Here is a 144,179-nt window from a genome sequence, read left to right as displayed (position 1 = left end):
ATTCTAGAGTTGGAGGCATTATATATCTTCATGCCGTTGGTTTTTACTGGGGACGAGCTGTGCATTTGACACAATTCCTTTTGTGATGAATTGACTGGGAGCCACACTGAACTGTCAAGTTCCACATCACAACTTTATACAGGCTCTCTAAAACAATTTGTGAACGAATGCTTTTAAGGCCACTACGTTTTAGTCTATCTTGTTGACACCCCTAGGAGGTGTCACGATGACAAACATTGCTTTCCATGCCTATGATGGTTTATATGGCCTTCAGTGACAGAAGACTGTGTGCATGTGTGTGAGTGCGTGTTGGGGGAGATGATATAAGAACACATGCCATGCGCCAGTGTGAATTTGATGAAATTGATGTGGGTTTTAATATCAGCAATATATCTTCTTGAAGCTAAGACGAATAAGTCTGACCGTGGAGTTAATGGTGGGTGTGCACCGTGGACTGTATTCACAGAGACAGTGGCGAGTAAAAATAAATGCAATCATTGAAAGTAGATCATTTCAAGAGGTTGTTTTGTGTTTTGAATAAGTAATGAATAGGGCTGCCTATAATATTTATTCACAGTTAAATGCATACAGTAAAGAAGATAATGAACAAAGTGATTTATTCAATTAACTGCACATTTTATAGCCTGTTTTAAATGTATCAACATCTCATGAAGGTATGTCACCAAACAGTGATGAGAACTAAATTATCTGCATTAGCTGTTAATGTGAAAAGAGTAAGTTATAATTTACAATGATCAGGTATATCCTGTGCCTCCAAAACAGTTGTGTCTCATGAGAGAATGGACATTCTCAAGACATGGGTCTTCTGAGGGTGTCCTGTGGTGTCCTTTGGATCCCATGTATTAAGGTGAGGAGCCTCTGTGGATCATCTCACAGATACTTGATCAGTTTGGGGTCTAGTGAATTTGGAGGCCTGGTCAACACCTTGTTCTGTTCTTAGTTGTTCGCTAAACTGTTTTTTGTGTGTCTGTGTCAGGCTGCATCCTCCTGGGGATGTCTGCTGCCATCAAGGAGTGTCACTGCTATGGGGCAGGGGCGCCTAGTCTGGTTTAAGTGGGTGATGCATGACTAAGTAACATCTACATGAATGAATGCCAGGTCCAAAAGCAGTATTGAACATTGTGTTGTCACAGGATGGTCAATGTTATTTAAGTCTCCTCTCAGTGGTTTTGATGTTGTGGCTGATCGGCGTAAGCCCGTAGTGGGAAAATAGAGGTAGTGACCCTGTCTGGTGACCAAGAATAGAAAAGCAAATCTGGTTGTAATTACTGTGGCCCAACATTATCAACCAGCTTTTGTGATTACATAAAATATCCCGTGACATAATCAGGACTCGAAATTAAGCTGAAAAAGTGCATCTAGACTTGTAGGGTCTCTTGAAGACATCTCACCATTCAGTTAAGTGGCTTCTTCATTTTAAAAAACTGGTGGAGATTCTGGCTTTTAATGGGAACATATGGTTGTCTCCCCATATGAAATGGGCTTGAACCCGCATGCACCAAACTAAAAAAATGTATATTTACTGAATATTGATCAAAAGCTGTTCCACAAATGTCAGAGCAATTTATTAGTGCGTCAACAAGATTGCTAAGGTCAGTGGCTTTGATACGGTTTCTAGGTCAAGCAGCACTAATGCAGGGAACTCACTAGCATGGGCATGCGTCAAGAGGTCATTAGGATCCACGAAAGGCAAAAGGCACAGGGGCTGCGGACAGCCTGTGCATGTGGCTGTTTGGTATGGTTCTAAAAGCTGTAACCTGTAGACCGCCCACATCAGTAAGTGTGATCTCAGCACAAAAAGCAAAGAGAATACTTATCAGGAACATCCCCGAGGAGGTTAGAGACGTCCTTGTGTAGGCTGTGCACTCTCAAATGTATAGTTATATGCAATTATCTCACATTAGTGACACATAAAAGGTCTGGGCGAGGAGAGGAGCACAGGCTGAGAGGCTGATTCCTCTCAGATCGTCCATGAGCATGAGCAAGTTTTAACAACAGCGGTCAGGATCTTCCGTAAAACAGAAATCACCAAATTGAATTCAGTAAATCCACTGACTGAATGCAGAGACGTACTAACCCATGACCCATCATGTCACCCGTTCAGGAGAATGGGTTTGGAGCTCAGTGTGGTGTTTCTGTCTGTCGCCATCTTGGCAATGCCTGACTCCTCCTAACGCCAGACTATGGAAGGGCAGAGTTGGAGCATGGTTGGAGTTGAAGATCCTGCACTCAAATTAAAGAAATGACTAATACAAAAATCTCTCCCTGTGCAGTTGACATAATTTGGAGAAATTGGCTGTAGAGAACCTGTAAATTTTAACATTTCTACTACAAAGTTGGGCATTTTGTCATCGGCTCTGTTTTCGGGTCAAGCTTCAGGTTGCCCTTTCAGGCACTGCTGATTTGGCACTACCATAATGACGGGTAATTCTTCAGCCCTGGAAGCAGTTGAGATCAGAAGAATACTTAAAGCAGATCAGCTTTTAGTTCTGTGTCACGACCTGAAGGATTTCCAGCAGGTTGTTATGAAAAAATAAAGTGCAACGTACACGGGTGCACCTCTGTCATGAAAGACGTGTACTTTATTCAAAAGTGAAATACTAAATGGGGAAATGAAGCGAGAAGAAAGTTAAAAGAATTAAGAAATGAAATCTTAAAGGATACCGTGGCTGGCTCGAGACGGAACGAGGAAAAGGAAAGGAGCGTAAGCTGTTCCACTGGCCACTTAGCTCCGTGTTGTAGACACAAGATTAGAGAGGAGAAGGAGTCGAAATGTCAGGTTTAAGAAGAACGTGCTCTGATTGAGATTCGCGGCCATCCTTTTAATCATTAAGTCCTGCAGTGCTGCGTGGAACTCTGCACAAGCGCGCGCGCGCGTGCGTACTTGTGTGTTTATCATGAAACGAGTGCGGTACCTTTAACGCAGCCCCACATCCATCTCATTGCTGCTCCACATTTAAATGAGACATTTTCCCTCCTCGCCTTTTAGCGGTGAGGCATATTAATAAGCCGGGAAACTACGCTGAAAGGTTGGACAACTGTGTTTCATGCCGGGGAGAATTTGCGTGTATTGTCTGAAGCGCTAGGAGGTGTCAGATGTACAGTAGGTTGGGTGTGGAGGTGAGGAAGGAGGGCATCGGAGATTATATGTGTGGATTAAGGCGAGAAAGGTTGATCAAACTCTGGAGGTCGATTTGAGGGCTTCTCTTCTCAGCATTTTTACGTGCTTAAAACCAGTCAAAGACTGCATTTCCTCCACCTACTTTTTTCATCCCCCTTTACTCGTCTGACATTCCCGCACCTGCCCCTTCTGTTTTCATTGCTTTTTCATCTCTTCTGTGCTTCCCCTTGCCTCTGTCCCTCACCTTCTCCCCGTTCTTATCAGACGGCAGCAGAATGCTAGCGTGGCTCAGCTCGGAAACACTCCGCAAAAAGGCCATTGGCGTCCCACCTGCTTTTTTCAACTGCTTGTCATTTCCTAATGTCTTTTATTTCACACTTTCCCTCATTTGTAGGTGGAATCATAAAAGTGACAACACCATTCGCTGATGCCTTTGTCACTTTTATAAATAATCTTGTTATCAACTTTCCTAGCATGAGGGTGCTTTGCCTGTCATTTTCACACAGACCAATGATGATCAAAACTGAACTGAGTGTTTCTCTTTTATTATTATTTAAAGCATAGGTCTTCAATAGGGGGTCCACGAGCCATAGATGGTCAGTGGAGTTACTGCAGGGGGTCCCAAAAACTTTGGTTGATTAGACATTTTTAATATATATTTATATATATATTATTATTATTTTAATTTCCTCCCACAAATTTAAATGTCTTTTAAAACGCATTAACTTGAATCCAACATATTTTAGTAAAGAGACAATATAGCTTAACATTAAAAGCAGAATGATAATAATAATGTATATTTATAGCGCTAGGCTTAGTTTAATATAGAACACATATAGTAGGTAGAGGGTCCCTACTTATTCTCTCCATCAGTTTGGGGTCCTTGGCCTGATTTAAAGTGATGATCACACTGATTCAAACAGAGCTACTTCGTACAGGCCACAGAGTTGGTCTCAGCTCACAACCCTCAGCTGATAATTAATCTATAAACCAGCTCACACCAGCTGAGACATCTCTTGGTAAACCTCGTGCCGGGCTCCTTATTTAAAGCTGCTTTAGCCTTTCTACCTTCCCTGTACCTTCAGCAAGCCGCTTTGCAACCCGTCTCTACCCCTATCCTCCTTTTATGCGCTGTCTGTCTCTATCAATGTCATTTCTGTGTAATTGATGCCCGCTCTGTTCTATACCCGGGGGGACTCTGCTGCCGCTTTCCCTGCCTTAGACTTTCAAGATAGGCACATTGAAGGGCAAGGAGGTCCCCGAACAGAGCCATACTGCCAAATATGATTTACTGCAAATGCAAATAAAGCTACTTTGACTCAAGTGGTCCTGACTGAACTGGGAGTTGAGACTTTTAAAGGGTTATATGCATTTTTTATCTCCCTCACTTTCTTTTCTTTTTTTTTCTGATCTCATTTTGAAATTGAATACGCATCACTGTTATAGTGAATAAAAATAAATAAATAAAAATAACAACAACAGAGGGACACCAGGGAGACTAAATCATTCTACTCCAGTACAGGTTATTGCAGATCACTTACTATTAAAATACTTACTGAGGGGGACCACTCATCAGCACACACACACACACACACACACCCTACACCACGCAGAAATGCATGGAGTCAATACAGTATATCTGGAACTTTACTTTGAATGGTGTGCACTGATTGCATTTTATTTTTAAGGTAAATGTGTGTATCCCTCTTCCGAAAGATGGGATTGCGTGCAGATAGTTAACAATTCATTGAAAGAACTGCAGGACAAAACAAGTGCATGACTCCAGAGCCATCCAGTTGAATTTACAGTATGCACATGTAATAAACCCCTCAGGTGATGATCCTTTGTGAAAAATAATACACAAATGAAAATTATTAAATGATAAATTAGAAAAAACGTTTCGCTTTGCTTCTATAATCAAACTGTAATGCAGAACAATTAGGCCGTGCGCTTAGCTGATTGATGAAGTTTTAAATAAATAAAAGCCTCCAATTAAATGTTACTTTTAGCCGCCACTCCACTCACCAACTCTCAATATGTCAACACGTTGCCAAGCATGACTGTTTTTTTTTTTTTTTGCACGTGGCCATCACATGAACATAGACGTTACACCTTCTCATACATACATCCAACATGAACAAAAATGACCCGAGAGGGTGTGAAAGCGAAAAATGTTTCAGTGCTTGCAATTGTCTTCCGCTTAGCTCAGAATCTGTGGATGAATTGGGAGGTAGAGGTGAGAGAGGCAAGGCAACGGAGAGACAAAGAAGAGCCTGAACGCCCTGCATTGTGAAGCTCCTGTGCACGAGGCGTCTGTGAAGTCGAGGAACGAAGCGCCGCCACTTCCTCACATCTCCATTTATTCAAAAACTGGCACATTTGAGAATTTACACCACTTATTCCGCATGGCATTATGAATAATTTTTTCTTTCTACATGATGTGATGTAATATTGAATCTAAACAGAGGACATATTGATTTTTCCCAGCTTGAAAAGTCTTTTTTTTTTATCTCCTTACATCTTTCCATATACAGATGTAACTGTCTAATCTGTACTCCGGGCTTATGATCTATTTTCTTTGACACGCTCGGAGACAGAAACACAGCAGGTAGCTAGTTGACAGAGTTTGCAACGGTACCGGGTTTGGGTGGAATTTGGTAGGTAGCTGCGACAAAGCTTTGATGTGATCCTCAGGAGATGATACGAGGCTGAGATTCAGGTGTAAAGACAATGAAACAAAGACAGGGAGAGAAGTAGCAAGAGCAGAAATGAGGCTAAATGTATGCTGAGACAGACTTTAATACACTGTGAATACACTCTGCGGAGAGACGGACCCAGTGAGAAACTGTCAGAGAGCTGAAGTGTATGCCTCGAAAGTGAAAAAGAATCTGACAAAGAAAGACTTATCTACGAGAGGAGGATTTAATCACAGTCCCAGCGGTTAACCAATAACATCATCATCCATTTTCTAAAACTCTGTATCATTCCCTCCATCCAGCTCTGTGGCTTTCCCTGGGCACAGATCATTGGGCGTAGGCAGCCTCCCGTCCCTCGCAGCTTCCCCCTTAATGGAAAACTAAAGGTGTTCCGGCTCATTCCACGTTCATCTGAGTCTAACGCGGTAACGCTCCAAACAGAGCTTGTTATTCCATTATCGCTGGCGTGTGTGATTTCCTTAGAAGTCCCCGAAGTGCTTCATATTTGAGAACAGAGCCATCAGGTGTCACAGTGAGACGTATTTTACCATCTGAGACGGTTGCTGCGGGAGAGTTGATTGGGGGGACACGTGTCAGACATCGGCCCTCCTGACCGAGTCAGTGTCCCATTCCCTGAGGCAAGTCCTTAAGTGCACTGAAATAAACCAGAAGGATTAACATTTATTTCAGTGGAATTATCAAGACAACAATGCAAGAACAAGTTAAAAACACTCCAAATATATGGCAAGAGCATTTCTAGTACAGACATAAGTGACAATCTGGGAGGTGCAAAAACATTGTTTTGTCTCATATTCTCGGTTTTGGGAGATAATTCCTCTTGTTCCTGATGCAGCTTCTGTATAAGTGCATGTCAGTAGCTTGTCGCAGGACAGGATGAAGAGCGAATAAAGCAACTGTGCTTGGAGTAAGTTCATTTGCATTTTGGGAGAAAAAAAAATGGAAATACTCTAATTTTATTGCCAGATTTGTCGTTAACATTTCAAGCCTGAGTAACAGGCTGAACGGTTTGTCAAGGTGGAGGTACTTTGCGTTCCCACAAATAACAACGCAAATTGGTAAACAGCTGAACATGAGGCTTAATTGGAGGCACTTAATGGGTGTTAGGACCTCGCACTGAGGGTAAATTAAAGTTCATGGACATTTACAGAGCTAATAAGAAAATAACTAAGTTACTAAAATGGGGGTGTTTCCAGGTGGCTTTTATTTGTTTTATTTAAGTCAGGGATGAGAATCAAGGGAAATGGTTAAGACCGGCACAATTTGTATAAGCTAATGAATCTAGTTTGGTTTCCTTGTACTTCCTGTTATATTTTGTGATTGGTTTTCTCTTCAGTTAGTTGTACCTCCTGTCTTTGTCTTACCTGCCTTGCGTTGTGTTTTTTGTCTTCTCAGTTGAGCCTGTCCCTTGTTGCCTATCAGCCCATGTGTGGTCCTGTCTTTCCCATCGTGTCAGTTTGTATGTTCATTTACCCTTGTGCTGCTGTTTAGTTACCATGGACATACCTACCATTTTTTTTTCTTGAGCTTCCTTGTCCATTTTTCCCTCGTTCTGCGTGCTATGACGTCCTCTTGTTTCTTTGGATTCACTCTGCTACACTTTTTCTTACTTCCACTCTAAGTCACATTAAACTGAAATTTCATCCTGCATTCATTGCTTCATTGGGTGCTCCTGTGTTTGAGTCCTCCCTCTCCATGCCACACCTACAACGGTAACAGCATGTACGTCACAGGAGCAGCTGTAGGTTGGTGGTTTCGTATTGAAGGACTGCCAGGAAAAAATGCACGAGGATGGAACGAATGAGCAACGTTTCCCTTTGGCCTCCATGGCTAAAGTGTCCTTGGGCAAGACTCTCTGAGCTCTCTGAGCTCTCTGGTGCTGCATGCAGCTTCCCGCTGATCAGACTGGGTTCGCTATCTCACATGTACAAAATAGATGGGTTAAATGCAGACAACTAATTTCCATCCGTAGGCATAGGACTATAAAGTACTTTCATTGAATGGTGCTTGAGGTACAATCAAATAGCAATTTTCCATTAAGGGAAGAGCCTCCAAATATTCCCTTCCCACCCCACACCCTCCTTCTTTGAAGCGTTTCAATAAAGAGCTGCCATATTTCTGTCTTACATGATACAATATTTTTTTCAGTAGTGCAATCAGAGACAAGCTCCTTAGTCCACTATCTTATTGATGCTGGAGCATCCAGCTGGTTAGAGTGTATTTCCTAATAGCTCTGGCGGGCAGAAAGCAGTATTTTTTGGAACAGTTTGAACATTTACTCAAGTCGTGTCTCCCAGTATCCACAGCTTGGTGCCGTAGGGTTTTTGAAGTTGAAGCTACAGTCTGCACAGCTACAGAAGTTACAGTCTCCAATAATCTTCTTCCTCTTGTTCTCTTTAACCCCCTGCATAGGTGTAGCCCAGGAAATGTGGGCATCATTGTACACGTGGGGTAGCGTTCAAGTACACGAACACATTGCATGTATGCAAAGTCAACATTGTTGAAGATGACTTACGTATTAAGTTTCCCAAAATGATGCATGACGCATTACGCTGGGAATGGTGGATGTTTTTTTAACCCTAAAGAGGCACACATTTTTTAAGGCTGTATAAAGACTGTCACCTTCTTTTCACTGCAGTTCCAAAGTATAAAACCTACTGAAAACACTTTCACTTTCAGCTTATTCACGGCAAGAAAGTGCAATCAGGACATCAGGAATATGTATGTGACAATCAAACCACGAGAGGAAAACTACACCATTTATTTTAGGAATACATATATCCAATTTGTGCAGTACGATCCTGTATTATTTTCCATAAACTTTTACTTAACCTGCACATTCTGCAGTTCCGTTTAACATTAAATAATACTCTGGAAGTACGCACTAGCAGCACAGCTGGAGACTGTAGTGTCAGCATCTTGTGTAGTTAGTTATTGGTATCAGACAAGCGGTGGTGTATGAGTTTGGGTGCACAAAGGGTTCCGATTCAGCTGGGCATCAGCATTCTGTCATTTTATTTTATCGGCTACCTTCTTCAGCTTAGATCGTGTCCATTTATCACCTTATTCCAACATTGCAGAAATGAACACTTGAAACTTTTTTTTTTTTTTGTCTGATAGTTGCAACAGCGAGCACATTAATAATATATTTTTTAAAAACTTTACAAGGACGGACAAACTTCTCAAAAGTGGCGTTCTGTGTTCCTTCCCCTGACCAAGATGGCTGCCAACTCTATGAAATCCACCTCAAACTTCTGTCCCACGTCTTCTATCTGTCCACGGTCCAGAAGAAATGTGAATAGCTGATAAATGTTTAGCAGGTTGACTTACATCCATGTTGGTTTCATGACTGCCTTTATGAAAACATTTACGTGAGTCTCTCCTGAATTCATAATTTATATCATTTTATTCTCATTTATATTTTCAGAATTGCTTTTTGAGACCATCATAACTGCGAAATAATCCCACTGTAATTTGCAGTTGGAAGTCCTCAAACATCTGACATCAAAAATTCATAATGATCATAATAAAACCTAATTTTGCTTCTTGCTTTTCTGTTCCCGGGCCACTTATGCAAAGAATATTTTTCCTTTTTTGTACTGATATACAGTAAATATATATGCTTTCTGTAAGGTTGCTGGATTTAAGGGCTTAAGTATAAGCCCGAGGTGAATTTGACTGAGTAAAAGGTTCTTTGTTCCATTGTGTAAAGCCAAAAATAAAGTCTTGATTCCTCCAATTCAGCATTAATATGTGTTTGGCGTGTGAACCTTTCCCTTTTGCCAGCCAGCCAAAACACACTGAATTATCTCAGTTTACAAGGTTGAGTTTATATAATATCCCCATTGCTTCGTACAGTCGAATTTATGGACTTAGAGAAACTGTGTTCCTTTGTGTACCGCTTGTCTTTCCTGCTGTCCTCTTCCACAAGCAGGGTCTGTTCATCTGGAGGAAGATGAAAGGATGACTTTTGCTCATCGATATAAATAAATGGAGAGAGAGAGGGATGAGGCGAGGCCGTGTGGGAGGGGAGATATCCTTGGGGCCAACGAAGGAGTAGGAGAGAGGGATGAGCCGACCACAGGGAAGAGAGGAGGTGGAGGGTGAGGGCAAGAGGGAGGTGGAAAATGAAGAGTGGAGATGTGCATAGAGACGGAGAAGAAAGAAAGGGTGATGGAAGAGCGGAGGGAGGCAGCAGGGAGGAGAAAACGGCAGAGAGGAGAGATGGTGGGAAGGCACGATAGGAAAAAAAAAAAAAAACTTTATGGAAATTGCATTTACCCCCAAGTATGATTATGATTATCATTAAAGGCTCCGAGTGATTGAGTGTGCATATTCTGTACATACGGGCACGTCAGGGTGTGTGTGTTCGTGTGCGGTACGTGCACGTTTCATTGCTGCCTACGACAAAAAAAAATGAATAAAATAAAAACACATTTGCATGGACGTCTGTGAGTGTGAATTGTTACTTGGTGTTTCTCGGTTTATATGAGGTCATCTGTCTACTCTGCCTCGGAGCCCGTGTGCATGCTGCTGTTGCTGCTTACAGTATGTGCGCGCGAGTCTTAATCTCATCCACCTGTGAGCTTGTTGAAGAACATTTATATGAAGCACCAGTTAACCTTTCTTTTCTTTCTGAAGCCGTGGCGTCGTGACATTTTATTAACTGTGGCAGGTGATGTATTACCGCACTTCCCGGACTAAGATTACATTACCCTTCCCTCCATTCTCCCCTTACTCCTCTTTCCAATCCCTCCTCCTTATCTCTTTTCTGCTCCACTGCTTTTTTCCCCTCCTTCCCCCTCCTGTTGTCTTTCTTTCTGGTTTCCCCCCCTCGCTCCTCTCTTCGATATTTACAGTGCACTCTGTTTCCTCCCCGTTCCCACCTGACACCATCCGCTACAGTAATTACACTAAAGGGGACAGCGAGGGAAGAACTAAAAGGCCGTGAATCACTCAGCCAAAGAGGGAGAAGATCTCGATGTAAGCCACTTTTTGAGAGAGACGCAAAGAGAAAGAAGAGATACACCCCAAAGAGAAAGAGGCTGTGGAGAGTGACAGAGCAAAAGACTGGGGCTGAGAGGTAGGGAGACAAGGAAGGGTTTTATTGGGGTTGGGGAGGATATAAAAGCTCTTTAGCTTGCGATCGAGCACTCCTTACCGAGCAGGCAATCCTGTCTGGTTAACAGTGATGCCTATGTCACCATGGTCTCAAGATACATGGATGAGTTTCTACTTTACCCGGGGCTCATTTTAACAGACGTGTGGGAGACCTAATAATAGAGTTAAAAAAAAAAAAAAAAATACAGAAGAAAAGTGACTCAATGTTGCTGTTACGCAGCTTAGATGTGGTGCGCAGTGTTCAGCTGCGTTATTACCTGAACATGGGCAGCGTGAGTGATGAAATTTCAGGCAATCGTCTCTTAGACTCCTGCTGATAGATGAAGATGTATGACAGGACACTGGATGGCTTTGTGGAAAAGATGGACAGATGGGTGAAGAAGAAAAAAAGATGATGCATGGTAATAGTCAAAACTTATGTTTGGCTGTACCCGAAATAAAATGTGTACCCTTCAGAATATGTGATAGCAAAGAAGGTGTGTGTGTGTGTGTGTGTGTGTGTGTGTGTGTGTGTGTGTGTGTGTGTGTGTGTGTGTGTGTGTGTGTGTGTGTGTGTGTGTGTGTGTGTGTGTGTGTGTGTGCGTGCGCGCGCAACATAATGACATAAAAGCTGACTCAGTATCTGACAAGACCACTGTGTCATGTCTATTATGGCAACCCAATGCTCACAAATGTAGTAGTTAATGCAATACAAAAAGAAAATGAAATAATGAAGATTCCGAGATAATATGTCATGCCTCTGTGTTTTCCATTTTGAGCTTTGAGAAATAGTTTACAAATGGTTGAGTTTAGTCATAACACTTTCAAGGCAACATTGCATTGGAGAGTTCTTGTTCGTGACGAGTAACAAAAACCCATTTCTGCAGGAAATAAACAACCACAAATATTTGTACAAAGGAAAGAACACTTTAATAGCTGTGCGGTGTGTACAATGTTCCATTCAGATTTCACTGCAAACCATAACATATATAAACCATGACCTGAATGTTCAGGCCAACCTGCGCGAATGCAAAATGGTTGTGCCAAAGTATCAGCTTATGGAATGAAGTTTGTGCTGCTCCACTATCCAAATACTCCTGCCTTGTATATTATGGTACATTATGTTTTGTAACACAGCTTTTGGATTTCCCTACGGGCTGGGTATCAAGCAGATAGAAATGTCTGGACCTGGCATTCGCGTTGATGTAGAGACCTAGACCAGGCCAGACACCCCCACCCCATAGCAATGACACTCCTTGATGGCTGCAGGATGCAGCCTGACACAGATACAAGAATGTTTTAGGAACAACTCACAAACCATGAAGTGGTCTCCAAATTCAGTAGAATCCAAACTGATCAAGTATTCAAGATTCAAGAGTCTTTATTATCATTATGAGAACGTCACCAAACAAAATTTTGCAGAAGCCCCCGGCTTAAATAACACTTATGGGATAGAAAAAAAAAAACAAGTCTGTGGGATGATCCACAGAGGCCTCTCTCCTTAACCCATAAGACCCCCCACTAACAACATCCTGTTGCCAGACACCACAGGACACCCTCAGAAGATCAGTGTATACTGACATCTCAGAATTTGTTTACACTGTAAAAAACTGTCTGATTATTACTAATGGTTTATCATATGTCCTTGCTATGGTCCAATGACCCACAAGATGTTCACTATACATTGTCTTTTAATTTGCTGGTCAGTCAGTAAGAACTGAAAAAAACAACAGTTCCACAATGTGTGCACCTTTTTTTAAACCTTGCAACAGAGTAACACGACATTAACCTTTTGATAACATCATTGAGTGCCACGTGGTCGATTAAAGGCTCAATCTCAACACTGCCGGTGAGCCAGGTTAACTGGGTTTACTTCTGGTTTATTCAGGTTCTAACTACTTAATTACAAGTTCAGAGGAGTCATGAGGTCAGCAAATGGCTTTGGTAACATCAGTCTGTATAAGCAAAATATCGCATGCGTCACGTTTGGGTCCTATGGGTTGAGGGGAGGGGCCTCTGTGGATGATCTCACAGATACTTGGTCAGTTTAGGATCTAGTGAATTTGGAGGCCAGCTCAACACCTTGAGCTGTTTTTTCATGTTTGTCTGGGTTGTTCCTAAACTATTTTTGTGTGTGTGTCTGTGTCTGCATCCTGCTGGGGATGGCTATTGTCATGAAGGACTGTCATCGCTATGAGGTGGGGGTGTTTGGTCTGGGTGGGGTGGGTGGTACGTCTAAGTAACATCTACATGAATGAATGCCAGCTCCAAAAGTTTCCCAGTACAACACTAATTGTCACAAGATGGTCAATGTTATGTACTTCTCCTGTCAGTGGTCATAATGTTATGCCTGATCACGATATATATATATATGAGTTTATTAGTTTGAGCTGTACATTGTCTTACTTTGAAATGTTCTTTGCGGAGTTTAAGCTAATTTTCTGGACTGCTAAGATGCAGAGACGATGAAGAGCAGAAAAGGGCATCTAAGACCACAGCAACTATAGTATAATTAATAGTCGGCAAGTTGCTTGCCCAGACAAACTGTTGGGAGGGGCCTACCTATCACATTAATTTGACAGACAGGATTTGGATGGGATTTGGTCCACTGAGAGTCAGCCGCGCACCAGTCCAGTCAGTCACCTTCATAGAGTCTGACACCAGACTGCTTTCGTCTAATTCAAACTTCACATCCAATCACTTTTCATTTTCTCATAAATCCTGTTAGATCCCGCCTCTCTCCCTGTACCCCTATTAGGTGATTGTGTTTTAATTTGGACCAGCGAATGAGCTATTAGCTTCCGCTGACACGTTACCCATGTAATGGCGGAAAGGAGCGCAGCAGCTGTGACAGTTTATCCTCATTCACTTACTCGCCCGCCAAGCCACGCACGCTCGCTAACAAAATTAAACGGACCTACTTTTGGAAATGGGCTTTGCCAAATCTGCCCAAGACTGGCCAGTGACAGAAAGAAAGGCTGAGCGGATGAGCGAGGCTGCGTGCCCCTCTTTTTATGACGTTGCGTTGCAGTCAGACGTTTGCTAACACTCTGATCGCATATTCACAATGAGGCTTAGAGTGAGAGGAAAAGGGGCTGGGGGTGGGTGGGGGCATTTATTTAATTTATTTTTTTTTTCTTTCCAGTGAGGCGGCACAGAGCTGTAGTTAATTGCAGTTGCAGAAGATGTCAGAGCATTATCAGTGTCTGCTCGGCATCCGAGGTGACTGGCAGCTAGATAGAAACCTTATCAGCGAGATGAAAAGTGAGAAGACGATGCGGAAATGGGGAGAAGAGAGGGAGAGCTCAAGCGATGAAAGAGGGGGATGAAGAGAAAAGAAAGGAGGGGAGGGGGACAAAGGAGAAAGAGATGGGGCGAGGAAAGGGATCACAGTCGGAGAAAAATACGAGATATTCTAGTTCTGTCTTATCGGCACAACTGGAGAAGTTTAATCTTCCTCTCGCATCGCCGTGCTGCCTCTGACTGATCACAGAGCAGTTTGAGTGGTTGCCAGCCGGCAAACATCTCCAAAGATAAAAAAAATAAAATAAATAAATTAAAAACAAAGCCTTTGTTGGCCTCTTTTCCACTCATTTCTTTTGCAAACCTCCCCTCTCTTCTGCACATTCCCAGTAGAACAAACCCCAGTTTTGACTTTTAGCATTTATATCCTATCTTCAGCTCAAGTTTGCCCTCTGCTTCTCTCTCCTGCGCAATCTCTTTGTCTTAGATGAGTTTTCTGTTGCTTTCATCTATTTACCGTTTTTTCTCCTCTCTGCGCTATTCACGCTTTTTTTTTTTCCCTTTCAACTGTCTTACTTTAGGTTACTCTGTACCGCCGCTTTGTATACCCGCTCTCCCTTTGCTGCACTTTAGCTTTCCACTACTCCAATCAAATTCTGATCACATCTTTATATCAAAGATGCCAACCCTCCAGGAGGCAGTACTTTCATGTGATGAAACTTGCTTATAATCCTTTCAAAGCTGTAAAGCCAAGGATGAATATTAACACTCTACATTATTGACCTTCTTCTTACACAACAACTTCTTTGTCAGTTTTCTCACTCGGAAGGCGCTTACTGTTCTTGGTGTATGAACCACTGCTACTGAATGGAAAGCATTGGATTTAACATTTACGCATTAAGTCAACAGTTGAATTCGTTCAAGTCAAAAGGACACAGTGTCACGCTAAAATAAAATTTCTTCCCTTTTTGACACAGTTTAAATTCTGAAGCTTTTGTGAGTTGATTCTCATCTCATCTCATCTTCCATACCACTTAATCCTTCACTAGGGTCGCGGGGGTTGCTGGAGCCTATCCCAGCTGGCATCGGGCGAGAGGCGGGGTACACCCTGGACAGGTCGCCAACCTATCGCAGGGCTAACACATAGACAAACATTCACACCTAGGGTCAATTTAGAGTCACCAATCAGCCTAACGAGCATGTCTTTGGAGGTGGGAGGAAGCCGGAGCACCCGGAGAGAACCCACGCGGACACAGGGAGAACATGCAAACTCCACCCAGAAAGGCCCACTAACCACCGAGCTGCTGTGCCGTCCATTGCGTCGATTCTATTCACATAAGTTCATTATAAGCTTTAGACCAGTAACTTTTTTGTTATATTTAGTATTAGTTGCAAAACTGGAAAAATAGAAATCAAGTGTAAAGTTCCAAAATGCTGGCCTTGGCGTTGGCAATGTGGGAGCTGTCTGAGTTTCTTCTGTTGTCATAGATGGTAGGTTTTAGAAAGATTCTGACACATTTCACTGACTTTTCTTCCTCATTCTGGAATATTTAACACTGGCGTAATCATTTGTCCAGATCGTGAATGTGTGTGAATGTGTTAAGTAGGTTGTGCTGTCTTAAATATGCTCAGGAGGCAACAAAGCTGTCAACCTGTCCAGCATGTCACCAGCGTACAAACAACTGGGTAGGTAATAAGAAATGCTGTGAGCACTTTCCTTCCTAATCACAAAATACTCTGTTGCTGGTGCATCAGAATTGTCAATTTATACTCCAGGTATAGTAGAGGGATACACTGTCGAGGCTTCCCCTATTTGGTTCAATATCTAGCTTCTGCATCCATGCACCTGTCTCTGTTCCATTAAAGGTCAGCATTGCTGAGATGGCTTGCTTGGGGGCAGGTGAAAGTTTAAATTCTCTGTTGAAAGTGATGAAAATAACACACAGACACTTTTTGCTTACTCTGTGGATTGTACTTGCATTAGCATGTTCTCATTTCCCGAGGTGTGAAGCTGTCCATTTTGGTGTGCCTGTGTGCTTTTAGGTGGATAAAGTGGAAACAAGGGGAAGGCCACAAACAAAATGTGTTGTACTTTGGTCCAAGCTGTTCCCAGTATTCACATTACAAGAAATAGCAAATGGGGGTCAATGATGTCATCACAGAAATGTCTACGTGCACTGTTTTGAGGAGTGAACATGCTTAGTGTTGGGGTATCATTTAGTAGACTTTAGTAGAGATTTAGTAGTAGTAAGAATGCTCTCCTACCTAGGCCCCCAAACAGATACTTAGGCAAACAGTCCATGTACAGCACATTGAGTGATTTGCCATTGAGATTAATTAAAGGCAAATGTAAATGTATGAAAGCGTTAAATGAAGCAGACAAGACAAGCTGAGGGAATGCAGATGCACGGTAGTAGGATAACAAACAAACTATCACATTGTATTTGATCACACCTTCCACCAGTCTTGAAGTTATGAGTCTTTGAACCTTTGAGTTTCACTTTTCAGAGCCCCGCGCAACTCATTTCGTTCAGACTTTGTTGTTGCCCTCTAAAATTAACAAATTAAAATTCTCTTTCTTTCGGCCTCGTGGGAGAGCAGTGTTCTGCACCGATACTGCTGCACTGCACAGTTCACTGACATGTCAAAGTTCAGCATCAAATACTGCAAATTAGCATCTTACCGCACGGTTGAGTTGCTTGGAAGACACTTGTCACTGTTCGAAATCAGTGATTGTTAAAAAGGCATCAAAATAACATCTGGGGATTCTGCAGCAGAATGGTATTCCAGGGTAACAAGGGGCAATTAGGGTATCTTAGTAAGACTGTCACTTAGAAATGCACTCTGTTGCATTGATTGATCTGCTAACTGATAGTGGGGGAATTAATTGAGCCAGTGGAGATAAATGGCTATGCGCTGATCATCCAGTGACTTTCGAGCCATTGATTTGCCTCTTATCTTGGTTAATAAGATGCCTCCATGGGAGGGAACGGCCGCATTGGTTATTCAGACACAGGCTGCCTAGTGTTAGCTGGTTGTCAGGATGCCTGTTTACTTACTAGACCCAATTAACAGTTGGATGTCTGTTAGTAGCAGCATTAGCAGTTACACTTGTAAAGGTGCACTTTTAATATTTTATCTATGTCCCATTCTGATCATGGTTGTAAGTGTTTGTTCCAACAATTAACAGGCTTAATGGGTTAGATCCATTCATCTAACTCAGTTTCATATCTAGAACTTGGTCCTCACAGTAATGTTTTTAGCATTAGTTCTACATCATAGGTCTTGAACAGGGGGTCTGTGGAGGTACTGCAGTGGGGTCGCAAAATCTTTGGTTGATTAGTCATTTTTATATATTTTTTTTTAATCTGTCAGTTATTTTCTTGATCTGTCAATACACCAGTTTGGTATGTTTATGTTTACGGCAGTTGACTGTTGCACATGTTTGAAATAAGGAAATTATTGAACCTGTGTATGATTTGAAATAGCTTAATACTGAATGCAACATGATGATAACGATGTATATTTCTAAATAGCACTTGGATAAGTTAAATATAGAACACGTTGAAGACCCTTGTCCTAGGGTTAGGGTTAGGGTTAGGGTGAGGTGGGAACTTCTATCTTCTGATGGCACTTTTCATTGGTTCAACATATATATTTTGTGTGCTTCATATGTCATTTATATATCATCTGGCCGAATGGCATCAAGCTTTGTTTTCACTAACAGTAGGACTTCTTAAACTGTGCTGATGTAACTGATGCTTGCTATATTTCTTTTCTCAACTTCACCATTTTTACAACATAATGTTCGAGTTTATTATTGCAAGCTTGGACCCGTACAGGTTGTGTACCTTCTATCAGCCTACATTTCAAAATTGTTCTCCCCATTGGTCCCTCCCACGAAGATGTACGTCCTATGATTAATTGGAAAGCTGGCGGAAATGCTTGTGCACAAGGAGCTGGAAGTAGGCAGTCGAAATACAGTATAATCCAATAAGCAGATGTCAGAGGTTGAGACACTCCTCAGTCTGCAATCTGTATTTGAAGGCAGTCACTTAAATTGTGGAAGTCATCTCTTTCCTTTGTGCCGTGTTTCCTTTCGGTTCAAGTGAGGTGCAGGTGTCGAAATGAAGGAATGCATGGAGAGACATTTCAGCATTTTATCTGTTCATAATGCAGCACAGACAGCCATGACACCTAACCCAGATAAATACTGTAATTATCAGTTCTGCCTCTCACAGTTCACCCGTCTGCCGATTGTCCGTCGTATCCATCATGCCTACACAAACACACGCGTGCGCACGTACCAACACACACGCAGTGTTTTGATGTGTCAAATCTTTATCCATCAATGGCAAGTCAAAGTGAGATTTAGTGCAGCACCCTGGCAGGTTAACCGCACTGTGGGCGAGTCTATATTAAATTGTCTACTGAAGTGGGCCAGATTGTGTTAGGCCAGTCTATCCATTCATCTGCACTAATGCTTTTTCTGCCTTCATCCATTTTATGAACTGAAGGCGACTGGAGAGAGGAGGACAGGACCCAGGAGAAGAGCGGAGTTGAAGAGCAGCCCAAAAGAAGGGGAACCATTTGCAAAGGTAAATAGACAAAATAAATAATAGATAAAATGGAGATGTGAACAGAAAGATAATGGATGGAGTTCATGGCTAGACTGTGACACACAATGATGGATTTTTTTTTTTTTTTTTAGGGTTCACTATATGTATTAAACTACATTGTTCATTTCAACATTTGTCACCGTTTTAAATGACCTATCACACATCTCCTTCTGTAAGACCAAATGGAATTAAATAGCATAAAGTGGTGTACGGCACACGGCTGCAGCTATACTAACAAGGCTCCATGGTAATGAGCTTGAGGAGGTGAAAACACACATGCATGAGTGGACACACCCACACACTGCCTCAGTGTGCCGAGGCACTATCAGCATGCTCTCATTTTGCCATGACCACTTTTTAAGTGTCCGTTGCCGCGGCAACGGTCTGATTTATTTCCCAATTAAGAGTTAGTGAACTTGCTCACTTACAACCCGTAATATCAAGCAGCCCATAAAATACCTTGCAGCGGAATGCACTCGATTTTCCGTACAAACAAACAAAAAAAGGGAGCATCACTTTCTTCCAAACAAGTAAACCGCGTCGAGTGTGCGCTCGTTTGTGAGCTCACTGCGCAAGAACAAATAATCTCTAATAATTGTGCGCTGCTGCTAATTGTCAATTAACGTGCGTACCAAAAACGATCAAATTCAGCCGGCTTCACTTCCAATAACAACCTTTTTCATCCATCCAGCTTAAAATGAAGATAAACAGTGCGCGGATGGATGGGAGCGTCAGCAGGCAGGTGGGGTTGTAATGGAATCAATTAGGCAAACACACATGATTTATATTCTGTGCTGATAACAAAGAAAACTTAATTTAGTTTCTCTTGCCTTCTCACTGATATCATTTGTTTCTAATGTTTATGCAATGGTAACGTATGAATCCCACTCCCTCTTGTGACAAATAAATCAAGCGTCCGTGTGCGCCGTTATGTCCCTCTGCGTGCGCGTTACGGGCATGCGTATGTGCGATGCCTATGTGAGCTTATAAAGCAGAAGTAACTGTTAATTATTAACTCCGACTGTGAAATGTTAATGCACATATTAGTACTGATACATAAACGTGAAGGCAACGCCTGTGACTATCTGCTCGGACCTGATTGTGCTTTCTGTGCGTTTCCGGGAAATTTATCTCCACGATGATATGAGTAATGCTCACATAAATGTGAATATGACAAATGGGAGGAAAAGGACCCAGGTTTGAAAACAGTAGTCTAACACGCTGCTGTAATGAAACCTCTTTGTTTTCTATTCCCGTCATCCCCCCAACCCCCCGTCTCTTCTGCAGCTCACCTCAGTGTTCTTGAGAAGTAGAACTCGTCTGGCCCTCATTAAGGTCCCTGGCATTCGCTTTGCTCTGCATCTCGCCTCCTCTCTCCCCAGCCTCTTACGGCTTCATCCAACATTCTGGCCGTGCCGTCCTTGTACGTGCACCACTAGCAGGCTTCAGCTGCAATTAGAGCTTATGTCATCACGCTTACACAAACATACAGCAGAAGCATTTAGTTCCGAATCTTTCCTGTGCCCAGTGCAACCCCTCTCAGTAACTTGTTGGACAACAATTAAAAAAGTTAACAGGCATTGAGCTGGTCCGGGGAAACACGAGGATGTCATGTTGCCTTCCATTAAAGCTCTATTATAGGTCCATCTCCTTCTAAATGAACTGCCTTAACATAGCATCGGTTTCGGTTTATGGTATTTTCACATTTTATGAAACAGTCATAATTAGCTGTTGTGGAAAATAAATGAGGGACCTACAGTCTAGTCTCTAAATGCCCCTTTTGCTGAAGATAAAGCACCTCATGAGCACAGATCAAAATGTGCTTTTCTTTTTGTGACTGTGGTACACTGGAAGCCAGCCACACAAGGGTTGTGTACTGCACAGTGTTGATAAGTTCAGTCGCTTTGTACGATCAGATGGTGTTTTCGGCGTTAGCCTGCAAAGGCCACGTAGAGTCCCAGTAGCTCCGGTATGAATCTTTCATTCGGGCTTCTATCACAGAAAACTAGGCAAAGTCATTACCGTTTCGCTGTTTCAATCCCGCACTCTTTTCATGTTCTGAGTTCACTCCTTCATCCGCGCCGTTCTATTTTTCATCACAACTTTATGCTCATTCATCCCCTCAAACATTCTTTAAACTTGAGGAAATGAGACCCACGTCTCTCGGAGAAGAAAATCTAAAAAAACGAGGAACTAGGTCTGGGGTGATCACCAGAAAGTTTCTGACACGAAGAATCACCCCTTAAGCTGCTGCTGAATGTTTTAGAGCGGGCTGGTCTCTTTTTCTGTGGGGGATAAGACAGCTCTTGTGTCTGCTTGTCTGCTGGGGCTTTGGAGGTAGAGGAGAGGCAGCTACCTCTTCTGCTCTCGCCTCTCATCTCTTCACACTAATTAGAGAGAACAGAGTTTAAATCTTGGTGGGGGACACACATCCTGCACACAGGTGGGTGTGCACAGTCGCGTATTTATCAAAGGGTGTTGTGAAGGTCTTGTTTTCGTCGGAATGTGTCCAGAAACGAATTTTTAGGTCAACATTTTGTTAGTAAGAGACACGCTGGTGTAATACTGTGACATCTCCTCGCGCGTGTGTGTGTGCATGTGGATATTGTGCAGTGTGGTGGCAAAGCACCGCAGGCGATGATGAGGAGGGGGCTTAAGGAGTGGGCTCTTCAGGCCTAATCACTGCACCCATTTCAAAGGCGAGGACGCCAATTAAAACTGATAGGGCTCAATATGGGCTTTTGGGCTGCCACGGCGGAGAGCAACGCAGACAACATGAAAATCAATCGCCCCCCGTGTCCTGGTCAGGCGAAGCGGTTTGCCAGCCAGTGATCTGAAAGGAGTCTCTGATTAATATTCGAGCTCTGTAAAGAGCTGCGGTCGGGGCAAAGGGGAGAAACACGCGGGTCATAGGGAGTAGACAGAGATTTGAGAGTCACCAATTATCATGTGTGTGTCGGTGTGTATTGTGGATCAAAGGGTCTGTGATCTCAACTTCTAAAAGTAGGTGGCAAAAAAAAAGTGAGGGGGACAACTTACTTAATTGCATTTTGTCCTCAAACCAAGATAATGTGATTGTTATATGGACATATCTACCTAACCTATATACAAATGTCAGTTTTGACATTTTGGGGAAACCCCACTGTTCTTTTTTTGAATAGAGTTGAGTGAGTAGATTGATACCTCTGTCATATTTGTACACCAACTATGGGACTAGAGTGGCACTAGAGCCCTGTGCTAGGTCTCTGCATCAACCCTTTTCATCCTCTCTTTTGTTTATTGTCATTTTAAGTTAGATGCACACCGATCAGGCATAACATTACGACCACTGCCACTACCAGGAGTGAATAATAATGACCGTCTTGTGACACTACAGTGATTCTGCTGGGAAACTTTTGGACCTGACATTCTTCTGGATGTTACTCAGACATGCACCACCCACCTAAACCAGACCAGGCACCTCCACCCCATAGCGGTGACACTCCTTGATGGCAGCAGCCATCCCCAGGAGGATGCAGCCTGGCACAGACACACAAACAAAGCATTTTTGGAACAACTCCAAAAAAAAAAAAAACACACACAAAAAAACAAGAACAGCACAAGGTGTTGAACTGGCCTCCAAATTCTCAAGATCCCAAACTCGTCAAGTATCTGTGGGATGCACTGGCACAATTCTGATGAGCGAGAACTGTTTTGAAGGCACGAAGGAGGCCGACACAATGTTAGGAATGTGGTCATAATGTTATGTCTGATCAGTGTATAAAAAAGGTTGCAGGGTCATCTGCTGTTGAGTTGTCAAAATGAGATGTGCACTGGTTAATCAAAAGTCGGTATTTACAAATATTTAAAACACATTTCCTTATTTCTCATTAAAAGCTCGGCTACCCAGTAGACTACACGCCTGTGATACTCAGCCAGTTTCATCAGGTCAGAGGGATAGCCTGCTGAAAATCTCATCACATTTCATGCTCGTTTTCACTACAATCAGAGCATCAGCATTTCATGAATGAAAGGAGATGTCATGCAAGAGCACCAGAGAGTAAGGTTATAACTCAAGTGTTACTGTACAGGATCAGACTAGACGAGATCGTTTCATTTGACATATAGCACCCCTGAGACCGTGAAGCTAGCTGGGTTTTTGTGCGTTTTAAGCCAAAACGCAGGATAAAAAAATCATGCAGTGAAACATAGTGTATTCATTAAGGGTTGTGTTTCAACTAATATGGAGAAGAAAAAAAAAACGGACATGGTGCTCAGATGACGTGCATGACATGCATAAAATCCATCTGCACAATTTGATTGGCCGGGCGCATCTTTGCATAATTGACTCCCAATGGACCAGACCAATTTCCTTTTGTAGGCAGGGGAAGTTCAGGCTGGCCTCCAGGATAGTGAAAAGATGCTCTTGATGGTTTTGTGCACTAGAATTAATTTCCATCCCAAATCAGAAACATTGATTCATTCCCCCATTTCGAATCACAACTCAAAGCACATCTGTTTAAAACTGCTTATTCCGTCTGGCGCCAATTACTCTGTCACTTCTACTTTTTTTTTACCTCTTTATTGTTGTTTCTTTCTTTGTGTATTCATGTGTATTCTGTGTATGTTGTGTACGGTGTCATCAAATAAAATGTATTATTATTATTGTAATAAATGGAATATGGATTTGTGCGTGCGTTTGCTTGTGTGAGCTGGAGTCAGCTCAGCTTTCTTTGATACCAATAAGAGGTGCTCCTATAGGAGGAAAAAAAATTGTGGAGCCAAGACAGACTGACATGGCACTGAAACGTGATCACACAATACCGATAAAGTGCTGTTTAATCAGACAATTACAAAACAGGCAATGCAATTCAAGTGATGTGTAATCAACATGTAAACGTAGTTCATTGGATTTGAATTAAATGAAAGCTGAGTAAAAACAGCAGAATGATTTTAAAATGAACAAAAAGCAGTAAACATTTTTTACATCAGTGGTGTGTGTATGATTGTTGGTGTGTGTGTGTGTGTGTTTATCCCCCAACAGTCAGGGCAAAGAATCACAAGGACTTACAAGGGGGTTATCTCGCTTAAGTGAAACGTTCAGGCAACACTGGAGCTGAATGTCAAAACGAACACTCCTCGCCACCAAGCACAGCGTAAGAGCTGCAGGTCGCACCCCGCTAAGGCATTTTAAGGTGACGTCCAATGTCTTGTGAAGTGTGTGTCCGTGTGCTTGCTCAGATGTGTGTGAAGGCTAATACGCTCTGACAAGCTGATAACATATTTCTTGTCATACGGTTAGACATCATTAACTAATAAAGATTGATTGCCCTTTGTTCCCTGTCACAGAGTGTTTGAACTATTTTCCCACTGCTGCTCTGGAGAATTTGTGTGCGCTAGAGAGAAACTGAGAGAGAGAGGAGTGATTTTTTTTTTTTTTTCCCAAAGCTCAGGGCTTTCCCCTCCACAGATCAGATTCTGGCTGGACCCAGTCTTCTCCCATGATGCTCTGCAGGCGGAAACTTTTGAAATACCCCAGGCGATGGCTAAAAAAAAAAAAAAAGAGAAAGAGCATTTAGTATATAATGAGATAATGAGCACAACATTTAAACATGTACATAATTCATATGAATTACATCCAGCATTTACATATGTGGTAAATGCTGCTTTAATCTTTTCCCTGTTGAACAGAATATTTAAGGGTTACACAACCTTCCCAATCTGTTCAAAGATTTCTCCTTGTGGGGCCGCTCTGTTCTGACTGAGGTGGTTACATGAGGTGTTTTTATTCTGATCATTCTACTGCAATGATCCAATCCTTTCTCTGATAAATACGTTATTTTTTCGTGTGTGTTTGCCTCATTTGGGATAAGCAAAGATGATGTGAATAGTGTAGCAAAGGAAAGACTTTCTCAGATAAGTGTTTGAAAAGATGAATGGAATCAATGAACGACACAACTGAGAAAACGGGTCTGTCTGGATTTGTCTCAGCCATCCTTTTCCCAAAAATGCATTCAGTATAAACATAGCCAGTGTTTTTGGAGCTTGGCTCATAGTATGGACTGTCACAACCTCACAAGTCCCCCGAATTCAGTGAAGAACAATATTAAGGGCTAGGACCTCTAAGTGTACTCTAGGGGTCTATTTACTCACAAGTTGGGCCGTTGGCCCTCCGCTATCTCCTCCTTGGGAATGGGATAAAGAGCCTCATATGTACGCTTCTCTCCTGAGCCATGGATGGCATAGGAGTTCATCTTGTTGACATTGGGAGGGAAGTAGGACCAGGGGAGGACAGCTTCACCCATCCACCTGTCCCCTTTGATTGTGGCATTGAACACCATGGGTAGTTGTTGCTGTAGAAATATTAAATAGTAAGTTATACAGTATACATCACTGAACACTAAAAAAGGCCCTGTTACAATTCCATTGGTGTCAACCTACCTTGAATGCTTGGCCGACCCCTGACAGCAATAATATCAGGTGTTGTCCATGGCTGAAGTAAAAACACAGAGAAGCTGTCTGATCGTTTTACTGCGACCTACAAATATATGCTCATTAGTGTGGTCATATCAAGAGCTCCACCAGGTACTTACGGACAAAACTCCACCTCCAGGTAATTTTCTGTAGCACTATCGAGGAAGAAGGACTCCACGACTGATGAGATAACAGAGAAAGAAAAGTCAAGACGAGAGCTTCACTTTTGTATTAATAAACTGCTTACAAGGTGTCACTAATATCATCAGCATGTGGTCCAGATAAGACAATCATATGAGTCGTTTACTTTAAGTTTAATAATATGATGCCAAAATAAACCTAGCAGCATCATAGTATCTACAAAGGAGTATAATGGCACTGGCTTCCAATCTATTAACTTGCGTTAATGAGACTGAATATGTGGGGCTCATTAACCGGAAATCGAACATAGTTGAGGTTAATTAGATTGGATTGTTATTACTCAACCTCATTACAAGGTTTAATTGCGGTGTCATCATAATATTGATAATAAACTATAATGGTCTCATAAACAGATCTAGTCCTTCATCTTTCTCCAGACACTCTGGACTATAGCTATGATTTCATTTCAGCTTGTACGGTGGCTTAAAATTGCATCAGACAGACTAAATTGCTTGATCAAAACTGGAGTAAATCCAACACGTGCGACATAATGCAGTCAATTACAACTGGCTACAAACTGAAACTTCTGTCAAGTTCATTTTCAGTATCAGGAGTCTGGGATACGTCAGTGTAATAGTTATAATAAGAAAAGGCATTTCTTTACATTTGGGGAAATATGCTTATTTACATTCTTGCTGAGTGTTACCATTAAATGAGTGTTACCATTAGATGAGAGGATCTCTATTGCTTTTTTTCTGTGGTTGTTAAATATTAAGCTGGTGCTAAGAGATAGAGTTAGCTGAGCCAGCTATGAAGAGAGGAAACAAGGAAAGTGCAACTCCCAGTTCAACGAATGATTTGATAGGTACTAGTTGGCAGATTTCTTTCTTAGCTAAGATAATGTAAGCAAACTTTTTTGGCCTTTGTGCCTTTATTGGATAGTCATTAGTAGAGAAACACTGAGATTAATGGGGCGAGACAGACAGTCCCGCATGCAGTGAGCTGGAATTGAACCCACGCCATGGCGCTGAGGGTGAAAGCCTCGGTTCAAGGAGCATGTCCCTCGTTATAGGGGTTCTAGAGGGGCACCATGGTACATTAGTGCCCCTGTATGTATAATTCAACAACGTCAATAAGCATACAGTATTTTGAAAATAAATTCAACCTATTGCTTTTATCAGAAATGCACGAAATTCTATGACTATTTAAATTATACAAAGGAATTAAAAAGAATATAAAGATCACTTTTCTAATTATGTTTTAACAACAGCATAGGGTCAGTACAAAACAAACTAGAAATAAAAAACAGCATAAAATAAGTACCAGTGCTAAGTATTAAGTGGGTCAAAAATAGTATAGTTGCTGGTTCAGACAATGAATGAAAACTCCACAGTGCACATGGAATAAAGTGATTCGAGTGTAATTACACCATTTCTCAGTCTGACTAAATGCATCATTCCCTCTAAATGGTAACATTTTTGCAGTCACTTTATTTACAATCATCTGGCGTGGGCATGTCAATAAATCCCTAAAAGCTCCCGATAAAGAAATAGTCACAAATCCACAGTGGGAAGCTCCTACCTTCATAATCCCATAATCCTGGGAAGGGCTGGCTGGGGGGCCCTGCGGGAACTGCTGGGTCATTGAAGAACGGACCAAATACCTCAATCTTCAGCCCTCCTTCCCCAGGAGAGAAGACAATCCTGATGGGGTCATGCCTTACGGGGTTGCTGTCCCAGGTGTGCTGGATAGGAAACTCCATTTGCATGTGAGGACTAAAAAAAATAAACAAATAAATAAAAAATACAGTCAGGATGAGAAACTGCTGTGATCACAAGGACAAAGAGTGATACTCATATGCAATCTTACAGAGATTCACTGCATAGCAGAATGTGGAGAAGTGTTAGAAACTGCAGTCCATGAGTTAGCCCCATGTTGTCAGAAGCCTTTTCACTGGCCACAGAATAGGTGCATGTCCAGATGTGCTGGTCGTGCCTTTATATACTCCCTGTTTAAAGCACTACTAAATACATATGTGTTACTCAATAACACGATTGTAAAACAGACTTCCTGATAAAGGGAACTCGGAGCTACTGAAGTGAAGTTGAAGCGGTTTGCAGGGCTTGGTTTCAGTAGTGGACATAGATTAGATACTGGACAAATGAACAAACTACCCGGAAGACGTTGTTTCCAACTAAAACTAACGTCAGTGGTAGCATTCACAGCACTCGGATCATAGCTACGCTTTTGCGAATCTCTAACATGGTAAAATGTTATACCAGTACATTTGGTAGCACATGACTAACCTGGTAATCTCCGCTAGAAAACGTCATATGTATGAAACTCAAACACCTTTCAATTGGATCCGCGTTTCCCTATACAAAGCGGAACCTTGTTTTCTTATCGCCTGTAAAGTCGGAACGCTTTCGGCGGTGCACACCTCCATTGCCATTGGTTGTTATTTGTTTGCTTTGAAACGGGCGGCGGAAACAAGATTATAGTAAAACTATCGCTTATAATATTGTGTTTAATCAAGGACGCTTAATAATTACACATTTAAATAATGTACAGGTGCTGTTTTCCGATGAAAATGTATCTGGTGATTCACTTAACGAATCAGAACCATTCGTTAGGCAACTAATCTTGGCTGAGATTGATTAGCCACTCCAGCTAAGCTAGCCAGCTGCACCAGGTAACCGCAGGTAACAACGGAAAGCTAGCTCAGAATAAATGTTTTTAGCAGCTTCTTAGCTGACTTGAAACGCTATTTGAAGGCAGCTTTTAAACTCTCCCACTAAAACGTCGGATTAAACAACGGTTGATATCACTGAGAAAACTACTTGCTGCTAATTTTTAATTCTTAGTTTGCGAGGAATTGATTTTCAATCTCAAGTCTATTAGCTTCTGCGTTAGAAGCAAAACATTCAGCATGGATGCAGAACTTGAGTTTCTTCGTGATCAAGGTAAGACCAAACATAGAGATGGGGGATACCTAGCTTCTTGCATGCCCCCTTTTCTATTTCGCCATCCTCCTCCTTTGCTGCTTTTAATCATGTATAATGTTAAATGTCCCTGACGGATTCATATCCTCCGTATAAAAGTGTACATGGCAGCTATTTTTTCAAACTTTTTTTTTTTTTTTTTTACTCAGTGATTTACTACCTGTCCATCTGTTTTCAGTTCAGAGATTAAATTCTGCTCTCAGCCAGTATCAGCATGGGCACCGCACCCAGTCCACATCATCCCAGGTACAAAGGCATCATCATAAACCTATAGAAACTGATAAAGATGAAGCTTAAGTAGAGCTATTTATTTCATCAGTAAATTAAGCTTATAAACTATTTATGTTTGGTAAATGGTTTGTGTTTTTGTGTATCTCTTTGTGTGGATGTGCCATTCATTTTGTGATTGATAAAATCTTCCATTTGTATTTTATCTGGTGGTATTTAATATAATTTATATATAATATGCCCCTTCCATGCTTTACCTTCAATAGGTTGATGAGTCCAGGCATCCTCAGTCTCCTGCACCTTGGATCTCAGATAGAGGGTTGGTCTGTTTTTTTTTGTTTTGTTTTATTTTGTTTCTGGACACATTTTAGAGATGTTCAACATACAGTAGGTAGACACTCAGCAAATTGGACTTATGGGGAATATGCTCATTTGAATGCGACAGAGATATGATTCCTCCCATCCACCCACAAAATAACATCATCATTTCTCTTTGTTACAGTGTAATGGCTCCTCTGATAGCAGAGTATGATCGGCACGTGGATGAAATGACTGAACAGCTGCAGAGATACCAGGTGGGGGGAAAAAAGAAACAATACGGCACACAAATTCAATTCAAATGTTCTTATGAAATATTCATGCCCACAGGCTCAATAAATATCTGGACTTTATCAGCTGAAATATTAGAATCATTCTGCAGGTGTATGTACGAAATGATTCTAAGCTCTGTGATCTTGAAATCATGTAGATGCATTAAAATACACTGCCTGGCCAAAATAAAGGTTGCACACTCTATTTTGTAGCACTGTCTTTAGCTTTGATTACAGCAGTATTCACTGAGGCATTGTTTCAATAAGCTTCTGCATTGTTGCAAGATTTATTTCCATCCAGAGTTACATTAATTTTTTACCAAGATCTTGTATTGATGATGGGAGAGTCTGACCACTGCAAAGCCTTCTCCAGCACATCCCAAAGATGCTCAATGGAGTTAAGGTCTAGACGCTGTGGTGGACAATCCATGTGTGAAAATGAACCACTCCCTGAATCACTCTTTCACAATTTGAGCCCAATGAATCCTGGTATTGTCAACTCTGAATATGCCCGTGTCATCTGGGAAGAAAAAATCCATTGCTGTAATAACCTGGTCATTCAGTAAATTGTGGTAGTCCCATTCTTTGGGCGTAATGTTGCTGAACCCTGACCTGACCTCACCCATCACATGGAACAGGGTAAATCTGGACTCATCAGACCACATGTCCTGAGTTCTACTGTTGTTTTTCTTCGATTTGATTTCACCAAACGTTTAAGTGAGTGTTGATCACGATCAATCAGGATTTTTTTTCTGACCACATTTCTTCCTCAAGGACAATGGTTCCCCACTATCTCGAGTTTTTAATAATGTCTTGGACAGTTCTTAACCCAATTCTAGTACTTTCTGCTTCAATCTCCTCAGATGTTTTCTCTCCTTGATGCATGCTGATGATTTGACTCTTTTCAAACAGACTAACATATTTTCCACGACCACGGGATGTGTCTTTAGACATAGTTGTTTAAGAAATGAGAAGCTACTCATTGCATCAGTTGTGATTAAATAACTTGTTGCCAGCTGAATGATAAGCAACCATGAAGTAATTTTCCAATAGGAGGCTCATACCTATTTGTTATTTGCGGTGTATATCACAATATCTTAACTAATTTATAAGACTCACTTTTCATGTGGCTATTTTAATCAACAGGCTCAAATGACAGATGTCAAAGTGAAGTTGGAGAGGGTTGTCAAGGAAAATGAAAGGTAGAAAACATAATACACTTGTATCACTATACTGAAAGTAGTTGGACAACATCAGCCAAAGCTGTATTCATTAAATTACCCTTTCGTATAAGTCACTCATATCTACCACCTTTTCCAGGTTGCACGCAGAGCTGAGGGAGTCTGTTGAGAAACAGCTTCATGCCCTGCCGATGGCCTCGGGAGTGGAGGACAGCACGATGGAGGAGGATGCCGTCATCAAAAACCTCCAAGAGCAGGTCCAGCTGTCTGAGCAGGTCTGCACACGTCCATTTGAGAATGTCTGAACCTCTGTAGATGAAGCCCACAGCACTCATAACTAATTCAAATTATGTTAATAAAATCTGTAAGCATTCTGTTGATTAATGGTCATCACATTAATTATTACAATAATCAAAGACATGGACATTTTGAATGATTGATGATGCAGACGCAGGGAACCAGAAGTGTCCGTTTCCACATCTGTAAACTTGAGAAAAACATTGGCAGAAGAATTCAGTATTATAAATACAGTAGTCAGTATTTATAAGTATGGCCTCTGCAGTATAAACCCTCCTCTGGACCTGAAACCACAACAGAGCCTTGACTGAGCATGTGATGTAGCTGGATGCTGCGAAGATTCTTCGTGACTTGAAGTTGGATAAGCGATATGATTCTGATCTGCGGACATTCGGTAGAGAGCACTGTGAAGCCGTTTTCAAACGGGCTTTTTGGCAACTTTTAAACTGCTACACTTGTTGTATGTCCAACTACAGGAAACAACTCACACTGGTTGTATTACTAGTTAGTCTGCATCTCATCTCTAGAGGTTCAGCCTGGCCCACTGCTCTCCACAAACCTTTTTTGTGAAATTAACATTTGTTTGCTCCTAAGATCAGTTCTGCATTGAGAAATGATCTCCTTCTAGCTAACAAGATTCAAAATCAGCTGGGCAGCGACAGAGATGGTTTCTGTGCTTTCTTTAAAAACAGTCCAGCAGAGGCACAGAGATGTTTGCTATTCTTTTCATCTAACTTCTGATCTAGCTGCAGTCTTTGCTGTTCATAAGCGCCTGTGAGCATGTGTGAATGTGGGTGGATATTTTTCTGCGTATGCGTGTAGGAGCGGACACAGGCCATGGAGCTGTGGCAGACAGCAGCTCAAGAACTAGACCGTCTCCAACAGATCTACCAGAAGACCATCTCTGATGGACGGATCCACGACTCTCAGAGACAGCAGCTCAAGGTTCAGCATTCCCACATTAACGTGCAGAAACGCCACATTATTAGAACATGAGAGCCGTCACCACTAGATGGAGCCATTATCATAGAAGTGATGCAAATTAGAACAGTTTTGCCTCAGTCAGTGTTTGAAAAAAGCACCGGGTAATAACTAGCAGTTAAATTTTATTGAACGCACCCTTTTCTCATCACAGGATCAGCTTGTTCAGTTCCAGCAGCATGCGTACAAACTCCAAGTGGCCAATCAGAAACTGGAATCGGTAAGTAACAGTTAATTAAAAGCATGTTACATTACTGCCTTCCAATTAGCCATGCGATCGAAATGCTGTGCACTTTAACAAAATGAACCCTGCTCTAATAATTAATCTTCTAACTAAGTGAATCGGTTTCTAAATGACTCTGGTAGTCACCCAGAACTGTCTTGTTACATAATGGACTGTCAGCTCACTCAGTAATCCTACCAAACTACCTCAGCTCTTTCTTTTTCCAGCCCTGTTGTTTGTGTGTGTGTGTGTGTGTGTTTCTCTCTCTCACCTGGAGTTACCGATAGTTCAGCACCAAGCGTTTAGACTCTATTTAGAGAGACAGTTGACCTGAATGAGGCTCAACCTCACTTAGAGATTAACCTGTATAGCAGATTGTGTATATATATATATATATATATTCACACAAAAATCATGAACACACACATGTGCATGCTGCATATATTGGTAACAGTAGCAGTGCGTTAGGAGATAGTAATACGATATCCCTCAAATACATTTTTAATGAGAGGGCAAGCCTTAGGCTTTCCCGTCTTTGTGACTGTATGACAGTCACAGGCAGGCTTTTTCAGTCGCTGCGTGTGAGAGCAATTGGCTGTGTAGCTGTGAATGACTGACAGAGCCTCCTTAGGGTGTCTTCTAAAAGGACAGAAAGTTTTTTCTTTTTTTTTTTAAATAAGATATTCGGGCAAAAGTTGGTTTTGACATAAAGTTGGAGGTGCGTGTTTGGAATCATGCCACACAAATGGCAGTCTTGTCTCTCTTGCCACACTCAGACTAACCAGCAGTTCCTGAAGACTGTGACAGAGCAGAGCACAGAGATGGAGGAGCTACAAAGCCAGCTCAGGTAACTAAATACCCGGAAGACTCAAGGTGACTGCTGCCAGCAGCCTCGCTCTGTGAATGGACTCTTCATTCTGAAGTGACTTGTAGCCCTGTGACAGCAAAATGAGCTTTAGTAGCGCTTCCAGGCAGATGAGCGTAGTATTGATCTTCACGTTCACTTAAGAGAATATATCGCTCGTCTTAATAAACTTGAGGAAGACAGCATAGAACAGTATTTTCCAAATTGTCAGAGTATTTTATTCAAAGTGGGCGACCATGAATTGTATATCACATCCAGTCTCTGTTGCTTTTTCTCTCTGTGCCAATCCAGGCAGGCCAAGACTGAGCTGAGGACAGCCACAGCCAAAGTGGACGAGATGACCAAATTGTTGCAGAGTTTCCAAGATCAGATGCAGAGACGAGTGAGAGAAAAGCAAATACTGTGTGGAAAATGTAGCAGAATTGTTGAGACTGATCATACGCTGACATGGGGCTGGAACAGCTGTTAATTCTATCAAATGTTGGGCTTTTAGGAGCCGCCATTTGTCATTATTCGTGTGATTTGATAAACAAAATGTAATTAATCCATAATGAAGTCCCTGGATCTTTGCGACCTTGGTCTTATGACCACACCTGTGCATGTCTTTAGGAGGAAGAGGTGGCAGAAGCTCAGGGCCGTGAGGATGCAGCAGACAGGCGACTCCAGCAGCTTCAGACAGCCTTGAGCCAGTTAGAGACAAGGTGAGCACATGTAAAACTGCTGCTTCTGTCACTTTTCTCACAGCTGTCACCGGCCATCACCTAAGAAGTAGGAGCTCTGCTTGTGATCATATTGGTCTCATTTTATGCGAGACTCTTGCTAACCTTGCTGTGTTTCTCCATTGCTAGACTAAAGGCTGCATCTCAAGAAGCAGAGGCCGTCCGCAGAGAGCAAACTGTGTGGGAGAGAAAGGTGGGGGAACTCCAGGCGCGATGCTCCACCCTCGAAGAGGAGAAGTATGAGGCCCTGTCCAAAGTGCGAGAAAGCGTTCAAGTGGCCGAGGAAGCTGCGCTGCAGAAAGACCAGGTGGCTGCAGTCACTTTGTCTCTGTCTTTTACCCCATTCTTTTCACTGGCTTCCTCTCAATCTTTTCAGCTTCACTATACCCTGACAAGTCTTCTCCTGCCCTGAGCACTTTAGGACTTTGCCCGCTGAAATGTGTTCCTGTGTCTGTCTTTCTCGGTCACCCTTCAGGCCCTGTTAAGAGAAAAACAGAAGACAGAGGAGCTGCAGAAGACAAAAGAAGCCATCAGACAGCTGATCCAGGATGCCGCGGTTCGCACCAGGAAAGAGGTACACAAGTTGCTGAAAAGCTGAATAAACGCTTCTACTAAATACCTGCTGTGTAATTTGAGCTGCGTGCGACTAAAATCTGCTTTGAAGCTACTGCTGAATAAATCTCATCATGACTTACAAGCACTGGATGATGTCAGGATATTTGGTGCCATTGGCATTACCAAAAATTACAGAAACCACAGCCCGCTTCTAAGTGTATAATTAGTTTTGCATAAAGGAAGCATAACCTCCTGCTGTACCGTTTGCTCTCGACTACTGTGCTTTTAAACGCATGAAGTACGAAGCCAAAGGCAAAAGACTGCTCTGTCACCACGTGTAACCTCACTCAGAGACGTGGTGATTAACGCTCTATTAATGGATCTCCTTCATCAAGGCTTCCACTGTTTAATCCTATTAATGCAGCGTAGTATGACTGAAGTGCTGGCTGTCATCTTAGTCTCTGGCTGGCATTCAACAAATGATGATACTTTACAGAGTAATTGTTGGTGCTTTTCGTAAACCTTGGACCTCCTGATGTATATATATATATTTTTTTTTACCCTCCGGGTAATTTTGTCATTGAGTTGGAGGTTAAGTGTAAATATTGCTGCCAAAGTGAGACGATCTTTCCCTCCTCCCTTAATCTCCCCCCCTCCCTCATCCTCATTTAAAGCCATTCAGGGTTAAGATAAGCATGTGTAATGAGGAATTAATCCCTAAACTGCTTACAATTGGTAGTCAGACCTTTTACCTTAGGATGTAGGAACCACTCAGACTGCTAAACAAGAGGGTTGGGCTTTCCAGTATTCCAAGTTTTTCCTGAGTTATCCACTATCAAGGTGCACACGCTGTAAGTGCAGATGAATTAACCACAATGTGCTGCCTATGGTTTCATACTTTTCCATCTGATGGATGTAACCTGCCTAGAAATAGAGCTGAAGAGGTTCATCTGTGCGTGAATAAATGTCAGTTTTTCCCCAAATTGCCATTATCATTGACGAGAAGTAAAATTAATTTAACTGTATTATTTGGTTAGTAAATGAAGCTTTGTAGTACTGTAGTTACATGGAAAAAACACAAGGACAGACAAAATTTAGACAAACCTAATGGAGGTCCATAAAATGGCTATGAAGCTTCTTAAATCAGACCTAAATTTCAGCAAATCTAATAGCTTTTGTACAAAACTCCCGAGAGTAGGGCTAAAAGATGTGATTTCATTCTGTTTAGCTGTTGGAGATTAATAAAGGCTGAGGTCAAGGATGCACTTAATGTGCTTTTGTCAGAAAACTCTCTTAAAGCTTTTTTTTTTCTATAAAGTCAGTATTAGTGTCATATCATGAAGCTTGTTTCATTAAATAGTGCCGTCTAAACACTTGGAAAAGCACACAAAAATGAAATGCCAGTATCATTAACAAACAAATAAGTAAACACACAGTCAACACAAAGACATGGTGGAGGCAGAAATTAAAAAAAATATGCGGCTCCAAAACTCAACGTCCAAGAATAAAAGTTAGTTTTAAGATGTGATTTAAACGGACATGTCTGTCAAACATGTAACATGTGGAGGCAAATTGATCCTGAGTCTGAAGGCTGAAGCTTCAAAAGCACCATCTCCTCTGTGCTTCAACCTTGTTCTTGGGACAACCAGAAGCAAGTTGTTAGATCAGGACGTGTGGTTGTAGGAGATCACAGGGATGCGAAAGCTTAAAATCTTCAAGTCAGTTCTAAATCTGAAACCAGAGTCCTCCTTAAGAACAGTGTTTCATAGCTCCTTTTACTGGCTTTTATGTATTTATTTATTGTTCAGTAATTGATTTTAAGAGTTACTACCATACTTACGTGGCTACAGGTATTTCTAGAAAACATTAAAATAACAGTTACTTAATACATCATCACTATTTCATTCCTGCACTTATTAAATATTATGTATTACTCTAGGCCCATATTTTTTAAAGCACCACCGTTTGGGATTTACTGCCATCTAGCTGTAAGGTACTTCCTCACTATCCTCTTTTCAGTTTTCTTCTCTTTTTTTTTCGTCGAAATTTGGATCTCTCTGGAGTCGGTGTTAGGTTTGTCTGTCCTGTGTTACTGTAGAAACATTGTGATGTAACATGGAGGGCTTGACGGAAGTGGACTTGCTCCCCGTAGATGTGAATTGCTCATTGTAACAAAAACACAATTCTTAGTTACAGATGATTATGTACTAATGAAAGCATAATTATGGAGGCCTTCAAATACCTTATCCAGTTAAATCCTTTACACAGCTTTCTTAAAATATTCCATTATAGAAATTAAATGGTGTAGTAAATGAACGACAATAAATGAGCCGGTTTAATGAGGCATTCAGAGTCAGTCGAACACTATGGCTCAGGTTAAGTGATTTGTCTGGTGGCTGCTATCTGATGATAAAGTTAATTAACCAGAATTAATTAGAACTTTTACAGTTACTCATTGGTCTACAAGGACACAGAACAACAATACCGACACTGTATAATACTAATACTAATACTAATCCAGTGTTTTCCCAATCACATTTTTATAATTTATTCATCTTTTCCTATTTCTAATCATTTTTCCCTCTCATCTTATGCCTTTAAAATGAAAATCAAAGCTATTATTGCTGAGAATAAAAAACAATCAAAAATGATGCAGGATGTTTAGTTGCATCTTTGCTTCATGCTGTTTAACATGAATGTCCTTTCTCTTATCAGTCTGCTTTTAAATTTTCCGTCTTTTGTGCTAAAATCAAGGCTGTACATTGAAAACTCTTACAGCCTTATAGGAAAGGAACAGGTAATTTTCAGTCATCTAAATGTGCCGGGCAACATGTTAAAGTCGACGCAGTCAAAGCAAAAGTCTGAATACAGACATCTTTTTTGACTTGCTGTGTTAAGTTGACAACTCGAGAGCCTTCTTTTAAAGTTACAGTCTGTCAAACACAAAGAAAAAGCAGAGCAGTTACACTCACCGGGTCCCTGAAGCCTTTGCCCATATTTCAGCTGTGTGACTTTTATCTCTAACAGGTGGAAAATGTGCGCAAACAGTGCAACGTTCAAATCCACCGTATGGCAGAGGAGCTGTCTGCACTGCAGCTGGTAAGAACCCTCCCTGCTGAGGGAACAAATTCTTTTCGAACTCGCACTATGTCTTTTTTTCATTTTCTACCTGTCTACTCATTCTGCCTCCGACCGGCCCTCTCCCCGACTCTCCTTGTTCCCTCTTTCCACCTCTCTGTAGGAGTGTGCAGATAAAGAGTCTCAGATTGAAAGGTCCCTGCGAGAGAGAAAAGCTGTAGAGGAGGAACTGGAGAAGGTATCTGTGAAAGTGTCAGGCAAACCACAAGAAAAAGCTTCCCCCAGAGCTCTAATACGGTTTGATCATGTGGTTTTATGAACGTGGAGTAGGGCAGCGCCGCTGTCACTTTAATAATGTGTCGCATTTTTTTTTTTCTAGGTGTATAAGGAGGGTAGGGCAGAACCAGAGTTCAGGAAGATTGATACCCTTTATCAGAGATGTCTCGATGCAGAGAGGCTGAGGGAAGACATCAGCCGTACTCTGCAAAGCACCCAGAACAAAATGAAAAAGATGGAGATGGAGTAAGTGTAGCTTTATGGGTTTACCCTTTATTAGGTTGAACTGTGGGTTTTCCGGACACTCCTTCCTCATAATAAACCATTCGACCGCCTCCAGCTACAGCGAGGAGCTGTCGCGGTGCCAGGACGAAGTGCGGCGGCTGCAGGGCTCTCTGGTTGCGGCGCGGGACGACTGCGTGAGCGTCAGTGAGGAGCGGCTCCAGCTGCAGCAGGAGAACTTGCAGCTTCGCAGGGAGATGGACGAGCTGCGCAAGGCAACGCTGCTCGTCCAAAAGAAAGCCAAGCAGCAGGTAGCGTAGTGACACTAAGTAAATCACTGCATACTTTTTAATCGTTGACTCTTGCCAATTCACCAAAAAAAAGGTATACAGTAAATAAAATAAATACACAAAATAAATAACAAGGCACACACGTAGAAAATGGACGAAGAAATACAGAGTATAGGCTCTCTACAACCCCCCCCCAGATAGTATTATTTGAATTAAGATAAAGTTTGTGTTTACAAGCTTGGGGGAGATGAAACATGCACCACCATAAAGATAGGGACTTTGCTTGAGACAGATTTAAATAAATAAATAAATACATAAGTAAAGATTTTAAGATAAAGCAAGATAGCAGAAGCCACGATAGCCTCAACTTTTAGGGGGTAATACGAGTCGGTATTAAAAACCTTCCATAATACTTCAGGCCCTGCTTCTGGGCAAATTACCTGTTTTCTGAGCTCCAGAACTCCTGTGTGTACAGATATGAAACCAGTGAGAAAATGAAATGTATTAAGTCATACTGGTCTGGAGTAGGATTGAATACTATTGCCAAACAGCCAGTTGGATTAACAATTGAAAAGTGTTACTGCTGATGCAATGCAGTATTGTACACTGTTAATGTAAGATAATGGTATATGTGAATCTTATCGATCCAGTTAGATTAATTGTGGACTGGTAAATTGGAAGTCGACCACATGTGGACATTCTCACTGTTGTGATCCTCCAGGTTTCACAGATGGAGCAAGAGTACAGCCTAAAGGAGCAAGGACTGGACGCGCGGGTGAGGGAGCTGGAGGAAAGCAGCCGGAGCTCTAGTGCTGATCTGACGCGTCTCCTTACAGCGCAGCAGAGAAGCACTCAGAGATGGAAAGAAGAGGCAAAGAACCTGGTCCAGGCCTTTGAGGCCAAAATCACAGCGCTCAAGTAAGTGAAGTGTCCTCTTGGACCAAAAACTTACCACTTTAGATCTTTAATATGCCAGAGAAGATTGTTCTTGACAATTGAACAGCTTTAACAGCTCATTTTTGGTTTCACTCTTTTTTATATCCCACTCCCACACTTTCTTTTGTTCAGTTAGTGAAGTAAGCTCTAGCTTATCCTGCCAGGACTTACTGTTGTCTCTTGCCTCGGCTCTCCTCTGTGTGTATCTCTCTTGGAACTGAGTGGAGATGCCTGGCAGAATGCAGATTTAGCTGACTGAGTAGCACCACGTGAGATGATTTACAACACATGCAACTGTGAGATTACTGGCCATGAAAGAATAAAAAAGCTGTTTCTGTTCAAGTATAAACGCTCTATCAAAAGTATAACATTAGTGACCCTGGCTTTAGGGCATGTGGAAGCCATGTTCTCAGTGGATCACAAAGGGCTTCCATTGCATTTACCTGTATTAACATTTTGTTACCATTAAAGCCCTATTAGCTATGAGTGGCTCCTGTTCACCAGTGATGTACCAACCACTATCACTAGATGTTACAGAAGAACCCTGTGGTGTTTACTACACATCCAAATGTGTAAGCCATGGTAATTCGAAAAATATATTTATTAGCTGACTGAGTTCAGATGGATAGCTTGATTATCTATTTGCAGACTAAAAGCTGATCTGTCTGTATCACCCTCTGGTGTAGAAACATATGAAGCAGTGTGGTACTATAAAACGCAAGTAGGCTAACTAAACTTTTTAAATTAAATAAATCCTTCAAAATGAAGCATACAACAATAATGAACATTTAATATATTGTCATATTTAATAGAGCACTCTACTATATGCAAATTTAGTAAGTCAGTGTCTCTATTAAATGAAAACATTACTCTGATACCTCACTGCCCAAGGACTTTGTTGCATAAGTTTTATCACTAACCCTGGATAAAAGACTAAGCAACTGAAACAATGGAGCACAGGAGATTTTAAAAACAGCTGAAACTAAAATTGGCTCATCACCTGCTGTTTTGCCCTCAGTGTCAGCTTTACTATACTGAGATGTGCTGAAAAGTTGGACCAGGCTGAAAGTAAAGCTTTATAAATATATATTTGCTCTCTGTGAAAAGTGGCCAGCCTCTAATCTGTTTGAATTGTTTGTTTCAGGGCAGATTTAAATCGACAGAAGCAGCGTTCACATGACCTGGAGCTGCAGCTTGAAACTACCCATAATGCCATTTCTGAGGTTTGTGTAACTCTTGCATCACGCAAGTACTAGGGAGTTCATTATGAATGGGAATTGAAACTGTGGCCAATTGTCAATTTATTAGACAACATAGACTACAAGCTGATATCTTGCACTCTGCGACACTGTTTTCTGCATGATAGGAAGAGCTTCTCTTTACTGCACTAATCTTATAAGACATTATCCTCGTTAAATGTCGAGTCTTCTTTGGAACAGCCCAGATAAATAACGACAAAAATGAGGAGGCATTCTACTGGAAACCTGCCACATCACGGTCATAAATGTCAAGAAGTTTTAAACAATGCGATAATTTGCAAAGTCTGAAAAGTTTAACTTGGAATCTTTCCATCTGACGAACCTAATATTAACAAACATTATATTTGACAAGGGTTTGTCACACGTATGATAAAGATATACAAAATTATGAAATATTTAGAGGCAGAAAGCGTTGCTCAATGTGACTTATTGTTTGTGTATTTGTGTATGCACAGTATGAGAGGCAGCTAGCCGAATATCAAGAGAAGACGGACCGTCTCCAGAGACGCCTGACACAGGCTGAACAAAGAGCCACTACTGCTACACAACAGGTATTGGTATATACTGGTATAAGTGTTCTCACTGGGTGACATGGTGTAGGTAACTAAAGAATTTGTGCAGCATTTTGTATTTTTGAATTCGAGAACTGTTCTATAAGGGTGGACAAGTGAACCACAGCATCCCGAATGTCGCAGGAGCCATTGAAGCCAGTGAGCCTCACTGTCAAGTGGAATGTAATTTACGAATAAATTATATCTCAATCTTTCAGTGATTTGTTCCAAAGGCATCAAAACAGTGAACATGTCTAACAGTGACTGTGATGAAGATGAAGATGAGATGTGCCCCAGTCTAATACTGTACCTGAAATGCCCACAGTCATGCAACATTTTAATCAGCATATTTGAATCAGTCATCTGTTAATCACAAGTTCAGTTGAACCAACACAGAGCAGTCACCTGCATCAGAACAAGTTAAATAACCATTCGAAACCCTCAGAGGAGGAGAGTGCCTTTTCTGAAACCGAGGTCAAAATTGGCCATGAATATTGTGCCTTTCCAGCCTATAGGCAAAACATTTGACTATAAAATGGGATGGCATCAGATCCAAATGGTAAGGGTATTACTCTTACAAGGAGAAATGTGTCATCTGCCTTTTAATCTCATTGAACACTGATATTATTTACCACTTGTTTTTTTCGTTTTCCAGCTGAGTATGTTGACGTCACAGCGAAGAAAAACAGCCATGGTTGACCCAGAGACTTTATAATGACTACCGATGACTGTTATAAACACGTTGTTCCTGGCCAAAGACATAAGACAACACTGGTGTCTATTGTCACCACTTTGGTAATTAAATATAGTTGACTTTTTCTAACTTTGCACACTAATGTAGAACCAATGCTTTTCTGAATAATATTATTTATAAGGATGAAATGGTGTCATGTAATATGGAAACTACAAAAAAAATAAATGAATAAACACATCAGAATATAGTGTGTTTTTTTTTATTGTGTATATGTTTGAGTTCACAAAAATTAATTGCCTAGTGTTTTTAAAACGGTTTCATTTGTTTGCAGTTGTCAAACTCTCCCTGAGGTTGACTTGGAAGCGTTGCATGCCGGGAGACATTTTTGTTGCTTGGAGACCGTAAACTTCAACTCCCCCCGTTGGCAACGGTTGTCAGCCCTTAGATTACAGCCGTGTCGTTAGCTCGCTAACTAGTATCCAAAAACTTTCTGGAGATCGTGTTGGCACGCCGTTCAACAATGCATATTCAAGACCGTGCTACCAAATATTAAACAACCTGAAAATGTTTTCTAACTCAACGGTAAGTTTGGAATAACACTGCTAATTAGCGTAAACTTAACGCTTGGCTCAGTGCGTCAATTTAGCCGGTGACAACATAAATACTTACATTTTCCAGTGTGTTATGTGTTGCTGGTACTGACGTTTTATCAATAGAATTCCGGGGTCACACATCGAACTAACGTGACTTTTAACACCAATAAAGTTACTCACGGTGATATAGCTGAATTTGCTAAAATCCAATCTATTGTTATAGTATATTGGTGGTAACCTACCGTACTGAGTACTTGAATGCACCGCTACCTCTCCTCTGTTCGGCCTTAGAGCCTGTGAGGAAACAGACCATGACTTCCACCTCCTCCCTACCGGGCCTCCCTGGCCAAAGCAGGGACAGTGAATTTAGAGGTAAGCACAACTAATATACTGCCATTCAATCTTATCATTCGCATGCCTTGAATCCCAGTAAACAGTATAAATAAAAGTCATTAGTAAGCTTACATTCAGCTTCACCTGTCCCAGAACGTCTGCACAGACCCCCTGAACTACAGGGCTCCACTATCTTACCAAGGCCCCCGGTTCATGTTAAAGATCCACAGGTGAGACTAAGATACGAGCAAATGCCACATATTCTGTCCTAGTTTTAATGCTTCCTTTGCACAGATTCAGAGGTGCTGATTCAAGATTGGTTGTTTACAATTGCATTTTGTCACGAAGGCTGTGCTGAAGAGACGCGTAGCACGGACACAACCCAGTCTCCAGCACTTAAAAGCCCGCGAGCAGATGATATTTCCTGGCTGGTACACTCAGCCACCTTCACCTCTGAAAGCACAGCCATGGCAGCGCCGTCAACAATTGCCTCTCCATCTACCTCCTCTGAAAACCACGACAAAGGTCACTGACAAACACATACGAAAATAAGGAAGAGCATTGTTAAAAAATGTGTTTAGGACATTGTTTTTGGAAGTTTTACCTTCAGTCCTACTCCAATAAGCAACTTAAAAAAGTTTGATGTGGAAATTTGAAATCAGCCTGGACATATTCTACGTTACACTGCAGAGTTGTCTTCCAAACAAATAGGTATCTTGGGGGAGAACATCTGAAACTAAAAACAATTGCATCCTCTCAGACATCAATGAGCAGTCATAGATGACATTTTAAGAATTCATGATCTTTAATTCATGTCCACAATTGACAAATTACTGAGAAATAATTTCTATTATGAAATTGCAGACATCTAAAATATCCTATGAAATGCCTGACCTCATACACGTGTGTCTTTTCATCACTTCTTATCCACACCAGAGTGTGGTGTTAACCCCTACTCTTCCTTGACAGGTGTTATGTGAGAATGACGCAAATCTGGATCCCTACAGTGAGGACGACTGTTTGATTGACATTAAAGGTGTGATGTTGATGCATGGGGCGGATTTTAACTTTATGCCAGTGGAACACTGGAAAAAAGTTCGTGACTACCACTGCAAACTGGCCCGCATCCCCTTTTTCTCACTCTTCAAAAAATGGAAGCCCTTCTATGTCTGGCGCACCAAAATCCGTGCTAAGAAGATACATTTGGCGAAAGAGGCCATACAAAAGCATCTGTTCATTGTCAATCCGGTAAGTGTCTCAAAATGAAGGTCTTGTCTTAATGATGTTGAACATTGATAAATATACACTCACTGAGAAAGACATAACCTTACAACTTTCAATTAATGTGATACTATGTTGTTCTGTCGTACAGTCTCTTAGTCCTGCACTGATTGATATCAGGAAAATGTGCTACCAAATCAATGACACAGGCTTGTGTCAAATGAAGAAGAAACACACATACACACTGCAGGAGTTTGAGGACAGCCAACTCAAACAACTAGAAGAGGTGCAATTGTCTGCTTATACAAAGATGCGTTTGAAGATCTGTTTGAAGCATCTTTGTGATACAATACCACTGCTCTCATTTGTCAGATATTGAATGACCTGGAGAAGTTTCAAGACCTGGTAAAGAACGTGACTATTTGTGCCTGTCGCCATTATTTGTTGGAAACTCAATCTAAATCTAACCTTGGTGAGTACATTTACATTTACATGTACACTGATCAGACACAACATTATGACCGCCTGCCCATTGTGTAGGTCTCCCTTGTTCTTCCAAAATAGTCATGACTCATCAGAAAATGGACATGGGTCTTCTGAGGTTTGTCCTGTAGTGTCTGGCAACATGATGTTGTTAGTGGGGTCCTTTGGGTCCTGTGGGTTGAGGGGAGAGGTTTCTGTGGATCATCCCACAGATACTTGATACAGTTTGCGATCTAGTCAGTTTGGAGGTCAGGTCAACACCTTGCACTGTTTTTCATGTTTTTTAGTTGTTCCTGAACCATTTTTGTGTGTGTGTCTGTGTCAGGCTGCATCCTGCTGGGGATGTCTGCTGCCATCAAGGATTGTCATTGCTATGGGGTGGGGTGCCTGGTTTGGTCTATGTGGGTGGTACTTGAATGCAAGATCCAAACGTTTCCCAGCATAATATTATATTGTCACAAGACGGTCAAGGTCATTTACTTCTTGTCAGTAACATCAGTAACATTATGCCTGATTGGTGTCTATTCATCAACCAAAAAGCTGAGAGATTGATAATTTTTTTATTGTCACAGATGATGGAAATGGAACCTTTTCATTTGACCCTATTGAAATGCTCAACAAAGCTTTCCTCTGTAGCCGACTCATCTGGTTGGTAAATTTCTTGTATTTGTTTCCTTTCAATTCTCTATCCTTAACTTCCGTAGCAAACGTAGCATACCTCCCACTTCATAGTTTAATGACACAAGCAGAAGCTATTTTGACCTGTTACAACCAGAAAACACGAGCCAGTCTCTGTGTCGTCTTACCTACACAGCTTCATTCGTCTTGTGGACTATTTGGTTGTCAACACCTTGCACAGTTTGGTAGTGAATGCAGTGAATATATTACTGACTAAACTCCAGGAGCAGATAAGTCAAATGCCCAGCCACGCCGCTATTCAGAGCTGGAGCCAGCAGCCTGAGGCTGCCACTGACCCAGCTGACACAGAGAGGGATAAGAAGGTATGACAATGTTTCAGTAACAAGAAACTATTTATTATCTACTGCTAATCAACTTGTCAAGCAAACACAGATATGTGTTCAGTGTGTTTTTTGTTGGTGTGCATTTATTTATTAGTCTGAAGGTGTCCATCCTGTATTCATGACTGAGTTGATGCTGGACACCAGTGCTTTGACTTACAAACCCTCTGAGGAAAACTTTCAGGTTTGCCTTTCAAATAGCTCTCAGTGGTTACTTTAGAAGTTATTTATTGCTCATTAAATACTTACCAACAGTAAACGCATTGATAATACTTGCAGGAGACTGTTGCAGAGATTATTGAGGAGTTTGAGAAGATGTTGGTGTCAGTTAAGGCACTTACCGAAGATTGTGACTTTGATTCTCTGTTTGACTCTGGACATTATGAGGTAGTAAAAATATCTGCTCCACTTCAGCTTGACTTTAATTCTACTGATCTGAATTCTTACGTAACATTAAGATTTCATTCTGATTTTTTCGAGCTACAGACAATATTCGTGTTTTATAAATTTTAGGCAAATAAGTTTGAAAACGGCCCCTCTTTGGAATTTATCTTGGACAACGATGGCCACCTTCAAAGTATCATACAGGATATCAAGGTCAGTTTTTATGTTGCATAGTTTTTTGTTTGTTTTTGTCTCGAGGTGGAGGTGGAAGTTGTTTTGCACTGCATATGTATGAGGCTAGATTGTTTTTTCCCCCCTCAGAAATCACTCCGGTTTGCCTTTGATGCAGCGAAAGTGTACTCACACACATTTGAGCATTTTCGATTATTCTATAAAGAGAATGAGAGTCTGGATCTGGATGCGATGCGGCAACAGGAACATGGTAATGTACCACACATTAGCATAAAAACAGTTAAGCTCAGAATAGCGTTGATTAAATCTCGGTGTTTCTCTTATTGATGAGAAAAGATGCTTTTGTCATCAGTTGCATAGGTATAGTAAAATATTTTTACATGACAACACTGAGGGCTTAAGAGCAAAAATATAAATGCATTTCCCGGGGTGTTTACAAGCAAAGGCTCTTCTTTTCCTTCAATGTGCCCCGCGGAATTTTCTTGTAAACGCACCAAATGTTATGTTTGCATTGTGCATTTCTCATCAAGGCACATTGGGTGTATTATTGAACTCTAACCAACGTGCTGAATATATTTAAAAAAAATTATTTACAAAAAAAGAAAAACTGACTGATAAAGAATAACCAAGAAAACATGAGTTGTAAGTAAAGGTTGAATTGTGCACAATAACAAGTTTGTTCCGTGTACGGTGATGTATGCTGACTTCTTTCACAGATCTGGCCTTCTTTGAAAAAGCGCTGGAGTTATATCACAGAGAGCACACGGAGGCCTTAGCTATCCAACAGAAGAGAAACCTTGGTTTACTGCTTGTGGACAAAACACAACTCAAAGAAAATCTTGTGTCTTCTCCTCTTCATTGTCTGGAGGTTGGCTAATATACACACACACATGCTGTGCATACTGGTGTATAGCCATGTGGACTGTCATAAATATGCGATTTAAACTTTATCACAATGAGCTGTTTCCTATATTAATTCACCCTCACTGAACATAGAATACAAGCGAGGTGAAGTCCAAATGAGTGATCAAATGAAAATACCTGCCAGCAAAACAAAAGACTAAACCAACACTAAAGCGAAAATGCAGAATGTAGAAATGATTGTGGTTTTCTGAATTGGGTTTAGGTCATCAATGAGATGCTCACACGGCTAGCTAAGAAGAAGCTAGATGCAGTGATTACAGAGGCTTGTGAAGCCCAGTTTAAACTAGAGTTCCGTCCTTCGACTACAACTGAGTTGGCCAGCTCACTCATATTCCTGGCAGAGATACAGGAGAGGGTAAGATGTATATTCTCATTAATATAACTTGTCAATCATAGTTGCTGTAACAAACCAAAATCAGCAATAACAAATTATAGTATACAGTCATCGAGCCAGTCTTTCCTTTTTTATTTTCCCTCCTGACACTTTTTTTCATGCTGTTTACCTGTGCTCTACTTTTCCTTGTTTCACTTACTGCATCTTACCAGATCCCTGCACTAGAAGAAGAGCAGGAGACAGTATGCAAAATGTACAATCTTATCAACATGTATTCAGTTCCCACACCACCTGATGATCTTGCGACTTTTGCCACATTGCAACTCTCCATTAACTCATTACAAACCATCATCGATGAGGCAGCAGCAGAAAAGGACAACAGCATGGACAAGTTTTGCAGCTCTCTGAACAAGGACATAAAGAAGCTGAAACACGCTGCGATGGAAGTCAAGCTTAAGTCGCAGGTACGTGGACAAGTAATACATCCGCGTGGGTCCACGTTCACGACTCGGTTCCATTTTACTTGGCTGCCTAATGGTTTTTCAATGTGTAGGATCCTCAGATCCTAGACATCAACACAGATTCCTCCCAAGTGCGTCGGCTACTCGGGGACATCCAGATTTCCATTGATGAACTTCAGGCCCAAGCATCTGACTATAATTCCTACCAGAAGAAATTCAAGGTGCTATAGATGTTTGGAAACTCAGTCTGTGATTTCAAAATAATTCTGTCAAACTTGTCCCAGATCAAGTCCCAAGTCCGTACTGGATAACTGGGTCCATTGCAGAAAAGGATACAGTCAAGTCAACCAGTACAGCCTAAACTACTTTCACTCTCCATCTTCTGTTGAATGTAGATGGAGGTGACCAAGTTCGACACCTTGGAGGAATTGACAGCCGAGTTCAGACTAAAGCAGCTGCTGTGGGACTCTCTGGAGAACTGGAAGTCTTTACAGGAAGGATGGCGGCAGGTGAGGTGCACAAGTACATTCGATGTGTGTAGCCTGAACACGCCTCCTGTGTGATGGGCAGATGTACTGTATGCGAAGTGCTTCTCCTCTCTCCCAAATATATTTGTGTTCTTCTATGTTCCCTCACCCTCAGAGCACGCTTGAGCAACTGGACCTGGAGCAGTTTGCCTCACAGATCAACAAATACACCAAGTATGTCAACCAGCTGGAGAAGGGTCTGCCACGTAACAATTTACTGCCGAGTCTGAAGGACAAGGTTGAAGTCATGAAGCAGAGGGTGTGTAGAACAAAATGTTCTGTAGTGATTGACCCTTTGTGTGTGGTATTTGTGTGTGGCATAAAGAACTTTATCACAAACCTTTTGGTGTCACATAAAAATGGACCGACAATAATATGTTTTCCTGCAGCTTCCTGTGATCACTGACCTGCGTAACCCATGTATGAAACAAGAACACTGGAAGAACCTGGAGTCTGTTGTGGGGACCACACTAAATGTGAAGGAATCTACTGTGGCTGCTTTGGAGGAACTTAACATCTTCTCTTATGGCAATGAGATACAGGAGGTAACGTACATATAGATACTTTGAGCTTTTCTTCCTATTTGTGTGAGACTCTGCTGGCTACCAAGTGCCATTAAGTGCTCATGCAGGTCAGTTTATGTAAATTTTACCAAAACTATCATCTTCTCATTAAATTCAACATAACAACCATAGATAGCCCAAAGTAAAATGAATATTATATATATCTGAATCTGTCCAAGTAGTGAGCTCAGCTTAGATAACTGTGTCTGAGGAAATGAAACATGAAATGAAATTCATTATCCACTATATCAAGATTTTCGTTTAACACAACATTTGACTTTTAGGTTTCAGGAAAGGCTTCAGGAGAGGCATCAGTGGGGGCCATTATTACAAAGGTTTGTGAACTATATACATATGCACGTATTATATCTCCATCTCTATCTAATGGATTAACTGCAATAGTGCAGTAGTTTAAGTCCTCTCTGTTTAATATATGCGGTATCATTATTCTGATGACTCAGGAATGAACAGTTACATTGTCTCAGAGATTTCTACTATTTTTAATACTTGGAAAGATGCTCCCTGGAATCATGTAACGCTGAGTCTCTATTTCTGAAGACTGATACGCACCACACAAACTGCAGTGGGTGTGTTGGCATGTGGTGTGCCCCTGATTCCATGTGACATTATTGGATTTAAAATAATGTCTTATTAGTGAATATAACAGGGATATAATTTTGTAGTGCTACAGTTATTGCTACATACTTAATGGCGTGATTTTATAATGTCTCATTTCAACACTTTGAGAAGTTGACTTATTTGCCTTTTTTATTAAGGTAAAAAGTCAGGTATGAAATGTCATAGCTGTCTGAGAAGTTACCACAAAGAGATAACACATAAAACAATTAAGACTTAAATGTGTGAGTCAGGGGGCTTTTTAATTTAATGTCTGTCATGGCTGTGGTATCTTTTTATCTTAACTAACAAGAACCCGCAGAAGAATATCAGCCTACTATCTTTTAGTTTTACCAATGTGACCATCCATAAAGTCTTGCTATGAACACCATTTTCTTCTCTATGAGCCTATATTGTATAACAACTGTTGATGGATCATGCAGGTGGATGATATATGGAAGACCACAGAGTTCACTGTCCTGCCTCATGGTGACTCCAAAGAAGTCTTCATCTTGGGAGGCACAGATGATATCCAGGTGGTAACATTAACAGCAGCAGCATTCACACAGTCTTTTGTAAAAACAGCAGTAGTGATTCAATGTCTCTAATCATGTGTGTTTGGGCTTTTGTGTTTGGTTACTATGAAGGTGCTACTGGATGATAGCATTATCAATGTGGGCACAGTGGCATCTTCACGCTACGTGACTCCCATAAAGGTCAAGGTGGACCAATTGCTGCAACAGCTGAACCTCTTCAATCAAACACTGGTATGTGCTTAAAAAGAATACCATACAATGATTCTTAATCTAGCCCCAACTATTTCTTCACCAGGTTAGAACTAATGCCTTGCAGCAAGAAGGTCTGGGTTCAAATCAGACTGGGGCCTTTCTGTGTGGAGTTTGTATGTTCTTCTTGTATCTGCACGTGTTCTCTACAGGTACTCCAGCTTCCTCCCACCGTCTAAAGACATACTCCTTAGGTTCATTGGTGATTCTAAATTGACCGTGAGTGTGAGTGTGAATGGCTGCCTGTCTCTGTGTTAGCCCTGCGTTAGCCCTGTCCAGGGTGTACCCTGCCTCTCACCCAGTCACAGCAGTCCCCCCACGAATTAATGATTCTTCTCCAGAAAATAAATGTTTTTTGTCTCACTGATGCAAATTTGCTTCACTCTGGATTTAAAAGATACGCAACAGCTCTCCCTAGTGGCTGAAAACAAGAAGAAGCCACAAAACGTGTTCTCAGTGTTCACTGAGTTCAGTCTTTCAGTTCATTTAAGGAAACGCCAACAATGTTGGTATTAATAAAGCCACAGTTTACTCCCCTTAGTACCTTTCTGTTTTCCTTTTGCTCACTTTGTTTGCTGTTTTTCCTCCCCTTCACTTTCTTTCTGTTCCATCTAATCTACCTTTTGTCCAGGATGAGTGGCTTACATGCCAAAGAAACTGGCTATACCTGGAGAGTATCTTCTTGGCCCCAGACATTACAAGGCAGCTGCCTGCCGAGTCAAAGATGTTCCTCAAGGTGGACAAGTCTTGGAAAGAGATCATGGCAAAGGTCAATAGGATGCCCAATGCCCTTAAAGCAGCCACGCAACCTGGTAGGTGACTGTACAGCCTACACTGAAAAATAGTCAAGTTAGACAAGTTAAAACTGAAATGAGCTCACCTGATTTCATAATCACACATATCTCTTACTGAGTTGACCACATTGCCACACTGCGTACAACCCTGTCACATTATTCCACACAGGTCTGTTGGAAACGTTTGAGCACAACAACACTCTTTTGGATGAGATACAGAAGTGTTTGGAAGATTACCTGGAGTCCAAGAGAGTCATCTTTCCAAGGCACTGTGCACACATGAATTGTTTGTTAGATATGAGACAGTTTATATCATCTGTTATCAATCTTAAATGTTCATACAGGACCATATGCATTGCATGTTTCTCATAAAAATGGTATGTTATGTTATTCTGTAAACGTTGCCCTCAAGGATGAGATTCAAAGTTCAAACATTTACACAGAGCATGTCTGATTTTCAGATTTTGTTTCTTATCCAATGACGAGCTGCTAAAGATTTTGGCTCAGACACAAAACCCTCAGGCAGTGCAGCCCCACCTCAGGAAGTGTTTTGACGCTATTACACGACTAGAGTTTGCTTTGCTGCCTGATGCTGCCTCTGGTGCAGGGGGAGTGGTAGATGGTGGAGAACCAAAGAACATATACAGCAAAGACATCTTGAGTATGGTCTCCCCTGAAGGAGAAAAGGTCAGATTTGAGTCATTTTCGCAACAGAATTTTTATTTTTTCAACTATTATTTTAAGTAAATTTATTAGTAAATGTTTTCTTATGCTTCATCATCTCCACACCAAAATAGATGGTTCGTTGTTAAGGGAGAATGCATTTCAACGGATCCTTAACCATAAATGTTCTTTCCCTTGTATTTGTTCAGGTGTGTCTGACTAAAGGTCTGAAAGCACACGGTAATGTGGAAGATTGGCTTTGCAAAGTAGAGGAGGCGATGTTCTCCTCACTGCGACGCCTCAGCAAGGCCGCCATTGCAGACTACCAGGTTAAGTCGAGAGAGGAATGGGTGGTGGCTGGCCATCCGTCGCAGGTACACACACACATATACGTTCTGAAATGAAGTCTGAGACCAGTTTTCGAGAGCAACAGTGTGTGCTGCTATGTTATAGCATTACATTTATTAAAGACATTATTATACATATTTCTAATATGCAGTAGAATGCAGTATATTGTTTTTGTCTTATTTAGGATTATTATAACTGTCATTAATTGACTGATTTTTTTTTTTTTTCCAGTAAAAAATTAAATGGCTTGTATATTTGTCCACCAGGTGGTGCTGACCATCTCACAGTTGATGTGGTGCAGGGACATGGACGCCTGTCTGGAAGGAGACCACGACCACTTTGCTGCTTTGCAGGAGTTTGAATTCACCAACTTTGATGTAAATCATAGAGAACTGCTTTCTTTTTTTTGACGCTGTCTGAATCGTCAGCTTGACTCTGCATGTTCTTTACAGAGATTAAATTCCCTGGCAGCACTGGTACGAGGACAGTTACCTGCTTTGCACCGTAATATCATCACTGCCCTCATCACCATTGACGTCCATGCCAGAGACATTGTCACAGATCTAGTCAGGCAGAAGGTACAATATTGTGATATCAGTACCTCATCACTGAGCAGCTTATACTTATGTCTGTTCTTGCTTTAGTTCTAATAGTACAGGAGCTGACTGGAAAGTTCCATGTGATCTGTATAATTAGAAAATGCTTTGTAATAACTCAGAATTCTTTTTCAGGTGGATACCAGGTCCAACTTTGAATGGCAACGACAGCTACGCTACTACTGGGACCTAGACCTTGACAACTGTGTAGCCACAATGGCTCTGTCCACTTACATTTATGGCTATGAATATCTGGGAGCCTGTCCCAGGCTGGTTATCACACCGCTTACGGTAAAACAGTCAATATTATCAAAGCTATGTATGCACACAGACATATAATCCAGATGCTAAATATTTGGACGGATAGTGCATTTTGCTATCTCTACGTGGCTGAAGCAGATGGTTCCTCCCATGTGAGCTCTGCTCAAAGGGAGTTTGTAAATGCTTTGTCGTTTTCGATAAAGTATGTGAGATATAGCCCTTTGACACACAGACGGGACGGCAGTGGCTGTGTGGATACTGAAAAGAATCGGGACTAATACACACAAAGTGAACAAATCATAATAATGTCAAACAGTACCACAGTGCAAGATGCTTTGCAGGCAATAACTGCTGGAAGTATTTGACCCATAGATGCCACTAGACATTGTAGCTACCTTCAGCTTTTTGTTAGCAAGAATAATCTGGCTCTTCATCGTGAATAGCTTTTTGGTTGCTCTGGGTGAATGTTAAACATTGTCTCCTGCGCAATAATAAAACATTGCCCACTGAGTTTTGATGGATTTGGCTGAATATGAGAGCTTAGAATGCCCTGGGATACCTCCGCTTTCACTGTGCTGCTGTTGTCAGCAGAAGAATCGTTGATAGATACCATTGTGTCAATTCCACTGGCAGCAAAAGCTGGGGAAGCCATAACAATAAATGCATAGTACAAATAGACTTTTATTTTAATGTAGTATCTGATATTTATTCCATGTTTGATGTGCTGAACTTCAGAGTTACTGTTGCTGTCCAAGATACGTGCCTCACACTAACCAAACCTTAATTTAATCTGTTTAGTTACAATTTTTTTTTCTAAAATCACATTTGTTTAGATTACTCTTAAATGCTCTAATAAAATTCTGTAAGATATGAAAGTATAGACAAATACAGCATATAGTCTTTGCCATGTGAATGAGATTGAGACACAGACTCTGTTGACTATTTCAGTTTTGATAAAATGTGCTCTTTCCTTCTTTTCTGTATTTTTATGTCTTCCTGATGTACAGGACCGTTGCTACCTGTGTCTGATGGGGGCTCTTCAGCTGGACTTGGGAGGAGCTCCAGCTGGTCCAGCAGGGACAGGCAAAACAGAGACCACCAAGGACTTGGCCAAGGCCCTGGCCATCCAGTGTGTTGTCTTCAACTGCTCTGACGGACTAGACTATAAGGTCAGCCATGAGTGGTTGATTAAATCTATATCACACTGCATTTAAGTCTTTATTTTTTAAAATATGTCTTTTTCTTCTTTTGTAAACCACTTCTACTACCACAGCCTCTGACTTTTTTTTTAATTTTTTTTTAAGTACCTGCTTTCTTCGTCTCAATTTGACTGTACATACCAGGCGTTGCCTTTAGATGGCACTATTGCAAAAGCAGTCAAGCCTCCTACTAACGCTCTGTACTGTTGTGAAAAATACCATAACATATATTTTAAATGCAATCACTGATTCATATCATTGGGATACTAGGATACTATGATGCTCAATTAAAATGATTTGATCATAGCATTCAAAATTGCTTTCTTTAAATCTTTAATCCAGATTATTCATTCATGATCAGTTGAGAAACACACGTGGTACTCATGTTTCATTCATATATAAAATGGTAAATTAAATATAAGAGCATAGTATATCTGTATTCTGTGAGCCCTGAAACTTCATATTGGACCTTTAACCTTGAAATACTTTCTGCATTCCATTTTCATGTTAAACAGTGCTTTGTCTTGAAGGACAGGTAGGTTGAAGTCAGTGACCTATAGCTGAAGCCACGTTCTGACAAGAAATGGAAAACCATTTTTTCTCTGTCTACAATACTTGTTTATTGTGTTGCCAGAAGACGCCTGGAGTGTGTTGGCCAGGGCTTTGATTTGTTTAGTTATTTATCAAGCATGTTTACCATATGTTCAACCTCGCCTTGCTTGGTCACATTACTCTCTTACAGATGATGGGGCGCTTCTTCAGTGGGCTTGCTCAGTCAGGAGCTTGGTGTTGTTTTGATGAATTCAACCGAATCGACATCGAAGTGTTGTCTGTCATCGCTCAGCAGCTCATAACCATACGAAACGCTAAAGCTGCTAAGGTAGAAACACATACACAAACACCCATTATTCTCCATGTATGGATAATAATTCATGAGATTGCATTGTGCTGTATTGTAGAGTACTATGAATTGATGAAGCATCTCTGGGAAGTATTTTTTTTTCTGGCTTCACAGTTGAGTAATGAAGAAATTCAACTTTTAAGGTTTGAATTTCGAAACACACAGAGTGCATCATGCAGCAAACATAAACAAATTAGCTTTATATAACTGTATGTTACTGTATGCACAGTGGATGGTGGTGAGCACTAATGCCTCTCAACCAGTGACAGCTGGGACAGACTCTACAGGACAAGCGGTTACGTGAAATGAATGAGTCTATTCAGGCCTAATAGTTGGCGGTGACCTACTGTAGATCGACAAGTCACCGCTATATAACCTTCACTTGCATGTATAGATTGCAAAACATCATGTTCACTTACACAAGCAAAAGCATTTCATTCATTTTTGTCATGCAGCTATCAAGGTTTCGGTTTGAGGGCCGTGAGATCAAACTGGTGATGACGTGTGCTGCATTCATCACCATGAATCCAGGCTATGCTGGAAGGACCGAACTTCCCGACAACTTGAAAGCTCTCTTCAGGCCGATAGCCATGATGGTGCCAAACTATGCGCTCATTGCTGAGGTAACAGGCTGTTTTCTGAGTTAGTGTATGTTGCTGCTTTTTTCTCCAAATAATTTTTGATCATTTCCTTTTTCTTATGTCTCCATAATTCTGTCATTGTTGCTCTGGTGATCCAGGTGATTTTGTACTCAGAAGGGTTTGAGTCCAGTAAGACCCTTGCAAGGAAGATGACACAGATGTACAAGCTGTGCTCAGAACAGCTGTCCCAGCAGGATCACTACGACTTTGGCATGAGAGCCGTCAAGTCTGTCCTGGTCATGGCAGGGTGAGAGCATCACAATGACACACATAAGATTTATCCTTTTCATGAATGTCTCATAGGACCCACTGTCAATTGAACACACATCCACGCATGAACATTTTTATTATATTGAGCTAGTTTACTGAAATACAGTATTATGAATGTTAAATATAAATTAAGTACTTGACTCCAGAGCTGGAAGAGTTAAACTGTACCAGCAGTGATTCAGATTAGAGGGTATGAGCCTCTGACTCTTGAAATGACCTCATTCTTCCTCAGTGCAACTATTGCATAATAAACAGAATAAGAGCACTTTTTGACTGCTGCACTAATTCTCGATATGTGGTGGTTAACAGACACAAGTCAAGCAAGTTTCTGATGGCTCAGAGAACACTCACAGATTTTCCTATTTAAACCACAGCCAGCTAACCACCAGTCCTCTAAAATTAAAGAAGCTACTTGAACAAGCAGTGAAACATCTTCAATAAACTCTATAAGTCCAGTTGCCAGTTTTTAACGTTTTTTTGATAAACAAGTACAAAAACAGAATAGTTTCTGGCCTCTGTGGCTGTATAATTACATCTCAGTGGATTAATGGATGTTCTTGACCAAATGTAGTTGATCGTTTTTAGTTAAAGCCCAAGGGACTATTGTTATTACCTTGAGATTCATTGTCTTTCTCTGACTGGATATTACTCCTCTGAATGTACTCGTTCCTTGCTACACACACATGCATTAACTCTCTCACTTTCACATGTCAGAGTAGTAGTAGTAGTATTTTTTTTTTTTACAATCCAGCCAGCCTGTGAAGATTTTGCCATGTTAAATTAAAATCAGCATCCATTGGCTGCTTGTTATCTGCATTTGTTTCTGCAGGGAGTCTCTTTATTATGATTTAATTAATCTTACTTTCATCAAAATAATATTTATTATATTTATTTCAATTTCAGTTACTGTGGTCTTGACACCCACTGCATTCATGTTTTTCTGCTTTTTTAATTTATTTTCACTTATTTAGTAAAATCATGAAGGAGTAAATAACAACTGGAAGCTGGATGATTTCATTACTGAATAATAAAGTTGAATTTACTGTCAAGGCAAAGATAAAGCAAACAGACTAATCCTCTACAAGAGATAAATCGGTGATCACGGGAAAGGCACGCCACTTTGTTTCTTTATGACTTAGGATGGCTGAATAAACACAACTAGTTGCATTATAGAGCTTATTTGTAGACCTCCAGTTACTCTGCAATGACAAATCTCTCACTAAGAAGAAAATGCGTACGGATAACAAGATTAACATAAAATGCATACACTCAGTAAAGTATGATGTGTTTTGGTTTTAAGGTCCCTAAAGAGAGATAGCCCCTGCCTCAGTGAAGATGTGGTTCTCATCAGAGCTCTGAGGGATTCCAACTTGCCAAAGTTCCTCACAGAAGATGCTGTGCTGTTTGGGTAGGCCACTTTCAGATTACAAGCACACTGGTAAAATAAGTTGATAATTTACAACATGAAAAAAATAAATTAAAAATTAAATTAAAAAATGAGCTTAAAAAGTAAGAGAGGTTTTTATAGACATTAAATTCTCATGTGTGTCTGTGTTATGCCAATCCCTGCCTCCCTCTACAGTGGTATCCTATCAGACCTTTTCCCTGGTGTGTGCATCCCTGAGCATGACTATGGTGTTCTCCATTCTACCATCCTGGAGTCTCTGGTTAAGCGCAACCTTCAGCCGTTGGCTACCATGACCAATAAGGTACAGAACAGATGGAAAACACAATGTCTAGAATTTAAATAGCGGTATATTAAACTGGACATAAATGCACTAGATATTAAAAAGCACATTAAGTCCGTGACACAATTGGACGCTGTAGACTGGAGTTGAACTTTAGTAAGCACTGCTGGCTAGTATGTTACTGAGTATTTACAGCCCTACAGTATTTCTTCAAATTGAAATTAATTTACAGTACATGTAAATGAATAAATGAGGGAAATTTCAAAGTTCTTAAGGAGCAAAGCACAATGTGAACGTGTTCATATTACTGGAAGTTATAGTATATTTTATAGTTCTCGGACAACAACGTTTTCTGTTATTATGGTTTAAGTTCTATGAGGCTTTGAATACCAAGGAAGCTATAGAATTTTGTCAGCCATATCTTGGATTGGTTCCACATACACATCCACATTATATTTTAATATTACCTGCTCATGTTTTGAACCTTAGTAGCTGTAAACATGTTCAGATTTGGTTTGTTCTGTAAAACAATTCACCATTGAAACAAACTCACATTCCTTTCCTGTGCCCTACCTTTTTATTACCAGGTGATTCAGCTCTATGAGACCATGATAGTGCGCCATGGTGTAATGTTGGTAGGGCCCACCGGTGGAGGTAAGACCACTGTCTACACCATCCTGGCAGATACTCTGGAAACTCTCCATCGCTCAGGGCTCCAGGCTAAAAACCCCTTCTACCAGCCTGTGAAGACATATGTACTCAATCCAAAATCTGTCTCAATGGGAGAGCTCTATGGAGAGGTACTACAGACAGCAGAATATACGGAAAAAAGAAATTGTCTTTAATCTCGCAAAATTCATTATTTTTTCACCGACCCCTCAGATAAACACATTGACACTGGAGTGGCGTGATGGACTGATGGCACTGAGTGTTCGTGACGCTGTCAATGACACCAGTGATATTCACAAGTGGGTGATCTGCGATGGGCCAGTCGACGCCTTGTGGATTGAGAACATGAACACCGTGTTGGATGACAACAAGATGCTCTGTTTGGCCAATAGCGAGCGTATCAAACTTACTCCATCCATACATATGGTGTTTGAGGTTAGACCTAAACATAGTGAAATGGTGTTGAATATTTTGTCTAATCAGTACGCAGCATTTTAAATCCATTTGCACTTGAGTATCTTGAATATGAGCCCAAGCAGATAATGCTTGATTCTGAAGCTCTGTGGTTTAGATTGTACTAATATGGCTCTACAGTATTTGATTGATCCATTTTTTAATCTCCTTGATTATTACAGGTCCAGGACTTGGCTGTGGCATCTCCAGCTACAGTCAGTCGCTGTGGGATGGTATACATTGATCCTGATGAGCTCAAGTGGATGCCCTATGTAAAGACGTGGATCAGCGGTCTGGGAGACAAAGTAATACATCCTGTATCTTTGATTATAGATTTTTGTATTATTATTATTAGAAGCATTTATAACTCATTTATTTGTTAACATGGGCCATATACTATAGATAAACAACTATTATTCAAATAAGATTTAGGTCGTCTGTTGAAACAGTTTTTAGTCCCTTTTTTCCATAAGGCTGTTAAAGCCTTGTTCAAATTGCCCCTTATGAAATCTCCTAAAAATGTACAGGATTTGTATTTGCAGTTTGACACAAAATTTCATTGTAAGCAGCATCACAATATCATGTCTCTATTCTCTTTGTGTGAGGCTGTGCCTGTATATTCGTAGTAATTTAAAGCAGTAAACCTTCAGCATCAGCATAAACTTTGATGGCACGTCACATCAAAGTTTATGGATTGCAATGTTACCCCTGGGCCACTTGGGGTGACTTAACACCACTCCCCTTGTTGTGAATCACTCTTTCTCTCTATGTCTTTTGACTCTCTTTTTTTACACTATGTTCATAAGATGACGTTTAGTTTTTCCGTTTGCATTTGCGTATCTCTTACTTTTGAGTTTTTTAACCCTTCTACTTCAGCTTCTTCAGTGTGAATAACTATCATTGCAGTTTCAACAATCGTGCAGTTAGAGTTTATTAGAGGTTTAATGCATTTTGTATTGATTCACTGAGGAACTGTGTGTGTGTGTTTTCTGTACAATGGGAGCACATTTATTTTAATTTTCCGTCTCCTCTTTCTCTCTCTCCTTCATATCAGTAGCATGTGTCTAAGGAAGATAAATTAACTTTAGAGAAGCTAACAGGCGAATGTTTTCATTTACCAGATCTTTATGACAAGGGGTACTTCTGATTTTTTCCTGTGATTCTAGTGTTTTATGCTAAGCTAACCATGTGCTGACTGGTTTATTCAAGCAGCCATACATTAGAGAAGTCAATCTTCTAGTCTAAAACTAAATAAGTGTGCATCCCACAGTGCTGTTCAAGTAAGTCTATGTAAACTAACTAGATTACCTGAGTGACTATGGAGATGGTTTCATCATCCCATCGTCTTGCTGAGAGTATGTTAATCTCTTTGTAAACTTAATTCTTGCTCCACTCCCTGCTGCCTCCGTAGGTTCCAGAGCCGGTGCTCACTTACCTGCTGGAGCTGTTTGAAAAGTATGTGGAAAAAGGTCTGCAGTTCGTATTGAAGTATTGCACACAGGCAATTCGCCAGGTTGACATCAGTAAAGTTGCCACATTGTGCTGCCTGCTGGAGGCACTGCTGCTGGGAAAAGGAGGGCCAAACCTAAATATGGTACATTAAATACAACATTAAATTGTTTCTATGTAGTCAAACAATAATTAAACTCATGCTCATCATTGCAATCCAAAATATTTAGTGTTTTATGCTGTAAAATGAGGTCACAACTTTACTTGAACCACCCATTAAAATAATATCACAAAAGTGACATTACAGGATATATAATACAAACATATGTAGGTTATGTCCATACTTCATTTTTGACATTCTTATTTGCTTTGAATTTGGACCACTGAACTTCCTTATGTTTATACATGTTTGTGTTTGTCTGGCAGGATTCCAAACACCGCAACAGTGTGCTCTGTCAAACCTTCGTATTTTGCTACCTATGGGCAATAGGTGGCAACCTGACCTGTTCTTACTGGGATGCTTTTGACACATTCCTTAGAGAACAGTTTGCAGAGAACAGAAATGCTAAGGTACGTTCCTGCGCACTGACCCACTAGTGCATAAAGAGCATTAAGCTGCATGGCATCGTATACTCTTGTCACACAAACAAAATGTCACAAATGTGTTTCATATATCTAGTGGTGCTGTTTTATGCCCCATCTATCTTGCTGAGAGTCAAGTCCATTTCTAAAACATTTGCTGGTTTAAGCTTGAAATATGAAAAGACCTGAAGGATATATATTTCATCAGAACATTTGCATTGGGTTTATCTAGATGAAGCACAGCTAATCTGAAATTTGATTGAATCCTATCAGTTGCTCATCCAGGGCATTTGGAGTGGGCGTTTCGTTGTACATTTTAGCATTGTCCTAAATTAGATACACAACAACAAAGTCGATTTTCATAGCAAATGACATCTGATAGAAGGATGGCACTGGTATGGATTTGTGTGTTTTCAATGTTTTACTGAATTTGTCTTTATATGTGCTGCTTAGCTCCCGAAGTCTACCTTGTGGAGTGTGTACATGAACTTCAGTCACATGCGTCTGGAACCTTGGGAGAAGATAATTCCTTCATTTAAATACAACAGCGAGCAACCATTTTTTGAGATGCTTGTACCCACAACAGACACTGTCCGCTATGGCTACCTGATGGAGAATCTGCTCTCTGTACGGCGTTCTGTACTCTTCACTGGTGGCACTGGAGTGGGGAAGGTAAAGATTCCCAGTAATACATGACAGTGATTTGTATTTGAGAGAGTAGCAGAATGACTTAAAGGATAGAAGTCATCTAAAATCACACGCGGCACATAACTCCCAACAGAACTGCTTTTTTAAAGATATTTTAATTTTTTGCAAAAAATAGAAACAAACCTACATCCATAATGAGCTTCCAGCACCTTGTTAAATGAAGAAATTTACAGAGGTTAAGACAGAGGTTATATGAGGATATATACAATAACCAAAGTAGGCCAGTGCCTTCTGTCTCATGATACCATGAATCTGTTCCATCCTAGAGACTAAACCATTCATTAAGCCACCTCTACAAGCAAGAGGATGATGGAGACTTGTGATTGCTTGTCACTGGGGCATTTATCGAAAAAATTTGGTAGTCAAAGCACTTTTCTTATTTGAGTCAGTTTTTTCAAATAATTACCAAGAGTGAAATTGTAGCCAAACAGCTTGAGAGGAATAGTCATCATAGTGAGAACCAACCTGCCAGAAGATGAGAACCCTTGCACTTGCAGCCCAGTAATACAACCGAAATACAGGGAGGCCAAGACCCCACTTGACAGGTTGTTCTGCAAATGGGGATGCAAGCATATTTATCTGCCCAAACAAGTGACAGGAGCACTGAATCCAGTTGTAAAAAATACGTAATGGCAAATAAATGGGGAGGATTTGAAAAAGATAATAGTCTTGGAAGTGCAACCATTTTAATGGCATTAATGCGTATGTACAATTACAGAAATATTCCTACCTAATTTTGTGGCCAAGACTTTAGTTAGTATTTTCAGACCACAATTTAACAGAGCAACATGTCTGTTACTTGATCCCTTTGAGAACTCTGCACCACCTGAAATGTTCACTCTAATTTATCAAACTTGCCGTTGGCGTGTTCAAGAATCTTGATGATCCGCGTCGATACCGCTAACACTGTGTGCAAGATATCTGCTTGCCAACTTATTAATGAAGCAACAACACTTTAGAAACAAGCCCTAAAAAAACCCAACCCACGACTACCTATATTTGTAAGCAACTTTTCAGAAAAACAAGCCCCAAGTCACTTATAATAAGTGGACTTGGCCACACTGACTGGCATAGAGGAGCCCCCTGAAAGCACATCTACTCCATGTGCTGCTCACCAGCTCACAGTACTGGCTGCTTTTGACGTCAATGTGTGTTAGTGTCACAGTGTCAACAAGTACATTTTGTTGCTTTTTGCACTTGCAGTTCACGGAGTTCATGATTATACAATAAACAGATTTTAGTGTTCCAAATTTAGTTTATACTGTAAAATTTTTTAGTGCATGTATTGAATTATTTCTGTGTGTCTGTCCCTTTCAGTCTGTGGTGGCCCGGGGCCTCCTTAACAGTATCCATGAAAATGCAGGATATCTTCCAGTCTACATCAACTTTTCTGCTCAGACCTCCTCCGCCCGCACACAGGAGATCATCGAGTCTAAACTGGAGAAAAAGAGAAAGAACATTCTGGGTAGGAAAACAAGTTAGGCCTGGGCTATTTTAAAAAATCGTTTTTAAAATCTCTGTGGAGCTACTTAAATATGCATATACACAGATGGGTTGTAATGACATTTTAAAAATAGCTGGCAGCTATAAGTCATTAATGGTAAAACTGGTGGTGCAGCCCATTTGCCCTTCTATGCATCCATTAATGTATCTGTTCATATACCCTTTCCTGCTTCCAAATTCCATCTACACGCCAGCGTTCTGTAGTTTCATCTGTCAGTCTGCATGTCTATTGACCATTTTCTCATTTTCTTTCCATTGTTTTTATCTTCCCTCTATGAAGGTGCTCCTGGTAACAAGAAGTTAGTGGTGTTTGTGGATGACCTTAACATGCCTAAGCTGGACAGTTACGGCTCCCAGCCTCCTATAGAGCTCCTGCGTCAGTTCCAGGACTTTTCTGGCTTCTATGACAGAAACAAGTTCTTCTGGAAGGAGATCCAGGTACTCAAATAAAACAAGCCTGGTTGTAATGACTAAATGAATGAATAGTAACTATAGTACGCCTGTACATTCAACAACTGTAACTTATACACCTATAAGAACAGTGCGTGCATCTATGGGAAACTAGTTATGAATACATTCACTCTGATGTCTGATTTCACCTACCCACAACCCTTCCACTTATAATCAGAAAGCTGATTTTTATGACCCATTCTGCGCATCTCCCCACTGCTGGCATATATATGATCATGATCCCTACATCTGTACAGGTACAGCTGAGCCACGCTATCTTGATTCTTTAAGTTTCACTGTCTCATATTCAAAGAAGATATTGCATATGAGACAGTGCTGCAGTTTCTAGAAAGAACAAGGCAAGGCAGGCAAAACTACTCTGACTATTTCCTCCTGTCTCCAGCCATTGTCCAAAGTTACACTAAATTGTCAAGAAACTGTGTTTGATTCACAGACATGAAATTGAAATTGAAATTGATCCAGCTCTGCGGAAGACTGCACTGGCCGTATTTCCTAAAATGTCAGAGTACTTTTTAGTTTATTCAGGGCTGGTTTTTTTATTATTATTTTTTTTATTAAGTCTAAAAGTGTAAAAAGTGTAAGTCGTTGTTTTAGTTGTTGTATTTACACAGTCAGCATGAACTTAATTTGCGCCGCTGGTGTTTTAATGCAGATTGTCCTTTCATGTAAGAAACCCATTCATCTTGTGCACGTTGTGGATCCATATTTGTATTCAGCATTTGTAGAAAGTCTTCTACATTAACTTGTTCTGTACAAACACACGCGCACGCACATGCATATACACACATACACAACTGATGGCACATTAGTCTGCACTGATATCTTCTAATGTACTTAAGCATGTGTTGGTGTGCTGCTGTGCACACAGCGTCGTGGATTGCACATGAGCAATAAATTCAAGAGAATCGATACCTGCGTGATGCAATTCAAACTAATGCAGATTCGTTTTAAATGGAGAAGCAGAGACTGTGTTCAGGGGATGTGTGTGTAAGCGAGTTAATGATTTTCACAAAATTACACACTGCAAATTAAAGTACTAAGTCAATGTTTTATTTAGTATACTTTCCATTCCTCCTTGCATTAAACTCATTTAACCTCCATCACCGTGTAGTACCTTTTCAAAGTTGTAGTCATAATAAATATCAAATTTAGTATCTGAAAAATGTGCCTCTCAAGGCAGCTGGAGACAGAGGGAGTCTAGTTTTAATCTCACACCCACTTGTTTTTGCCAATATTCTGATTCTGATCAACTCCCCCTCATGCTTACTGACTTCCCAAATAGAAAACTTCATTAATTTGTGTCTTTAACAAGAAGACACAAGCCGTCCGAGTTTGAAATGCTATGCAATTACTCTCTGAGGGCGTACTTCTGGGTGATGTATTGCTTTAAAAAGAGAGATACTTACTACTGGAGATGTTAAATCTGTGATGAGACAATGCTGATATTGTCCTTCATGTTATGCTTTTTTCCCCCCGTGTCGTCTTCCTATCCTTCAGGAAATGACCATTGCAGCAGCGTGTGCTCCTCCAGGGGGGGGGCGCAACCCCGTGACCCCGCGATTCATTCGCCACTTCAGCATGCTGTGTCTGCCAACACCCTCGGACCACAGCCTCAAACAGATCTTCAAAGTCAGCTCCCACACATACACCCAGGCGCTCTCTTCTACACTAACAGCTATACGGACTCAGTACACATAGTCATATTGCCCTAAAAAGTGTTCTGACGTTTGCTTGTACAGCATTATATTCTTGGATTATTACACATTGAGTCAATTTTTATCCTTAGAACCCATGCACATTATTACCGTAATGCTTTAAGTAGTACTCAAAATCACAAGCTAAAGTTAATGTTGAAAGGTTTATACATTACAAGTCACCTAGTTGTTAATAGATTTAAGATGATTAAGTGAGATATTCATGTACATCTGTCTGTGACATCACACACTTCTTATTCTTCCACTTCACCGCACTCACTCTGCTTAATTTTCCGAACATTAAAATCTTCTCCCACACTTACTTCAGCCTCTCTTCTTTTCCAACCTCCCTCCAGGCCATCCTGACTGGTTTCCTCAGTGAGTTTTCTCAGGAAGTGAAAGACTGTGCTGGTCAGATTGTGGATGCAGCCGTGGAGATTTACAACCGTTTGAGTGTGGATCTGCTTCCCACTCCAGCTAAGTCCCACTATGTCTTCAATCTCCGGGACCTCTCCAAATGTGTCCAAGGTGAGACATGAGCACACATACTGTATGCTGAACCTCGTTGGACACCCAGGGCTGTGCATGTTTGCTGTGTTTCATTGTGTTCCCTTAATGTTTACCAGATAATGTAAAAAGTAATGATGAGAGACAAAATGGAAAAACTGGGTAGAATAGAACGCAGGTGATCACTGCAGGCTGTCAGGGAATGGAACATTAAAGCTCAATTTTAAGTAGAAAGTGTAGACAAAGATACGCACACGTGTAGGCATGAAGTATATGCACACTGGTTTTTCCTCAACAGCACAGACCTTAGCTTGGACAGATACACTGTCTAAACCTTTGCACCTTCACACCATGAGTCACAGCTTTAATTTATCTCTTCAAGCTACATTACCGACATTAAAAAGCTCTGTCTCTGCCTCATGCTTCCATTTTCTCTACAGCATCATCCGTGTCTCCTGTCCCTCTCTCTCTTCCTCCCTTTACCCAGTAGGCACACAAGTCATTCAACATAACCCATTGCTTTTGTGATGGATGAACTACACCTACTCGTTCTCCCTTTTAATATTTTTGTAACGTCTATTTAAGGAAACTCATCGTCTTTTCTGGTGCTTAGTCATTTTATTTATCTTTTAGCTACGTGCTGCTTTATAGGGTGTAAAGAAATGTTTTCTAGTCAGACTGTGCTATGTTTTTTTGATCGTTTTTTTCTTTCTGATATTTGTATGAGTTCATCTTTACTGCCCCATATATTATGATGATAAAACAAATAAAGATGTATCTTTCCATACATACACATCTTTCCATCCTTTGATACCAGGTATACTGCAGTGTGAGCCGAGTCAAGTGAGAGACAAGACCCAGATCTTCCGTCTTTTCTGCCATGAGTGTCAGCGGGTATTCCATGACCGACTCATCAACAGCCAAGATAAGTCCTATTTCAACACCATCGTTTGTGAGATGGCTGGTAAGAACCCTCGCCCCCCTGACTTACCTTACTAAACGGACACATTTGCTGTTTCCTGTATTTTGAATTTTATGTCTTTATGTATGTCTCCTCTATTTCTGACAGGCAGATATTTTGATATTAACTTGGAAGCCTCATACTTTGTGACTCAGCCCATCATATTTGGGGACTTCATCAAGGTGAGTGTCTACCTCAGAGCATTTATTTATATGTTCACAGAGAAATACCTCATGGCCTCTATTAACAAATGTAGGTGGGGGCAGAGAAAGAAGATCGTCTGTATGAGGATCTGACAGACATGAATAAGATCCAGACTGTCCTCCAGGACTACCTTGATGATTACAACATGACCTTCTCCAAGGAGACCAAGCTGGTTTTCTTCCAGGATGCCGTTGAGCATGTCTCCAGGTGTGTACATTCAAACTTGCCACACAGTGAGATGACTTCTTAGTTAATGTTTAATGGATTGGAACTGTAGGTGGTAAGTAACTGTGAGAAGCAAGTTGTAAAGAGATTTTTTGTATTCAACAAAATGATCAACACTTGTAATATTCCTCCTTGGAAATATTAAGTACACTCCTCAAGTACACACATTAACACAGTATTACCTCCTTTATTGAGTAGAATTTTGATCCAAGATAAGTAGTGGATCTTTTTGGGATGTTCTTGTTGGAAGAGTGACCTGCTTCTCTTGTGACGATATATATATATATATATATATATATATATATATATATATATATATATGTATACGGTATATATAGTCTTAGCTGGATTTATGCCTAGTAAATGGGTAAACAAGGTCCTTCCACAGTATATACCTGTATGACACTATGGGTAGATTTATTTTGAAACAATTTAGGACATAATTTTCTATTAATAAAAGCCTTAGAGAGCTCATTACACACTGAATTGATACCACAAGCTCGATTTGCAAAAAGAACACTTGACATGTCAAGTTTAAATAAGGTTCCACTTTTCACTCCAGAAGGAGGTTCTAATTGTTGCCACCTAATCTGGATCCTGATTGTAGAATTCAAGCTGTGATAACTGGAAGGAGTGATTATTCTTTTTCCTCTAGTTTTGTGACAAACAAGTTCTTCCTGAAACACTGTTTTCTGTAATAAAAATAAGTAGTAAAGTAGTAAATAGCGAAGTAGTGTTGATGTGAGATATGTCCTGTCTGGAATGAAAAGTATGAATTTTTGTTTCAAACTCTGCACTAATTTTGCATACCATCTTTTAGGATTGCACGTATGATTCGCCAGGAAAGGGGCAACGCCCTGCTAGTGGGTGTGGGAGGTACAGGCAAACAGTCACTCACTCGGTTGTCAGCCCACATGTGCGGGTACCGCTGCTTTGAGATTGAGCTGAGCCGAGGATACAACTATGGCAGCTTCCATGAAGACTTGAGGAGGCTCTACAGGATGGCTGGCGTGGAGGGAAAAGATATGGTGTTCCTTTTTACAGATACTCAGGTATAAAAGAAAAAGCTCCAGCTCCAGAAAAAGTACATATTGGAACTTTAATATTTAACATTAGTGTTTTTTTATACTTCCCACTCTCACCTGTCATAGATTGTAGTGGAGGAGTTTTTAGAGGATGTCAACAACATGCTAAACTCTGGCGAAGTGCCCAACCTTTTTGAGAAAGATGAACTGGAACAAGTGCTTGCTGCCACCCGCCCTAAAGCCAAAGAGGCTGGAATCAGTGAAGAGAACCGGGATGAGGTAAATACGGATTTGAGGTGCTGCAGAAAATTTAAATCATTCAAACAGGAAAAAATAGCTACAGCATAAACTGTTTAATAGGAAAAAAACATTAATTGTGTTCCTGTTTAGGAAGAAGATACTAGATGATGTTACCAATGCTACTGTCATCTCTATATGGTTAATGTGAATCTACTGCCATCATTCCTTCAGGTGTTCCAATATTTCATCTCTCGGGTACGAGAGAAACTGCACATTGTGTTGTGTATGAGCCCAGTGGGGGATGCCTTCAGGTCCCGCTGCCGCATGTTTCCTTCACTGGTTAATTGCTGCACCATTGACTGGTTTGTGCAGGTACGCTGAGATATATTTAACTTTGTTTTTCGTGCTTCCAAGTTTCATTACAAATACACAATAACTCCATCTCACTAACTGGTGGACATGCACACATGTTAGGATCAACACTCCTGTCCATTATTCTCTCCAGGGGATTGCATTTTGTGGTGTTTAGGTCATGTCATTCTTTAAATTTCCTTTGTATGTTATTAAGTTTTAGTTTTTAAGTCACACAGAATTATATATTTATTGAATTTCCAATATATTTCAAACACTGCTAATTTCAATGAACTGTTTCTCTGCTGACTTACAGTAGGTACACAACAGCTAAAAGTCAAAGCTGCATTTCCTTGCATCCACTGCGAACCTTATCTCCCTTTCCTCTCTTCTCCTGCACCATCTGGTGTCTAGTGGCCTCGGGAGGCTCTTCTGTCTGTTTCTCAGGCCTTTTTCCAAAATGTGGACTTTGGCAGTGAGGAGCTGAAGCAGAGTTTCTCAGCCATGTGTGTTGAGATACATGTTAGTGTCACTGACATGGCTGAACGCTTCTACTCAGAGCTGAGACGCAGGTATTACACCACACCAACATCCTATTTGGAGCTCATCAACCTCTACCTGGGCATGCTTGACAACAAGAGACAGCAGTTAGTTCTGGTATGTTATTCTGGTTCAGCTACTAGTGATTCATTTTTAATTTTGGTCTCCATCATGAATTGGTCATTGAACAGTGTCTTGTTTCATAGATGGTATTAGTTTCTCTTACTTTGTAGATTATGTTGTCATTCTCATAACACCTGCATGTGCATTTGTGTTTATGTGGTGTTCCTGTGTAGGCCAGGGACCGTGTAAAAAATGGTCTGACTAAGCTGCTGGAAACCAATGAGCTTGTCGACAAAATGAAAGTGGACTTATCAGCTCTGGAGCCAGTCCTAAAGCAGAAGTCCATGGATGTGGATGCTCTCATGGTGAAACTGGCTGTGGATCAGGAGAAGGCAGATGAGGTCTGTATATGCATTTGTATGTGTTTTGCTTTCAAAAATATGCCATATTGCCTATGTGTGCATTATTCAAAAATATATTCTTGCTACAGGTGCGTAAAGTAGTGAAAGAAGATGAGGCTTTGGCCAAGGTCAAGGCTGAAGACACTCAGGCCATAGCTGATGATGCACAAAAGGACCTGGATGAAGCACTGCCGGCCCTGGAAGGTGCCAATCAGGCTCTTAATTCACTCGACAAGGCTGATATCTCAGAGATCAAGGTGTTCACTAAACCTCCAGACCTCGTCATGACCGTCATGGAGTCTGTGTGCATCCTGCTCAGTTGCAAGTCAGTGTGCTTCCCCTTTTTTCTAAGAATAGAAGTCTTGTTTGTCAACTAACCCTTGTAATCTCAGAATGAAATACATCAAATTATGTAGGAGACATTTAGACTGTGTCTTTACATAAGTCAGAACTGCATGGAAGACAAAGGTGTAATATAAGAGCTAGTCTCTATGTGATGTGTTTCATTTGTTTTGCAAAATTGATGTCATCCAACAACAATGACAAATGTTCAACTGAAACTTGTGTTTGTTCTGTCAAAACTAAATATCATATACAGTACTATATAGTTACTTCAGTATGTACGCAAAACAATATCAATCATAATAAGTAACGCCAAACAGCACGAATAACAAACACAAAATTCACCATGATAATAACTTACATATAATTATTATCAGAATAATTGGGTTATTATCATTTTAATTGTTTCTGTGATTTTACCAAACATTTTTCTGGGGCTGTTTATATTCAGAACCCATCCATTTTGTTGTCAGCATTCAGGGGGATTACCCTGCCAGCTCTTAACTCCACAGTCATCCCTATGTCAACGTCTAAATTTCATCAGACATTAATCTATTGGATTGTTGCTCTAAATCCAGTCATCCACAATATCCTGTGTACTTTAACCTGCTACTTCCCACTGTTCTGCCAAAGGCTCTTTTTATGGGATTTTAACTGACTGCAACTACTATGAAAAATCTGATGTAATGGAGTATGGAAGTGTAATGTATAAACACTAATAAGCCAAAACATTACATCTGATTAAGTATAGTACAACAAAGACATCTTAGGAGGACGGTTTACCTTCAGAGGCCTTCTGGAGTTAAAGTCTTGTCCCAAGCAGAGGGTCATAATATTTTGGCTCTTTACAGTAAATCATATGACACTTTTAACCACTATAGAGTATGTATTGACCCCTTCATTATATTTGGATTTCATTACTAATCTCTTATTAATTGTATCTGGTTGGTTACATGGTGGTTTGGTCTTATACAGCAGATCCAGACTGGGTTTCTATGTAACATATTACAAGTCAAATTAAAAAGTCTGATTCATTTTGTGACAGCATACATTCTGCCACATGTGCACACACATTAATCCTTATTATTAAGCATTTTTAGAAGCCCTGTTTTCCACAGCATTTCACCAACATTTCTCTCTCCTTACAGACCAGACTGGGCTGGTGCCAAGCAATTACTGGGAGATGCCAATTTCCTTAGGCGTCTGATGGACTATGACAAGGACAATATCAAACCTCAGATCCTGCTGAAACTGCAAAAATACATCAACAACCCCGATTTCTTACCTGAGAAGGTCTGTTTAGAATCCGTAATGAAGAACAGTTTAGTAGCTTTGAAAAGAATTGGTTAGAATTCCCTTTTCTAGTTCTTTTTTTATGCTGTGCATTGTTTGCAATCACATACAACCTGGTAAAAAAATTATTAATTATTAATCATTATATTTCAGTATATTGCTGCTTAAATTGAAATTTCATATTGTTTCTCTGCTATTAGGTGGAGAAGGTGTCCAAGGCCTGCAGGTCGATGTGTATGTGGGTCAGAGCTATGAATCTTTACTCCAGAGTCCTCAAAGAGGTTGGACCCAAGAGAGAAAAACTGGCCAAGGCACAGGTCAGTAACACAAAGTGCAGTATTAACATACTTTTATGCATATTTTTTTTAATTTATAATAATGCCACATGTTCCTTTGTCAAGTTGCTTGCAATCAATTTATTCATCCATCATACATCAGTCTATCCTGTAGTCCTATGCAGAATCAGCCTGCATTTATTAGACTTAATGATGACAGTTCCTGGGCATCCCTTTCTCCTGCTATCCTGACTTTTGCAGGGAGAACTAGATGTGACCATGGCAACCCTGAGGGAGAAGCAGCAAAAGCTTCAGGAGGTGGAGGACAAGATCAAGGTCCTACAGGAGCAATTTGACAGCAGTGAAAACGAGAAGCAAGAATTGGGTGAGGACCGTTCCCTTTACACTGCCATTTTAAATTCTACCTGGATATTAAACCACTGTTCTACTGTATGTATTATGTTTCCCTTGAGTACCTCCACAAGGCCTTAGATCCTAAATGCCTTGCATGTCTTTCACTGGAAAAGAAATAATCAGCTAGTCTTTATAATGTAACTAATATTTTTTTTTTTTCTTTTCCTTCCTCAAAGTTAACACAATGGCTTTGACACAGGCTCGTTTGACCAGAGCAGGGAAGCTAACTTCTGCTTTGGGCGATGAGCAAGTCCGCTGGGACGAAAGTGTAGCCCTGTTTGAGCAAGAAATCATCAATGTTGTAGGGAATGTCTTCATTGCCGCTGCCTGTGTGGCCTACTATGGAGCATTCACGTCCCACTATAGACAGCTGGTAGGTACCATGTGAAATTTTACAATTTAAATCTTTTTTTTTTGGGACTCCAGTGACTTATAGTATAGGCAATATGTCAATTATCAGCATTCTGTATACGTTTGTAATGTATTCCCACATACGATACAATGGCACTGAACTAAACCTGCTGCAATGCTATTATAATCCAGTGCCATTTCCAACCTCAAATCATCAAAACCAAAAGCAACAGAATGTGTCAAGCATGTGTATGCTTCTTCCACAGCTAATTGAACAGTGGATAATTCAGTGCCAGGAGCTGAGCATCCCCATCAGTTCCAGCTTCAGCCTGATCAACATTCTGGGTGATCCATATGTCATTCGTCAGTGGAACTCAGAAGGGTTGCCTCGTGACACGGTTTCTACTGAGAATGGGATCCTCGTGACGGAGGGCCGCCGCTGGCCTCTTATGATCGACCCACAGGATCAGGTGGACTTCAAATTGAGGATGCTTTCGTGCCCTCAGCATGTAGTCTATTTGAACTGAACCGTGGTGTGCATGACACCATTGTCCAGTTCATTTGGACAGCTGTGAAAATGGACATCCCACTTTGCTACAGGCCAAAACAGATGTGATCCCTTGATCCATTAGCTATCTTGATTAATTCAGTGGTCTAGAGGCAGCAGGTCTTATTTGAAAAGGGTAAAGCAGTGCAATATCAAGATGGTTATATAAGTGTGAATTTGGCTTTCAGCTGGTATAGTGTTTAACATACACTATGCACTTGTCTAGAACATTGCTTGTAACTTTGGCTGTAGCACCAGGACAGTTACTAATTTCCTAATCACATCTTACCAAAAAGTGTAGTGAACATTCTCATCTGATTCGTTCTAATGCGCTTAGATTTGGTTTCTGTGTGAAAAGAACTTTACACAAAGTAAGTTAATTATAGATGTGGGAACAAGCTATGCCTAAGGCACCATTTAATACTCCAGTCATGACTTTTCTATTTCTTAATTTAACATACTGTCATGCAATACATGTAGATGTACACATGAATGAATACTTTCCACGCATTCCTCGTCTCTGAACATCGTTTACTTTATTTAAGGGAAAAAAGGTGACATGGTTGCAGGACCAACATAAATGAGAGAAAAATATCTCTCAAAATAGAACTTCCTGTCAGACACGGTCAGAGACAAAGTCACAGACTGGCCCCTGCCTCAAGATAAATACACAATGTCCAGCCTCCCTAGATAGAAAGGACACTAACCAACTCACTCAGACTTAAAAACATGTAGAGGATGAAGAGATTCCTACAGCTGGAACTTTAGACCTCCTTTGCGTCTTTGGCCCTTGTCTTGACTGCTGTCAGTTCCAATTTTTTCCCCCATGTCATGTCATGTGTTTATCGCTGCTGTTCTGTTGAGTACAGTTCTGTTTTTATTTATACTGACAGAGAGATGAAGATAGTAGTTGGGCAGAAAGTCTTACAGTTTATTTGGGAAGGTTTCCATGCCTGATTACTGTATGTCAAACAGACTACATAATACACTACATTGTGTATATGCATTGTTACTTTTCACCTCACTACTGAACCCTTGCGTAAGATTTCCTTTTTTACATAACATCCATTCTCAAATACAGGATATGTAAAGGTCATCTGTTTTATTACATTAGATAAAGGTTATTTCACCCACCCTTAGGCTAACCGGTGGATACGCTCCAAAGAAGCCAAGCATGGTCTGAAGGTGATCAAGCTGACAGACTCAAGTTTCCTCCGTACCCTAGAGAACGCCATACGTATGGGTAATCCTGTACTGCTAGAAGAGGTAGGAACACACTCATATATCATGGAAAAAAAGCCTTAATCAAAGAGGGAGATTTATGTTTTAACATACTTTATTGTGTATAATTTACTACTCAGGCTACTGTAATTGATTGAACCATGAGACTTTTATTGACCAATCTTCTTATTATTCTATACCCATGTATGATCATATTCACATGCACATGTTCTGTACTATATGTTTATAGCTGAAGGAGACCCTAGATCCAGCGCTGGAGCCCATCCTGCTGAAGCAGACGTTTGTGGCTGGTGGACGAACATTGATCCGACTTGGAGACTCGGATATCGACTATGACAAAAACTTCAGGTTCTATATGACCACTAAGATGGCCAACCCACACTACCTGCCAGAGGTTAGCACTCCACACACCCCTTTTCAGTCTCCATAATTATTTAAAGTATGGCTAAAGTAAGAAACAAAGTGTCAGCAACTAATATAGTTTATCTGCAGCATTTAGGTCCATCCACAGGTGGTCATCATTGTTGACAAATCAAGTCACTGTGGTATCCTGGATGTAAATAACACAACGGGCCTTTGACTGAATGGTTTTTGGGAAGAAATTCTAAACAGCTTCCAATTTATGGCAGCCAGATATTTATATGAGTACCAAAATGCACATTATTTGTTAAATAAACGCTAGCTGTGGTAGGAATCTACCTGGAAGTATAATAAGTCCTTGGCACTAAGAAATATAATGATTCTCTATATAATGAGTGATTGGTTTGCAGTGTACAATGTCCTCTTTGTCAGCACCAGTCTAGCAAAGCAGACACCAATGAATTCAAGTTTTTATTTGTGTTTGTGTTGCTGTTAATTTAAACCAATAGTAAATAAAGGGAATAACAGACAATTTCACAGTCTAAAAATACTCCTTTTGTCATAAACTGTCAAGTACAGTCCTGTCAGAGAGAAAAGTCTGGCGAAGTAAATGATAATTATAGCTACTAATGGAAATTGGATTTTTCTTTTTCATCTTGTTTAAACACTTAATTTTATGTTGTTCAACTTCTGTATGTGTCTTCCAGGTATGCATCAAAGTTACAATCATCAATTTCACAGTGACTAAGTCTGGTTTAGAGGACCAACTGCTCAGGTACTTACACACAGTAGAGAACTAATATTGAATCATACTCAAACTGTGTGAACATTTTATGATCTAAAATAATTATATACATTGTAAATACTTTTATATGGATATTTGCATTTTTCTCTACGTTCTTTCCTTTTTCTCCGTATTACTTTATGAAACTGTTGAACATTCCAATCTACCTACATCCCATAACTCTTTTCTAAGTGATGTGGTGCGTCTTGAGAGTCCGCATCTTGAGCAACAGAGGAACGAGCTGATTGTCCGCATCAACGCTGACCGCAACCAGCTCAAAGACATTGAAGACCGCATCCTTAAGCTTCTCTTCACCTCTGAGGGGAATATCCTTGACAACGAGGAGCTGGTTCAGACTCTCCAGGAGTCAAAGGTCAAAGATCAGGGTTTAGGCATCACACTGACATTACCTATCTTCACCTACACATTTACACTAACTATATAATCTTTGTTTCAAGCCTTCCTCGAGTTCCCTTGGTGTCCTTTTACTTCACTTTTCATTTCTTTTACCTTTTGTTTTTTGCTCTCTATCCACTGCTATACTTCAGGTGACATCAGAGACCATAAAGCATCGTCTGGAGGAGGCAGAGGCCACAGAGCTGATGATCAACTCTGCTAGGGAGCGCTACCGACCTGTAGCCACCCGAGGGTCTATCTTGTACTTTGTCATCGCCAGTCTCTCTGAGATCGATCCTATGTACCAGTTCTCCCTCAAGTACTTTAAACAGGTACAAGAAACACACACACACGAAATATAGCTAGAATTATTTGGGAATACAGTGTTATGCAATCATTTTTAACATTACTTTCTTTTTCCTCACTCAGCTCTTTAATTCTACAATTGAGACTTCAAAACAGAGTGATGTGCTGGAAGAGCGTCTTCAGATCCTTCTGGACCAGATCTTGCTCAACTCCTACATCAATGTTTCACGTGGACTCTTTGAGCAGCACAAGCTTATCTACAGCTTCATGCTGTGTATAGAGATCATGAGGGAGCGTGGCGAGATCTCTGATGGGGAGTGGCAGCACTTTCTCAGAGGGGCGTCGTCCTTGGAAAAGGTGAAAAAATTAATGTTATCTAATGAGGTTTGCTTATGGATTTTTTTTTGATAATGTTGAGCCTGTTAGGCCCTGTTGTGGTGTTAATATGTTAATATCTTGACTCATCCAGTCACAAGTATCTGATACAGTAGCTTAGAACACATGCAGAGGTGGTCTAGGCTACATATGCGAATGCTAATATGTCTTTGGCCACATTGGAGTTATGCTCATTCACTTATCATTCATATCCACATAATTTGCTCTACAGCATAAGTCTATCAATGATGTCTGATCATTAGAAGGGCATTTTAATGTCTTCTGTGCATCAAGAGCCTGATACACACTCTCTAAAGTCAGCTGTCAGTGCAGGGATGTTGTTAATCACTATAAATGTTCTCCGGGTGTAAAAACTGAAGAAGAAAATGACTCTGGTTATTCTAAGGTGCAATTCAAATCACATTTTAACCGTATGTTGTAGCTATCTTCTACTGTGAAATTATTCCTTTTAAAATTATAATGTAACTTCTCCCCTGCATAAAGACTAACCTACTTCTGAGCTTACATATAGTCTGTGCGACAGTAGCGTTATTGTGGAAAAAGATAACTCTGAATACCTAAATGACATCAGTTCAGCTATTCTGAGCTGGAGTACATCAAATGTCAACCGTGAGTAACGATATTTGACCACTGACGCTAGAACAAATTGGAAAGCATAAGGTTTAATTACCTGGAGGAATAGAGCGATAACAAAACAATATGCATTTTGGCTTCTGGGTATTCTTGAAATTAGAATAATACTTGGAAATTTCTCACAGTTTGTTGGCTCTTTCAAGTGCAGATTAACCATGTGCTGTTTTATTTCCCTCTTCAAAATCCCCCACAGGTTGGCCGAGAGGCAATGTTTTCATTCTATCCTCATCTCATGTTGGGATTGCGTTGATGGGAAGAAAAAAAAGCATGTCTTTTCCTCTCTTTTGGCCACCTTATTACTGAGAAAGTACTGAGACCTGAGGCTGATGGGAACACCGGCAATAAGAGAGAGACAAAATAACACACAATAACCAAAACACTTTCTACGGATAGGTTGACAAAATACATATTTCTGCAAAACAGAGATAAGAAATATCTGGGTGGGAGGTTACGTTCAGCTGAGAGCTACAGAGTTTGCTTACCTTACAATGTCTTTCTTTCAATTATCGCTCATTCTCTGACTATTTTTCATATATATATATATAAAATGTTGTATATATGCTGCTATACATGCTGTATTAAGCTATTGTGGTAATTGTTGTCTACAACCCCAGTGGGACTAAGGCAACTGAGGCACTGAGACAATGAAGTAAGCTAAACGAGGCATACAGAAGAGGAATGAACAAACGGACCTTTGAGATTTAGCTTTGGTTTCATTGACGAGTTAAGATTGATTTGGGACCACAATGCAGACCAAAGTGCCACCCATTTGGTATATTTCTTGTGTGAAATGAATGAGAAACCAAGTGTTATGCATCAGGTTCTCATTTATGTGACATTAGTTCATCTGCCTGTCGTGGTCCTCATGCTGATTCTCTCCTTCCTTTCTTTGCCTTCTGTCCTCTCTTTTTGCTTTGCAGCTTTTGTATGTCCTTCATCTACACTTGTCTTGCTAATTTTGTATGTCTTTAATATTTTTAACTGCATGTCATGTGTCATGTCATATCATGTCATGTCATACCTGCCTCTGATAGTTTGAATCTTCCACCCCTCACAGTTTTATTCACACCCTTTAATTCTTGATTTACTAAATATCTGAATCTGAATATCTCAATGTCGGTAAGATCTTTTCCTCATTTGCCTTCTTTTACCGTTGTGATGTCTCATTTTTTATTTCTAATTCCCCAGGACTATACAGAACGGCCGGATGTGCCATGGCTAAGTGATTTTTACTGGCAGATGTGTTGTGAGCTGGAGGACACACTGCCCTGCTTCAAGGACATCTCCAAGGAAATCACCAAAACTCATATCCATATCAAGCTCGGTAGGCAACAAGAATCAGTGTATTTTGTGTGTGATGATTCTGCTGTATATAGATGAGTTACCTCTCCTTTAGGACGTTTTCAAGCATCATTTAATCCAGAGACTTGGGAAGGCTACGTGTCAGAATTACCTCCTCTAGGGGAGTCCAGAGAGGAAAAACAGGAGATAAAAGGCTACTGGAATGAGAGGTTGGGGTCCTTCCAGAAACTCGTTCTTATCAAGAGCTTCATGGAAGAGAAGGTGAGTTTGGATGATGGTAACATACATATATATAGATATTAATGTTCTGGGGATTGTGCAAAATTCAAATAATGTTATGAAACTCATCTATGAGTTAAAATTATTCTCACCTGTAGCTCTACGTATGACCCTAACAAAGAAGGCTCAAAGTTTTGTGTCTGTTGTTTACCTCTTTTTCATGGGGTTAATTTTCTTTGTCAAACTCAGACAGTCAACAACGCTACCTCTCCTGTTTGTGCTGTAATTTGATAATTGTATTTGTACTTGTTCAGGTGGTTTTTGCATCAACTGAGTTTGTGATTGTCAACCTGGGGAAGCAGTTTGTTGAAAACCCTCCAGTCGACCTGGCAAATCTCTACAATGACATGTCCCCCTCCACACCATTGATCTTCATTCTCAGCACTGGATCTGATCCCATGGGTGCCTTCCAGCGCTTTGCAAATGAAAAAGGGTGTCTTGACAGGTAAAAAAAAATCTACAAAAAAAAAACAGAAAAGGTGGCAGGGTAGACTGAATGAAGGCCTAGAGCAGATTGCTAAGGGTGTTCACAGCATCTTGAGTCAAAACAGTAAAGCTTATTTATAACCTTTTAACAATTTAACCAAAAGAATGCATTTATTTATTTTGATCAATCTTTTTTTTTTTGCTTTATTAATCAGTATCCAGGTAATAAGAGCAGTAATTCCATTTCTCACTGTTTCTCAGGGTGGCGTCCATTTCATTGGGTCAAGGCCAGGGACCGATTGCAGAGAAGTTGATCCATGCAGCGCTGAAGAATGGCAACTGGGTCTTCCTGCAGAACTGCCATCTGGCTGTCTCCTGGATGTTAGCCATGGAGGAGCTCATTAAGACCTTTAGTGAACCTGGTACTACTAACATCTGAAAGAACAGATGTGTTTTCTGTTTAGTCAGTCTGTCAACCCAAATCTTATTGGAATGCATCCCTTCTGTTGTCTTTCATTATGTGTGTATAACCAGAGTCATTTTGGGGGGAGCTCAATTATGGTCTACCTTTGGACTTTTTTGTCATGCAAACATTTCCATGTCTGTTGTAAGGGTTGGAAATGAAAAAAATGAAGACTCGTGCAGTTTTTACTGACAAGCCACAGCAAAATCCAACAGATTTCTAAAGTGAATAGACTTAATTTAAATCTGTTGTAAATTATGACCTCAGTCACTCTTCAAGATGCATTTGGGTCTTTTTAGTGCTCGTGGAAGGCGACCACACAAAATAAGACATTTGGCTATAGTTTATTTCCATGCTTGCTAATTGTGTAATTCTGTTATTTGCCAGATAGGTGGCACGTGTGAATCTGCAAGTGGAGAGAGAGTTAGAGAAAAGTTCTTTTTCATTAAACCTTATAAGGACTTTTCTTGCATAACTCTGCAGCAGAAAGAAACACTGAGAAACACAGAAAAGATATCAGCTGTAATGTACATACAACATTGTTCGTCCTGGGTCTCACAAGGACAAACACGACTGTAATGTTTTGTGGTTGTTTTAATGGCATTTGTGTCAGTGAAAAACAACTTGTGTATTTTTTCACAGACTTTTATTTGATTCTTATTTTTTTTGTTTAGGTCTGTGAATAATGTTCCTTTCCCTCTCTGTGCAGACACATCCATCCACGAGAACTTCCGCTTGTTTCTCAGTTCCATGCCCAACAAAGTATTTCCTGTCACAGTACTCCAGAACTCTGTCAAGGTACTCGTATAAAAACATGATTTGCACTGCAGTTCACTTTCATTCAGCATTTGAAGATGGTCTGTAGAATTAATTTTCCCTGAATTAAGTTGTTTTGCTTTCACTTTCAGAGTGTGAAAGTGGCTAACAAATCCGAATTATTTGCAGTAAAGAGTAAAGTCTACCTTCACAGGTGGCTCTTCCACATACTTTTTCAAGAGAGATATATTTCAATATACTGGAAGGCAAATAATCTTAATATTCATCCTAGAAACTAACACATATGTAATGTGTACAGAATGAATGCTGTGTGCTCTAGAGACAGTAGTTTAAAGAAAGTACAGTAATTACAGGATTAAGATAACGGCATTGTAGTCGTTTTGTGATGTGATAAGACTGAGTGATTTAGAAGTGTAAAAAAGGTAAATTATATGATTTGTACTTCTCTTCTTACCCAGTTGTGTCACATTTTGCATGACTGTCTGAACAAAAAAGCAGAGCTGTCATTTTCTTTTAAAACAGAGGACTGTATCCTTGTTTATTTTAAATTTGCAGTTTCATGGATTGTGTACTGTACATTAATCTGACTGACCCAAAATTCTATTCATTCATTCATTCATTCAACCAATTTAATTTATTGATAGTTTATGTCGGCCACTACTCAACAAGCTGAAATTTGGAATTTGTAGATATTACAGATTATCTGGGACACACCACAGTGTCGGAGAAAATGAACACATTCTGGAAATATTCGACAATAACATTTGTGTAGTCATGTCTGACCATAAAAACACTCTTCAGATTGATTTTTTTGAGGTAGTATGACCGGGCTCTCCTTGATTGCCTCTGTGTTATCATTGCCAGGTTACTAATGAGCCTCCTAAAGGCCTGCGAGCCAACATGCGAAGAGCTTTTACAGAAATCACCAGCAATTTCTTTGAAGACCACATTCTGGGACGCCAGTGGAGGAAGATTGTCTTTGGAATGTGCTTCTTCCACGCCATCATCCAGGTTAGGTCAAATCTCTCTGTACCGCATGCACACCTGATGCTTATGTGTGCCTGCATTCATTTCTTTTCATTCATGTGCATTCATTGTTGTCTTGGCCACTCAGTCTGTCGGTCTGTCTCCTCTCTCTTCTTACCTGTATGTGACTTGTCTTCATGTGTCACAGGAGCGGAAGAAGTTTGGTCCACTGGGCTGGAACATTCGCTATGAGTTCAACGACAGTGACAGAGAGTGTGCTCTTCTCAACCTCAACCTCTACTGCAAAGATGGCGCTATTCCTTGGGACGCTCTCATCTATATCACCAGTAAAGGAGCTTAGAAAAAGGCTTTGTATTGTTATTATTATTATTATTACTATTAACTATTATATTATTCAGACATGCCTAAATTGTAGACATGTCTGAATAATTTCCATTATTTTCAGATGATGAAAAAATTACCAGGAAAATCCTTTGGGCAAATTTTATTTATTTATTGAATATGTATGTGTATGTATGCAAAGCGAGATCATTACGCTTTAAACAAGACAGGAAACTGTCTCATTCTATCATGTGTTCAGCCATGTCTGTGGTCTCGCCAGCGTGCTGCACAGGCGCGGTTCTGTTGTTGTTTGGTCATCAGTACACACATTTTCAGCGTCATGTAAAATAGGGGAAAACAAAATGTTTGCTGATTTCACAAAGCAGGGCAGCTCTGTAACACAATTTCACTCTGTTCTGCAGCTGTGATCCTGTGTTTGTTTAGTTCTCACTCAGTGAACTTTCGCTGCCTTCTTCCTCTCCACTGTGTTTGTTGAAATAAAATGAAAAAAACAGATGTTCCCAAGCATAGCAAAGCTCATCAGCACAGTTTGCAATTTTTTATTTTTAAATTTAGATGCCATATTGAAAATGAAAATTATGCATTTCTTATAATGGTTTTGTTAGAAATAGAGCTGGGTCTTGCTTTAAATGTTTACTTTTTTTCTCACATTCTTTGGGGCAAAATGTTTTTGCTTAAGCCAAACATGATATTGCCTCTCCGTTCTAGAGCACTTCCTCCCCTAGTACAAAGAAAGGTCTGTCAGCCTCATCCTGCCTGCAGCTTACCAGAGGCTTTCAGCTAAGATTTGTCTGATTATTCAGTCCTTTCTTGCTGTCATAACTGTGTTACATAATTAACTTTGCAGAAAGCACGGACTTTAAGTGATTGTTAAATACATATTTAAAATTATACAGCACATTCTATATCTTCTTATGTTGTAATATAGCCATTGTCTTTGTCTTCATGGTTCCTATTACTGCCCAGTTTCTGTCTTGGCTCCGTGTTTCCGCATTATTAACAGAAAGAATCCTCTTCCAGCTTTTCATTTCATTCACAATTAATAATTACTAATAGTTAACAACACTAGAATAATCTTCATACAAATCATAATCACCTTCTTCATTTAGAATTCAGATGAAGGGTCCTCAGGATACGTGTCAAGATTAAGCGCTATGTTGTCACTTGTAATGTAGAAGAAGGAGAGAAACTACACTCTCCAGGACAGTGTTTCTACAACTGGAAAGATAAAATGATTTACTCACAGCTAGGGACGTTTTTAAAACGAAATATTTATGCAGCTTCAGCTTCTTCTGCACATTGGTTACTTGATCAAATTTCACAAACATTATTTGTTTTATTTTGCCAATTCAGAGCGAGATGCTTAAAAGTAAGATTGTGACATTATTGTGCATCGGTGTTTTGTTGTCAGCTGATGGAAGAGTTGGTTGGTCTTGTCCCCGTCTCCACAGGTGAAATCACATATGGGGGTCGAGTGACAGATGCCTGGGACCAGCGCTGCCTCAGGACAATCCTCAAAAGTTTCTTTTCTCCGGGAACTCTGCAAACTGGTTATGCTTACTCTTCCTCAGGTATTGTCATTCTTTCATTTTTCTTCTCTTTCACATGTCGCCGTATATTGTCTTTGGATTAATGTTTTTCTCCGTGTGTGTTTAAGGTATTTACTATGCCCCAGAGACAGACGAGCTAGAGCAATATAATAAGTACATTGAGAGTCTTCCAATTATAGATGATCCTGAAGTCTTTGGCATGCACGAGAATGCCAACCTGGCTTTCCAGGTGAGGAACAATACTGCAACAATACAGAATACTGAAACAGAAATACATCAGAGAAAAGCTTAATATATTTTATATTACTGATCTCTTACATTCTATTAAATGTAATTAATAAGATATTAATTGTACGCTGTTTTTAAAGGGTATGAACTTATGGATTATTTTAGAGCCGTACTTTGAGACGTATGAGAGAGCAACTGCAAAATATCAATACATGAGTCATTTTTTTGTGTGTTTCTACAGCGTCAGGAAACTGTGAAGCTGATTAACACCATACTGGATGTTAATCCTCGTTCTTCTGCTAGTCACGGAGCTAAAAGTAACGATGAAATAGTCTGCGAGCTTGCTGAAAATATACTAGCCAAGCTGCCCGGTACACACACACACACACACACACACAGATGCATTCCCACATCTTTGTCAGTTTTGACATTGTCCCTATGTCTCTCTTTCTACCTTTGTATTGGTTTGTCTCCTCGCTTATCAACTTGTGTGTCTGTCTGAGCAGAGCGCCTGGACATGGATGAGGCGGTGGAAACACTCTTTGTCCAAGACAAAAATGGCCGCATCAACTCCCTCACAACTGTTCTGGGACAGGAAGCAGACCGGTTCAACAATCTCATAAAAGTTCTCAGGGTGACAAGCATAGCAAATACCAACACACACATTTAAGAAGATCATTTCTGTGGTGTTGCTAGGAAAAAGCTTGGTTGTGGTTTATTTCCTTGACCACAGACCAAAAGTTAAACATAAAAAAATATTATACTGTACAATATCTGAAACAACCAGCACTTTTAGGTGTGATTTTGTTTTCTGTTTACTAAAATGTTGTGATGTGTGATTCCTTTGGTGTTTTCCCAGATTTCTCTTGTCACTCTGCAGAAGGCAATAGCAGGTCTGGTTGTGATGTCAGAGGAAATGGACCGAATCTACACAAGCTTCCTGAACAACCAGGTTCCCACTCACTGGTCAAACTCAGCTTATCCTTCTCTGAAAACCCTGGCTTCCTGGGTCAAAGACTTGGCCCTCAGAATTTCCTTCATTCAGGTTTGGAAGGCAACACAAATATTTACTCACAAACACGTGTGTGCATGTTAAGTCCCCGTGACTTGTGCGATCTTTCTATCCCAGAAGTGTGAAACCAGTTTGTGAATTTTTTTTCAAAACAAACGCAAAGCAAGTAAATTAATCACAGATGAGTGAAATCAAAAATAGAATTGTTTTCGTCTTCTAGCTCATGTGGTTCTCTGTATCAGTGGTTCTGATATGATAGTGATCATTCTGCTATGCGTACTGGTTTGATTGTGTTTGTGTGAGTGTATGTTTGGTTTGTGTGTTATCTCATCAAGTAATAACACATGACCAGTCTACATTCCCTGAGGCACAGACCATCACCCCCAACTCCTCTCCTCCCCTCTCTCTGCCTATGCACCCTCTTTCAGCATTTTCGGTTCATCTCATCTAACTTAAGCTGTTCTTCCGTAAGACTGATCTGAACATGTGTATTGCACAATCCTTTAAATTCTCCCTAATACACACACACACACAGTGAAGAGACTAACAGCAGAGAGTTGCGTTAGCTCATAAAGTAATGGGTAGCCTCTGATTTAGACTGCACTCATTTACTTCCCAGGAAGAGAGAGTCCACCTCCCGATGCCCATACAAATTGAGTCTCTTTCAGATCCAGAGATAGTCATAATGCATCGTAGCATAGTGAGGACTGCGCATCAGAAAGTCATTTAAAAGTATACAGATTTTAATCTCTCACTCTCTTGCCAGACTTGGATCACACGTGGTCAGCCCAAATGTTTTTGGATCTCAGGATTCTTCTTTCCTCAAGGTTTTCTTACTGGTGAGCCTCAAAATATCCTTTATGTTTATGAGTGAACCCCAAGATTTTAGGGCCCATTGGACACTATAGAGACACAGAGTTAGAAGACAACTTTGACCAGTCTTTGAGGTGCACACATCCAAAGGTAGTATTAGACTGTTGTAAGTCAACCATACTGTGTTTTTCTGAACAAATCCGTGACAGGAATAAAAGATTATTATAAGTAATACCTGTTCACATGGATTTATTACCCGTTATAGCATCTATTTGTCCTAAAACTTATTAAAAATACATATCTCATATATCATAACAACAGTACAAACTGTGTATTCTTTTACTGTACACCGGTGCAGCTTAAGGACATAATCTACCACAAACCACCTAGGCCTGTTTAAAAAAATAGTCCACTATTTAAATGCATTTCTCATCACGTCACATTGAAATCTGTTTTTAATGCTCTCCTCTGTCTGCTGGTCTGTAGGGGTTCTGCAGAATCATGCACGGCTTTACAGTTTGCCCATTGACGAGCTCAACTTCCGCTTTAACATGGTCCCAACGTACAGAGACGAGGCAGCAGTCTGTGAGGCTCTACGCTCTCTGTCCAACAATGAAAAACTGGACATGGATGATGAGGTACCGAACAGAAGACGTGTTTAACAAGTTGTAGAATTAATGTCATCCACTTAATCTTCTCCAGTTGCACAGTAAATATTCAGGAATAACGGGATCTACAAGCGTTTTGTACGACTGCAAACTATTGTATTACGTTGCAACAGGTTTCCAATGAGTTGTCTAGTGCCCAACCTGTATTTGACATTTGAGTTTCAAACTGATTACTTGAAAACAGTTCTTTGACTCATCACTCCTCTGTCTCCTTTGTGGAAACAGTTACCAGAGCCTGAGAATGGCGTGCTCGTGCATGGCATGTTCATGGATGCAAGTCACTGGGACGATGTCAACATGGTGATCGATGATGCGTTGCCTCGGGTGATGAACTCGATGCTGCCAGTCGTGCACTTTGAGCCACAGCAGAATTATGTTCCTGAGCCAGATCTCTATCATGCTCCACTGTACAAGACGTCAGCCAGAGCCGGGACTTTGTCCACCACAGGTACGTACTGGACTCATACAGGGATCCTCACTATCATACTGGCTTGGAATACATTTAAAAGCATTGCGCATATTTTACTAAATAAGGAGATATTTTTGTACAGTAATTGTTGGGAGTCTTGGGGTCTTGTTAAACATTATAAAGAAAGATTGTTTAAGATTGTTTTCCTATTTCTCTGTGTCTCCAGGTCACTCAACTAATTTTGTTGTGACAGTAATGCTTCCGTCCAAGCGACCCAGCGACTACTGGATATCTAAAGCATCTGCACTCTTGTGCCAACTGGATGATTAGCAAATTAAAAAATTATTTTAAATGTGACTGAAATGTATAATTCTAAGCACAACCTTGAGTTAACGTTGTACCGTTTGTGGAATAATTCAGAAGGGTTTTCACAGACACAGCTTGTGCTGAAAGTGTGCTGACTTCACATTCAGTGTATTAAACATTTCTGAGCTTACCCTAACTGTTGCGTCACCTCCCTCCGTGCGCTCAAGTATCGATGATTGAATATGCTACAACAAAGCCTTCTTTCTAACACCTGATGAGAGTGGTGCAGTACATCCAGGTCTGTGAAGATGAGACATCCATATAGCGTACTCTGTGTAAACACCATATACTACATCCCCATAGGGGAAGCTCCATTCGTGCTGTGTGGTAAGTCATAAGATGAATGTGCTTACTGAAATTTCCAGAGCACATGTAGCCTCAGGGAGAGAAAAGACAAAGGAATGGACGGCAAAGGAGATAAAGTAGATGAACAGTGATGGGTGGACAACCGCATAGATGTTAATGTCTCTCAGATCGACAAAAAAAAAAAAAAAAGAAAACATCAGATCGCTAACAGCAACGTGAAGCGACAGGAGAAGGAGTGATGATCATCAGATGATAAAATGTTTCCACCACAGCCCCCACACACATCAGCAGCCTATTTGTGTCACTTAGGGCATGCGGTGCAAAGGCATAAAATATGGCTCTACAAACACATTAAGTACACCCACTGCAGTACTGGGCCAGGGTGCAGCCACTCTCATTCTCTGTCTCTGTCACACACACAGCCTCTTCACACCTTATTGCTCTGGTAACAGCAAGCAGGGCATATATAGACATTAACTTGAAGCTGGGGTGGAGCCGCAAGGAAAAAAATGGTGGATATTTGACCACCTGCTCTGGACTTCCCAACTCAACAAGTCTAATCAGAACGGGGTGGTAGTTTCCTCAGGACTATACCAGTAATATTAACAGAAAAGTCTAACTGTCTATCATTATCTAACTATTACGTAAACACTACATTTATCTATTGCAACTGTTTACGTGCTTCACTGTTTATTGTTTTCCTACTACTATCTAACCTCTCACACGGGTGAAGTTCTGATGAAGAACAGTTGGTTCAAACCTTTTGGGGGCCTGCAGCATGTGAGCTGTGTTTCTGTTTGCTTCCAAGGCACTGGACATTTGATACTTCACATGTAAGTTTACAGTAATCCTATTGAATGCAGTAAACACCAATAACTATCATATTTAATACTCAGTAGATTCCAGCAAAGGTAAAAGAAATACAGTTAATTCTTTTACATCTGTGCAGCTTTTGTTGCTGATCTGCACACTTAATCATAAGCATTAAATCACAATAACAGGTGGAACAGAGCATACTTTAGTGTTTAGCATTTTGTATGGATAGAAAGAGTTTTGCGGTTAATTGTGAGGATTTGGCAAAACTGACAAAAACTCATTCCAAAATTGTTAAACGTGACTTTCACTGTGAAGTGCATGCTGTGTGTAACTTTGCCAAACTTTAAATGAAAAAGTTATGACACCTTCAAAGAAGAGTCGACTGCTGTGCCTGAATTTTCTATGTTAGGATCTTTATCCGCCTGTTTCTTATTCATGTCACTTTTTAATTTTTCACTTCTTGCTGTTCAGGTTTGGGAGCTGTGACCGAGGCAGAGACAGTTCATTTTCATGCAACTGCTTCCCTAAAGCCGTAAATGGTGATGAGTCGCCTGGCTTTGCGGGGGCTTTTATGTACGCTCCACCAGGACGCGTCCAGCCGGAGGTAAATCCTTTCTGTTTATTAATTTCACCTTCACACAGATTGAATCACAGATACTAGGTTTATGCTCTAAATACCCTCTTTTTTTCCTGAATTGGAAGGGCATGTTCATCCGGTTCTGTTTTAATTCTGTGTAATTCTCTCGTACTAGTGGATACACACTGACTGCACACATCACACAAGGACTTCACACATGCATGATTTTCTGCTTCTTTTGTATCATCTTCTGCAACATCTGACGGCCTTCTTTGTTAGCCTCCTTTCTCCCAATCAATCCGTTTATGAGCCAAGGTAACGCACTTTAAATAACTGTATGTACCGTGCTGTGCTGATATTAGTAGGGAAGTCGTGAAGAAGAGAGAACGGTTTGACAGAGTTAATGAGATTATACGCCCCAGTCACTCTAAAGCCATATCATTCCACACACACATACATGCACTTTCATCCCTGTGGATTAAGTCAGAGGAGCTGGATGTGGTTGATGCCTCAGACAGATGGGCCCAAAGAAAATTTGAGAGTTTTTTTGTTTGTTTGTTTGTTTGTTTTGTATCTTTGTTTCTTTTTAAAGGGGAACAAAAGGGAGGGCAAGGGATTTAAGATTTAGACATAAGGCACAAATAGTTGATAATAACAGCTGCAGCAGAATATCTGACAGTAATTGACATGTCTGTGATAATGAAAGGCACAGACTGATGGAGGAGCAGTGTTGTTCTCTCACTGTTGTGATGTATAATTTGTTATAACAACTCTGGCATGAGCGGAACAGAAATTGTGCGATTAAGAGTGTTTGCCTTTAGCAGATTAGATTGTCTAGGTCATGCAGGTTATTCAGAAGCAAATAAATCCATTAAAAGATCCACCCCAGCAGTGACTTTGAGGTTTTTGGCTGTGAGGTCAGATATTATCCTGAGTACGTCACATCTGAATAATGGTTCAAAATCTGTTCAGTATTTTCTGAGAATGTATGTCAGCTAAGGTGGCCAGCTGCTAGTTGTACCCTCATATTTAGGGCACAGTACGTGCATGGATTTACACGATTAATCCAAAAATGATTCCCATTGACTTGACACAAGCATCAAAACTGACCTGATTTGTTTGATTATTTCTAAAGTCTAAAATAAAATGTGTCCCCTAAATCTATGTTACACATGTTTAGCCAACTTCTTTTCAGCTAATTACTATATATTTTACACTAGGATGTAATGAAGAGTATACCACATTTATATAACGTTACATGACATTAAAACATTTAGAGTTCATGCTTCAGACGGCCTTAAGTGTGAATTTATGGCTATGACATAAAAAGTAACAACACAAAATGCCTCTAACAGGCTCCAAGGTTAAAAGTGTAGCAAGCTATTGACCGTGTAACTAATGCAACAGGCGAAGCAGTGTAAATGTAATTGCACATGAAAAGATGAGGTCATTGGGAATATCAACGATGAGGTCATTGGGAATATCAGACATATTATAAAATTATGAAGTAAACTGTGCGGCCAAATTACTGTGAACTTCCACCCACCATCTAACCATTTTTACAAATTTAACAAAACATGTCACAACTCGTATACACAAGAAAATTTCCCCTTGGGAGGTTGTACCACAGGAGGGGGCTGTTCACATGGACGTTTGTCTGTAAATAGGACCCCATTTGAAGGCAGCAGCAGATTGAAATGACAGTAATGGCACTCATGTGCATTCAGGTACAGGTCAGAGTGGATCGCATCTGTGGCCTGGACCATACAACTGTGTGTCATATGTCCTGATTTGGACAGGCAGTGTCATAACTAGTGCCAAGCCCCCATCTGAAGACCAGAAGGGCGTGTGCGTGCAAGCAATTATTCTACAGAGCAAACTACATATAGATCTCAGGCGAGGTGCAGGTGTGTGGTCTTTACATATACTAACCGCACAAAGACCTCAGGGCTTTGAGGCAGTTGACCTGGAACCAACAGTGCCACCAAACAGACAACATGATTCACAGGCATTGCATAAGCCCCCCCCCGCCCCCTCCCCACCACACACAGACACACACAACCTCACCCCCACCCCCTACAACCCAGGTAGTTAGTTCCATTTTAGGGTCAGAAAAAGAAAGGTGGCACTGGGACAGTCGGTGGGGAAGGGTGGAGCGAGGACACTGTCAGTGTCAGCTTGGCCTCTTAGCAAATGGTGGATTTGTGGGTGTTTGTGTGGTGAGATAAAGTCTGGTCCAATTCCAGTCACCAACAGCTGTCTGTCTGCGAGTACTGAAGCCTGAGATTAGATTTCACCAATTTGAGCATGTTATCACACTGCTGAGCAGCATTTGGTGTGTGTGTGTGTGTGTGTGTGTGTGTGTGTATGCTACCAAACGTTCTCACTAATATCATAGTCAGGAAGAAGACTGGACTTGGTCTTTCTCAACTGTTCCCACCTGCTGGGAAATTAGGACCCATGCAGTCTGAAGGCTCTGGTTACATGCTCACATATGTGGGCTGGTTATCTGGCTATACTATGTACAATAGAGTGAAAGCTTACCTTAAACACCAATGGTGTTTTAACTAAGATGAAAAAATAATCATGGCTGCCTGGTTTCACGAATCAACAGAGTTTGAGCTCAGATCATGACCGAGTAGTCTTTTCCTAAAGCCCGGCCCTGTCCGAAACCTTAATTCCTAACTCCTAGATTCTCTGCTGGTTGCTTGGCAACCAACCACAAAATAATCTAGCAGAGTAAATTGTTGGTTTTGTACTTGCATTCACAAGTACCAAATTTTATTCAGTGAGCTTTAGGGGTGCTGCTCGGCAGGTTATTACCATTGGCTATTCGTCTTTGTTTGCTATGATTATTTTCTGCCTTGCTAACTGCTTATTCAGGTATAAATTTACTGCACAAATATGAGAGTGTTCCCACTCACTGTGTCTAGCTCTCGCCAAAACGGCAAAAATGAGTATTTTTTCAGTATGTCGAACTCTTTTGTTGAAGCTCATTGTGAGAAACAAGCTGTGAACGGTGACATTTTACAGGACCATGAGAACAATACTGATAGACCCACATGCTATGATTAACCTGGGACACTTGCCAGGTGACAAGCTGGCATTGCCTGTCCGGAGAGATTGACAAAAGCAACCCAGTAATAACCCACTGACTTCCAGGAAGTGCTTGAAATGTTTGACATTTCTGATGGGAGCATTTTTAAGTCAGCTATTGCCATTTAGTGAACTGTAGCATGTCAGCCATACAAGTGCCAGTAATTATTGGGTTTCTCCTTTATTTTCATCAAAATAGTCATGTACAGTGAGCACTTATATACATTGTTCAGAGGAGAATGAATCCTACTACAGAGCAGAGAGGCACAGACCACAAAAAAAGAGATACTCAAATGACGCAAATACAACACTGGTGATTTAAAAAAAGGAAAACTAAATAAAATCAGACACTCATCTGATAACTCAAATTTACTTTTGCAACACAGCTCCTTGAGACAATTTCTTGTGACTTGATAAACATGATGTATTGATACGCTACCAGTCAAAAGTTTGGACACACCTTCTCATTGAATTGAAGGAGGTCACGTACATGTACACAGAAGATATTTTTGTGTCATTGCATTGCCATGGTAATGGACTCCAAAATGAGTCACGGTTTTCTATTATTCCTTGATCTATTGTGAGACATACTAACAGCAACCAAGACCCGCCATCCCACCTCTGTCTGCATTGTCTTTGATATGCAAAAAAGCTTTGTTCTCAAATCATTGATGCTTAGCTTTTCTTCTAAATCTCTGAAACGATTCACAAACACGATGCAATAACAAACTAACCCACATAAAGGAAAAGCTCAACTTTGGGCAAAATCTGATATTGACTTTTGTCCATTAAATATGAAGCTGGGGTCAACAGCCAGCTAGTTTCACTAAGCATAAATGATGGAGATAGGTGTAAATGGCCTGGCCTGTAGAAAAGTGGCCCATTTAGCATTGATGGAAATGACCTCTGCTTGTTACTGTTAGAAAAGATTAAAGAATCATATTTACCACACGGACATGAGTGGCAAGAAACCCAAATTATTCCTTTGACATTGCTTTTTACATTACTGGCATCTCTATATATAATCTAACCAATGTCATAATCCCTGGATAGACATTGAAAAGGGTGTATGGCATGTACATTTCCAGCCATATTGTCTTCACCTTAGCTTTTAGTCTGTTTTTACTGATATGACAAATAGTGTACATTGCTACATGTGGCAAGTTTGACCAGTGTTTAAATGTAGCGCTATCAATTCCAATCCAGCGGTAATCCCACCATGCACTTAATGTTGTTGCCCCCGTTCTTCTCCAGTCTCTCATAAAAGTTCATTCCATTGGTTAAGTGTTAAGTCCAAGAGGCCTTTGAGTTCATTTCCGTGCATAAAAGTGGAGATTCGCTCATCTCTCCTACCACCAAAGTTTAACACAAATCTGTTACATAAGGTCACACAGTAATCCTTGTCGCATGTTGTTGCTAGAGATTAGAAAAGGAAAGTGTTTGCCTTTCACTGAGTATTAGAGAGTAAAAACACAAAGCACTCTGCAATGCAAAAGATTAGTGCCAAAGGCATCTTTGCTGGTGACATCTCCTCACAATGTATTTAAAAATATTGTCTTCCTTCTACTTGCTTTCAGCTTTCTTTTTTTTTTTTCAGAAATCAGCAACGCATTGTAACTATACACAAATCATACAAACACAGTGTGAAAACAGTGTATCATATGTTGACAACAAGGGATAAGGCAAAGAGAAAAGATTTGAGAGCCTTCTGGAATTACTTTACAGTTTAATGAACTGACTTGAAAAGAGCAAAGCTGTGAAAATTAAGTATGGCCTTTACTTATACCAATAAAAACTCACTCTGAGTCACATATGCGGATATATAACTTGTTGGAGTTGTGCAATGAGGGATTGAGATTGGTGAAAAAACAAAAAGATCAAATAATGAGAAAAAAAAGGCAGGAACGACGTGACTGAAGAGCACTCAATGACTTCATACAGTATGCGGACAAAGAAGGAGATATGTTAGATGTTAAAAGTAATTATTTGCCTTTGTTACGCACTGCTGGACACATGAAACTATGAAAGTCACCTCAGACTGTGGAGAATTAAAACAGTCAGCTCTGAGTCAGGAACACTACGTAAATTCACTAACTTAATAAAACTGTTTAAATCTGAGTTTAACCATATTACACTGTAAAACGTAGTTTTATTTAATATTCATTACTACAATAAAAGCCTTAAACTACTCTACTGACCGGACTGTATGCAACTGCTGAGTTTGACTTTTGATACACAGTAAAGAAAGCATATGAAAATGTTTAAATTAGTACCGAGGATTGCCAGGGATATTCTGAAGTGAATGAACATAAATGATACCGTGCTGCAGGGATACAGATGAAAAGTGCATTAGTGTGAGCTTCTACATCATTAACTATTGTGTGTAGCTTCAGCCTCCTAACGTGGCACACTGTACGTATGGTGTTAGCTACGAGAGCCACCTTAAAAAGGGAAAAAACCACATCACTCCAACAATATATACTTACAAATATACTAAGATGGGACGCAACGTTTGCTACTCACATACAAGAATTTTAAAAATTACTTGGGTAGCTTGACCATAGTAGGAATAAGGAGGCGTGTGTAGAACAGATGTAATCGTCTCAGCATTTTTTTCTGCTGATCTTCTTCCTATCATGGTGGGATGCGATCGGTCTTATGTGAAATCTTTGGACACCGCCTCAATGAAATTGGGAGCTGACATGAGGATGGTGAAGGTGCAGATGATGGAGAAGAGTGAGAACGCCACCAGGCATAACCGGTCCACGACTGCCGCAGCAAATTTCCACTCGCTGCAGATAGCCTCCCCCTCGTCCTGATCCCGGAAACGCCTCGCAATGTACTGTACTTCCTCCAGGATACGGGAAATTTCAGGAACCTGCTCCAACAGCAAGGTCCGTGTCTGGTCTGAGTGGATGTCGTGCTGGGAGGAGCCGGTGCCGCCCACCACCACGCTCGAATCGTTGCTCTGTGGAAAGGCGGGGTTGTCTGTGCCCATTGAGTGGTAGCTAAAGTACAGGTTCATGTTTCCATTGGTCGTAGTTGACTGGGTTGACCCCTGGCCCGGTATGGTGCTCATCTGAATGCTGCTGGTGCTCATATGGTGAGGAGGCGAATGGGAATACTTGTAAGTCAGGGGGCTGCTCGAACTCACAGTGGGTTTCCTTTCTTCTCCAGGCTTCTTCATGCGGAGGAACCAAGCACACCAGTTGAGGAGAATGACTCGTACCTGAATGAAGTGATGGCGAGAGGCAGCGATGAAGCAGGTGGAGAAAATATTGGGAAAACCAATTAATATCTGAGGAACTAGGTTAAAATATTTGAATTACTGCACATTGTATAAAATACTTGATTTGCTGCACAAAATAGGACACCTTTAAGCTAAGGATGGGTTTAAAACCAGAAAACATATTATTTTTCATAAACCGCAATCAGGATTTTATCCTGATGAACATTACTTAACAGAGGAGTGGACTAACAAATGAATTAAAAGATATTTTTATACCATTTTTAGTACTTAAGTGTATTAAAAATATATATATCTTATCGAAGATTTAAGAGTTGAATCAGTCTGATTCATGCCTGTATTTCTGTTGCTACTTTCCATGGATATCGTTTGCCAACTTGAAGTAACGTCCACTTCTTAAAACATCTGAGCTAGATTTCACACCAAGTGCGTGCGTTCAGAACCAGGCTAATGTGAGTGTAGTTGTTAGTATTCATACTAATAGTTGCAATTTCACTTCTTATTTACGGCCATAATGTTTTTCAGTCTTGGAGCACATGTCACTCAAACGAACTGGGACTGTGGCCTCATACCAGTATGTGTGACATTAAAGGCTCGCAGTTATCTGAAATGCGCCCCCTATCTGAGTAAAGAGAAACTATGGTATTTTTGACCTACCCATTTAGGCATCTTCCCTCCATGGGGATCATGGTGGTGGAACTGTAGAACCAGGACGGTCACCACAACAGACAAGCCCACAATCATCATGGTGCTAGCAAAGTACTGAGCTGAAGAGGAATTGAAAAGCATCAGATATAATAAGTAATACTGATCAGTAACAAGAAAATTAAAAGATCATGTATCTTACTGTAAGATAAGAAGTACAGTCCAATGTGGACAGGAGTGTCACTGAGTTTTTTCCTCTAAACAAATGTAAGGTCATAACACCTGAAAAACTGGTAGGGAGATGACAAACCTTTAAATTTCTTATGCTGGATCTACCCAGCAAAAGATGTACACAAGCTTAGAGGCATTGGAAAATGCATGTGGGCAAGCACACTATGCCACACACATTTTAATCCAGCTGTGATGTCAGTGACCTCGGAGAAAATTGGACAGATCAAACTGTTCTGTCTACATTTTCTTATCACGGTGTAACTAAAACTAAATGCAAATGCTGCAGAGCATTTCATTTTGACTAATAGCTATCAGTTCTGATTCCTGTGTAATCTGTTAATACATCAACTCCAATAAAGATGATTTTGCTAACGGCTTTGTTTTACATCACCGAGCTGTCAGATGATGCTGAATAAAATATATTTCTGACGCCTTAATTCCCATCTCATCGCCTGCTGCATTGTCTCTTCGCATTTTCCTTTAGCTAGCCAACACCCAAGCATCACCCACACACCCATCCCCTGGCTACGTCATAAGGGTCAGTCTTCAGCTGCAGCCTACCCTGAGGTGTGAATATGATATGATAATATCCCACGATAGGCCATTGCAGTCTAGCAAGGCCGACAGTCAGCTGGGTACATGATCTTTTGCATCTGTCTGCTCTCCCTGCTTATCAGTCTGTCTGTCTATTTGTCTGACAGTCAGTTAATTAGGGGAAAAGTCTACGCACTGACCAACCACCCACCCTGTGGCATGTCATAGCTTCTCTAGCATGAGCCTAAAGAACCCTGGAGAAAGAAGGTCTTCTGCAGGCCAAACTAATTTTTGTTGCAAAAAGAATTACATCATCATCTTTCAAAATCTTAAATTTGCAAACTCAGAACCGTTCCCATAGTCTCCTTCAAATGTACCAAACCTGTTTACTTAAAGCAAGAGGCTTCTTATATAATATTGTTACATCTTAATATTTTCATGATGTTTCTTCATTACTTTCATAGTCAAAAAACTCCCCGGAAGAAGCAATAATTAGGGCGGAATGCTGTCTTACCAATCAGAGGAACTGAGTCTGACGTGGCAGGCATGATCTCTGCTACCAGTAACATGAACACTGTTAGAGACAGCAGCACCGTTATGCCTGAAGAAAAAGCACAAACACAAAAATGAAACGCTTTCATCACACGCCCACTATTCTCTCAAATTGTGACTTGAGAGAACTTAAAATAAACGCAGCCGGTGGCTTCAAAACGGGTGAGGAAAAAAAAAAGTGTGAATTTATTTTGGAATATTTCTCCTTCCCACCCTCAAGAGGATACTTGCTCTTTTATATTTACGGTGACAGTGTCTCGCTGAATGGCATTTTGAAACAAGCTGGCATTTTCAGGTCCAGGTGATTATCGTCGTTGTGTTGATAATGCTGCGTTTATTCAATTGCTAATGAACAGAATCCGAGACAAATGCTGATTCGCAGTCATAATGTCAGCATTAGCATAGAGTAATGACAGATAAATGGGTGTGCAAAAGCGTTGGGATTGGGTGGCTAAGATCACAGTGGGGTTGTGGGTTAACATTTCTGCCTATATGTATAATTACGGACCTTTGTTAGGGTAAGACCCTGTGTGTGTGTGGGTGTGTGTCCTGCTCTGTACCCAGTGAGATCTTTTCTCCAGAGTCGGCAGGGAGCAGAAAGACCAGCAGGGCCAGACCAGAGATGAGCACACAGGGGATGAGCAGGTTGAGACCGTAGTATAGAGTCCTGCGCCGCATCGTGACTGTGAACGTCACATCAGGGTAAGGCTCCTTACAGCAGTCGTAGTACAGCTCATTACGTTTTGCCGGTACACCTTGGGGACAAATGACAAGGTGGGAAATTGTCCAAAACACTGAGTCACAAAATAAAGCTCCAGTTCTCAGTTGTTCTTGATGTGCAGTTGTGACTACTTGTGCACGTCATTTGAGTGTGCTTGATGAATCAGTTACAAAGGATGATTAATAGGAAAAGAGAGGGTTTAAATGCCCCTGTGTAAAAATGATAAAACGAGGAGGTTTGTGATTGTGAGGTTAGTGAGAAAAATAACAGTTGTCCCCATTCTCAGCCACTGTCAGCATCAGCAACACACTTAACTGTGACCTAGAAATAATAACAAAATATCCTATTTATCTTCATTCATGATGATGATTTGTGACCCAGACCACGCATTATGTAGGACAAAGACTGTCACTGTCTGTCTTATCATTAGGTTTAGATTTCCTCTATTGGATAAAACCGGCTTAAATCAAGCAGAAGCATTTTTGTGATTGTAGGTGGATTTCTGTTTTATTTTCTTCTTTCTGAACTATGTGAGAACAGCTTGATGTTAAAAAAATAAAACTAAATCCGCTCATATAGTCTGTAGGTAGGTATGGACCAGAATACAGTGCATACTAGTGATGTCATGATTTAATATTTTATACAATATGATCAACCCAGGCTTCTTCCACAGTACCTATAGCAACACTTTTTAGCGGGTTTAAAACCACCGTTAGCCTTATTGTTGTGTGTTACATAAACACACAGAGGCTCCAAGTCAGGTCATTTCAGATTAGAATTAAAGTTGACTGACTGGAAGTTACTTCTCTTTATCCCTACTACAACAGTCATAGGACATGTTTAATGAGTTTTAGTGGTGTGCTGAGTTAATGTAAAGTTCAGTTTCACGTCCATCCAGCCAATATACTGAACTTGATTGTCTAGCATCAGCAGTGGTTCCGGAGCCAAAGCTAAGCAGTCCGTCTGTTTAGCTCATTTCACCATCTTTGGTAGTTCAAAGTATCAAAATGGATAAAACAGAAGTAAACCAGTCGCATAATCAGTAAATGGTAAATTGTAGATCTGAAGATCAGAATGTATTTTTTCCATTCCAAGTTAAGGGTAGTTTCAACATTTTCTCACAGCTCAATGACTAGTTTCAACTGTATAATATAGGACTGTGTTGTCAGCATATGAGCTTATTTTTTGGCAATAGTGACACATGCAGCCCACCAGTGACTGTCTCCCACAACTTGTCCATTCAGATCTTAACTTTGCAACCTTCAGATTCACTGACATGGTCATGGTCATCGCTGCAGTTTTAACCTTTTTGTTGTCATATTTATGCAACTTATTTGTCTCTTCTATCAGATTAAACAGACAAAACAAAATCACCTTGGTCTGGTCAAAAGTGTGTGTGCATCATAGCCGCTGTGTAGCAAAATGATTACTCAGGGTGACTCGGATTAATTTTATGCAAACAGTCCTTTCAAAGTGGACAAGTGTCTTGATTAAACAATATGGGAACTCACAATCAACAATCAGCGGAGAGTAAAAATCAGCTCATAGGACCCCTTAATTTGACTGGGGCTCGGACATAATTGTACAGCTGTACCGACCGATTTACACAATTTTACTTTTACTTTGTTATTGATTGTGAGTGGAAGCCCTGGTACGAGGCAATCAATGGCACAATCAAAACATACGAATCGAGTCCCAAAAACACTTGATTCCCTCTATGTCTTTGTCTGTGTGTGTTCATTCCTATAGACATTCACCTTAAATGAATTGCACAGATTAAATTTCCTTTCATTTAAACTTTGTCACCTCAGCACTGAAGAGAAATAGGTGTTGTTATCCATCTATTAATTTGATGGATTGCAGACCTGCAGATGTATTCAGCCTATCCTATGTCAGTGTGTGTGTGTGTGTGTGTGTGTGTGTGTGTGTGTGTGTGTGTGTGTGTGTGTGTGTGTGTGTGTGTGTGTGCGCACTCTGGCATGGGTGTAGGTATGTTCTGAGGCACTAGGACAGTGTGTGTTCTTGGCTAGCTGGCCTGGCTGTATTGAGGCTGAATTAAGTGAACCATCCCTTGGCCAGCTGTCACCACACACCCATGAACCCCCTCTGCTCACACAGCCAGCTGGGTGCACTCACTTTGTATGAAAGTATGTTTGTTTCTCTGAATTGTTCTGTTGCCCTCTGATTAACAGCAAAAACTGGGTTAGAAATAATTTGTTTTTCATTTCCACATGGAAAACATTGACAGTACAGGAGAAAGAAATTCCCAGTTTCTCTCTATTTGCTTGCTTCACAGGAAGACAGAGACAGGCTGAGACGGATTGTTTGAAAAGAAGCAAGAAAGAAACCAGGTAATGCAAAGAATCTTAAACAGAGCTACGCATAAAATATGAAATATAAATGACTGGCTCAAGGCAGCAATGGAGTACAACATAAACATCTTAAATATAGGCAGAGCATCTCCAAGCGTCTGTATTTTGATACATTTTCGAGATACTGACATCCAATACCTGGGTCTTGGTATTTACATGTATGAAGATGTGTTTATCTTATCTTGATTTTGCCGTTTTGCCTTTAATTTGATCTAACCTTAGCATAAAAATCAAAAATAGTAGTAGCACGGGCTGTATTGTCAAGTCAACATTACTTCTTCCATCTTTAGATTTAGTTTTACTTCCTTGAGTTAGCTGGTCCATTACCTTTCAACATTTCACACTGGCTGGTGTAAATACCAAACAGAAGCAGCAGAACTATACCTTTGAATTCCTTTAATTTTGTTTTACTGGTGTTACGGACGTGAACATGTGTGTTTTTCTTACCTACAAGGTCCCACTCCCCATTAGGTATGTAGGTAGAGATGTCCACATCCATCATCTGGAGGTCCAGCAGCCATCCGTTGTGGGTCCAGGAGCCAAACTTCAGGTCACACTTCTGCACGTCGAATGGGAACCACCGTACATCGATGTAGCAGGTACTCTTCAAGATACCTGCAAGGGTTGGGAAAAGTTCACTTTTAAAACACAACCATGTGCCGTTGCCATGAAAATACATGTAGATAGTCGTCTGATGCCACAGTGACCTAGAAAAATATGCCAGCTGTGCAAAGCATGAACTCATGCAGAGATACTGACTGGGAGCCTCAGTTACTCTTCACATCAAACATCAGAATGGGATAAAAAAAAAAAAAAGTTTGTTGGTGCTAAATGGACTGGCTTTAATATTTCTGAAACTGCTGATCTCTACGTTTTTTCAAAAGTATTTCCTCACACCACTGCCTTTAACAAAACACACCCAGTGAGTTTTGCAGACGGAAATGTCCTGTCAATATAAGAACAGCCACACTAGTTGGAGTTGACAGAAAAGCTGCTTTGATGGTCTGGAACACTGTAGTCAGCAGCACTGTGTCCCTAAAAGAGGTCAGTCCTGTCTCCTCTTCACCGCATAATACCCAGCGAATACAGCTCTGTGGTGGGGAACTGTGTCACATGTTCTGAGCAAAGAAAACACAACTCTGCGGCTGCAGCAACGGTTGTGGTGTAGTGGTGAGGACTGATGCTTTCTTGAGACACCTAATATCAGTCTGTCATGGTTTGAGTGGCACTGCCTATCTGGATACCGCTGCGTCCTTCTATGGCCAAAATTAGGGAATTGAAATTCCCTAGACACCAGATCAGAAAAAAAAGAAAACAACTGAAAAACTGTCTCTTTTGAGAGCATATGGCAGTTTATCCAAATATCAGTACGGTGCATCATTTTAACTTTCCAAATCTCAGCATCCAAACTAGTTATTGATGTGTCATACAACAACACATCTGATTATTGTAACATAGCTCCTCACAAGTGTAACAAACACATCTAAAGAGGGTTTTGGTTGGTTCATTAGAGACACAGTCTATACAGAGCATGTGTTGAGCAGTGTTTAATTTACTTTTATTTCTCATGTAAGAGTTGCTACATGTTAACATGATGTCTAAAATGTAATATCTTGAATATCTTACCTGGTGGGAGGTACTGGCAGGATCCTGAAGCATTAACTAGGACATTTGTGTGGAACGTAGCATCAAACCTCTCATCAGCACTGTATGGAAACAAGGGGGTTGGATATGACATCATAATAGTAACAGTGAATTTAAAGCTCAAGAAATTGAAGATCTCCCTGCTTTTTATAGCAACACCTATGGCAATAAGTAGTAGTGGCAGGTGTGTTTTTGAACCACACACACAGTAGAGATCCAAAAAGTGCTAATTCTCAGCTTGCTGTTGGCATCTAGACCATGCACCCATAACTACAGTATTAGCATTGCTCTTTCCTTTGTTTGTTCGAGCATGGTTTACTAAGCTTCACACTCAAGTCAGCTGAAGAAATCTGTTGTGTTCTCTCCTCCCACCCTCTCTGAGATAAGAGCTGCATGACAAAACACGCATCACTAATGGTGTGTTAACTCCGCAGGTGAAAAAACAGTCTGGCACACCTGACAACCCTTTGCTCTCCGCATGACAGGCATGTCACGCATGACACGCTACAAATGGAGTCAACCAGTCACACGTGTTGACCAATTTATTTATTATATTTTTATCAACAAACGCCTAAGCAACGATTCAGGGTTGACTAGATAGTAATGTAGTGGGCGGCACTAGCTAAGGCCCGTAGTGTGAACGTAGTGTGTGCAGCTTATGTTATGGAATGGGAATAGCTCGATGGTGTTCATTGTCTTTACAGTTAATAATAGTTAATCATTTTTTTCAGACACGGACTTCTGAGGAAGGCAGTTTCTTCTGAAACATGTCAAGGTATGAGCAGCATCTTCTTTCAAATCTGTGTCTGGAAAAAAAGGGAAACAGTAACCTACTGTAATGGAAATGTCACCACAGATACTCAGTTTATTATACTGTAAATGTAAGGACTTTCTTCAGTGAGCCATTGTGGGACCTTATTTTTTGATGGATAATGACTTAAAAGACCTTCACTTTAATGAAAATGATTGAGATTAGGATCTTAACTATGCACATCAATGGCTGCTACAAAGAGAAACACAGACAACAAACAGTAAGAGACAATGACAGGTGGAGGTAGAGATAATGAGGATTACGTAGATCCAGACAGACGGTGTTTAATTTTCTCTGACCACCTTAAACAAACATGGTTATCCTCTATCAAGACGTCCTTCACACAGACGGGAGTTATGTACAAACAAAGGAAAAACTACCCATCTCACACAAGCACAAAAATCATCTCTGGAACATTTCTACATTTGAATGTTGCTCTCAGAGAGTGATAACAATGTGTCGAGAACAGCCGGCCTCACATGCACAGTCAATGTTGAACAGTATTGTGTTTGATATAAAGTGTGTCCCTGCATTCTCTGCATTAAAATGAAGCATGTCGGAGATACTGAAAATTCAGTCTTTGTCTAGTCTATCATGACATATGTTGAAAGTACAAGTGTTTCTGTTTGTCCAATATTAAATACCTTCAAAAGTAATGGCATTTCCATTAGCTTCCTCTATATATTGGTCTTAATGATAATTAGCAAATGTTAGCATTTTTACACACTAAACTAATTTAGTGAACATATATACTTTAGCTTTTACAATGATGCAGTGAAAATATTACTACTGTTATGCATTATGCATATAACATTTATTCATATAATATTGGGATGTTACAACGACCATTGAGACCAAACAAGCTACTCTGTAGGCTAAATGCATCTCATTTAAAACAATGAGTCCTCATATGAAGCCAGAAAAACAAACAAACAAACAAAAAAAACATATATTTCTACCACTTACAGTATGAGACTGGAGGTGGAGAGTGAAAATGAGCAGCATACTTAACTTAAACTGTTGCTGAAGGCTTTTTTGTTCGGCAGGTAGAACATAAATTTTAATAACATGCACTGGGGCTCAGTGTCACACCGTGGTGAGGGCGTCTTGTCTTGGGGTTGTTTTGTCCTGTCATTTCCTGTTTTATTTTGAAAAGTAACGCTCCTCTCGTTTCAGGTCACTTGCCCTTCCTCATGTGTCACAAGTCTGATTGTCTTCCCTGATTCCTGATTGTGTCCACCTGTTCCCTATTTCCCTCCATGTGTTTAAGTAGTCTGTGTTCCCCTTGTCTTGTGCCAGAGTGTCGTCTTCGTCAACCTGTTCTCGTGTCTTGCTTCATGTTCTCAACCAAAGTATTTCCAAGTAAGCCTGTGAATCCTCTCGGAGAGATAGTTTTTGTTTGTCGAGTCTTTTCTTAGTTATTTCCTCAGTTCTGAGGTTTCCTCCATTCGGAGTGTTTTGTGTTTATTTAGTGATTTGTTTCTTCTATTTGTATTTCCTCCTTTTGGAGAGTTTTGGTTTTCACTGATTAGAATTACGTCCAGGAATTTTTGTGACCATTTGTTTGTCCCTCTGTGAGGGATCTCTGAACATTCCAATTAAAGCCCCTTTGTCATCTCTGCATACTGAGTCCTGAGTTCTGCTTCGAGTCCCGGCCTGACAGTACACTCTGGCCAGTATGGACTCAGCAGGGACTGGCCAGATAACGGCCGCGCTCCACGCTCACGAGACCCGACTCTCCCGCCAGGAGGAGTTTCAGGTGGCGGTGGTCACGCAGTTGGGTCAACTTTCATCTCAAGTGCAGGATATGCTTGGACACCTTCAACAGACTCACAACCCGCCAATTGTGCCGGAGCCTCCAGTCACAGCAGTTGCTCCCGTTCAGACGGTACCCACTGTCGGAACAGGGATCAGGCTGGCACCCCCGGAGCGATTTTCCGGAGAACCAGGATCTTGTAAGGCTTTTCTCATAGACTGTGCCATTCACTTTGAACATTCCCCCCTTGCATTTACCACAGATCGGTCGAAGATCGCCTTCATGATGTCTCACCTGACCGGAAGAGCGAGAGCATGGGCCACGGCAGAATGGGAGTGTGACTCTCCACTGTGCCACTCGCTTCCACAGTTTCAAACCGCTCTTCAGAAGACTTTTGATCCGGTGTCAACGGACAGAGAGAAAGCTAGGGAATTGAGCGGGAATCGACTACGCCATCCGCTTCCGCACGCTGGCAACGGAGAGCGGATGGAACTCCACAGCCCTCTATGATGCTTTCTTGGATGGACTGTCTATTCCCATACGGAAGCTACTGGTGCCCTTGGACCTGCCTGCGGACCTGGATTCCCTCATCGCCCTAGTCATCCGGACAGATAACCGGATCCAAGAACTCCATCGGCATCAGAAGGGCCAACCATCGTTGGAGAGGTACCGACAACCGCTGGTTCGGGATGGGCATGAAGCCCGGGGACCGACTCCCGAACCTCCTCCTTCCTTATCCACAGTAGGAGAGGCTGAACCCATGCAGTTGGGCCAGACCCAGCTCACCCAGGCGGAACGACAACGTCGTCTCAAGGAGGGGCGTTGCTTCTACTGCGGAGATTCTGGACATTGTGTGGTCGTCTGCCCAGTCAAGGCAGCTCGGGGAGTAAGCAAGTATTCAACCTCTGGTTCTCCTTCACGCATTTTTGACCGCCATAAAGGTAAAACACAACACCACCGTCATGGAGATGAACGTTTTAATTGACTCTGGGGCTGATGAGAGTTTAATGGACTGGGGATTAGCCAAGAAACTGGGAGTGAAAACTGAGTCTATCTCACGACCCATCCTGGCAAGGGCCTTAAATGGTAACGCTTTGTTCACTATAGCCCACGTCACAGAACCCATAGTCATTACCATAGATAATCACAGCGAATTAATGAACTTTTATTTGTTTAAAATCACCAACACGCACCCTGGTATTGGGACATCCATGGCTCACGCGACACAACCCCCATATAGACTGGCCTAACGGGCAAGATCTCGGGATGGGGGGAGCTTTGTGAGAAAGAGTGTCTGCAGGACAAGATTCAGGAGAAGGTTACCACTGTCATAAATTCTGTTTCCGCTCACCCTGTTACAGACTCCAAGTACCCCGATCTGACTTCGATACCCACCTGTTACCACCACCTCAAGGATGTTTTTAATAAAATCAAGGCCACGTCACTTCCACCTCATCGACCATATGACTGCGCCATCGACCTCATCCCCGGGTCCACCATTCCCAAGGGGCGGCTGTACTCTGTGTCAGGGCCCGAGCGGCAGGCCATGAAAGACTACATAGAGTCATCTCTGAAGGCAGGACTCATTCGTCCATCTTCGTCACCTGCTGGAGCCGTTTTTTTCTTTGTAAAAAAGAAAGATGGGACCTTAAGACCATGTATTGACTACAGCCCTCTCAATGACATTACAATCAAGAACCGCTACCCCTTGCCCCTCATGTCATCTGTGTTTGATCAACTACAACAGGCCAAAATATTTACAAAACTAGACCTTCGAAATGCATACCATCTGGTCAGGATCAGGGAGGGGGATGAATGGAAGACGGGGTTCAACACCCCTAGCGGTCATTATGAATATCTGGTTATGCCATTCGGGCTCACTAATGCTCCTGCTGTGTTCCAGGCCATGATTAATGACGTGCTTAGGGACTTCCTTGACCATTTTGTGTATGTTTACCTTGACGACATTCTCATCTACTCACCTGACCTGGACACCCATAAAAAACATGTAGCAGCTGTATTACAGAGACTATTAAACCATAAACTTTACGTCAAAGCTGAAAAGAGCGAGTTTCACGCCGATACCGTCTCCTTCCTGGGCTTTATCGTAGCCTCTGGAAGGGTGCAGATGGATCCGGCTAAAGTCAGCGCTGTGGTCAATTGGCCCACCCCTGATAGCCGCAAAAAAGTTCAGCAAAACCAAGGAATTGCTGAACTTTTACAGGCGGTTCATCAGAGGCTTCAGCGCAATAGCGGCTCCTCTGCACGCACTCACCTCTTCGAAGGTTCATTTCTCCTGGTCACCAGAGGCAGGAGCTGCCTTCAAGAAGCTGAAGTCCCGCTTCACCACGGCGCCCATCCTCATCATGCCGGACACTCAGCGGCAATTCGTTGTAGAGGTGGATGCTTCCAACGAAGGTATAGGGGCCGTCCTTTCACAGCGGTCTGAGCAGGATGGGAAGATGCATCCCTGCGCCTTCCTGTCGCGACGACTGTCCAGAGCGGAGCGGAATTACGATGTCGGCAATCGGGAGCTGTTGGCAGTTAAGGTGGCATTGGAGGAGTGGAGACACTGGTTGGAGGGAGCTGAGCACCCGTTCATCGTTTGGACTGACCACAAGAACCTAGAATATATACGCAGGGCAAAGAGACTCAATTCTCGCCAGGCCAGGTGGGCGCTGTTCTTTAACCGCTTTTCTTTTTTTCTCTTTCTTACAGGCCGGGGTCCCGAAACGTCAAGCCTGACGCCCTGTCACGTCTATACGACCCTGAGCCTGTAGCCAAAGAACCAGAGCCTATCCTTCCACTGACCTGTGTGGTTGGAGCGGTGACTTGGCAGATAGAAAATGAGGTTAAGCAAGCCAATGGTGAGGCTCCGCCACCTAGTGGGTGCCCCGAGAATCGATTGTTTGCCCCTGTCGATTTGCGCCCACAGGTGATTCATTGGGCCCATTCCTCGCTGCTTTCCTGTCATCCGGGAGTTCGGCGGACGGTGTTCGCCATCTCTCGGAGGTTCTGGTGGCCATCCATGGAATCGGAGGTCCGGGAGTACGTCGAGGCTTGTTCGGTCTGTGCGAGGAACAAGGTGTCCTCCGGATCACGTATGGGACTTCTGCAACCACTGCCTATCCCCTCCAGACCATGGGCCAATATATCGATGGATTTCGTCACGGGGCTCCCGGTCTCTCAAGGTAACACCACAGTTCTCACTGTGGTGGATAGATTCTCTAAAATGGTCAGATTTATTGCCCTGCCTAAACTGCCTTCAGCCAAGGAAACAGCTGAAAATTATGATTGACCATGTTTTCAAGATTCACGGATTTCCCAAGGACATCGTCTCAGACCGGGGGCCCCCAGTTCGTGTCACGGTTCTGGAGGGAATTTTGCCGGCTCATCGGCGCTAAAGCCAGTCTGACCTCGGGCTACCACCCGGAGGCTAATGGACAGACCGAACGCCTTAACCAGCAGTTGGAAACCGGCCTCCGTTGTCTAGTGTCCCAGAACTCCTCGACATGGAGCAAACATCTGGTCTGGGTCGAGTACGCCCACAACTCCCTGCCTACGTCTGCCACAGGGTTTTCGCCCTTCAAGTGTTGTTTATGGTTATGAACCTCCTGTGTTCGCTGCCCAGGAGCCTGAAGTCTCGGTTCCCGTCCGTCCACGCCATGATCCGCCGCTGCCGACGCATCTGGGGCCGCTGCACGGCAAGTGCTTATCCGCCAAGCGGACCGGACCAAGAAAGCGGCGGACCGCAAGAGGCGACCCGCACCTGCATACCAGCCAGGTCAAAGGGTTTGGCTTTCCACCAAGAATCTTCACCTCAAGGTCCCCTCCAAGAAACTGGCACCGCGTTTTGTGGGTCCCTTCCCCATTACTAAGGTCATCGGTTCTGCGGCTGTCCGGCTCCGCCTACCTCGCTCCCTCCGTGTTCACCCCACCTTCCATGTCAGTCAGGTCAAGCCCGCCAAGGAGAGTCCCTTGGTTCCCTCCTCCCGCCCCCTCCTCCTCCTGAGATGATAGACGGGGGTCCGGTCTACAAGGTTAAACGGCTGCTGGCTGTACGCAACAGGGGCCGGGGCAGACAGTACCTGGTGGATTGGGAGGGGTACGGTCCAGAGGAGAGACAGTGGATCCCATCACGGTTCATTGTGGACCGTACCCTTATTGCTGACTTCATACCGCGCATGACTGAACAGCCTGAACTGTCTGGTAAGGCGCCGGTCCTAAATTTCTGCACCTCAGTCACACCGTGGTGAGGGCGTCTTGTCTTGGGGTTGTTTTGTCCTGTCATTTCCTGTTTTATTTTGAAAAGTAACGCTCCTCTCGTTTCAGGTCACTTGCCCTTCCTCATGTGTCACAAGTCTGATTGTCTTCCCTGATTCCTGATTGTGTCCACCTGTTCCCTATTTCCCTCCATGTGTTTAAGTAGTCTGTGTTCCCCTTGTCTTGTGCCAGAGTGTCGTCTTCGTCAACCTGTTCTCGTGTCTTGCTTCATGTTCTCAACCAAAGTATTTCCAAGTAAGCCTGTGAATCCTCTCGGAGAGATAGTTTTTGTTTGTCGAGTCTTTTCTTAGTTATTTCCTCAGTTCTGAGGTTTCCTCCATTCGGAGTGTTTTGTGTTTATTTAGTGATTTGTTTCTTCTATTTGTATTTCCTCCTTTTGGAGAGTTTTGGTTTTCACTGATTAGAATTACGTCCAGGAATTTTTGTGACCATTTGTTTGTCCCTCTGTGAGGGATCTCTGAACATTCCAATTAAAGCCCCTTTGTCATCTCTGCATACTGAGTCCTGAGTTCTGCTTCGAGTCCCGGCCTGACAGTACACTCTGGCCAGTATGGACTCAGCAGGGACTGGCCAGATAACGGCCGCGCTCCACGCTCACGAGACCCGACTCTCCCGCCAGGAGGAGTTTCAGGTGGCGGTGGTCACGCAGTTGGGTCAACTTTCATCTCAAGTGCAGGATATGCTTGGACACCTTCAACAGACTCACAACCCGCCAATTGTGCCGGAGCCTCCAGTCACAGCAGTTGCTCCCGTTCAGACGGTACCCACTGTCGGAACAGGGATCAGGCTGGCACCCCCGGAGCGATTTTCCGGAGAACCAGGATCTTGTAAGGCTTTTCTCATAGACTGTGCCATTCACTTTGAACATTCCCCCCTTGCATTTACCACAGATCGGTCGAAGATCGCCTTCATGATGTCTCACCTGACCGGAAGAGCGAGAGCATGGGCCACGGCAGAATGGGAGTGTGACTCTCCACTGTGCCACTCGCTTCCACAGTTTCAAACCGCTCTTCAGAAGACTTTTGATCCGGTGTCAACGGACAGAGAGAAAGCTAGGGAATTGAGCGGGAATCGACTACGCCATCCGCTTCCGCACGCTGGCAACGGAGAGCGGATGGAACTCCACAGCCCTCTATGATGCTTTCTTGGATGGACTGTCTATTCCCATACGGAAGCTACTGGTGCCCTTGGACCTGCCTGCGGACCTGGATTCCCTCATCGCCCTAGTCATCCGGACAGATAACCGGATCCAAGAACTCCATCGGCATCAGAAGGGCCAACCATCGTTGGAGAGGTACCGACAACCGCTGGTTCGGGATGGGCATGAAGCCCGGGGACCGACTCCCGAACCTCCTCCTTCCTTATCCACAGTAGGAGAGGCTGAACCCATGCAGTTGGGCCAGACCCAGCTCACCCAGGCGGAACGACAACGTCGTCTCAAGGAGGGGCGTTGCTTCTACTGCGGAGATTCTGGACATTGTGTGGTCGTCTGCCCAGTCAAGGCAGCTCGGGGAGTAAGCAAGTATTCAACCTCTGGTTCTCCTTCACGCAGTTTGACCGCCATAAAGGTAAAACACAACACCACCGTCATGGAGATGAACGTTTTAATTGACTCTGGGGCTGATGAGAGTTTAATGGACTGGGGATTAGCCAAGAAACTGGGAGTGAAAACTGAGTCTATCTCACGACCCATCCTGGCAAGGGCCTTAAATGGTAACGCTTTGTTCACTATAGCCCACGTCACAGAACCCATAGTCATTACCATAGATAATCACAGCGAATTAATGAACTTTTATTTGTTTAAATCACCAACACGCACCCTGGTATTGGGACATCCATGGCTCACGCGACACAACCCCCATATAGACTGGCCTACGGGCAAGATCTCGGGATGGGGGGAGCTTTGTGAGAAAGAGTGTCTGCAGGACAAGATTCAGGAGAAGGTTACCACTGTCATAAATTCTGTTTCCGCTCACCCTGTTACAGACTCCAAGTACCCCGATCTGACTTCGATACCCACCTGTTACCACCACCTCAAGGATGTTTTTAATAAAATCAAGGCCACGTCACTTCCACCTCATCGACCATATGACTGCGCCATCGACCTCATCCCCGGGTCCACCATTCCCAAGGGGCGGCTGTACTCTGTGTCAGGGCCCGAGCGGCAGGCCATGAAAGACTACATAGAGTCATCTCTGAAGGCAGGACTCATTCGTCCATCTTCGTCACCTGCTGGAGCCGTTTTTTTCTTTGTAAAAAAGAAAGATGGGACCTTAAGACCATGTATTGACTACAGCCCTCTCAATGACATTACAATCAAGAACCGCTACCCCTTGCCCCTCATGTCATCTGTGTTTGATCAACTACAACAGGCCAAAATATTTACAAAACTAGACCTTCGAAATGCATACCATCTGGTCAGGATCAGGGAGGGGGATGAATGGAAGACGGGGTTCAACACCCCTAGCGGTCATTATGAATATCTGGTTATGCCATTCGGGCTCACTAATGCTCCTGCTGTGTTCCAGGCCATGATTAATGACGTGCTTAGGGACTTCCTTGACCATTTTGTGTATGTTTACCTTGACGACATTCTCATCTACTCACCTGACCTGGACACCCATAAAAAACATGTAGCAGCTGTATTACAGAGACTATTAAACCATAAACTTTACGTCAAAGCTGAAAAGAGCGAGTTTCACGCCGATACCGTCTCCTTCCTGGGCTTTATCGTAGCCTCTGGAAGGGTGCAGATGGATCCGGCTAAAGTCAGCGCTGTGGTCAATTGGCCCACCCCTGATAGCCGCAAAAAAGTTCAGCAAAACCAAGGAATTGCTGAACTTTTACAGGCGGTTCATCAGAGGCTTCAGCGCAATAGCGGCTCCTCTGCACGCACTCACCTCTTCGAAGGTTCATTTCTCCTGGTCACCAGAGGCAGGAGCTGCCTTCAAGAAGCTGAAGTCCCGCTTCACCACGGCGCCCATCCTCATCATGCCGGACACTCAGCGGCAATTCGTTGTAGAGGTGGATGCTTCCAACGAAGGTATAGGGGCCGTCCTTTCACAGCGGTCTGAGCAGGATGGGAAGATGCATCCCTGCGCCTTCCTGTCGCGACGACTGTCCAGAGCGGAGCGGAATTACGATGTCGGCAATCGGGAGCTGTTGGCAGTTAAGGTGGCATTGGAGGAGTGGAGACACTGGTTGGAGGGAGCTGAGCACCCGTTCATCGTTTGGACTGACCACAAGAACCTAGAATATATACGCAGGGCAAAGAGACTCAATTCTCGCCAGGCCAGGTGGGCGCTGTTCTTTAACCGCTTTTCTTTTTTTCTCTTTCTTACAGGCCGGGGTCCCGAAACGTCAAGCCTGACGCCCTGTCACGTCTATACGACCCTGAGCCTGTAGCCAAAGAACCAGAGCCTATCCTTCCACTGACCTGTGTGGTTGGAGCGGTGACTTGGCAGATAGAAAATGAGGTTAAGCAAGCCAATGGTGAGGCTCCGCCACCTAGTGGGTGCCCCGAGAATCGATTGTTTGTCCCTGTCGATTTGCGCCCACAGGTGATTCATTGGGCCCATTCCTCGCTGCTTTCCTGTCATCCGGGAGTTCGGCGGACGGTGTTCGCCATCTCTCGGAGGTTCTGGTGGCCATCCATGGAATCGGAGGTCCGGGAGTACGTCGAGGCTTGTTCGGTCTGTGCGAGGAACAAGGTGTCCTCCGGATCACGTATGGGACTTCTGCAACCACTGCCTATCCCCTCCAGACCATGGGCCAATATATCGATGGATTTCGTCACGGGGCTCCCGGTCTCTCAAGGTAACACCACAGTTCTCACTGTGGTGGATAGATTCTCTAAAATGGTCAGATTTATTGCCCTGCCTAAACTGCCTTCAGCCAAGGAAACAGCTGAAATTATGATTGACCATGTTTTCAAGATTCACGGATTTCCCAAGGACATCGTCTCAGACCGGGGGCCCCAGTTCGTGTCACGGTTCTGGAGGGAATTTTGCCGGCTCATCGGCGCTAAAGCCAGTCTGACCTCGGGCTACCACCCGGAGGCTAATGGACAGACCGAACGCCTTAACCAGCAGTTGGAAACCGGCCTCCGTTGTCTAGTGTCCCAGAACTCCTCGACATGGAGCAAACATCTGGTCTGGGTCGAGTACGCCCACAACTCCCTGCCTACGTCTGCCACAGGGTTTTCGCCCTTCAAGTGTGTTTATGGTTATGAACCTCCTGTGTTCGCTGCCCAGGAGCCTGAAGTCTCGGTCCCGTCCGTCCACGCCATGATCCGCCGCTGCCGACGCATCTGGGCCGCTGCACGGCAAGTGCTTATCCGCCAAGCGGACCGGACCAAGAAAGCGGCGGACCGCAAGAGGCGACCCGCACCTGCATACCAGCCAGGTCAAAGGGTTTGGCTTTCCACCAAGAATCTTCACCTCAAGGTCCCCTCCAAGAAACTGGCACCGCGTTTTGTGGGTCCCTTCCCCATTACTAAGGTCATCGGTTCTGCGGCTGTCCGGCTCCGCCTACCTCGCTCCCTCCGTGTTCACCCCACCTTCCATGTCAGTCAGGTCAAGCCCGCCAAGGAGAGTCCCTTGGTTCCCTCCCTCCCGCCCCCTCCTCCTCCTGAGATGATAGACGGGGGTCCGGTCTACAAGGTTAAACGGCTGCTGGCTGTACGCAACAGGGGCCGGGGCAGACAGTACCTGGTGGATTGGGAGGGGTACGGTCCAGAGGAGAGACAGTGGATCCCATCACGGTTCATTGTGGACCGTACCCTTATTGCTGACTTCAACCGCGACCATCCTGAACAGCCTGGACCGTCTGGTAGCCGGTCCTAAGAGGGGGGGTTCTGTCACACCGTGGTGAGGGCGTCTTGTCTTGGGGTTGTTTTGTCCTGTCATTTCCTGTTTTATTTTGAAAAGTAACGCTCCTCTCGTTTCAGGTCACTTGCCCTTCCTCATGTGTCACAAGTCTGATTGTCTTCCCTGATTCCTGATTGTGTCCACCTGTTCCCTATTTCCCTCCATGTGTTTAAGTAGTCTGTGTTCCCCTTGTCTTGTGCCAGAGTGTCGTCTTCGTCAACCTGTTCTCGTGTCTTGCTTCATGTTCTCAACCAAAGTATTTCCAAGTAAGCCTGTGAATCCTCTCGGAGAGATAGTTTTTGTTTGTCGAGTCTTTTCTTAGTTATTTCCTCAGTTCTGAGGTTTCCTCCATTCGGAGTGTTTTGTGTTTATTTAGTGATTTGTTTCTTCTATTTGTATTTCCTCCTTTTGGAGAGTTTTGGTTTTCACTGATTAGAATTACGTCCAGGAATTTTTGTGACCATTTGTTTGTCCCTCTGTGAGGGATCTCTGAACATTCCAATTAAAGCCCCTTTGTCATCTCTGCATACTGAGTCCTGAGTTCTGCTTCGAGTCCCGGCCTGACACTCAGTCAGGGAGCCAGGAAAGAAAACAAGGCTTTACCTGATGCAGATTTATACAGGCGACATCAATAATGTAAATCTAATCACGCTTTTCATTTAGCAAGGTTGGAAAAACAAAGACCCTGTGAGAACACTTGGAAACAGACAGTGCACTCATGCACTGTTGAAAATAAATGAAATTTATTAGCATTTAGCCATGTAATATTTTGGAAACACTGACTTAACATGTACATTGAAAATGGAAAGTATTATCCTTTTTAGAAAAAGAAAAAATTAAAAAGAGAGTGATATTTTTAAATCAAGACAATGCAATGTGAAACAGTAAAATTTATGCCAGTTTAATCACACTACAACCAGATGAGAAAAACTGTTTATCAAAGGTAATACGCCATGTGCCAAGCTAAGGCCACAATAAAGGCTTTGAATGGCAAAATAACCTGCGGCCTCATAATGAGACCATTCATCCATTTAACCTTTTGTCTTGTGACGTGAGCCTTTGAATGAAAAACACGTTTGGGGGAGAAAAAATAGCGTGCCATTTATTTCCATATTAGTAAACGTTTCCAAATGGGTAATCTTGCAGCAGCAAATAGGAAGACAAAAAGAAAATGGGAGAGAGAATTGAAACATTCTTCTATACCCACGTACAAATTGGTCTTCAAATTGAATGCGTTATTGTATGAAAGCCCTTAGAGAAATTGTGGGCAATTTATGGCAATTACAGAATATAAAACCCCGCTTCCATATTCATAGACTCCTCATGGCGTAATGCACACTGGCATTTCATTCCTGAACGCATTGTTACAGTAGGTGTTCATACACACAGCATCACTTACATGTGTGTCTGAAAGGAATCAGCTTAAGTGATATATGGTTTACATTATTTAAAATTGAAACATAAAAGGAGAAAACTCAAACCCTTTGTATTTCAGCTTCCATAGGTCCCCATAAATGAGGAATTATATTATTCACGTAAAAAGCAAAGCAGACAGGGATGTGGGTTTTGTTGATATGGGCACAAAGAAAGCACACACAGTAGCTTTACAGCAATGAATGTCTAGTTTTGACTAACATGAAGAAATGCTATGTGTTCAAGGAACAGACTTTCCCTGCACTTAGTATTGCGGATGCATTTAAGTTCAATATCGACTGCAAACAACATCAAAGTCATTCACTGATCCTTGTCCTACGGTGCTGTTAGTACGAGCTGCCTTAGGATCAAACAACATACAAAGTACCCAGAAAGAATCCTCCTCTGAAAGCTACTCAGGGACTCCAAGAAGACAAAATTCCTTCAACTTGTGTTTGTTGCAGAGGCATAAACAACAATCGTGCTTTCCACATCACAAATGCAGACAAATAGAAAGAACTCTCTTTGTTCTCTCAGTGACAACGCCAACTTAAAACCATTCTGCCAGTGTGATGTGAATGAGCCATATTGGGTTGAATTTGCTTAAAGCAAAATGGCTCAGATTGGTTGTAGGATTATCCACTTGTGTGCAGAGATATTTTCTATATTTTAATCTCTTCTCTCCCTTGCTGCCTTGCATAATAAAGACTGGGAATAAATTATTTTACTCATAACTATGTGCTTGAAAATGTCGGTTCCACCTGGGTCTGTGTCAGGACTGTACTGTCACTATCGTTAGTGTTAGGTGATTCCCACCGTACGATGCTTAATGTTCTGCATTATTCTTGTTAGATACCCAAACCTCATGCTTCTCCTCTTTCATCAGTCAAATCCATCTCTGCCTTCTATCGTGTGGTCTTTCATCCAATAAAAGCACAAAAGTCTGAGTGTCTAAATGAAACAAAGAGTGTGCGATTCAGTGGCAGCATGAATGATACATTAAAAACTGGTCAGTCCCCTGCTGAATGCCCAGTCCGGGCTTGGCACTTAAATAATGGTCAAAAATCCTTTTTCCTAACCCACCCTGTGCTTTTACAACCAACAACACAGTAATAAAAAAAAAAAAAAATACATTAACTGATAACCAGACAAATATCAGTTTGGTTTTTCCTCGAGTGGTATTCCCATACATGTTAGAGATTAAAAGCTCACGTCCATCACTCTGTTTGTTGTTTGGGTTGTGTGAAAGGATACTTGCCATTTCGAAAAGCTGGTAACAGGCTGCACACAACCAGATTGATTTCTGCCTGGCTGCATTTTATCAACTGTGTAAATGAATCTTGAAGTTGCAAGCCAAAAACTAAATAAATAGCAGAAAAATGTCCCTGGCGAAGACCAAATCCCATTTGGTCTCTTCTTATAGTATTTTTTTTTTTTATTATTATATTTTAGCAAAGCAAAGTGACAAAAAAAATCATGTGTTTCCAATGCATGTACCACACAGAGGCACACTGGGCATCGCTGCAGTGAGTTCAATGTCACAGCTGTTTAGTAAAAGGGTAAAAGTTCTGGGATTTATTTGTTTACTGTGTAGCAGCTGACTATAAATCCTAAAAGCAGCTTGTGGTGGAGGACAAAATTAGTGCCACAGAAAATGCTGAAAAGCCAAGGACTCTGGTAAATGATCCAGCTCCTTGCTGGTACTTTTGGAGAGGACCTTAAATCTGTGCAGGTCCAGAAGACATTCAGACCAAATCAGTTTCAACACCTAGCAACATAATTTCTTCATATCACTTTCATCGAGCCAAGCAGGAGACTAAACTCATCTCCATTCACATAGGTTGAATAAGAAAGAAGGTTTCTGAGACTGGTCTCTGATTCAAAGAAACCATCGAGCTGTTTAAAAGACTGATTGTTCCATTTTCTTATTATCAAAGTCCCCACTCTTCTATTTGATGACGCTTGGTTCAGTGTTTCCAGTAGTACCTCTGCCCATTACAGACAACAGATGCACAGCCCTCGGGGAGTTATGGTTGATGTCCTCCCAGAGGGAACTGACTCAATCATCTCATTAAATGAGGCTGTAAGCCAGAGTAGAATTTTATCTGGGGAATAGTTATTGGATGAACTGTGAAACTAAGGCATGGGAAGCTGGAGTATCTGTCCTTGTAAAACAGAAAACAAATTGGTGTAAATAGAGCCTTTGGAGAGCTGAATAAAGCAGATAAAAGCCAGAGGGAATGCACACAATGGAAAGTAAAAGCCAAGAGAGGTGACAGATAAACCACTATACTGATCATTTTAGTGGCCCGTAGCTGCTGATGTAATGACCATGGGTCTTAATATTTTGTCTGCCTTTCTTTATGCATAGTTTAAAGTCAATGCACTGTATTAAATAACCACTCTAGTTCACATGACTAATACACTGTATAGAGCATTTGAAATGCAAACTGATGAAATCATGAATCACTGTCAGTGCAATGTAGTAAAATTCTCTCTGTGTGTGTAGTGCAGTCTAATGTTTTGATGTCACATTATAAAAATGTCATAAAATATTCAGTGTAATGGCTTGTAGGATTTTTGTATTTCTATTTTAGTTTTTGGATATTTGAGCAGATATTTAAGTGATGCCAGTGAAAAATGGACTGCCTATTCAGGTTTGTAGCTTCTGTCTCTGGGTAGGATGTTTCATATGTGCACTAACCTATTACCAGGTGTAGATGTTCAAGTACTTTTAATTAATGAAATGTGGAGGGGGGATGGAGAAGCGAGAAGAGCAGAACTGAAAGTTGTGGTATAACAGACCTGTTGTAGAGGAGGACATCTGGGACCCATATGAGGTTAGAAGGGAAGCGGAGGTTCTGAACCCCGGGGTAGTTCTCTGGATTCCACGAGAGGTAAATGTCTGTCCAGTACTGAAACAAATGATAGAGAGAAGTCAAAAAGAGTGAGAATATGATGACATGAAAATAAGGACAAGTGTTGTCTGCTGTGCTCTGTTTCTAATATCCTGTCGAACCAAGTCAATTTGTTGCTCATATCTTATTTGGCAAGGCCAGAGGCTTAACAACCTTCACAGCTCTGACATCAAAGAGTGTTCATATCTTAAAGAGTGGCGGCGCAATGACAAACATTCTGCATCATCTGTGCGTCATCACATCTGTTAGTTTCCTTTTTTTTTTTTTTCGTAATACACACTGGCAAGGAAAGCAAATTAAATTTTATTTTTTCTTTTGTTTTTACATTTATGATCAAATTTAGATCATCGTAAGTCAAACATTTTCTGTTCACACCGCCTAATACCACTGTTGGCTCTTTGACTTTGTCTCTAACTCTGATAATGGAGCTTGGCACTAAAACCAAGCCAAGTGGCCAGCAGTTGTTGGCACTGACCTCTGCACTCCCATTTGAGCCTGAGCCCGTATTCAGCAAGGGGCTAACTGATCCCAGCTTCAAAGCCTTTAAAAGTACAAACGCTGTGTGTGCTGCCTCTGTGCCTCCTTTCATTACTTCTCATATGTGGCATGAAGATGCGTAATCTGCGGTGATATAAATATTGGTGCACTGTACACTTGTGTCACTGTCGCATCCTTCTATGCGTGTGTAAGCATAGAAAAGATGCGTATCCTGTATAAATATAGGCGCTCAGATGTTGAAGCCATAGGGCACATTCCCTATGGAGCTACCACAGCCCAATTGCTAATGTGACCTCAGTAAACTGGACTCATCTGTTTGTGCCTATATTCACGGACAGTGTTTTTTTCCCTCTTCATTTGGATGGATCTACCCATGGGAATCTTTATGTATGTGAATGCTATGTGCAAGCTATCTGACCATGCAAAGGGGGCCTCTGTCCATTTAAGTGATTTTTCAAAAATTCCCAAATCATGCTCTCTTCAAAGTGATACCATCCATCCAAAGTCAGCATGCTGACATATGTCTCCGCTCATGCAACTAATGACTTAATCGCTGCACTTGTCGTCTGTGGGCCTTGGTGGTTTGGTGCTTCTTTTCATGTTTGTTGGATGAGAAAACACAACCAACGGCCAATAGAACTAATCACAGCTGAGTAACTTTGTAGTGTGGTAGGAACAGATGAGAAGGACACTAGGGTAGCTGTGTGAGACTAGGTTAGATATTAAGGAAAGCTGCACTAATTTGAGACAATGAGGTCGTCATTACATGAGTGTAATATTGACTGTCTGAATGCAAGCGTATGCTGCAAATCTGAGGTACTGTATAAGTATCACACCTCTAACAATAGTGACAGTTAAAAATGGTTTAACATTGATTGATTTTAGTTTTTCATAGCTGTTGTATATCGTTTTACTAGTCCCAAGAACCAGCACGTTCATGCGATGTGACACATAAAAACAGATACATTATAACATAACAAACATATGAAAATTGTAGGTCAATGGACACATAAATGACAAAAAAATAAAAAATTTGAATATAACTTTTTGTCACACTAACCCAGCTTGGTATAAACCTTGGTTTTTCAATTTCCATCAAGACACTTTCTGTTGCTCAAGTTCCAATAAAGATATTGACTGGATGACTATTATTACTCCAATCATAGTTCCATTTATCTACATTTTTTTTTCCTGATGGATATAGATAGGCGTTTTATGTACCTGATACAGTTTTTTAGGTAGTGGAGGAAAAAAATGACCCTTTTACAAACACTCTTCCATCAGCAGTAACAGGTGGCGAGAGTCAAGGACACAATTTAAAAACAACAGCAACAACAACAAAAAAAAAAAACTAAGCCCAATGCAATTTTCACAGTTAACACCCACATAAAATCTCATCCATTCTGATATGGGACATTCATTGTGTGATAAACCTGTAATCCTAAAATCCTCCTCTGAACCTGCCTCTTCTCCGTCTGCCACTCTTGCTGACTGTCTAGGAGCAGGTTAATGTGCTTCTTATGGTTCCTTCAAAAACTGCTGCATCTGCAAAGCCCCCTTAAGTCATTGCACTAAAGTAGATGCCAGTATTAAAGAGGCGGCTTCCTGAATAATTGATTCATTCATAACTTGTAAGCCAGTCTACAGACAACTCAACCTGACTGTCGTGACATCCCTAATAGGCTCTCCTGAGTGGGGCTGCTGTGATAATGAGGCTCTTGTACCTACCTGGCTGGCCTAATGTAACATTATCCTCAAGCTACTGAGCATTGTAATGCATATTTCCTGTACCATTAACCTATTTCCAACTATCCACAATGAGTTAGGAAGCTAACAAGCCCACTTCCTACATGCTTAGATGGCTTTATGATACAGTACAGGGATTTAATTTGAATCTGACACCTGACTGTACAGTAACAGTAACCACAACCAGGCATGTTAAGTCTGACAAGCTTTGGTTAACTGCATGAATTATGTCATACCTTACCTATTTAAATTACATCAAGGCCGAATTTAGAGTGTTTATCTGAAAGGTGGCCAGTGAACACAACTTCTTATGTCTTCCACTGGATTTGGGGAAAGTGTAGACTCCAACTCCAACTGCCGGAAGCATTAACCTCAGCATGTAAGCATCAGATCTCACATTTTTCCAAAGCATACAAACATCTCTAGGACTAACTATTACCAGACCGTAGCACAGGAACAACGTTGTTTGCTCATTTAAGCGTTTACTGCTCATCAGCTGGTGAGGATCTAAACGTTGTTGCAGGCATTAGGTTTTAGTCACAGTCTTTTAGAACAGTATCACGGGTATATCCACTAGGTGCCTCTATGAAGACCCTTTTCTCAGCAGTTTTTTGTTATTACCAATCTGCAGTAGACATCATAGTGGGAAGTACTTTTAGATCAGGCAAGTCATAAAACTAACATTAAATGCTTAGTATGCTGCAACAGAAAAATAAAATGTCCAAGACAGTTACCATTTCATTCAGTGGAATTGTTATTGGCTAGATTGAATTTTTAGCATCGCATTGTAACGTCGTATACTGCCTCTCCAAATAGAAAGCCACCTTGACAGGTATAACACTTGAGATCAATCTAACTCAAGACATCACTACGCAGTAAAGCAGACGTGATGTGTGTAAGCTTAGAAGACATAAAGAGAGTAACCTATTGTATGTTTGAGATGTGATTCCTAAAATATGTTGACAGTACACACACATATTATACCATGCTACTAAACCCTTTAACCCATATTATTCGCTTTATTTATTTACTTTGCAAAAAATAACACAATTATCATTCAAGTCATGTGACACTGCCTGACATCAACTTCACAGTTGTATTTCATATTGTCACATGAAGTCCACGGTATTTATTTTTTTGTTTAATTGTATTTGTTGTGTAGTCAGATAAACAGTTTCTGTCCATATTGAAAGGTTACTGTTTGTAACTTCATGTCATATCTGTCTCTATGTCTTCAAAGAACTCACATATACACACTGTTTTCCAATAGAGAACCACAGAACAAAATAATGCTGGAAAAATATCCTTAATGCCAATTATCACACAGTGATTAAAAAAAATGTGTTGGAGGGGGAACATACCATCTGCAGCCAGGCATTTGTGATCAACACTTGGTTCTTTTCATCCTGGAGGAGAAGACAGAGGAGAATAATCAGCATGCGAGTACATGTGGATGTTGACCCAAAATATCTGCAGCACAAGAGATATGACGAAAATAAAAAAATTCTGGATGTCTAGTAAACATGAGGCGAGATTATGAGACAGATCGGCAATGAAGTGAAACTGCGGCTTAGATGAGTCAGAGCTGGTGTGCTCACTGAATGACGATAACGCACTCCAGATTTTTCTCTTTTACAAGATTCTTGTAACGTAATGCAACCAAAGACTCATTCCACCAATATAGTGACGCCATAAATAACAAAGAAATGAAAAATTAATAGGGCAAACAGTAATGTTCGTAGGCAGCGTATACAGAAAGGATGTGGAACCTTCCGTGAGGAGATGAATTCACAGAAAAAATATATCGGTGTCATGAAGACAGAAATACTGTGGGACTCTCTGAGGTCAGCTCAATGTCAGGTGGAGATTAAAAGAGGAGATGGTGGGACGTGAGAGCAGTCATGAGTGGAGGTCAGAAGTAGCAGCACTCGAAACACAAGCAAAAAAATCTAAGGTGGAAATTGACTCCTCTGGCCTGTCTGGCTGAATCCTACATGACAGGGACAAGTTATACTCCTCGTGTTACACTCTGGCACACTGAGTGCTTGTCGTTTTATCACTGGCTTTCATTTGATGAATTGTGCAAACCACTTGTGGATTGCAGCATTATCTAACCCTAGCCCTTTTTTACTTTCATACAGTCACTGTAGTGACCAATCACATCTTCTAGCCACGACTGAAGCTGAAATAATATACCCAGTCAAGCCCTTTGAAAACTTTTCCTTTCACATTGCAGTGAAAACTTATGAAATTAATTATCTCACTTTAACTCTCTCCTTTTCTGAGACCTAATCTCCTGAGTTGTTTCATTTCTTATCACACTTATTGTTTCATCCTCAGTGTTTCTCTCTGGGGAAGTTCAGGAGATTAACATAGTGAAACTGTCTCTTACTGACCGTATAGGCTACGTTCAGACGTGTCATAGACAAAAGTCAGACGTCCATATGTACGTTGAAACCAGATGTGTTTGCTGCAACCATTTCTTTGATTGGTTGTTAAACTAGTTTTTCCCAGTGCTCTTGAAAAACTTCTGTGTCACACTAGGAGAAAGATGAAAAAAAAAAAAAACAGCGATCCCAGATTAGGGTTGCATGACATTAAATTAGATTGTAGTGTATAAACCTTCTTAAGCTGTTATAATACGTATATAATTCAGATCTCATATCACTCCCATTAATTTGTAATTTGGACAGAGCATGATTGGTGCTCATTAATTCAACCAGATTATCAGGTATGCTTAGCCACGTGTAATCCAGTCTGATACGCTCCTGTCATAAAACCAACCTCCACATTATAATGAACATTATAAAGCTGAGATTTTGGTGAATTCATGCAGGGATTAATTCACCACGATTTCTTCTTAGGGCATACTTTGTGACTCTGTTGAACCGCTGGTATATTCAAGTGTGTAGTATTTTTAGTGCACCTTCACTGATGTAAATTGGATGGACAGATGTACCCACATGCTTGCAAACCCATTGTTGCGCACACAAGAACATTGGAAATGTGGAATGTTTATTTTTTTATTAAATATTTCATCTTACTTCAGCCCTTACTCATTCCATCTGCACTAAAAATGAGGCCAGCATCATTTTTCTAAGGTCACAGAGGGAAGGACCTGCTTAGTACTGCTACTGAGTGGAATGGATTTTTGTTTTTCTTCTTTTTGAGGATTCATTTCTGTTGCATCACACTTAGTAGAACAGGTTCAATGTCAGTGTCACTGACTCTGCTTTGTTATTTACTCTCTAATTTGCAGTTTCTATTCAGGAGGTGATGTAAGGAAATGACAGATTTTCATTTCACTCTTTCTCTCCATAGACTTCATATAAAACTTGCAAATATCCATAGAACACAAGGTTGTTCGTTCATTCCATCTACCCATCCATTATCTATGATTATCTTTAGAGGTTTGCGAGGGGTTTGGAGGACATCTCCAGACCAGCTGATACTAGGGGAGAGACAGAGCACATGTAGGACAGGTCTATAACACATCTAACACAGAAAGACAAACAACCTATTTATGTAGAATCACTAACTGTTAACAATGTCTTTGGAATGAGGGCAGAAGAACCCAGAGGAACCCACACAGACACGGTGCGAACATGCAAACTCTGCGCCAGCCTTTCTGTGGGTGTGTTTTTTTCATGTAAACAAAGTTTTGTTTACATCCACTGTTATTCAGTGCTCACTGTATTTCACGTATGCTCAAGGGCTAACAAATCTGCTGCATGCTTTTCCTCACTTGTGGCGCTCTTGCATTGTAAACAACATTGCAAACTGAATTCTTTGAATTCAGTGTTTGATTGCCAGAAGGCTTCTTTGTTGCCTTTGGTGCCGTAATATTCAGTTGCAGGCAGTGGAATGACATGAAACTGGCTACTGGATATACTGTATGTGAACTGCCCTGAATGCTTGCGTGTGCAAAACAAAACGGAAGCAGCTCTGTAAAAACATTGTTCAGTAGTGCGTCACTGGTCACAATCTCCGCAGGGTACCTTTAATTTTGAGTTTAAGGACTAACGGCAGCTCCAGATAAAACTGAAACCATTTTTAAAAATGTGCATATATTTGTGTCATATATATATATATATATATATATATATATATAATAATAATATATATATGTATTGTCTACATACATTGAAAAAAAAAACTGTGTTTGTTGTGTAAGTATAACACCATGAACTGTATGAATAGCCGGAATTGCAATCGATTGTCACACAGTTGCCTCCCCCTCGCTCCCCCCTCACTCCCCCCTCACTCCTCCCTCACGCCTCCTCACCGCCTCCCTAACTGCAGCCACGCTCCAATCTTATCTCCACCTGTCCTTTCTGATCAGCACCTCTTTAAAACAGACTCCCGTCCTCTGCACAGCCTCCTATTGTGTGCTCCCCAAAGCAACATTTTTCCGTTCCCCTGGTTGTGCTCTCCTGTGCACAATTGTAGAGATTTGGCTTTGCTTCGAGGTGGCCGTGTTTTCATTGTCTTTTATGCCTGACCTCTCTCTCCTGGTGTTTTGTGGCATCACGCTCAGCGGCAGCGAGCATTATCAGCCCTGTCAAACCCGCTATAAACACTCTAATCCCCTCATAAATCTGATGTGAAGGGTTTTAGACAGACTGGAAGGGTTTGATGGGCACTTGCATTCAATGAAATCTCCTCAACATGTTTTCACATATATGTGGATTAATCTTTTACTGTAAATCTTCTTGCACATTGTTCACAAAGTGACTTGTCATCCATCTTATTCACATCGTTTTATCCCCCTCAGGGAACAATGAGATCTGTTCCTACATTTACTATTTTTTTTTTTTTTTTTTGTCTTTCAATCCAGATCATAGGATCAGAATCCACAAACGATGAAGAAAAGAAATCCTCAAATCAGAAAGCATATCTTAGAATCCTCCAGTCTGTTTCATGTACCTGCTTTCTGGGTAGATTTTCAGTTATACAGTTCCCTGAATAACAGATCTCTATCCAGAAGTAGTGATATGAAGGATGAACAAGATGCCCCCTTGTTCACCTTGTTTGATTTTATGGTTCAACAGGCACGAGTTTCTGTTGCTTACAACAGAGTTACAGCGCGTCGACAGCCTGGGTTAGAGAACAGTGAGAAGCATCACTCTACGTTGACTTTGTGGATAGAATCCAGCCCCAAGAATGGCCCATTTTTTTGTGTGAAGTGGACACATCAAATTAACATCAAAGAACTATAAGAAATGAAGGCCGGCTGTCACACACACGCCTCACGTTGCCTATGTCTGGACCAAAAAGTAGCACTTTAACACACCACAAAGACTATCGCCGACGGCCAGCTGACACATACGTTCTCCATCAGCGTGAAACTAAATAACGCCATACCAACGGGTTGCAGTCTGTATTTGTCATTCAGTGGAGTAACCTGAAAAAGCTAAGGTTTGCTAGCAAACTGTGACAGGCTGAGCGTGGAAGCCTGTTGAGAACTAGTTAAGCTTCAAAGATCATCTAGGTCAATCGTTGAGCTTTATGCAGCAATGATCAAAAGAGTAACAGCAACATAGTCGTACTCCTCATATTTGTCCTCTGGTTGCTGCAGAGTTGCATTTGTTATTGACTGACACCAGTCAGTCACTCAGTATGTTTACATGCACCTAAAATATATGAATTATTGCCTTAATCAGACTATAACTGGAGAACTTAACCTAAGAGTTTTCCTTATCCAATTAAGACATCCAGATAATGTGGCTGGAATTTGGTTTTCTCCAGCATGTATACGCTGAATTGGACAACTAACAGGATAATGCGTGTGTGCATGCACCACAACTGCTGTACTGACCCCGGAACAAAAATATCCAAGAAGAAGAAGAATGTAAACAGAGCCAGTAGAAGAACCGTCTGAGGGATAGCACAAAAAAAAGACTTGTTTATTATATGACGTAATAGGTCAATCGGAAAGCAGGCTGTATTAATGTGGTATTAATCCACTGAAAAGACACGTAACGCCACCTACTGTGGAAGAGGAGAACAGTTATTCGATTTTCTGTGTTGCATGTAAACTGGGACACGGACTGTAGTCAGAAAGTCGAATTTCGAGCATAGCTCGATTAAGCTCTGCATGTAAACGCACTGACTGAGATGTTTAGTATTCACTATCACCTGTTTGTTGTAGAACAGGGGTCTTCATCGTCTTTCAGGCCAAGGACCCTCAAACTGATTAGAGAGATTAAGTAGCAACCCCATTATATGTGATCTATATTTAACTCGGCCATATTAACATTTTGCATTCAATATTAAGCTATTCAAATGATACACAGGTCTAAATATTCATTTTTTATTTCAAACATGTGCAACAGTAGGGTGGCCGTGCCGGAAAATTATGGGGGTGAATTAAAAAAATATATATAAAAACAAAATATTTTGTGAAGATCTGTGGAAAGATAATCAGAGGTCCTTTTGCAGTTCATCCTTTAGTTTAGTTTCGTCCCTTGCCTTTTTCCTCTTGTACACTGACAATCTGACCGTTCACGTAATCAGGCCGATGCTGCCAGTAGCTTCGACAGATCACACTGTATTTTACCACCCTATTATATTGTACATTGTGTACATAAAATCTTAATCAGAAATCAGTCGACTCCCTTAAGTTGTTAAATAAAGAAAGACAGAACTTCAATTAAAAAAAAAAATGAATGAATGAATGAATATAGGCACTTTTCTACACGAACTCGTATTGGTATCTTATTCGTATTGGCAGTAGTCGGTGGATCTTCCTACTGGATGGTGACCAGCCCTGAGTTCATCTGTTCGTCTTCAGTATCTGTCATTATTCATGGTGTTAACCCCACACTCCTAGACACGTGCCCAACAGCAGATGGACCAAGTCAAAAGCCACATAACATAGACACACTCACAGCCAGCGTTGCATTATTTACTACTGCCCAGTAAGCATTAATTCATCTAGTTTGGCCAGCTTATCCATTATGGAGTGGATCAGCAAACAGCACAGTTAACAACAAAACCTTATACAGTAGCACTTTTAAACAGTATAAATCACACTTAACACATATCGGCAACTCATTTACAACGTGTTTGGCTTTCGGTCTTTAAAGATTTATGGCTTGGGCGTTTAGACTAGACTACGGAAGCAAACTAAAGTCAGTAATTTGAAACTGACAATTTGTTTTTAACTTTGATGGGGAAATTAATAATATTAATATTAAATTGTCTTCGAAAAAGTGCCAGATCTTGACATTGTGTTTCAAAAGCGCCATATGTTCTCAACAGAGATCGCCTCGCCTCTCAACTCTGTCTTCAGCCTGACGTTCGCAAGCTGAAAGCATACATTAAAATGTTGTTTCATGCTGTATGTGCTGTGGGGGGCTCGAAATCAATAATAGAGAATGCTACATTATAGTTCAGCGTATGGGTCTCACCACCATGTAGCTCATCACAAGGAGACGTGCATGTCTTGTGACAGGGCCGGCTCAGGGATGTGACGGGGTGTCAGCTTGGTTTTTTTGGTTGAGTGCCCCGGCTGTGTGGTGGGGCTAACAGGAAAGAGGTTTTGTGCGAGTGTAGGTGCATGAGATGAGGAACAGGAGGAAGCGCATAATGAAGCGCATGGTGAACTCTGAAGGAACAAAACAGAAGATGTGACAGGAAACCTACCCAAACCACTGAGGTGTCAATTTTACGGATGAATGTTTGGCTTGAAAGACACTGAAGGATGACAGTGAAGGAGATGATTGTAGCCACATTTAGCTAAGTGGGTCTGCTGTATGTTTGTGTATGTGGGTGATAAAATGTAGAGCAAATATAGAGATAAAAATTAGGCTTTGAATTATGCTTTTCTCAACTCCTTCAAATGGTATACAAAGAAATATGGGTTAATGATTGGCTTTAGAGACTGTATAAAGGAATAACATTGTTTCATTACATACAGGTCAAATATAGAGACATCCCAGGTGTATTGTTCAGAGTCTAATTGTTCAGACAGACTATGGCTGTATGTTGACGTTAGTTTTGGCTCCAGCTCTTGGTGTGGTCTGTCAGTCTGAACCGGCTCAGTCTGGACCTGAACGTGCCATTTAAAATGATAGAAGAAGATTTCATCACTTTCTGCAAGATGGAGTTTTTCTTATAAGCTTACATATGATGATAAGTTAAAAAACTGCAAATCTTTGCATCATTTTGCACCAAATTAGCACTAAGTCAGATCTCTGACTTGTCTTATGAGCACTGATCAGGCATAACATTATGACCACCTTCCTAATATTGAGTAGGTCTCCCTCGTGCCTCCAAAACAGTTACAACTCATCAGAGAATGGATGTGGGCCTTTGGAGGGTGTCCACTGGCAACAGCATGTTGTTAGTGGGATCCTTTTGGATCCTATGGGTTGTGGGGAGGGGCCTCTAGATCAGGCTGGTGGGTGGTACATGTCAAGTAACTTCCAACCAAGTTTCTCAGCAGAATAATGCATTGTCACAAGATGGTCAACATTGTTTACTTCTCCTGCCAGTGGTGATGATGCTGTGGTGAATCTCACCACCTCTAAAATTATTTTGTTTTGAACAAGGCGAAGGTTATTTTATATTTGCTATATTTATTTTTCTGTTTTTCCATTAAAACAAACTCATGATCAGGCATAACTGTCCATCCACTGGCTGCATCTTCTCAGATCAAATGTGTGTTTCCCAAAAGGTTTAACTATTTTCTCAAAAGACACTATTAAAAGGGTTGTGATTAGAGTGGAAATAAATGGGGAGGAGTGTGGACGAGCAGAGAACAAAAATAAGAGTGAGAGTGAATTTTCTTGTTGAATGAAAGTAGGCGCTGAGGGCCTGAAGCACTGTGTTAAAGGACAGAGGAGAGATACAAAGAGTTTTCACTTGGTTGGGTGCTGCCAGTGGTGAAGTTTTAAGTTCAGAGAGACGTGAAGTTAACAACCAGAAGGTATATGTGCATTAGCGTGCACCTCAGTCACTGTGGCTAAATCAGATAGACTATCTACAACATGAATATATCATTTAAAAAAAAATAAAAAATAAAAAAATCCATGTCTGTCCGCAAATTTCCTTCTTGTGTCTGTGTTGTAACATCCTCTGTACTTTACAAACACTCACCACGTCAATAATCTGTAACAACGTGAGGCCAAGATCCACAACGATGGGTGCTGAGTCATTTTGGACTGGTCTCTCCAGTCGATTGTAGTTCACCATTAGGTCATGGTACAGCTTCCTCTGGTACATGCCCCCGTGACAACCTGGAGAGAATGAATGGACTATTACAATGAAGCCGTAATAGGGCAAATACAGGGACACGATAGAACAAGGTTAAGGACAGAAGGAGTGGGGAGGGTTATACAAACATTATAGATAATTGTACTAGGAGCAAAGAGTTACAGGACACGAATGGAAGAATTTAAGTGATAGTGTCAAGAGCAAAATAGGAACAATGGTGGAAGTAACTGACATATTTAAATCCTGACGTTTATACCTTAATCAGCATTGACGAAACATTCTCCCACACATATTTATGCCTGTAATCGAATCAGCGTTATTATTGTAATTATTTCAAACGTTCATGCAGCCACAAATCCCCCAAGAAATCATGATTAAGTCACAATACACTGAGTATAATGAGCGCATTATTAACCGAGTGAACTTTAATTGTGTTGACTGTGCTTTCGTTTAGTCTCCCCTGTGCTCATTAGGCCTCATCAAGAGGTTTACACTGAACAACAAGGCATCCATCTTTATACATTACAGCGCAGCTCCTCATGCGAAAGCAAACGCAGTCACTCGTAAATATTACTTCTTTTTGACTCCGCGCTGCTAGCACTGTTTCTCTTTAACCAATGCTGTTCTCGTAACATAATTTGACTAGAGGGAGTCTGACTGAGAGACTGTTAGGAGAGCCTCACGGCATCTATAATTTTGTACACCGGCACTAATTGTACTGGACACTTTGTGTACATGGGTGTATTTAAGTTTATACATGAGAATATTACAACTTGTTGTACTTGAACTAGCTAATGGTCAAAGTTTTTTTTAAAAAGAGTTCAAAGGTTTTTTTTTGTTTCCTAAAATAAATGTGCAGGCAACGAGTTCTAAGCAGCTCTTACAGTATTTAAGGGAACCTACTTGTTCACATCAATTTTGGTTACATACACTAGTTTGAATAAAACTGTAATCAGAGGCAGCATGAATCTTAAGTGGCTTAAAGCAATGGTCAAGTAAAAGGACCATTTGTGGCTAAATCAGTTGTGACAGGAATAAAGGAGATCTGTGATTTCATCAGAGAAACAAATCGAGAGGAGGTCAGGGTGGATGGATGGATCAGCAAAACATTGTACACTGGAGACGTGAACACCAAGTTCCACCAGCATTAACAATATAATCATTTTAATCAAAATCCTGCTAATTCCCTAAACTTAACAACACAACATTTTGTTTAAATCAGAACCATGGCATTGTTACACAAAACAGGTTAATTTTTCTAAAGACGTTTGTAAATGTTTTGTATGGGAAGACAGGAAGATTACAAAATACTGTCCCACAGTACAAGACCTGAACATTGACTGTATTTTCAGTTTCTCATGTAGTTGTTGAATATATAAGCCCTTTTTTTCAGTTGTTCTACCGTCATCAAATTGTATAAAATTCTTCTTTCTTTGTTAACATAAACACTTTATTGCATATGATGTAATAAACACATTTGTTATAATTCCAGTATTTATTCACTTTAACTCGATGTCTAAAATGTACTAGACGAGACTATTTCCTGTCTTGGTGCATTGTAGGAAAAAAGATGGCCACCGACAGAGGGGTGAGACAAGGGGATTGGCTCAGTTTTCCTCAAACTGAAATTAGGATAAGTAAAACTTAACACTTTTGGAGGATGCACCAGCAGAACTCCCTCATTCTTCGGTGTCTCATTTCAGCCAGAACAGAAAAGGTCTCAGTCTGCATCTCCTCACTGACCCTTGTCCAAATTAGATGTTGTCTCAACATATTCCAGCAATTACCGAGTGACAGCCAAGACACGAGTGCCCTCGCGATGACTGAGTGGATGACTAATTAGCTAATGAGGCAAAAATAAACAAAGATAGCTCGCTGTGCATTTGTGTGTTAGGAGGCTGGCAAGTGTCAGGCGGTGAACCCCTCAATCTTGGCGTGACATTGAATCTGCATAATGAGTGTGAGTGGCAGCCAGTGAAAGTGTTGTGAGTCGATGGAGTGAAGCGAGCCCAGGAAAAGAAAGCTGATCAGTAAAGGGCCCCACAGAGTGCCACTGCAAAAACATTCACCCATCCCTGAGTGGGTGGCGGGGGATGGCTTCTCCAAGAAAGGAAATTATTTGTTTCTACCGCATTCATTCACTGGGCTTGGCTAGCTGTCAGTGCCTAGTGAGGTGTTTCATGGATTACTGTTGACCTAACCATTTGGGGCATTTTTAATATAGATGCAAATTGCCCAGATGGTCCTCATTAACATATTAAGTCTTTTTATCTTTCAAACTGCAGATGCTGCAGTCCAATATGAATGGAGGACTAACACTAACATGCATTTCTTGAACACAAGTGAGTCGGTCCCGTCTGGATACACTGGCCAAGTTTCCCTGATGTCAATGAAAGGGTCATTTTTAATGTCTTAAGTATTGTAATTTGTCATCTCAAGGACTGTGAACAGATGTTTAATCTCAAGTAATCTTTGGGTATTGTGTAATTTAGGCACATTAATCCAAAAAAAAAAAAAAACATGTACCTGGAAGGGATCACTCTTTTATCACTCTTATTAATATCTTTTTGCTTTACCCATTCCTGTAGCCTCTGCCTATGTTCCACAGCCCTATTCATGCACCAGCCACTTCATGATTTCCCAAACAACGGTTAGGCCATGGTCATAATAACAGAACCTGTGTGTGTGTAACACTAAAAGGAATTTGCATTGACGCGTTATTAACCAGTTTATTTTGACAGCCATAGTTGTTACTTTAATTGCATATTAAGTGCAGTGGTTAAATTATAATATTTTAATTCCTTGCATCTTATGATGCCCAGTGGTAACGCTCGTTAATCTAAATCAAAGTGAATCTGCAGAACTCTTAGATAAAAACGCAAAAACCAAGTGTTCAATGAAAAGTAAGAATGTTTAGTTAGAAACCATTAATTTACCTACTGAATAAGTTTACTCATCCATCAACCCAACATTGTCCAGTACTGCCAGCATCGCCCTCCCTGAGAGATTTGGAAGGAGCCGCCACTTTCTACGAAAGTAAAATGAATGAGTCCTGTCCCTTTACTTCCAGCATTAACCCAGAAAGAGGTTTCATTGTTGCTTTTGTTCTTAGGCACACTCCACATACACTCTGTGCCTCCTGTATGAGACATTCAGGTACAGTACGTTCTAAACAGTTTGTATTCTAGCAGAGATCTGCACACTCCAGGACAGAGGCTATTATTACAATTACAATTATTGAGCTATTACCATACCGGGTAGACTTCAGTTAACTGTGATGACTTATGTCAGCTCATCCTCATGCACCGTCTGCATGTCTGTGTTATTAGGCCTGGTTTAGGTTTTCACTGGGGAGCATCCTGGGAGTGAAATATTTACTTTTACAGTATTCCATATGGTGATGCTTCATGTCCGTAGTTTAAAGGTTATGTAACCATGTACAATCCACATGTATTTGATGAAAATTAATCTTATGGCCAGTCACTATCTCTATATGTTTAGAAACATATTTTTATCTCATTTTATATAATAAACTGTTACAATTGAAGGGAAATGTGAAATGTTTTTGATAACTCCTAGTAGGTACTAGATACTGTACTATGCTAGTGTGTGTCATGTACTAGTGTGTCAGGACACCATAATATAACTGCCAGGAGTTATTACAGGTGTTAATCCCAAAGAGATCTTTGAAAACAACTATGTCAATGAAATGTGAGAATCCATCAACTGTGAGTACAAAGGTATTTTGTTTATTGATTAAAGACTCAAGGGAGACGAGGTGGAGTGGAGGTTGAGTGTAGACAGTGGCTCTTTCCCCCATTTACAGATTCCTGACTGCAGCAGTTGCCTTCACATTCTCTGCATCTGAATTTGATAATAATCCTGTGTAACGTAAAACCCGCTGACCTCCTTTTAACAAGACAGGTCGTGCTGTCAGCTGTGTAAACCGGGGCAGTGAACTGGGGTTTACTTCTGTTACCGTGTTACTTGTCTCTCACAACAACCCTGCAGCAGTGCATTCACAGAGGCTGGAGGATTTCATTAATTACAAGGGATCATTTGTCATCATCCGTCTGCCTGTCCCTCCATACATCCATTCATCAGTGATTTATGTGAACACATTTTAATGAACTCTATTGCAACACTGAGTGATGCTGCTTTGATTTGTCTGGTTAGAAAATGTGTGTTCCCTGTACAATTGGATGTTAATCTCAAAGGGAACTCCACTTAGATGGGTTTAGAGACAGGAGCAGGGGTGAATCTGCTTTCCTACGTCATCAAGTTTCACAGCTATAGTCTTCTGTAGTAAAGCACTATTCTACCTTAATGAAGCCTTTTGAGTTGCGCTATCACACTTGTTACAATGACGCACACAGCACATTTACACAAATCCTGCCCAGAGCTTCAAGTACTTAAATGTCTATTATTCTTGATTATTTCTTGAGTCTAGTGTTGCTGCGGTGTATAAACTCCCCTCTAGGGCACTTTAAAGTCCTAATTTCAATCTTCTAAAGGAAGATCCAAAAGGCGGCACTTTTCAAGAGCAGCTGTGTAAACAGGCCTGTGTTGAAAATCAACCTGATGCTCATTGTACTACAAGAAAATGTAGCCAAAAATTCACTGCTGCTTTGAACAACACAATCATACAATATATCGATTTAACAGTGTGTGTCCAAAAATTGGTTACACAATTATTTTTACATATTATGCACATCTGTACCACAGAGTTGTTATACTTTAAAGCAGTTTTACTTTCCTTCACATTCTTTGTGTGCTGTAGTTTACTGCGTGACTTTCCTTACCAGTAGCCACGTGCTCAAAATACTTATTTTACCTGTAGAGCCTCCCGCTGACGAATGCATTTATTTTGCACTCTTTTTGTCTTGCATCTACCAGATAAACGCTGAACATCCCAGGGTCTTAAAGCAGCCTGAAGGCATCAGTCAGGTTCAAACATCTTCTGTATATCTTGCTCATTGCATTAGTTCCCTCTCATATTTCCACTTCAGAGCCCACTGGGGGAGCGCATTCAATTCCTCAATCATTCCTCAATAAAGCTTGGATGTACTGTACAGAAATAAAAACCGAGCTTCTTTTTATTGATTGGGTGCTGCAGCAGTACACATAAAAGCAATTTAGTTTATGAGTCGGTCATCCTTGAAAGTATACGCTGCCTCAAAATCATTTTTACAGACTTGTCTGCACCGCTCTCATTGTTGAGTGTCACACAAAATGGCACACACAAGTGTAACAAATCAGCGTCTCCGCGACACACAAACCCTGTAACCAAGTAGGTGTCCACAAATCATCAAAATAAAAATGTAAGTTCTATTTGGTTGTATTTGTTTCATTTATTGTCTCCTGCAGTTTAGTTTGCTACGTCCTCACAGCTGGTCGTAGGGGTCAGTCTGCTAAAACACATTTCCCTGAGCTCCACAGACGTCTATAAAAAAAACATTTCTGTTTCTTTGTAATGAAGGTGCCCGAAATGAAATAACCCTGATGATATTATAATGACTGTATTGTGAGACAAAGTCCTGTCCCCTTCTTCCTCATTTTGGAAGAAATGTGCATGGTAGTGAATGGTGAAAGACAAGTAATGTTTCGATCCCCTTTGAATTCATGGGGGAACCCTGACATAAAAAAAAAAAATAGCTTCGTCCTTGACAAGCATAATATGTGGAATTCATGGCACAATTCAAACAGGATTAAGAAATTATTCACCTTTCGTTGTTGACTTCCGCGCATATTCTTTTCTGACATAAGGTCCTGTGGTATCCACTGCAATAGATGGGACTTCTCCTTCTGATTAAATTTATTTTCTCCAGACTCAAAGAAGACATAAGGTCTACTTCAGTAGGATACTGCAGTACTGACTAGTAATCTTGATGTGTTTTATTGGTGGAGTACTCCTCTAATTCTAGTAAAATACAATAATTTAAAGCCTTCAATGTCTTTGTAGGTCATGTTTAGAGAGTCGTTTGACTACAGTAGAGAGCAGCTTTATAAAAACACAGAAACTTTACTCCCCAGGGCAAAATCGTTATCTAGGCTTTACCCGTATTAGTTGGCCGGAGGGCACCCCCTAACAGCTTGTGGCTCGCAGCAATAAATGGGCCACTTGAGGGCTGAGGGCCAAAGGTTGACTTGAGTCAATGTTTAATGCCCCCAGAAGGCAGTTTAGTTTGCAGAGTAGTAAAAATGAATAATAAAAACTATAAATACTAGATCATTGTACAACTGTGCTCATCAGAGAGTGTGCTGGGATACTGGGGGGCAACCAGCTGTCAATATTTACAGCTTACAATGAAAATTAAAGCTTGTTTTAAAGGCTGATAGCTGCTTGAATAAAGAACCCCATAAAACTGTTGGCACTCCCTCTTGTAAGGCCCAGTCTCAGCCCTGATATAAAACCACAGTGAAAATGATCACTTCCATATTGCCGCTTACATATTAATGCCATGCACATGTGTTACATTCGGTGTTACATCCAAGTGTCTTCACTGCAAACTGATGAAAACATTTAGATGCCAGCGCCCGTTATCGTGACAATACTCCTGTGTGCCACCACAAAGACAGATCAAATATCGATTAACCTCAGGTTGGTCTGAACATGGAGGAACTTGGGGTCAGGTTTAAAATCGAAGCACATTAAAGCAGCTGATTTCCAAGTATCTGTATGAGATCAATACATATCCAGATTCTTACAGGTGAGGAAAACATGATCAAAAATCAAACAAGGTCACTCTTTTGGTTGTGGAAACAAGTTTCCAGGAGTATGCTTGCATCCCAATGGCAAAACACAAACATGATTGATGGATTCAGAAAGCAAAAATAAATTTCCTGCATTTATATTCGGCTCGTATTTAGTTTCATGTAAAACAGCCACCGTTACTCTGAATGTTAATCTGAGGCACTGAACTATGTTAGCATTCAGGTTAGCATTCAATCTCATGAGATGTTACTCTCAGCGGCTAGCTAACTTTGGTTGCTGTTTAGATTGCTACACATTATTTTGCATCTTTGCAACACGTGAACATTTATTAATACAAGCAAATGTATTAAAAACCTTTGTGTCAGAAACGTTCTGTCTCCACTCACAAACAGTGGCTTGACTGAGAACCCTGAATGCACAGACCACTCAATCATTTAAATGGAAATGAGTCTTAAAATAATCGTCTTTTGACCTATCTTTTCCTCCTAGATGATTCTTAATCAATTGCCTTGATCCTCAAAATGACTTTGCTCACATGTCAACACAGGCAACTAATACCCATTTTGTTAATCGGTATATACAGTGGGGGAAATAAGTATTTGATCCCCTGCTGAATTTGTATGTTTGCCCACTTCCATAGAAATGATCAGACTCTGGTTTTTATGGTTGTTTACTGGTTATGGGTATAGACAGAATGTCAGTCGAAAATGCATAAAAAACACACAATCTAAAAGTTATAAATTGTTATGTATTTTATTAAGGGAAATAAGTATTTGATCCCCAACAATTCACTTAGAATTCAGGCTCCTACAGATTGGCTGGTGCGCATGTGGCACACAGCTGTGCTCAGTCAACTAATTACCAATACTCCTGATCTTAACTCGTCATGTATATAAAGCACACCTGCTCTAAGAATCAGTTTCTTACATTCCAACTTCTACAGCACCATGGGCAAGACCAAAGAGCTGTCAAAAGATGTCAGGGACAAGATTGTAGACCTGCACAAGGCTGGTATAGGTTACAAAACCATCAGCAAAAGGCTTGGTGAGAAGGTGACAACTATTGGTGCCATTATTCGCAAGTGGAAGACCCATAAAAGGACCATCAACTGTCCTCGGTCTGGAGCTCCCTGCAAAATCTCGCCTCATGGAGTGAGGATGATGATGAGAAAGGTGAGGGAGCAGCCTAAAACAACACGGCAGGAGCTTGTTAATGATCTGGAAGCAGTTGGGACCTCCGTCACCAAGAAAACAGTTGGCAACACACTGCACCGTTATGGATTGAACTCTTGCAGTGCCCGCAAGGTCCCCCTGCTCAAGAAGGCACATGTACAGGCCCGCCTTAAGTTTGCCAGTGAACATCTAAATGACTCAGAGAAGGCTTGGGAGAAAGTGCTGTGGTCTGACGAAACCAAAGTTGAGCTATTTGGCATTAACTCGACCCGCCGTGTTTGGAGGATGAAAAAACATGAGTATGACCCAAAGAACACCATACCCACGGTTAAGCATGGAGGTGGAAACATCATGTTTTGGGGCTGTTTTTCAGCAAAGGGTACAGGGCAACTTCACCGCATTATGGGGCCAATGAATGCAGCCATGTACTGTAACATCTTGGACAAAAACCTTCTTTCCTCAGCAAGAACACTGAAGATGCCTCGTGGGTGGGTTTTCCAACATGACAATGACCCAAAACATACTGCCAGGACAACAAAGGAGTGGCTCAAGAAGAAGCATATTAAGGTCATGGAGTGGCCTAGTCAGTCTCCAGACCTTAACCCGATCGAAAACCTGTGGAGGGAGCTGAAGCTCCGAGTTTCCAAGAGGCAGCCAAGAAACTTGAAGGATTTAGAGACTGTCTGTAAAGATGAATGGGCCAAAATCCCTCCTGCGCTGTGTGCAAACCTGGTGACCAACTACAAGAAACGTCTCATCGCTGTGCTTGCCAACAAAGGTTTCTCTACAAAGTACTGACTTGTGTTGTGCTTGGGGATCAAATACTTATTTCCCTTAATAAAATACATAACAATTTATAACTTTTAGATTGTGTGTTTTTTATGCATTTTCGACTGATATTCTGTCTATACCCATAACCAGTAAACAACCATAAAAACCAGAGTCTGATCATTTCTATGGAAGTGGGCAAACTTACAAATTCAGCAGGGGATCAAATACTTATTTCCCCCACTGTACGTGCTTCATTGAATTTGTAATTGAAGTTGTAAGCTGTGCATTACTCTAATTTAAGCTCGTAGTTTTCTGTGTTTGTTCTACTGCTAAACTGCCAAAACCTGTGTATTTTCCCAGAGTAAGAAAAGATACTGATAATATAGAGTATTTTATCTCATTAGCAACCACCAAAGTCAGATAATCACACGTTCGGTGAGCTATGACAGGATCCAGGCATGCTGTAAAGACACTAATTGGATGCACTCTTTTTGGAACAGAGGGTGGATACAGTAACAGCTAAAGATGAGAACATCAAGGAAAAAGTCTACTTTCAACTTCAAGAAAGCTTAAATCCTCCTTGAAACAATGTTTTACAATTTGTTAAGAAACCTTTCTGGAACATCGTAAAGAAATCCTTCTCTGGAGTCAGCGATGAAAGAGGCGCACATCGATTTAGCAAACTGCACTTCAAACATTTTCCTTCAACACTGGTCTTTTTTGTCTTTGTCTAAGAAACTCCTCTTGTTTTCCAGTTGTTGTGGTATTGAGTTTTGTACTTTCTGTTTGACCTTCCTTAATTGTATTTTTATTTCCCTGGGTACAGCAGTGATATGAACAATGTTTCTTTCCAAAAATTAGAGCAAATCATCCCACAGATACTTGATCAGTTTAGCATCTAGTGAATTTAGAGGCCAGGTCAACACCTTGTGTTGTTCTTAGTTGTCCCTAAACTGTTTTTTGTGTATCTGTGTCAGGCTGCATCCTGCTGGGGATGTCTGCTGCCATCAAGGAGTGTCATTGCTGTGTTGTGGGGGTGTCTGGTCTGGTCTAGGTGGGTGGTACATGTCTAAGTAACATCCACATTCTTGTTTTTATTATTATTATCCTGCTTCACTATGCAGCTGTGTTTGTTACTTGCACTGTCACATTAAACTGAACTTGAATTATTTCATCCTGCTGCGCTCCTGTATGTGGGTCCAGCACTATGGCATCTGCACTGCTTGACGTAACTGAGATAAGTCTCCTCTCTATCCGTTATAGGTTCTCAATCACCATATGTGTTATCAACCTGTTTGTGCAACATGTTGGGGGAAGCTGTGAGGACTGACAGACTGAAAGCTCCCTTACTTCTACCACTGCCAGTTTTCTTTATGGAGCGTATGAATAAGAAAGCAAAGCATATCAACCTTCTGGTACAGTTATCGATTTCTGACTTCATCTTTTCCCCCCTACTACATGCAGGCATACCACAATACCACAGAGTATTCCATCAGTCAGGCAAGGTTACATAAGGAATGTTAATTCTCCATATGTATGTACAGTATATATTACCAGGGATTCAACCATATCACAGAGATTTAACCCCCTCTGAGAGTCCTCCAACTCAGTATTGTAGTCACGCATTTAACAATCCTGCAGATTACACCGAAGGGATGAACGGCTGCCCCTTGGACTACACGCATCTCCACCAGGACGCCCACTTAGAGCGGGCCAGATGTTATTAGACTAATAAGGGAATCACACTGTCAGACACAGATCCAGGCAAGTTTCAAAATGTTTTTATTGAAACTATGGGAAACCTAATCTTCTCTGTATATTCTGTATTATAGCGCAAACAGCACGCAATTTATTCAATTATATGTATAAAAGCAAGAAATAATCTACTATAATCTACTGTGCTTGCCTTTTTATTTACAGATGAAGACGTTCCTCTCATACCAGATGCGCTACATCCAGACTAAGCTGAAGTATGTCTTTACATCGGCTCTCATCCTTCTGACAGATCTTTTTATAAGTGACACGTAAATGACAAAAACCCAACACAAAAAAGTGCCAAGCAGCATTTTCCCTCCTCTCTTGGTCTCTTTTGGCGTCTTTTGACATTGCCTTCGTGTGCAGAAGACAGAGTGAAGGCTCCAGTGACTCACCTTGACAGCAGAATGTCGCCCACAGGTAAACTCCAACCAATATAAATCCAGTGCGCTTCCGAGGCTCCATGACAGCGGCGGAGCAGAACTCCCTGTGCAGCCCGCTGGAGATGTCAAACTTCGAAGGAGTGCAGCTTAGTCAGACTGCTGGTGGTGGTGCTGCTGCTGCTCCCTCTTCCCTTCTCTCTGTCGCGTTGCCTCCCTCTCTCTCCTTTTCCTCCTGCCGGATGCTGGAGGAGACGCGCGCTCAGGGGCGCACACACAAACACACCCGATGTCTGTCTGTCTTGCGTCTGGGTCGAATGTCACCTCAGAAGTCACTTTGAATTCAGTTCTCCTCCCTACTCTCTGCTCTCAGCCGTACTTTCATATCAAACATCTCGAGCGTGTCCTCTGAGTGTTTTCTGTCTTGTCCGTGCCCGGGGTCCCCTCCAGTCGTTTCATCCTCAGCTGCTTTATGGATGATGACTGAGGGAACACGCATGATCTCAACAGGCAGAGGGCGACACACCCCGCCCCTTCAACTTTGGACAAACTTTTTTTTTTTTTCTTTTCAGTTCTTCCTATTTTTATTATTATTGCTCAAATTTAGTATGGACCACGTTTTTACTTTTTGATTTTACTTTTTAATCAGCGCCCTCATTTCTCACCATCCTAATTTGGCTGGAGGGGCCTGGATCTTGAAACTTTTAAATTAACTTTTAAATGAAGTTATGTGTTAAAAAAAGACAATTGGCTCTTGTATAATATATGCAAATCCAGAGTCAGAGCCTCCATCCAAGTTCTTGGTAGTATTAAACTATACTTAAGTAAAGACATTGTACATTCAGTGTTAAAGATAATGTCAGAAAACGACTGTGTTTGGACACGTAGCAATAATTAGCTGCCATTTGTAACCCAGAATGGACATGTTGTCTCACTGTCCCTGGCCTCGCTCACCCGCTGGATTACCTGAGAATATTAACCTGTATTTCCTTCGGTTAGAGCACTTCAAAGTAATCTGTGAATTAAATATGAAATAATATTCTGTATTACACGGGATATGTTAAGCAGTGCTGATCCTCAGTTTACATACCCTGGGAAAAAATGTCTTAGAGGAAAGAGGTAGAAAGGGATTGAAATCTAGACATTGGTGGTGGTGGTGGAGGTGCAGAAGGAGATAGACCCTCTGGACAACCAGGATGTGGTGGAGACATTGAGATTAGGGTGACCAGACAAATAGTCTCAGAGTGACAGAATTACAGTGAGTTTAAACAACAGAGCCTTGGGACTCATTGGCAAGCAAACAGATAATTGGATGGTGTTGACATCTCAAAAACATTCATTTTGCAAACACCTTGCAGCAGAAGTAGCCCAAATACTTGGTATAGGCACAGATCTCTCTTATTGAACTTTTGCCAAAGCTTTTCTCTTTCTTTTTTTTTTAAGGGGATAAACTAAACGTATAATTATTAAACAAAGCTACCCAGGTCCCATGCATCCTTGGATCATTAAATTTAATTAATGGCCAGTATATCACAAAATCCAATACACCATGTAAGCATATGAGTAGAACTGAAGGAAGGAATGGTAGCTAGGTTTCTTTCACATAGTCTTAAAGTAGGTTTTGTGCTTTTGACAAATGTATTATGAAGAACCACTTAACAAATCTCTTGACGGCCAAAATAAGTAAGATTACAATATTACTGTATGTTTTTAATGTGGAGTATGATATATAAGAGATTAGTGAACAAAAAGGAGATCAAAGACACTGCTAGTTATTCTGGAATCCCACTCTATTTGTTCTCTAATTAAATTTCACTAAATCTTAAAATAAGGACTGGACCTTCAGCTGGTTGGTTAAACAGCTGATTCTCCTTACTTTTCAGACCAATTTTGAAGTCAGTCAAAATCTTTCTACCAGTTCAAGGTTACAATATCTTGCTGCATTATGAGCATCTCCATGCAGCACTGGAGCAGATAGTAATTCATGTTAGATGAACACCATTTCACGTTGGCATGCACAACTGAATGCATCTTTAATCAGCGTGGCAGCCGTCCAGTGAGGTGAGTTGTGGTGCATGTGGCCGATTGCAAGAGCATATTGCATCACGTAATTACTTCTAACTAGACGTTTGCCTGAGAGCCAGTGTGGGGCTGTCAGCAGGAGGTGGAACACCTTTAGGGCCCGCAGGGAGCACACCTTACACGGCCATGGCATGAGACAGAGCGCTGTTGTGTGTTTTTGGTGTGCGTGCACATGCATGGGAGAGCATGTGTGTGGCCTCATTAGTGTGTATGGAGACAGTTGTTTGGTGCAACGCACTCGTTTTCTGGTTCCTCATCGGTTAGCATCCGTTCATTTATGCCCCCCCGTCTTAGCACATGTTCTTCTCTCTATCTCTTGCCCCTCTATTAGTCACCTTTTCACTCACCCTCTCTTTCTCTAGTTTTCCTTTTTCTTTTTCACTCTGCCCATCTGCCATGTCCCCTGTTGTTTCTGCCCCCTCTTCTCCTCCTCCACCTCTCTGCCTCCCATCAGTTCTGTTCTGTACTCCTGCAGCTCTGTCTGTGAGCAACAGATACAGTGATGTCCTCCGACCATTACGAGAGTGCCTGCAGGGTTTCTCGAGCTCTCGCGACCTATCACTCTCCCTCTCCCATTTGCTTCAGCCGTAGTAGATATATATAAAAGCCCCATCTCTTCATGCCTCCCCTCCTCCTCTTTCCTTCTCCCTCTGGCGTCAGTCTGGACACAAAGTCAAGCATGTACGCAGACTGCCAACAACTCACATTAAATAAACGTCCTTCCGGCTGAGCCTGCGGGGATTCATATTGTGTGTGTGTGTGTGACGGTGTGTGTCTCCCTGTGTCTATTTCTGTGTGCACCTGCTTGCTCACAGTGCAGTCTTGTGTGCGTTCTTTGTGTGTTCTAATCCATCTTGAAGAGAGCCCCTCCTCCCTTGTAATACACATTAATACACAGCGTAGTAGCCTTGAGAAAAAGGCTGTAAATATCATAAATAAATAAAAAATCTCATGTAGAAGCATGAAGCATAAAGTTGCATGCGTGATTTATACTTGAGGTTATAGCTGCATATGCCATAGCAAACGTCACCATGTTAAATCAAAATCTACGATATCTACGTGGTCATGAACCTACAGAGATTTATCAGCAGCAGGAGGCAGCATCTTGTTTGCAGCAACAAAAATCTCAGCAACATCAAACTGAACTCATTTGCTGGTGAACTTATTGTTAGCAGCTTGAGAAGGTGATATTTACCTCAAAGAACTCGTATCTATTAGCCTGTAAACTAGACCAAAAGCTGGTCTGGAACCGCTCCGTTGGGAACTGATCATGCTCCAGATGAGATCTAACATGTCAGTAAAATCATTTGGGATGACTTTATGTGGTGATGTTCTAGACTTGTAGTTTGATAAGAATTGAATCTGATTAAACCAGGCTAGGTAACAAATTAATTAATTAATTAATTGAGGCATGGCCTTATGCTTTAAAAGGCAAAAAGAGGGGAAAAACAACAATAGAACAATGCGTACAAAAACTATGCAAATTTGAAACTTTTTAAACCCTATTATTTAAAATGTGTCGATATGTAGTGTTATCAGCTTTGTTTCTACTGTTCCTAGGTGGAAAAAGAAAACTCAACACTATTGGATCATCATCACATAAAGATAAACCTGCCAGCAAGTAGTTGCAGATAAACAAACGTAAGTCCAGTGTCTAAGCTGCTCTTTTCTTTTTTTTTTTAGCTCAGTTTTGGTCTCCACCCACTCCTGAGGGAGAATACTTGTTAGTGTGTTGCTGGGTTGTCATCTACAACCGGAACAGTGTCACTAAAATAAATTCCATTATACTCAACTATATGATTCCTTTAAGACAAAATAATGAGCTGAAAGATGCTAAAATGCTCGGGTAGGGAGGGTTAGATGCGTTCACATCACCCTTTGCCTCATTGTTCTTTATATACTATAAACATTCTGGTTTATAGAGACGTAAGTGTCAACACAGCAGTGCTCCTTTCATGAAGGCAGCCTTTTAACATGACATTTCTATGCGCTGTAGATGTGGCCTCGCGTTAAGATCTCTAACATCCTTCCTCAGAAACCTCTCCCGTTGCCTCTGACTTGTTCACTTTTCAAGCTATTTCGTCGCCTCCCTTTCTTATGTGTGAGCACCAAACAATGAATAACACTTCACTCAGACTGTGTGGACTGTGCGACAGAAAGACACAATAAGTAAAGGTCAAGTCGGGCTGTGTTTTCTTTGAAAGGATCACACCTTCAGAAACAGCCGCTGCAGTGAGAGATGGAGTGTGTTGTGTTGTGTTTTTCAGCACCTTCAGCGACCGTTTCACAGTGTCATACCGTTTCCTGACTGCATGACTCATGTAGTCACGAAGCTCATTCATACACACTAAGCAGACGCACACAACTTGAATATGTGATGTTATAAGGGACAACACAGGTGCAATGCAGTCATCTTATTGCTTTGGTGCCTGGAGGTCCCATCAGTATGTGGATGCGTGACTAAGTCTTTCCGAGAACTTACAACCACAGACAGCACCCTGCCTTGTAATTTCCCACTGATATACAACCAGGAGTTGCATCATTAAGAATGCATGTGAGGCTGACCTTGCGGAGAATATTTGTCTGAGCCTTTCCATCCAGATGAGCTTCAGTTCACAGCGCTGATAACAGATGTGAAGCAGAAAATTGAGTATGCCCAGAATTTCCCCAGAGGGCTCCCATGATCACCTTTTAAATCTTTCCCCATTTCATTGGTAGTGGAAATGTGTGTCGGCATCACACAAAATAAACCGTGTACAGCCGAAGTCAGTACTAAACAAAGAAGGAACCATACTCTGTATGCTGTGTGTTTTTTTCAGATAGTGTCTCAGATAAGCACCATGCCAGTGCTTTAAATTCAATGTAAATAAAGGCAGGTCAGGCTGAACT

The 144,179-nt window shown here is 41.3% G+C and overlaps 4 protein-coding genes across 5 annotated transcripts; 2 read left to right on the top strand and 2 right to left on the bottom strand.

Annotated features, from left to right (window-relative positions):
* Positions 1–24,240: 24,240 nt before the first annotated feature.
* Positions 24,241–27,826, bottom strand: c2h4orf33 (chromosome 2 C4orf33 homolog). 2 transcript variants are annotated; one of them, XM_047579460.1, is made up of 6 exons: positions 27,719–27,826; positions 26,994–27,187; positions 25,391–25,451; positions 25,239–25,290; positions 24,951–25,150; positions 24,241–24,343 (listed from the first exon to the last, which is right to left on the bottom strand). In XM_047579460.1, the coding sequence occupies exons 2-6, from the start codon at positions 27,178–27,180 to the stop codon at positions 24,247–24,249; spliced, it is 597 nt and encodes a 198-aa protein (XP_047435416.1). In that variant the 5' UTR covers positions 27,181–27,187; positions 27,719–27,826; the 3' UTR covers positions 24,241–24,246. The 2 variants fall into 2 exon arrangements, with proteins under 2 accessions (XP_047435416.1, XP_047435415.1); XM_047579459.1 differs by lacking the exon at positions 27,719–27,826 and adding an exon at positions 27,282–27,691.
* Positions 27,827–27,876: 50 nt separating this feature from the next.
* sclt1 (sodium channel and clathrin linker 1) lies at positions 27,877–41,599 on the top strand. Its single transcript, XM_047579458.1, has 21 exons — positions 27,877–28,375; positions 28,593–28,660; positions 28,909–28,961; positions 29,145–29,217; positions 30,379–30,434; positions 30,553–30,688; positions 31,533–31,655; positions 31,846–31,911; positions 32,691–32,761; positions 33,071–33,161; positions 33,389–33,480; positions 33,628–33,805; positions 33,974–34,072; positions 37,081–37,152; positions 37,295–37,369; positions 37,511–37,653; positions 37,748–37,940; positions 38,641–38,837; positions 40,000–40,078; positions 40,570–40,665; positions 41,321–41,599. The coding sequence occupies exons 1-21, from the start codon at positions 28,342–28,344 to the stop codon at positions 41,378–41,380; spliced, it is 2,055 nt and encodes a 684-aa protein (XP_047435414.1). The 5' UTR covers positions 27,877–28,341; the 3' UTR covers positions 41,381–41,599.
* A 167-nt stretch (positions 41,600–41,766) lies between these two features.
* Positions 41,767–86,298, top strand: dnah6 (dynein, axonemal, heavy chain 6). The gene is made up of 82 exons (XM_047574785.1): positions 41,767–41,941; positions 42,244–42,324; positions 42,439–42,515; positions 42,634–42,810; positions 43,255–43,533; positions 43,658–43,792; positions 43,879–43,978; positions 44,562–44,637; positions 44,804–44,990; positions 45,106–45,192; positions 45,288–45,395; positions 45,522–45,605; positions 45,714–45,834; positions 46,301–46,452; positions 46,711–46,863; positions 47,055–47,306; positions 47,396–47,524; positions 47,699–47,812; positions 47,946–48,089; positions 48,220–48,375; positions 48,678–48,728; positions 49,452–49,544; positions 49,656–49,775; positions 50,425–50,605; positions 50,757–50,853; positions 51,049–51,274; positions 51,460–51,624; positions 51,865–51,975; positions 52,051–52,176; positions 52,330–52,485; positions 53,463–53,624; positions 54,397–54,534; positions 55,011–55,178; positions 55,295–55,443; positions 56,767–56,874; positions 57,049–57,175; positions 57,742–57,954; positions 58,037–58,258; positions 58,459–58,581; positions 59,688–59,870; positions 60,152–60,295; positions 60,761–60,979; positions 62,333–62,480; positions 62,799–62,956; positions 64,487–64,618; positions 65,040–65,211; positions 66,008–66,154; positions 66,260–66,333; positions 66,408–66,562; positions 67,401–67,632; positions 67,732–67,884; positions 68,077–68,217; positions 68,611–68,853; positions 69,033–69,200; positions 69,290–69,525; positions 70,691–70,835; positions 71,036–71,152; positions 71,372–71,495; positions 71,701–71,897; positions 72,142–72,345; positions 73,563–73,688; positions 73,894–74,058; positions 74,732–74,799; positions 75,001–75,181; positions 75,357–75,536; positions 75,634–75,867; positions 77,728–77,863; positions 77,936–78,102; positions 78,375–78,565; positions 78,808–78,968; positions 79,719–79,807; positions 80,651–80,797; positions 80,961–81,099; positions 82,567–82,686; positions 82,773–82,894; positions 83,135–83,264; positions 83,400–83,527; positions 83,753–83,938; positions 84,672–84,744; positions 85,205–85,356; positions 85,612–85,834; positions 86,022–86,298. The coding sequence occupies exons 2-82, from the start codon at positions 42,264–42,266 to the stop codon at positions 86,123–86,125; spliced, it is 12,042 nt and encodes a 4,013-aa protein (XP_047430741.1). The 5' UTR covers positions 41,767–41,941; positions 42,244–42,263; the 3' UTR covers positions 86,126–86,298.
* A 4,820-nt stretch (positions 86,299–91,118) lies between these two features.
* On the bottom strand, positions 91,119–139,773 carry LOC125004439 (neuronal acetylcholine receptor subunit alpha-7-like). The gene is made up of 10 exons (XM_047579031.1): positions 139,224–139,773; positions 128,299–128,438; positions 120,558–120,602; positions 116,840–116,949; positions 100,885–100,964; positions 99,706–99,873; positions 96,726–96,920; positions 96,128–96,214; positions 94,861–94,970; positions 91,119–94,185 (listed from the first exon to the last, which is right to left on the bottom strand). Exons 1-10 carry the CDS (start codon positions 139,291–139,293, stop codon positions 93,613–93,615), a joined length of 1,578 nt encoding a protein of 525 aa, XP_047434987.1. The 5' UTR covers positions 139,294–139,773; the 3' UTR covers positions 91,119–93,612.
* Positions 139,774–144,179: the final 4,406 nt, after the last annotated feature.

This window comes from Mugil cephalus, chromosome 2 (assembly GCF_022458985.1).
Source record: "Mugil cephalus isolate CIBA_MC_2020 chromosome 2, CIBA_Mcephalus_1.1, whole genome shotgun sequence".
NCBI lineage: Eukaryota > Metazoa > Chordata > Actinopteri > Mugiliformes > Mugilidae > Mugil > Mugil cephalus.
Note: the sequence above shows the minus strand (reverse complement) of the source record. Positions and strands in the feature narration are given on the sequence as shown.

Excerpts from the sequence above, each read along its gene's own strand:
- LOC125004439 (XM_047579031.1), bottom strand. The coding sequence starts at position 139,293 with ATGGAGCCTCGGAAGCGCACTGGATTTATATTGGTTGGAGTTTACCTG. Across the intron at positions 128,439-139,223 it reads GGCGACATTCTGCTGTCAAG|GTTGTCACGGGGGCATGTAC; the intron begins GTGAGTCACTGG and ends CATTCTCTCCAG. Across the intron at positions 99,874-100,884 it reads CTGCCAGTACCTCCCACCAG|GTATCTTGAAGAGTACCTGC; the intron begins GTAAGATATTCA and ends CAACCCTTGCAG.
- c2h4orf33 (XM_047579459.1), bottom strand. The coding sequence starts at position 27,346 with ATGGGGCTAACTCATGGACTGCAGTTTCTAACACTTCTCCACATTCTG. Across the intron at positions 25,291-25,390 it reads CTGGAGGTGGAGTTTTGTCC|CCATGGACAACACCTGATAT; the intron begins GTAAGTACCTGG and ends TTTTTACTTCAG. Across the intron at positions 25,151-25,238 it reads GGGTCGGCCAAGCATTCAAG|CAACAACTACCCATGGTGTT; the intron begins GTAGGTTGACAC and ends ATATTTCTACAG.
- sclt1 (XM_047579458.1), top strand. The coding sequence starts at position 28,342 with ATGGATGCAGAACTTGAGTTTCTTCGTGATCAAG. Across the intron at positions 37,370-37,510 it reads TAGAGGAGGAACTGGAGAAG|GTGTATAAGGAGGGTAGGGC; the intron begins GTATCTGTGAAA and ends TTTTTTTTCTAG. Across the intron at positions 40,666-41,320 it reads CCACTACTGCTACACAACAG|CTGAGTATGTTGACGTCACA; the intron begins GTATTGGTATAT and ends TTCGTTTTCCAG.
- dnah6 (XM_047574785.1), top strand. The coding sequence starts at position 42,264 with ATGACTTCCACCTCCTCCCTACCGGGCCTCCCTGGCCAAAGCAGGGAC. Across the intron at positions 43,793-43,878 it reads AACTCAAACAACTAGAAGAG|ATATTGAATGACCTGGAGAA; the intron begins GTGCAATTGTCT and ends CTCATTTGTCAG. Across the intron at positions 84,745-85,204 it reads TCCTCAAGGTTTTCTTACTG|GGGTTCTGCAGAATCATGCA; the intron begins GTGAGCCTCAAA and ends GCTGGTCTGTAG.